This window comes from Trichoplax adhaerens, genomic scaffold (genome assembly GCF_000150275.1).
Source record: "Trichoplax adhaerens TRIADscaffold_9 genomic scaffold, whole genome shotgun sequence".
In the NCBI taxonomy this organism is placed as follows: domain Eukaryota; kingdom Metazoa; phylum Placozoa; class Uniplacotomia; order Trichoplacea; family Trichoplacidae; genus Trichoplax; species Trichoplax adhaerens.
In genome coordinates, this window is record NW_002060951.1 from 1,428,488 (window position 1) to 1,553,895 (window position 125,408).

At 32.2% G+C, this 125,408-nt stretch overlaps 15 protein-coding genes across 15 annotated transcripts; 9 read left to right on the forward strand and 6 right to left on the reverse strand.

The window, feature by feature from the left end:
- Positions 1–1,343: 1,343 nt before the first annotated feature.
- TRIADDRAFT_58929 (uncharacterized protein) lies at positions 1,344–4,619 on the reverse strand (the record flags this gene model as incomplete). The annotated part of the gene is made up of 10 exons (XM_002115074.1): positions 1,344–1,520; positions 1,633–1,729; positions 1,810–1,892; positions 2,072–2,210; positions 2,311–2,391; positions 2,523–2,642; positions 2,732–2,784; positions 3,149–3,225; positions 3,388–3,592; positions 4,548–4,619. 10 exons carry the CDS (start codon positions 4,617–4,619, stop codon positions 1,344–1,346), a joined length of 1,104 nt encoding a protein of 367 aa, XP_002115110.1.
- A 580-nt stretch (positions 4,620–5,199) lies between these two features.
- TRIADDRAFT_58930 (uncharacterized protein) lies at positions 5,200–7,146 on the forward strand (the record flags this gene model as incomplete). The annotated part of the gene is made up of 4 exons (XM_002114894.1): positions 5,200–5,343; positions 6,374–6,455; positions 6,897–6,938; positions 7,091–7,146. 4 exons carry the CDS (start codon positions 5,200–5,202, stop codon positions 7,144–7,146), a joined length of 324 nt encoding a protein of 107 aa, XP_002114930.1.
- A 2,368-nt stretch (positions 7,147–9,514) lies between these two features.
- TRIADDRAFT_28471 (uncharacterized protein) lies at positions 9,515–12,773 on the reverse strand (the record flags this gene model as incomplete). The annotated part of the gene is made up of 12 exons (XM_002115075.1): positions 9,515–9,637; positions 9,815–9,906; positions 10,026–10,124; positions 10,343–10,517; positions 10,600–10,668; positions 10,812–10,935; positions 11,038–11,178; positions 11,311–11,488; positions 11,762–11,937; positions 12,212–12,348; positions 12,486–12,557; positions 12,669–12,773. Coding segments are annotated over 12 exons (1,491 nt in total), but the record flags the coding sequence as incomplete, so codon positions are not given.
- A 7,629-nt stretch (positions 12,774–20,402) lies between these two features.
- On the reverse strand, positions 20,403–21,952 carry TRIADDRAFT_58932 (uncharacterized protein; the record flags this gene model as incomplete). The annotated part of the gene is made up of 2 exons (XM_002115076.1): positions 20,403–20,512; positions 21,661–21,952. 2 exons carry the CDS (start codon positions 21,950–21,952, stop codon positions 20,403–20,405), a joined length of 402 nt encoding a protein of 133 aa, XP_002115112.1.
- A 13,426-nt stretch (positions 21,953–35,378) lies between these two features.
- TRIADDRAFT_63360 (expressed hypothetical protein) lies at positions 35,379–37,905 on the forward strand (the record flags this gene model as incomplete). The annotated part of the gene is made up of 11 exons (XM_002114895.1): positions 35,379–35,386; positions 35,984–36,029; positions 36,177–36,276; positions 36,392–36,467; positions 36,544–36,631; positions 36,725–36,871; positions 36,963–37,071; positions 37,166–37,242; positions 37,380–37,466; positions 37,541–37,594; positions 37,671–37,905. The coding sequence occupies 11 exons, from the start codon at positions 35,379–35,381 to the stop codon at positions 37,821–37,823; spliced, it is 945 nt and encodes a 314-aa protein (XP_002114931.1). The 3' UTR covers positions 37,824–37,905.
- A 1,194-nt stretch (positions 37,906–39,099) lies between these two features.
- Positions 39,100–45,367, reverse strand: TRIADDRAFT_58934 (uncharacterized protein; the record flags this gene model as incomplete). The annotated part of the gene is made up of 17 exons (XM_002115077.1): positions 39,100–39,315; positions 39,653–39,805; positions 39,997–40,663; positions 40,813–41,034; positions 41,194–41,330; positions 41,420–41,614; positions 41,738–41,969; positions 42,126–42,257; positions 42,513–42,682; positions 42,774–42,916; positions 43,029–43,170; positions 43,365–43,475; positions 43,575–43,736; positions 43,883–44,142; positions 44,284–44,373; positions 44,449–44,497; positions 44,663–45,367. 17 exons carry the CDS (start codon positions 45,365–45,367, stop codon positions 39,100–39,102), a joined length of 3,786 nt encoding a protein of 1,261 aa, XP_002115113.1.
- A 1,937-nt stretch (positions 45,368–47,304) lies between these two features.
- Positions 47,305–51,104, forward strand: TRIADDRAFT_28926 (uncharacterized protein; the record flags this gene model as incomplete). Its single annotated transcript, XM_002114896.1, has 12 exons — positions 47,305–47,454; positions 48,429–48,588; positions 48,850–49,001; positions 49,202–49,330; positions 49,409–49,565; positions 49,641–49,745; positions 49,917–50,042; positions 50,190–50,292; positions 50,427–50,559; positions 50,627–50,711; positions 50,780–50,849; positions 50,945–51,104. The coding sequence occupies 12 exons, from the start codon at positions 47,305–47,307 to the stop codon at positions 51,102–51,104; spliced, it is 1,530 nt and encodes a 509-aa protein (XP_002114932.1).
- A 6,792-nt stretch (positions 51,105–57,896) lies between these two features.
- Positions 57,897–61,221, reverse strand: TRIADDRAFT_58936 (uncharacterized protein; the record flags this gene model as incomplete). Its single annotated transcript, XM_002115078.1, has 5 exons — positions 57,897–58,164; positions 58,443–58,543; positions 58,699–58,835; positions 59,009–59,112; positions 60,749–61,221. The coding sequence occupies 5 exons, from the start codon at positions 61,219–61,221 to the stop codon at positions 57,897–57,899; spliced, it is 1,083 nt and encodes a 360-aa protein (XP_002115114.1).
- A 5,533-nt stretch (positions 61,222–66,754) lies between these two features.
- TRIADDRAFT_58937 (uncharacterized protein) lies at positions 66,755–69,388 on the forward strand (the record flags this gene model as incomplete). Its single annotated transcript, XM_002114897.1, has 8 exons — positions 66,755–66,765; positions 66,823–66,860; positions 67,022–67,117; positions 67,238–67,394; positions 67,530–67,668; positions 67,969–68,091; positions 68,222–68,557; positions 69,320–69,388. The coding sequence occupies 8 exons, from the start codon at positions 66,755–66,757 to the stop codon at positions 69,386–69,388; spliced, it is 969 nt and encodes a 322-aa protein (XP_002114933.1).
- A 1,780-nt stretch (positions 69,389–71,168) lies between these two features.
- On the forward strand, positions 71,169–77,374 carry TRIADDRAFT_58938 (uncharacterized protein; the record flags this gene model as incomplete). Its single annotated transcript, XM_002114898.1, has 14 exons — positions 71,169–71,246; positions 71,366–71,503; positions 71,591–71,761; positions 71,947–72,048; positions 72,471–72,536; positions 74,375–74,575; positions 74,773–75,009; positions 75,250–75,310; positions 75,552–75,647; positions 75,740–75,890; positions 76,015–76,153; positions 76,454–76,576; positions 76,707–77,042; positions 77,222–77,374. The coding sequence occupies 14 exons, from the start codon at positions 71,169–71,171 to the stop codon at positions 77,372–77,374; spliced, it is 2,052 nt and encodes a 683-aa protein (XP_002114934.1).
- An 11,835-nt stretch (positions 77,375–89,209) lies between these two features.
- TRIADDRAFT_58939 (uncharacterized protein) lies at positions 89,210–97,743 on the forward strand (the record flags this gene model as incomplete). The annotated part of the gene is made up of 14 exons (XM_002114899.1): positions 89,210–89,461; positions 89,576–89,713; positions 89,842–90,012; positions 90,206–90,307; positions 90,769–90,834; positions 93,317–93,517; positions 94,187–94,420; positions 94,749–94,809; positions 95,444–95,539; positions 95,728–95,878; positions 95,973–96,213; positions 96,558–96,680; positions 97,060–97,395; positions 97,582–97,743. The coding sequence occupies 14 exons, from the start codon at positions 89,210–89,212 to the stop codon at positions 97,741–97,743; spliced, it is 2,334 nt and encodes a 777-aa protein (XP_002114935.1).
- Positions 97,744–101,799: 4,056 nt separating this feature from the next.
- On the forward strand, positions 101,800–104,896 carry TRIADDRAFT_28673 (expressed hypothetical protein; the record flags this gene model as incomplete). The annotated part of the gene is made up of 9 exons (XM_002114900.1): positions 101,800–101,902; positions 102,488–102,533; positions 102,776–102,832; positions 103,051–103,221; positions 103,450–103,568; positions 103,697–103,851; positions 103,974–104,079; positions 104,420–104,547; positions 104,786–104,896. 9 exons carry the CDS (start codon positions 101,800–101,802, stop codon positions 104,894–104,896), a joined length of 996 nt encoding a protein of 331 aa, XP_002114936.1.
- Positions 104,897–109,101: 4,205 nt separating this feature from the next.
- On the forward strand, positions 109,102–109,989 carry TRIADDRAFT_58941 (uncharacterized protein; the record flags this gene model as incomplete). Its single annotated transcript, XM_002114901.1, has 1 exon — positions 109,102–109,989. One exon carries the CDS (start codon positions 109,102–109,104, stop codon positions 109,987–109,989), a length of 888 nt encoding a protein of 295 aa, XP_002114937.1.
- A 3,851-nt stretch (positions 109,990–113,840) lies between these two features.
- Positions 113,841–118,739, forward strand: TRIADDRAFT_58942 (uncharacterized protein; the record flags this gene model as incomplete). The annotated part of the gene is made up of 12 exons (XM_002114902.1): positions 113,841–113,924; positions 115,696–115,752; positions 116,047–116,194; positions 116,445–116,642; positions 116,913–117,002; positions 117,075–117,128; positions 117,428–117,485; positions 117,557–117,599; positions 117,714–117,815; positions 117,911–117,989; positions 118,119–118,223; positions 118,633–118,739. 12 exons carry the CDS (start codon positions 113,841–113,843, stop codon positions 118,737–118,739), a joined length of 1,125 nt encoding a protein of 374 aa, XP_002114938.1.
- A 1,352-nt stretch (positions 118,740–120,091) lies between these two features.
- On the reverse strand, positions 120,092–122,437 carry TRIADDRAFT_58943 (uncharacterized protein; the record flags this gene model as incomplete). The annotated part of the gene is made up of 7 exons (XM_002115079.1): positions 120,092–120,204; positions 120,251–120,402; positions 120,503–120,574; positions 121,251–121,321; positions 121,398–121,451; positions 122,014–122,130; positions 122,393–122,437. 7 exons carry the CDS (start codon positions 122,435–122,437, stop codon positions 120,092–120,094), a joined length of 624 nt encoding a protein of 207 aa, XP_002115115.1.
- Between the last annotated feature and the right edge of the window lie 2,971 nt (positions 122,438–125,408).

Below are 125,408 nucleotides of genomic sequence, written 5' to 3' on the forward strand. Positions count from 1 at the left end.
TATAGTATACTGTACACTGTACACTGTAGTTTCTTGTGTACTGTACACTCAGAATCAAATTGAATGCGCATGAGTCATGACTACTATACTGTACTGTACTGTACAGTGTACAGTATTACAAATTTTTACTGATACTGTACTGTACACTCATTATGCAGTACAGACGGACAGGCAGACCACAATGGTATTGGACCGAACCGAACCTTTCTTAGGTCTAAACTGTGCAGTATGTACAGTACAGTAGTGTTAGTGGTTATGTTGGTGGTAATCGTTAGTACAGTACTGTACTGTTGGTTTAATAAGCAAATACTCGTTTCCTTCAAAAAAGTCAATTACTGTCCTACAGCTCGTTGAACTAGACTGGACCATCTTGAAGATTGAGCCAGAATCGCAAGAGAAACCCTTGGTTCGCAGCTATAGTACAGTTGTAAGCAGCAAATAAATACTGTATTCTTGAACAGTAGCTCATAAGATTTAGAAACAATTTGTATCTGGATATGGCGCAGATTGTGTCCATTGCTGCCTGACAAGTTAAGAATATCATTGCATGAGGCGAAGCTAGCAACTGAGAGAGAAACGATCATATCTAGAGTGAGCTACGAGTAGACGCAAGGTCAACCAGGACTTGTCGAGTTGAAGGTAAAGAAGAGGACTACCAATATGAACAACGATAAAGTCGCCACTTGCAATGACAGCCACATTTCTCTCCAGGATGATCCTGATCCACAGTTATTAGGGATGCTTAGGAAACGTTTTTTACAAGGTCTAATGGCTTGGAGTGGCCATGAAACTGCCTTTCATTTGTATGAAGGCAAAACAACAACCTCCATTTACCAAGGGTGCAATAAAAACTTGTCTTTTTTGCAAGTCGCCACTTTGCATACACCGATAGGAATAATTGATCAAGGTCTTTTAAGAAGTACGGACGTTTTATCCATGTCTATGTACATCTCTACGACTCAAGAATAAACCCAACATGGGTAATTAGATATACAGTGCACACGTTTTGTAAATGCCTATGCATATCCATCACGACTCAAGAAGAATAACTAAATCTACCATCATCTTCCTTGCCCTCCTACATTCATTTCCCCTCTGGTACTTACTCGTGCTATGTATGATACTATACGTGCACGTATAAAAGCTAATTGTAATGGATGTCACAAAAGCTGATAGAAATCCGTGCGTCCTATTAAATACAACCACAATCCAAAGTCATACTGTATATTACAATTCGATCGTTTTATTAATTGATTTGGGCTACAAAGCAATAAAATCATAATTTCATTTTATATTTCAGCGCCTGACTTCAAAACAATATATACTTGTACATTTAGCCATAGCTAGGTCGATTTCATAACTCGGCTTTTTCGGTATTGTTTAATCGCTTGTATTATGACTTTGGAAATTGTTGGAGCTCCCTTGTAATATATATCTTTTCGATCTCCATCTGCTATTTTGACTCTTCGACTCTGTGGATGTATCTTATCTGTCAATTCAGTAATAAGGTTTTGCCATACCTTGATATTAAAAATAGGAAGTAGTAAATCATCTAATACATTACATCCAATATCGATTCTAATCTAAAACTGATCTTAACTCATTCTACCAGTTGGATTTGTAAATAAGAACCTGATTTAATTCTGAAGAGATATTTCTATCAAATTGATCCGAAGCTATAACTGTGACCGGCATAGTATCAGGAATAGGCTCGTGTAGTAGGAAATTTCTATGATAAACAGCGATCAATCAATTACAAAAGATTATAAGAAACTGCTACTTGGAGTAAGATTAAATAAATTTTCTAACTTTAATCGAATAAGACTGGCATTTAAAAGGAGATATTCTTCTAATTTAGTTGACTGATGACCAGGAGAACACGAAAGATACTTCTGTAAAAGTAATGATAGTTTCCTAGTGAGAATTAGCTTTCAAATAATTTTATCAGAACGAGGTATTCAAGTACGTGCGAAGGCTGGATGCAATCACTCTCCTTAGCACTCGTTAATATCATTTTATCTGTATTGATACATCTTGATCTTGATTAAAACAAGGTCATAGCACAACTTACATGCCTAAGTTTTACCATTTCATCTACATTTTCATCTTCAAGTGCATCTTTTTTTAAATACAGCTTATAACCTACTCTAGTAAAGCCAATAGCCGATAATAATTGAGCCTTTTGTATTGAGGGAACTAAGTGGCTGTACCTTTGATAGATATACGAAAGTGAAAACTTTACTTGTTGAAACTACAATCGAGAAAATTACTGCTAATGCTAATTATAATCATGTTAAGGTAGAAAATTACCAGAACAATTCCCAAACGCGCTCATTAATGGAAAGAAAATTTTCAGTCAAAGGGTTAACAAGGACTAAATGGGCTACTTCCCTAAAAATGGAATAGGTATTTTTATAATTATGATTGAGGCACTAGTATTTACGCTTATGCAGTACATTTTGAATCCGAAAGCACCATAATATTAAATTTTATTTATGCAAATTTAGTAATAAAGAACTTACGGAAAGTTGAGCGACGAATAATAGCGGCCGTTGATAGCTCCCATTTCAGCTCCAACGTAGATAAGGGGTTTTAGTGAAACCTTTGCGGTGCTCAATAAGCGCCTTAAGTCATCAACCATCCTACGTTTACAATATCAATATCACTTTACTATACTATTTTATTTCTTGTCATAATTAATAGGTGATGTAGACAGGATAATATAACCTACTTTTCAGTACCATGTACTACGCTTGAATTAGCTTGATTTAATGCAGATGCGTTCTATGTAGCGTAATAATATATTAATAGTGTACTAATTATAATATCGATTACAATCGAAATATAAAATTCGTAAGAAATACTGCAGTGAATTACACGATAGCTTCTGTCGCTGAATCCTAGGCCCGATCTATCGTACGAGCAAACCTAAAAATTTCATATGAGAGTCGTCAAGTTTATGACAACGATCGCTTGGCCAAATTTATACAAATAAGAAATCGTCGTAGGTGTTGTAACTGTACAGTAAATGACATTAAATTACTGACCAGTGCCTTAGAAATTTACAATATGAGAATACATCAATTGTAGACAAGCAAAATTTTGCTTCTTTAGGTGAAAATTAGCATGAATATTCTTATCTACGAACTTTGGTGTGCTTGGCAACCTCTCGCTGTATTAAAGTCCAAGTGTCAAATGTTTCGCCCGCAGGAGCATCGAGGACAACTGGAATAAACAATTCAGTAGAAAAACGGTTAACAGTAATTGTGACATCACACAATCAGGCTGGCTTTTTCACATTTATTAACCAAGAATTAGTAATGATTGAAAAATGATTAAGGTAGAATAAAACATGTACAGAATATATACTGTAGATTATAGTCTAACCAACAGGCTTGCCATGACCTTGGCAATAAATAAAGAGATTGTGTCCAAAACCGATATCATGTAATTTGCCATCTTCAGGTCTTAGCTTAGCATACTCCTGCTTCAAAGAGCTGTAATTCAATATTGTGAGTACTAATATTGAAATAACCAGAAATTTAAATATAGTCCATGTCCAGGAGTTACTCTTTCCGACTTTTTCTTGTTCCTGCAAAAAGATCAATACTTGGGTAAGATCCATTTAAAGCTTAAGTAGTAGGTATCTTAAATGGCCGTAAATAATAATATAATTACAGAATAACAGCTAATACTTCATTGATCTTGAATATGAAAAATAGCAATTCGTTATTGCATACAATACAATACAGCTTGCAAGATAGTATGAAACCGTGATTGCAGTATACTATCCATCATGTACTGTCAATGATTACATATACTCCCAATGCTTTCTTCAAGTCTAGACGGGAGATTGTTGAATATTTTTATTTAAATTAGTCTTATTTTCTTGGCCGGACAACAGTCTGTAAAGATGCAAGCAGTAATAATTCTGTTTTACTTCATCATCAGCATGCATCGATTGGAGTACAATCAGTACATAGTACCTCCACAAGTTACTGTAGAATTAGGGTACAGTTGCAGTTGAAATGCTGACTACAGAAACTTTGCATTCTAGAATTTAAGATACTTTAGTGAATGCAGTGATACAGTACTTATTCAATATTCTCTACATCGACTGAGTGCAGACTATTAGCACTATACTGTACATCAAGATAGTTAATTCAAAGTTCTTCAATGACTACATTGCATAATTGATGCTGATCCATGCATGTTGAACATTTTACACTACACATTCTACTTGCATCACCTATAGTGCGGATGATTTCCTTGCACACTCGATTTTTAGTATTTGGTAGTCTGTTACTAATCCATATCACTGAAATTGTAGAATATAGGTTCTACAATCCTTACTGAATAACTTAATCATTTGAACAAGTGAGCAGGCAACAGCGAATGCACCGTTTTTAGACAGCAGTAAAGGTATGCTCGTGCATTAGCACTATATTATTGCTAGCTTCTGCAATGGATTCGATACGTATTGTAATATACAATAATTGCAGCAACTCGATAAGCATATTAGGGCATTCTACAATACATCTACTTACTGACAATGCTTTCTTTACTTCCTTGCGATGTTCATCAAGTGCTTTCCTTTTTCGTTCCAGTTTTCTTTCCATGATCTTGTGGCTGCTACTTCGTTACAACATCGAGCATTCGAGCTGCTCTACCTACGTTTTGGCTGTGATGGCAAAGATTCGATCGCTTTGTGATACGGTACGTTACGACAGTGTGCAAAGTTAGCTGTCACCCCCTCCAAGCTCCTTACTTAGTGAATAGATGGAAAAACATGGTAAACCGAAACAGAAAGGATGACAGCCTGTTTTGCACACTGCAATGATATGAGAGGGGCAACAGCTCCAGTACTGTACGGCCCGCAGAAACTTCTACAAGCCTGGATACTGAGTTTACAATGCCAGTACTGGACGGGTAAAATACTGTACACTGTAGATCTGTACAGTACTGTACGGTACTGTACTTGTAGTGCGTACTGTACTGTACAGGGTATAGACTGATATAAAATTTGTCCAAAAAAAAAAAAAAATTTAATCTATCTGTTTGCACCAAAATCATAGAAATTAGCCCGTCCACATTGTACTGTACACTGTACTGTACTGTACCCTACAGTGTACAGTACAACCAAATGTCTACTGCAACTCTACGTGAGCGCATGTGCTAATTCATCAACCTCTTCCAAAAATGGCGGATAATACAAATTGTGATGAAGATAGTACCACAACCAAGCTCAAATTACCTATATCACGCATACGATCGATCATGAAATGTGCTCCAGAAATATCCAACTTAAGTCAAGAATCAGTTTATGTCATTACTAAAGCAGCTGTAAGTAGGCTGTATCCATAAATCGATGATATTGTATTGCAAACTTTCAATGTATTGTCCATTATAGTGAACAACCAGCTTTTCCTAGACTTATACCCGCCATATCCTTCATTTTTGTAGTCATGTGAGAATATTCAGAGTGTTAAAACAGTAAAACAGTATGGTATGGGAGAGCATTGGATCGATGCTTGGTTGATGATGCTATAGAATAAGCCAGATAAGCTAACATCAGCTTGCCCATATCACGATTGTTTATCTTTACCGTTGTAATCATACAGTATAGTCAGATTATGATACCGCTGTAGTAGTGGGACCTTTTTTCCAGTACCCTTGTGATATAAGATGGCCTGAACTGAACATGTCGTACAAATTAATACAAAGGATTGTACCTTAAAGACAATCTATTCCTTTGTGGTTGATTGTATATAAGATAGATAGACTAAAGGAAAACAGTTAGAAAAGAAGGCAAAATAAGCTGGAAGCCAGTCGCTAATTCATAATAGCGATAGGACATGACAGTCTACATGTTTGACATCGTCAGTTTGTTGCCAATGATTACTTGAAGTACTATTCAATGCTTTATTCTATAATACACGCTACTCTAAAGGAGTTTGTAACGATAGCTTTAGACTTGATTTATATTTTACTATTTACAGACATAAATACTGCATTTCATCAGGCTGATTCACGATAGATCTTGAATAGGAATACTCGCATATGTCTACAGTATTTATCGCACATGCATATGTGCGACTTCGTACTTCAGTCTTTACATTCTATTAATTATCATTAACTTAACTATTCGTATATAAACATACCCTTGACATTGTAAGACAAAAGTTTACGGAAGCTGATATACTATTATTTAGTATACGCGATGTTTACCGTTAATATTGACGATCAATTTACTTTATTCTCAATACAAGGTGTCAAATGATGATTTATGCCACTTGATTAAACTTCAATTTTGACCATTCTGCTGTAGTGTTAGCATAGATTGTAACGGACAGCTTAAATTCTTCTCTTTTAGGAAATGTTCGTTGAATATTTCACCCGTGAAGCTTACGATAGATTGCCTGAAGGGAGAGGTAGCATCATCTATAAAGAATTATGTAAGTCGAATTTCATACAGATTTTACAAGCCTGTTGGTAGTGTTGTTGCTAATAGTTTATACTGTATACTGTTGTACAGTCATGGGCTACTACAAGTAAACCTGGATCGTGATATACATTATATGCTGTTTATTGTATGCATATCATATGCTTCGACATACGACCAGGAATGATGCTACATAAGTATTGCGATAATTTACTTAGGTCCTATTGTAATCATCTATGCGTCTACATAGATTATATGCAGTAATTTTCGACAGTCGACACTGGCATGTTATTATACATGTAATTAAGCGCGTAGTGTAGATTGTTCAGTTATAAATTATGATAGTTGGATGCAAAACCTTAACCAATAATTATTGGTTATGGTTTTGCAATAAATAGAATCAGCCTGGCTGATCTATTCATTGTATTTTAATAATTTATCATTCTTTTTACAGCCAATGCAGTTGAAAAAGATCCTGCCTTACGATTTCTTTCTGGTAAGGAATAAAATAATTTTTACTTATAGCTGACTATTCTGATATATTGTTTATCTGATGTAAAAGTTTCTATCGTGTAACCCAAACGAGAGATGAAATATTTTTCCTACTGTCTTAGAAACGAATATTTTAAGATATTTTTCTTTATGTAGACATCGTTCCCATGAAAGTTTTTGCTGGCGATTATATCGACACCAATCAAAAATAAAAAGGAGCGCTTAGATGGACTTGGTAGGTCCTTGGTGGCAGTATCAAACTATTGGAATAACAGTAACCCACTGATGTCGAATCTTTTCATATATTGCATATATTAACCAATATATTGACGAATGTATTTAACTAAGCTGTAGCCATTCTATATCTGAAAATTTTTAACTATGACCTATAAATGCATGATGTTGACGTCAACCATTGTGCAGTCATACAGTGTTATTTTTTATATAGTCTTGTCACCTCTAACTTGTAATATAGCTACAAGAAATGTATTTACTACTAGAATAAAACGATGATAAGATTGCTTTTTTATGACATGCCGTATGATATACCCTGCTATATTCTGTTAATACGACCGTATCAATAATACCATGTCTCTTTATAATTAATTGTCAAGAATTAGTATAATAAAAGATCAAACCATTTCTGAATTGTATTACAATACGAAAAACCTGTATCAATTTATTTTTAGTTTAGCAATTTTTTGACATGGCTGCTAGGTTACTCATCATTTTTAATAACTTAAGTTCACTTCTATTCCCAAATAATTTTTATAATAAATTTTTTAACGGATTTCTTTTATCTTTTAAATCCACTTTCAAACGGCATGATTGGTAGGGTAAATTTATGCAATTTTATTCACAGCTGTATTGACAAAGCTATATGACTTTGAGTTATGAAATGATGTAGGAATTGAAAGATCAGAACGTTACTAACAATATTGGTTGTCATATTGATACTGTACAATCAGGACAAATAAAACTCTTTAAGGTTCATGTTGCAATTTGTAATTTTGACAATATAATAGATCACCAGTTTATGTCATGGCAGCATATTATGCAAATACAGGCTAATTAATGCTACATCAGACTACGCTTACCAAATCAAATAAACATTTATCGTTATACGTATAGATTGGGTATGATAGACTCTACTGTTGCTTATAGCAATATAAGCTACGCATACACGGATGTGTTAAAGATGACTGACGTCAAGATATACATGTATAGAATATGAACATGATCGATTTTATTTAGCGACTAATTTAATGGATCAGTTAATTAATTGAAAATATTCACATGACTAATAGGACCGCTCACCAGCTTATTATTTGAATTAGAATCTATCCATAGCGCCCTGAATTCTAGCTTTAAAGTAGTTTAAGTGTTAGCCATTTGCAACTAATTAAAAAAAATTCTGGATTCAATGTAATATACTCATAATTTAAGGTATTTTTCTACATTTTCCTAGCGTAGGCGAGCATACTTATTAATATATAGTTTAAATTCTAAGATCAACTAACAATCTCATGCCATTGTACAAGAAAAACGCAAAAATGCGATTTATTATGATCTATTACCTAATCTGTACACGTTGGTTGTAGATATTCTAAATAAGAACTGCCGGTAATATATAGTAAAATCAGTCCAGATGACATGCTACTCAGATTAATAAGAGATATAAAGTAAAGTAACATAATTATATTCATTAATAATGATAAATAACGAATTAGACAGCTACTGTTTTTAACTTGTCGATTATACATGCTTATAGGACGTAAAAGCGCATTTTTATCATTAAATATTCGAAATGTATAGTTTTCTGTGAAGTTCTACTACATCATGAGAAGAACAATTTAAACAGCTATCTATAATTTATAATTTAAATTCAGAAATATCACAATATACAGTAACGGAAACAACTCTTAAACTACTTTTGTGAATATTTATGTATTAATTAGATCTAAAATATTTCTTCTAAATTATACTGTATAAGAATACCTTCAAAAATTATCGAGATTGAAATGCATGTAGATATATACAATGCTTATAATAAAGAATAAAAGGATTCTTCAAATTTTACAAATACGCTACCAATGCTTCTTCTCATATTTTAGAAGCAAGACATGGTGTCGTTTAAAAATATTGACACTGTAAGCAAGCTCTGGCTATGGCCTAACTTTTAAAAAATACTCAACATGTCTAACAAGCAGATTTAGCTAAGTTAAGTCCACGCCGAATACTAGATTATATCACAGGAATATAATGGTGCTCTTTACACGCAAAATGAGGTGCAGTTGTATTTGACAGCATTGATCAATATACAACAGCTATCCAACTGGTAAATAAGTTACATCGTCTTCCCGAGGTATCAGATACAAGGCTTTATTGCTAGTTAGATTGATAATATCAGCAATTGCTTATATACTTATACGTGTAAATATCTTTTCAATCAATGAAAATCCTGTCTTTACATAATACCTGCGGCGCATTATTAATTCTAATTACGTGAAAGATATACTAGATTTTAAATCTGTGATCTTTCAAATAATGATTAATCCTTATTTTATAAACATTCGTTCTTTAAACCTCGGTTGTGACACTTTCTTCAACTAATATGCTATCTTCTCTTGGTACGAACCTTGTGCGAACTTTACATTTATGTGAATTAGAAGTCAACCAATAAGTCCTTAGCTTACCTTTACCCTAAATTGAGTTTTAAGGAGAAATAAATTAATAAGCCCATAATTAGTCAGAATCTCACCTACTTGAAATCATTCACGTACCAAATATGGTATTATTTCACTGGTACAATTGATTACCTTAACCTTCATTTATCACCAATGATCAAAAATTATAATCATTATATTATCTTAAACTTACCTTAATGACGATTTCTCCTCTTTCTTCTATTCGGTAGTCAGAACTCGCGTCTATAAATTTTTTTGTAGCTTCGCTGATATGAATACGCGATGCTTTAAATATATGTACACACGAAAATAATACAAAATGTCACTGATTATTACACAAGAGAATAATAATTCCTGGTTGCCACTTTATTATCACATGTTCATTAAATTATTGACAATATTACCTTCTCCATGTGATTCCATTCTGCTGGCGGTATTGACTGTATCTCCGAACAAGCAATAACGAGGCATGGTTAAGCCTACTACACCAGCTACAACTGGACCTATACAATATGTAGTAATAAGGTTTTAAATACGACTATTAGACATAACTTTCTTATATGCAACCACACTAATAAAGTTAGTTCAATAGAAAATGACTTCATAGATGCATAAAATATCATCGAATAGAAATTATAATTTTATTGCTGGTTAGCTTATATTTTTCAATGTCAAAGAAATGATATAAAAATTTTTCATAAGTCTAACACGATATTCTTACCGCTGTGAATTCCAATTCGAAGTCTAAGGCTTTCATTCGGCATGTGCCTGATACTAAAGCGACTTACTGAATCTAGTATTAAAACTGCCATATCAGCAATTTCTTTGGCGTGTAGTTTACCATTTTTGACTGGTAAGCCCGACGCTACCATATACGCATCGCCAATTGTTTCAACCTAGAAGAAGCAAAAAATGATACCGAATATCGTCAGAGATCAACGTTGATCATAATTAATACAGTAACTATACTAAACATACCTTATACACATCGTAGCCAACAATAATACTATCAAAGAGGGAGTATAGATCATTCAACAAATTTACAACCTGCAATGACGTTTTGGTAACGTTAAGTATCCTCTCTCTAATAGGTTTACGCAATCATTCAGATATTGTTCGTTAATCTATGCTAATTCTGGATCTAATAAGACTATACTACAACAAATTATTGATTATGGCAAGAAAATTACCTGCATAGGTGTACTTTTCGCAGAAAGCTTGGTAAATCCAACAATATCGCTAAAATATATGGTAACTTCCTGGTATAATTCAGCTGTAACTGTTTCACCTTTTTTTAGTTGCTCTGCTACTTGTCTTTTGCAAATAAGGATATATATTATAGCACGTAGAAAAGAAATCTATTATAAAATATCTACAGTAAGTTATCTTCGACAGTATATTACAATTAAATCATACTTAGGAAGCATTCGATACAATAGATCGTCGGTTTTTTTCTTCTCTTCAATTAACTCATTGGTTCTTTCTTCAACCAAATCTTCAAGATGGTTAGCATACTTTTCGAGTAGTGCGACAACATTATCTAATATATCAGTATCCCTAAGTGCAGAATGGTATAGTTATAAATTATAACTTAATAAGTAACGTTCTTATCAAGAAGGATAGCTGAGTATTTTAAGACAAATATAACATTATGCGCAGTAGCAGAACGAAGTAATCTGTTGAACTTACTTTCCATAGGACGACGATTTCAATTTTTTCTTGATTACCGAGAATGTAGGTCGCATTTGGGGGATCTCATCCCAACAGGTACAGATAATTGTTTTAATTTCATCCGGACAATCAATATCGTTGATGTCTGGTCTTAACGGAGGGTTTACGTAGCCCAGTTTTACCATTTCTACAATGCCTGAATTCAATCAGAGATTGAGAATGAATTATCTTGTTTATTGATTAATTCACTTGGTCTTAAGTTATAATTTTAAGAATCAGTACAGTAGAATTCGTCGCTAAAATCAATAAGAGTAAATATGGTACCGTAAATTCTTATAAAAATTCCTTTTAACTTTAGCAATGCATGCTGTGAAACATTAATATTAGAATAAAATGTACTGAACTATCTTGCAATCAATGATATCATTTTTAAGATGTATGCCAAAAAATGATGAATACATCGTATTACTTTTTGCATCTAAAGAGAAATCGATATAAGGAAGCTTGCGTGTCATAATTTCAGACCATACAATACCAAAACTGTATACATCTCCCATTTGAGTCCCAGCTATTCTATCTCCTGACAATCGTAAAAGTTCTGGTGCTGTCCAGAATGCATCTAATATAAACGCAAATTTTTGAGACCTGATAGTAACAATTCTAAAAGTTATAAATTAGCGTAATACAATCTATTCGAGTCCATGTATAACAATAAGTCAGATATAGTATAATGACGACTTGAACATTTGTGAGTACTTTTAACTATAAGTCTATAAGTAACAACGTAGGCATAAGCAGAAATAGAGATTAAAGTATAAGCTATTCTAATATGTTGACCAATTGATAGTTCTACTGATTCTAGTTGAAATAATTCTTACTAGCGTAATTGAGTTCTATACTTGGGTCAGTCTGATTGAACGGTATTTTCACAGCACGTCGTAATGAAGGCATGCCAAAGTCGGTTAGTTTAACTGTCCAACGTCCATCCACAAGGCAATTAGAAGATTTTAGATTACCATGGTATTTGATGTCACTTGAATGAATATGGATCATACCCTGGAGTGGTTATTAAATGAATATATTAATAAATCTCACTCAGGGATTAAAATGAAATTTATATCCTTTTATACGCCTATAAATTGCCTTCAAAAGTAGCAATTTTTTTCATAAAAGATAATAAAAATATAATTTACCTTGATGATATCATAGGCAAAAGATAACTTAAAGACTATGTCCAATTCATTATTTTCGCTCTTTAGAACATCCTTTTACAGTAAGTAATGGATTAATTTCTGAACAATATTGCCGGTTTGATAATTTTAATTGAAACTTAATTGATAGCAATAGTCAAAGATTAAATAAAGGCTTTTTGTTACCTGTAAGCTTCCACGAGGACAATAATTTGTTAAAATGTAAATATCGTTATCTTGTATGGCAGCACCAATGAAAGGATTTAGGTTATCGTTATGAATATTACTTAACTAAAATGGTAATTAAACAGTAAACGTAGTGTTAAATATGACCTGCATAGTTCTTAATATCATAAATTATTATATATGGCATGGTAACATTAGGATGATAAGAGCTTACGATATCTACAGTGAAACTAATACATATATTTGTCTGTACTAGAAAAAGATTAGACTACATGGGTGATATGTAAAAGGCTTCAATGGATCAACGAAGAGATTACAATTTCAAAATAAAGTATTCGCTTGAAGTAAAGAAAAATACTTATTCTACAGATATGTATATTGATAAAGGTTTTTAACAGCTGACAGAGGCTACTGACATCTAATTAGTACTGTATCAACACATTGCCTTATAAAAATTAAATTACTAATAAAAATAATCCAAGCTCCAAAGCTAACATAACGTGATTTGATTATTTAACGGTGAATTAATTGTCTTATATCTTTTTCAATTTACTAAAATAAACGATTATGAAATTTTAAATTACCATTTACTGTGTTAGACAAATCAAGATATTAACATACCTGATGAAATTCTAGTAGTACAAGTCTACTGAATTCAAATTTCTTTGCGAAAGCGAATTTTTTGATAGCGAAACGACTTCCCTAATTAATTAAAGTACAGAAGATACTTATAAAACAATCATTGTTATAAGCACTTAAGTCGGTAATAAGTTTAGAATCAAGCTAAAATAGGCTAAACTAAAAATGATGCTAAAGGCTAAATTTATGTTCGTAAAGTTTTAGGTCATTTTACCTTGAATAATGCCACATCGGTAAAATAGTGATTTTGGATAGTCTTACGCATAGAAACAGAATCATTGGTCTGTATATCCACGGAAAAGGTCGATCCATTCTTAAATCCATTTTCCGCTTTCTAAAGTTTTCGTAATCAATTAATATAAACACTATACACTTTTACACATGTATATTATTATTTAGCTATTAAGGCAGAAGATACTGATTCTTCATAATGCCATTCGCAGGTTAACCATAACACATATAGGGAGTCCGTAATTATTAGCAATACATACGTAGCTAAAATATTAATTGATAAGGAAACATCGAATGAAGGTATTCTGTGTCATTGTATACAAATGTAAAATATGTATAATAAAAATATTGAATTAGATATCACTCCCACTGCCGCTAAGCATCGTCAACGCGATCTAATCACTCTACTTGGTAGTAACAACCAAGATATGTAGCTAAAACCATTTATACTTTAGGTAAGATGACCTATTTCAATTATACTTACTAAATGTGCAAGATCGATAGGTTCTAAAATGCTGAATTGTGAATTATTTTGCATATCGTTCTGAAATAAAAATTGACCTTATAATTTTATCAATTTCAGTTAAATATCAATTAAGTTATGATCTATTTGAATATCACAAGAATGATTACCGGAATTTCTTAATTTAAACTGTTATGGTTTTATCCATAAATAACTAACCTGTTGTATAATCAAAACATCTTTCATATCAATCTTCCAAGACATATTAGTGATGCGAGCTTCAAATCTAAGTTTTCTATTGCGAATAGCGATTTTTAATAGAATTGTGCAACTTAGAATTGAAATCTATAAAAGCAAACTAATCTAGGCTAAAGATACTAAAAACTTTCAAAATGAACGAACACATGAATGCTACTGGATGGTAAAACATAAATATTAAATTTATATACTTAATGATAATCATTTCAATTTATACTTAGTTGCAACTAAATCTTACCTATAAAGATAGATGCCAACCACTACAATTGTTATTGTGACACAGCATACCACACTAGTTATGGTGACTAGTAAGATATAATAAGAGAAAGCTATTATTTTAAGCATATTGTTCGACATCCAAAAAATTTCATCACTTAACTAACGTCAAGATAGTATCCTCATATAGTTACAAAAGATTTGCTGTACTTGAAAGGCGGTAGCATAATACTTACAAAAACATAAGTTCTATTTTATATTACAAACCTAATATGACATTTGTATATAAACACTTCGATCCATCAAATCCACACTCTGGTCCATCAAGTGGTATTTTGCCACCAGGCCATGGGATAGAATAATTGGTATGACTTATATTTCGACCATCGTATACGATAGCTACTTCGTATTGTTTCGATGTAGGATTTAAGTAACTAAAGTCGTATATTAATATTCGATCGCCATCTTTATTTAAAGTTACTCTACCAGAGGCACCTATGACAAAAATACATTGTATTGGTATATTATATAGCAACAAAATCAAGGAGTAGTTATGTGAATGTAGCACAATACTATACGACAATTTTGATGGCCATGCACTGGCAAGTACATACGAGTACAAATTTGTAATACTATGATATATTGGTTTAGATGATGGTACCTTCGAAGGAAGTGCTAATCATATTTTTAGTGATTAGTGTACCATTTTTCGGATTACCACCTTGGCTTAAAGTTTTATTTAATCCATGTGCATACAAACTGACTGCATCGTACAGGAAAGAAGCGTAAAGTCCAACTGGTTTCTAATAATACCGTATAAGATGTCATTATAGTTAGTTTCATAAACAGTAGTAATCATTAAATAGTATAAAAAAATCAATAACTACGACTTGATATCATAGCATAAAATAATGAAATAAATACTGCTAAAAGCTAGCTAGACTTTGATGAAATGCAATATTTTATAGTCTTTACATCTGACTAGTAAGTAAACAATTGTATAACTATATATTAATAAAATATTCGGCGTGATCATGACAAGAGTTCATAATATATGATTAGTCTTCCATCGTTAACTTTTAGTCCTTCATATACAGTGCGAATTCACACATTATGTAATACATAAAGACCAGCAAATAATATAATATAAAATAGGTACGGAAAAAAGTGTGCTAGCTATTTCACACATATCATAAATTTTGATCACAATAATCCGATGTAATAAAAGTGTGCTAGCAGCTATTTATAAAAGGGAATGATAGTAGTGATTTATTTAAACTGAAATAGTGCAAAGGAGGTAATTACCAATTACATTTAACTACAATATCTTTCTATTTTTCTCCATTTATTAATGGGTATGGTATTGTAATTATAAGAGTCGAGGTAAAAAACTATTCTGCTGAAGTAGTCTTTCATAATTATGTTCTATATGATAGTAGTAATAAAAATTATTTCATGAAGAACTGTATGAACAGTAACCTTGTTGTTAAGCACACTACTAACACGATATATAAATTTTTCTATAGGATCCTAGATAGTCAGGATCCAATAAAATAATAAAAAATACTCGTCTTTTAGCGTTATTCGATGTTTAATTTTCACTACAGTATCAAACTTAATTTTCTTATGATTATTGCGCTGAATTATGAAAATATCAGACTATGATGATTACATAACTGTACTGTAACTTAGTATTGTGATTGTAGACTGTTAGCCATGTTTATTATAATGTACGGTAGATATTTATCCTAAGAGATATTTGGTAGCCATAACTATAGAATGTAGTGGTATAGACTCTATGCTAGAGTACAGATGACTATATACAGTAAGGTGTTGAGTTACTAATAAGGTTATAGGTAAAAATAGAAACTAAATCATATATTAGGATATGGTTAATTCATTGTACTTTGGCTGGTGTGAATAATGTCTACGTAAGTACTGTAGTCGTATCCATATTGGATTAATGATGATCCGCAGTAGAATAGTCTTACTAAGAATAATTTAACTATGTGTAAAATAAGGTAAAAGTTTGCCATGCGGATTGTAGCTGCGAATGCTACAAAAAGTATAAAAGTATGCAACTTTAGATTATTCTGTTAGTTCGTTCTAGAAGTCTTTAGTAGTAGTATTCGGCTAGAGTAGAGTTGTGTGTAGTTAATCTTTGTATAAGATTCAATAAAGCCCTTATTTTTCTAAAATTTGGAATTTCGTGATTGGTATATATCACAATAACATTTCGCTACTATTATCATTATGTTAAGATAGCGTAAAGATCATAACATACTAGATTAAAAATGATATTAACCAGATCTGTAATCTTGGACTTGGCTTACCTGTCTTAAATCAATGTTAAATGGTGGCAGCCGCATACTTTGACGCACTTTATCATCGAAGTCGGGGAAGTTGCTACTGTGTTTGGCTTTAACGCTGATAAAGAAGACATTATGATAAGCTAGAAAAGCAGTATCATCATTTCCTGGATCATTTGGATTTTTCCAAGCCGTGCGTTGAAAACTTAATCCTGGATTTGCTTCAAAGGTTATGAAAGCATATTTGCCTTGGGTCATATCCAGCTTTGCTGCCACTAGCATCAATCTTCGCAAGTACTTTGTATCAGCAATAACTACTATAACTATAATTGTGTAAACAAATAACATTTTGCAGGCTTAAATTGCAATAATATACGATAATTGTGATACAACTATTCATCGCGAGAACGATACATAGTACTTATATTTGCTAATAAAAAATTTAATGATCATATTTAGCATTAAAATTGCAATAAAAATCTAATAATACAATTCGTTTGTCGATCAAAGTTCGACTACCAATCATCACTCGGATTTGGATATGATACACTACCTCAATTAATCTTGCCAAAATGTCTTATCATTTAGTTACGAAATATAAAAATTTGATTCTTTAACCTTTCTGAGAAAAATCTACGCGAATCCGACAATTAAAGTGTTAAAATAATACAGTCTACTAATTTTCATAATTATTGGCTTTACATAATCGGCTTGAAGGCCTGGTATAGATTAACGTATTAACTGCCATATTACTAAAAGTGCCTAATTATAATTTATACGAGAATACCAGTGGGCAATTCGGTTTTAGCTTTATTTCTTTTAATAAATATCAATAAATTTTTCGATTATGTGATGGATTAGCTATGGCGTGTGATGATATGGCACTCAAAGCCAATAGAATATCTTACGGTAGCTTATGTCGTTAGCTTCACATAGTGTTGTTTGCTAACTCCATAGTATGAAAATAGCCCTTATGAATTAGTATAACATTTATCCCTTTAAATAATACCAGCTAAGCAGTTAAAAAATAAACAAGAAAATTTAATCGATGAAAGTATTGAATAAAAATAAATATAACATATGCTATAAATAATGCAATATCGGCGTCACTTAATAAAATACTTCATTAATTATGTATGTATAAACGTGATATATAGTGATATAATTGATTTTATGAACGAGAAAATGTTTAGCATACTTGGAATCTTCGCGATTTATAAAACGACCATATTTAATCAGAAAAGGCTAATACGTACATTTTAAATTACTTATAGCTAAAGCCAAATGCATTTGCTATTTTTATTGACACATCAAGATGGGATTTTAGAGATTTTTCGACGTCAAAATGTCGTCCATTCCGTTAATCATAAAAAAATGATTTATAAAACTTTTTTCATAATTCTACCCGATACTAATTGCGAGGCTAGGAACAAAATTTAGCAAAATCGCGACTTTTATGATGCTTATATAGGAGTAAACGTTTATAAATGTTAAGATTATAATTGTTGCCGTACACAATTTAAATATTTTCAAGAAACTGATTAAGAGTATTGCACTTATGACTGAAAAATCTGTTTATGCACCTTGGTAACATTTAAGATGGTTGTTGATTTTACATAGCTTTACCAAGGTTTTTATGATACAAACGTGTAATCAACAACTTTTAGATGAATTTTGATAATTAATTACTGCATACAAAACTCCGCCTTCATCCATTGTTATAATCCGATTGTAAATATACATAGTCTGAAATATCCAATTTCAATCTGCATATGGCTACTTGCAATATCATTATTTAATTCTGTATACTTGTTAACTAAATACATTAATTAGTCTAGTATCAAATATGTTGACGAATTTGTTGCTATATCAAATAAGTCAAAAGAAAATTGATGAAATAATAGGGAAGATAATTAAATACATCTTTTTCAATATGAAAAGATATTATTTTATATACTAGCTGTCGCCACTTCTTTACCTAAATCTTTCTCTGAAAGTCATTCATCTTTCTATTAAGATTTTTTTATCGTAAGTGTTGATTTTAAGCAGTGGTAGTGTTACAGTAGATGAGCATGTATAATGACCAAATTAAGCTCATTTTAGTAAATTAGTTTAAATATTATTACAGTCATTATTCATTTAATAACATAAATGTAACAAGCTTTAACCGGAAAAAATCCAATTAGATCACGATAGTCTAGTACGACATTATACGGTAAAGGATCAAATTATGGATTTTTTTTTAACCAAATCGTTAGTAAAAATGATTTTGCCATGCTTCGTATTTATTTAGTTAGCATATGAGATGGAATTATTAGAAATCGCTCTTATGATGAGAGGAGCTTCACGAAACTTTACTTTCTACGCGTGTTTCCAAATTCTCCTTAGTCAATGAAATTAATTGCAAATCATAATGCATTAGATAACGGACAGGAGTATATTAACCCTATTTAGGACTGATGGAGTTTTCTAACCGTAGAAGATTAAGTCTTCTACATTTAGTTGCTTTTCCAAATTCGATTCCTTCATATTACTAACGGTTCTTACAGATTAATAAAAGAGTTTCATCATTAATTTCGATTAATTAGATAAGATAAACTCATTAATAACCAAAACATAGCCTGCTTATTTATTCTAAGAACCGGAAGCTTAGGATTAACATTCAACTAATTCAGTTTTCCAATAGTCTATGCAGTTAATGTAAAGATCTTTGTTCATTCATTCGTGTATAAAATTACATTATTATAGGATAAAATAAAATCTTGGTACGAAAGGTATATTGCAGAATTACAGTAATTAATACTGTATCGTAAATACCGCATATATTAAGGGGTTATGTCTGTGTGATATACATATTTGATTAAATGCAGTTATATAATTAATTTAAATATACTTTCGATTCTTGTTCGTGAACTACATTGTATTTTGAGTAATAGCTGTAGCTAATATCGTTCAAGGCCGTATCAACCTTTGTAAACTATTGCTAGCCATACGATATTAGTAAATCCCTTTCAGGATTCGTAAATGATAAATATCAGTTTACTTATAGGCATCACCTTTTCTATTATAACTGATCTATAGTATTCTGGCCTACATAAATAATATATATTGTATCTAATAATTAAGCTTCAATAATTTCGAAATATTAAACACGCACTCGCAAATTAATAAGAGCGCGCGATAAATTAAATTTATCAGTCATGAAAGCTTCTAATCAATTCTTTTAATTTTATAAGAATGAAATTCTTCAAGATCTTTTCCTTCAGTCATATGAAAAGGTTTCACTGATCAATATCAATGACCGATCAATTCATACGGTACATAAAAGCGAAAATTAAATTTCAGTCTATTATAATTGTTGATGAAGATCAATAATGTCTGCTATATTCTACTTTAGTTTGCCTTCTTATGCTACCTTGAAGATATAATTTATACAGATCAGCCTTACTAAATTAATTATTGCTTCGTGTGGATTTAGTACTTATTAATTTATTAATTCTCGATATTAACGTCGTGCCAATATAACTATCTATATCTGACTAAATTTTTCCAATACAATTAAATAATTTCCTAGATAAATATCGTTTGAAACTTGCACTGACCTCGTCCAATTTGGCTTCAATTAGCAAGCTTATGTAAAACTTGATAAATTATTTTTACTAAGTAGACCGACCAAGTCTGAATACTATCCATATTTTTGGGGTGAACGACGTCACATAAGTAACAATCTAAATTATATTGTAGCCCATCAAATTATTACCCTTCATTCAAAATTTTAGCTTCTTTCATTAAAGTAGTTAAGTTAATTCTTGTGGGTATGCTGTAATTGTTTTCTATTCTTATCATAAATGATTAGTTGTCTCCGCTTTTCTGTGTATACCGAGCAAGATCTTGCCGATAAATGTTTAATATACATACGTGAGGTGTATTGTTCATCATTTACTATTCACTGCTGTCATAATACATAGTCCTATTTCTAATCTATAATAGCACGCCATAAAAACGCAAGGAAGTGATCCAATATTTTAATTATTAAAGTACTTCCTTTGAGATGGTCTTGATCACTGTAAAACTATGTTTAAAATTTGACAATTATATTATATTCTTAGGAGCTGTAGGATGTAAAATAAAATTGAAATAGTAACACTATCTGCAACACCAGATGTAGTGGTAAAAAGTGTCGACTGAATTAATATTTAGCCTACATTTTGATATTTGACGGGTAATCTGGCGACTTTTAAAGTCAAATAATTAATGAATAAGAGCAAATTTTCTTTCATCCTGAACGATTATGCATCATCTCTATATACAGTACTTACACAGTGAGCTGTAAAGCTTGACTACTTTTGGCTAGTTTACTAAATGCACAGGACTATTTTTATGGATACTGTCTACGCACTTAAGGCCTCTATCGAGTTATGAAAATTGATAACTTCAATGCAGATATTTCAGTACAAATCTATTTATCCGCTTATCATTCTTTTCGAGCTATCTTAACCCGGGTCGAATTTTTAACCTACACGATTTCCGTAGACATCACATAATAACTACAGCTTACTTTATGATACCATTGAAAGAACTGATATTGAAACTATTTAAAAGCAATTAACATATCCATGAGTTGGAGAAGATGATATTCTGTTGGTGTTTACATAGATGTATGTACACTTAGATCTTGAGGGTATTTGGTTGTGATTTAAGTTTTATAAACTATGCGTAGATTAGATTTTACGATTATAAAATTCAAAAACTGCTGAGCTAACGATGTTTAGGCCTTGTAAGTGGGTCTAATAAAACGTAAGATTTATTCTATACTTATTCATAGTGCAATTGGATAGCAAGAATAGTAGGAATAAAATTTTTTCTAGTGACTTACTTCGTGAATTTGTTTGCAACTCCTGTAATAACGACGTCATCTGATCGTCGGTGGCCATGGTGAGATCGTAATCCTTATTTGAAGCAATGTTATGGCGATTGTTCTGTAGACGCGATTTTTCTGTTATTAATTCACATAAGGTGCTCCAAATAAAACGATTTTCGGCACGATTGCATATTAGTGAAAACTGACCCCAAGCAAAATTTTGCATGATAGCGAAAAATGCATCTGCTTGTTGTGATAGAGGTCCATTTGTACGGACGAATGTATTGTAAGTAGTATGATCAGACATAGCTGGCGATGTCGATACGTAAGATATCATTGGTAAATTCCATTCTGATGCTAATAGACCTGCACTTTGACAACCAGGTGAACATGCAGGTCCAATAAAGGCAATTACGTCGTGTTTCTGGACTAAAACCACGGTGGCATCTAAACTACTTTTCGGGTTACATTTAGTATCGAAGTAATGAAATTTTAATGTAGCATTTGGCAATAATATTGAACTGTTATTAATTTCAGATACGGCTAAAGTTACAGCGCCTGCAATATCAATGGCACCAAATAATCCAGCTCTTGGTGTATAATTATATGGACCGAGATAGCCTATATTATATACCGGTACATCACTACGACAAACAGAGAAGTTTACAATTATCCAGATTAGAATAATTTTTATCCCGGTAAATGCAACAAGGCTATTCATTTTTTTTTGTCGATTATTGCTATCTATTGCTCTCTTAGGCCATAAAATCGTCATGGTGTCGGGCTTAAAAATGTATCAGGTACGATATTTTAGTTAGCAGTTGGATAGTTAGCACAAAAAATCAATCTATAAGATAATATCTCAATGGATTATGCTGTAGACTAACAAAGATACTGAGATAGATGAAATTGATAAGAGAATTTACTCAAGCCAAGTAATTTCAGAATCGATACATGAATGTATCCAATCGATGTGATGTTGCAGTTGTTTGATGTTTTCTTTCACTTATTGTTAACTTAATTGGATGTTAGAATTTTAATTGAATCGACGTAAATATTCAAAAAATAGTAGATGCAGATTAACTTCTTTCTCTTTTTACAGTATTTTCCTTTGGATTCTTTTCTGAAATAGTAAATATTGCCAATAAAAGCCTAAAACATATTCCAAAATGAGTAATCAATTTTAAAAATAAATGTAAAACATAAATATCAGAAGAGAATACGATGGTATGTATCTGAGTCGGTTACAGTCACAATAATAAATAGATAAGTTTACTTATATGATTCTATACCTATCCTTTTTAATCTTCGATTATGTTAAAGGATTAAACCTGATCTCATTTGAATAGAATACAAATTAGAATTGGATATTATTATAGAGAAGAACATTCGTTGAATATTTTATTGTTAATAATTTGGGGTATCCCAAACGATTATAATTATCAGAATGAATATCTGAATGAATTCTGAACAGGATGTCGAAAGAGTAGAATACAGAAGTAATTAAAAAAAGGGCTTTGAAGTATTTGTAATAGTTAATGACTGACTCGTGAGGTTTCAAAATTTTAAAGTAAAATGTAGAGATAAACTTATTTTTATGATAGTTCGATTTTATACCGGATGCTTTTTTTTATCATTAGCGCTAAATGAAAAGATATTACTGTACGCATATTAACTAGCGTGCTGATATAATACAGGACTGTACTTTATCATAAGAACTCTTTGGCAGTGTTTTCACTTCTTTTTACAATATCGTTATCTAAATATACCTTTTTGAAACAGATGTGAGTGTAGTTTATTAGCATATGTACCTGTAATAATTCATAAACTTACGTCTGGCTTGACAAATTTCGAAGTTAATTTTCCCCAGGGAGGATTGCATAGACATATAGAATCATTCGCTAATTGACTAGTAGAACGATCAGTTTATATTACGTTTTCTATATTTTAATGCTTCAAGGTTTTTTTAAGCTAGTTTATAGCAATTTTGAAAGATATCGCTCAGTTGGCAATTTCATACTTAATTGAGAGGTAGAAAAGAGATTTCGTTTTTCTTCCTTTTGATATCCTCTAGCTAGTGTTATAGAGTACTTAATGGCAGAAACAAGATAATTAATTGTGTTATAATAATGGTAGAGTTAGACGACTTGGTTGCTGGGATTTTTAAACTCGTTGATGATGACAAGATGATGATAACCTCTAAAAAAATGAATTACAAATAAGAAATTAAGAATAGCAGCTTATTATCGATGACAATTTTGATTTTGGTATCAAAATGATAAAATCGTCAATATCCACGGAAATGTTCTAGTTTGTCTTACATCTAGATTACCTTATTTTCGATGATTCGTTTTTCGATTGATATTGTAAAGTCTTGAAATAACTTTTATTTTACAAATAAAGACGATAGCGTAGTCTTGAATCAATATTTCTTTACTGTTTTAAGAAAAGTAATTTCACTCAAGGTAGAGTTGATTGGATGCATGAATACTGCAAAATAGATTGTTAAAATAGTAATTAATAGCAAGTTTTAATATTACTGTTTCACGTTTAAATAATTCTACAGTATGGTCAGTGGAGAAGTGAAGATGGGCGAAGTACGAAAAAAACGCCGGATGAAAATCCATATATTGCCATCAGCGGCATACAATATCAATAAAGTGATATAAAAAGACTGCAATGCAATCATGTCGATTGTTCATGTTCTATTCAATTGCAATTTCTAATTTACTATCCAATTTTCAATCTAGCCTTTATAATGTGTGATTGAGTGATACATATGTGTACAAGGATAGACTATCTCTCTTGAACTAATTTGAATCAAATAGGAAAGGGAGGGGTGGAGAGAATACTGATTAACTATATACAATTTCAATACGACAAGAGAGGAAATCCATATCAAATGGAAAAATGAATGCTTGACAATGAATAACAATAATCATCGACGATGATGATAATAATAACAATAATAATATTATTAAAAATGATAATAATATTAATAACAATTATAAATAAACTTGAGACACCAATGATCGATTACTCGACTATGATATTAATTAATACCATTTGATCCAACAATACAAGTTGATTTCAATAAGGTGACAATTACTGAAATATCGAAAAAAATTTCTTCCACAAATTTTGTCGGCCCATTATTAATGGCTTTAATTGTCGGCTATTTTTTTGAACAGTTTGTCATTAATTCTAAGTAAGAATGAACAATACCTACAACATGGTGATGATCAAATTCAACAATGTCTACAGCACATAGTTACCAATTCGCTCCTGGCAAAAATAAAAAAATAAAGATATAAATGGAAAATGAAAAATAAATAAAAAATAATCATGATCCTATATCAGAGTCTAAATAATTATAAATATGGGAAAATTATTTTTCCTACAAGCAATACAAGAAAGTGTTAGAGGCATTCCATGATAAAAATATGATTTAGCTATTGAGGGTATAACGGACTAAAATAGAAGATTGAGAAATTTACATAGAAAACATCCAGCGATCGGCTCGAATACAATAGAAAGCGATAACATAAATTAATACACTAAAAAATATCAAAACAATTCAAAATGAAGGACAACGCAAAAGATGGATGGGTTGAGTTTTTCTCTCACCATAATGGTTACGTTATATTGTACTATAACAGCAATAACTAATTATTATCGGTCAAGAGCTACAAACTCATCAATCAATTAATTAAAATGAAATCTCGAGACTTCCAATATTTCCTAAACTGTTGGACAACTTGTGCTTATTTCTTTCCTCGATTTCCATTTCTATTCGGCCATTAAAGTCTATTACTACGATGCACGTATACAACAAATATCGTACATAGAGATATTATAGATCCTTTAACTTGATAATTTGAATTTTTCACCCTACCGAATTCACAATAACTCAATTCTAATTACAGTTCTAGTATAGTCAATATTAGTTGGAGGTGTTATTTTGTAACTCGTACATATCAATGGTTCGATTATTGATGAAAAAGTTCCACTAGGCGTCCATTTTTGTACAATAATATACACGTAGGATTGAAAGTCAAGGTAATTTATATAAAGGAAATAAAGGACGTTTCTAATCGATGTTAACAATTTTGTGCTATAAATATATATCACTGAAATACAGTACTCTGAAACCATTTAATAACAAAAGCGTGATATTATTAAGCTAACAACGAATAACTTATAAGGCAAAATCTTTAACCATGTAATTCTCTTTACTGTTATAAAAATTTAATATACTGATTGTTTCTTATCGTTCTAGAAGGTTAAAGTGCTGAATCTATAAAGTGATGACAATAAATAAATAAACAGCAGGCTATTCCAACGTACTCGCATATTGATATTTTAATGCTGCCCGGTAGAATTATTTCGATTATGACAAAGTTACCTTTTTAGGTGCTAATATGAAGGGAGGTTTTCGAAAGTAGGCTTATTGTTTGTGGTACGTAAATATTAAATTGAAATGCAACATTTTATCATTGAACGAAGACAATTATAAACGCGAGAAAACTTTGTTCTCCGTATTTATGGTAAGGAAGTGCGCAGTTTCTGACTTAGAGTAGACCAACGGAGTTGTTTTATTTATACTCGTATTAATAGGATAAGCCTAAAGTTAACTTGGCTCTATCTTTATCTTTGTTAAGGTGAGTTTTCAACATCGTAATACAGCAAGTCATTCAATACAATAGAAAAGTCTTTTTATTTGTCATAATCATCATTTTCACTAATAGCCACTTTTACATACCTTTTTGGAACAATATTACGCAGTTAGCCAATCTCCTACGTTATTTGCTACCTTTGCTTCAATACCTGAACAGTTTTGCATTATAACTTATTGCATGTTATCTCATCCACGTATTCTACTTGTATTTAGTCAGCCGTTTCTGGTTACTTTTCAGTTACAATTTATGCAGGATGAATGAATCTTTCCTTTATAGCACTAAAATACTGAGTTTAAAGAATAATAAAAGAATAAAAATTAGGTATAGAAACAAGAAAGTGCACATCAATTGTGGCAAAATAAAACATCGGATCGTTTCTCACTTGATAAAGAAATGAAAGATCAATAAATTATAGTTCTGTCTCGGATTATATATATAGATTATACTATTTGGCACGATGACCATAATGACCGGGCAAACTAATAAATCATTCCCGGGAATGGCCGGGCGTTCCCGGGAAAGACCGGGCGTTCCCTGGAATGACCGGGCGTTCCCTGGCATGGCCGACTCCCGGGATTGGCCGTAACATATACGTGTCATATATGTACTACTACAATAATTCATTATAAGCTCGGAAAATAAGAAATAATTTGCTTTTAACGTTTTATTTCTTTGCTTACTATCTTAGTAACATTTTAAACTAGAGGTGCTAGAATGAATGTCTAAATTATGACCTATACGTACATATATTCTTATTAAGAGATGATAAAGAGTAAAAATCAGATCATTGGTTAGTCATTCCAGTATGCCAACGTTTAGAGTGATTAATTAATTATCAACGTACAGTAGAAGTTGATGAATGTTGAAGGGTAAGTATCCAGACTATCCATTTTGTTGATAGTTCCTTATCGCTCTAGCGTAAGAATTGGGGGGATTTTATTTATTCAAATTGATGGACATTACAGGACAATACATGGAAATGGACTTTATTCCTTTTATCAACGCTTCCGTAATAAGATGCTGCTACCAAATCGTAGGTGGAGTTAAGGCTTCATTACGTATACAGATTACAATATAATAAAATTCATTATGATCTTAACTAGGGTCCTTTAAGAAATTTCAGCATAACGCGTACGGTAGCACGAATGACAGAAATTAGACTATAAATGATAGATGAACAAATAATTCCAGTAACTAATGGTCTATTAATTCTTTCTACAAAGTCCTTTTAACAGTAATCAGCTTTTTGATTTTTCCCTTTATATCAAATCCATCTGTAGTATATATGATTCTTTCTGTAGATTTACAACATAAAAATATTAACAGGCCTTGACGATTTATTTATACCCATTTGCTATAGCGATCTCAATGATCGCTCAGATATATAATGCACAAATTATTACTGGTGCAACTCTTTATATTATCATAAATCAGCGTAAATTTAAAAGTCTACAAAAACGAAAGGAGTAAAATTGGTTATATCCTACTGTACGCCCTTTAGTACGTGTTTCATTCACTGTAAGATTTAGAGAGCATACAAATCATAATTAGACTTTTCTTAAATAAAAGGTATGATAATATCAAAGAGAGCAGATGTCCTCTTTCATTTGTGAATATATTATTCTGATATATTTGATATAAATTTATATTTATAAGATATAACGAAAATAGCAAAGGTAGTAAATATTTTAGCTTGTAATAGAAGGTATACTATAATTATCTTTCAGAGTGATAAATATGGACAAGGCAAAACATAACTTTGTTCTAGGTTGTCACCATGTTCTAACATGAATTCATAAAATCATCAAAAGAACAGCTTATTATATGCTTATAGGTAATTAGGGGTAGTCTAACGACGTATCTACTAACTTCTTGATACCATAAAGGCAAGTAAACGCGAAATCGTTTATACTATTTCAATCGTGTATAATGTAAAATCGCCCTTCTTCGTCTTTTGCAAATTAATTATTACATATCTGAATAAATGTCAAAGCAACATTTGTTTATATCATTGCGAGCAAATATGACTTTACTTACAGTAATATTATTCATTTATTCAAGCAGGAAACAATTAGATTTAAGAAATTTTTAGATTTGACTTAAACTATTTCTATTCTATCCGTTTAATAACTTTGTTCAGCTGATATTAATTCTGTGATAATATCACGCCAATACTGCAACTGAATTTTTGCAATATTCCTTTATTCAATTTATTAAAAGTTTTCAACATTTCAGTCGAGTATCCTACGAATAATTATTGTCCTATTCATACTACTAATGCTCTGTAGGAGATATTTTATTACGTGAATGTAGTGAAGATGTTTATGTATAAATCAATTGAAGTATTAACAAACTGGACAATTAATTTATAATCACCCCCTAAATAATCGAATGTGTTATAGGTAGCAGAAGGTATATTTAGATTATATGGAATACCATCAAATTTCGTTAACAATATTATAGCGTAGTAAATATGTAGAATGTGGATTCTCTGTACATTCGTATTCAACAAAGATACTATAGCTAATTAAATGACAGCTGGAGCACTCACCGAAATCACGTTCATTCATTTAGTTTTTGGCTGATATACTTTTTTACTTTCCTTGCTTCACCAATATAAGAATAATGGTACAAAAAATTTTAGTTTTCATTTGGAGTGATCTACCTATATAAAGAAAAATTTTTTATTATCAAATCAATGTTACACAGTACATCCTACTAATACTCGTTACTGCACTTTAAGGGCAATAAATTATTAATATTCTGTTCCAATCAGATCGGTTATAACATATCTATTCCACTGATGATATAATTAGCTAATAAATGATTACAAATAGTTTATACAGAGCAGAATTTTTTAGTGAAATAATACCATCAATTTTTATATAGCTATAAATCCAGCAATTATTATTATAATTCTATTGTTAATTGAGATTAGAAGGCTATACACTATGAAGTGCCTTGCCATTGAATTATTGGATAAGCAGGCACCTAATATATTAATGAACGGCCAAGTGTAATTGTGTCCATTGATGGTTTTAAAACTGTCTGCGAGTGTTTTAATATAATAATTCACTTCATCATAATTATTAATTAATGATAGCACATGAAATTTACAGCTTGTAAAGATTAATAGTAGCATCCTAAACATTTACGCTAATGCAATTGCAGGTCTTGATTGAGTGCAACAAACGAAAAGTATTTCGTCGTTTAATTATCGTATAGTAATATCTAGAGGTCATGAAGGTATATTGCATTAATAAAATCCTAATAAAGAGTATTAATTAGTCTATAGAATCTCTAGATCCCTGTATATCAGCTGACAAGTCACAACATTTAGTATTAGCATAGTCATTTTTCAAGTAATCCCTATTGTAATATAGAAATATGCAGTCTAGTATGAAATATATGTCATACCAGATGTTGTGTTTCATAATCTTGAGTTAATACTAATAACTACAGAAGGTTGGTACTACCCTTAGCTAGTAAAGAAGACAGGAAATTATGTACTATGTATATAGTCAAAGTTAATAGAAAAAGGAAGTAAAGTTTGGTAAAAGCCGAATGCTTCTATTCCTACTCATTTTTCTCTTAGATCGAAATTTCGTAGCTCTTGTACCTACGCTGTCTTCAATTGTTTCGTTGTATATTAATTATAGGATTGTGAAAGCAAGGGACGAAATTAGTATACGTAGCAGTATCTACAGCTATAACTAGTCAATAAGTGTAATTAGATCCATACTTACAGTATATCACATAAATTATACTATGCTGTAGACAATCATTATAATCTTAGCATGAAAACCGCAGCAGTAATAGCGGATGCGGATTTATATATAAACGTATTATATATATATATCTACTAGTTTAGCATACTTGTTGTTCTACTCAGCACACCAGTTATATCTGACTTAGTCGGGCAGAAATTGCAGCTCATGATAAATTTTAAACACGAAAGGCAGTCCTCAAATCTTGAATTTTACCTGTTATTACTTTCACTATATATATATTACGTTAATACTCGTACATTCATGATAGTGATGCTACACAATCAGCATGCAACCGGATATAGCAGTTTCAAGATATTGATTCAAGACTTTAATTTTATTACCAGAAAATTTCCCTGCTTCAATAAACGGGCTCAAAATTATAGCCTAGATGTTTTCAAGAATGAAATTCATGCATTGATTTTTAATTATAAAATACAGTACTGAATATAATTTTAGTTTTAATATACAGTACGTCTATTATACTAGTGTATAATATCGCAAAATGTGCTCTACGTAACATAGTCCATAGGCTACTGTAACTAGCGATAAAACGTGCTTAAGGCAAGGACTACTAAAAGAAAATAGAAGGATATAGCTTGATTTAATACAGTGATTTCACAGTACCTTGAAAGTGTGATGATTTAGTAATACTGTAACATGAAGTAAAGCAATTGTATGATGTAAAATAGTCGGTTAAGCTTATTAAGCTTATAAAAGTAATTGTAGATTTTGGTTTGTAACTGTACACAGTATATGGGTATAAATCTCGCATACTCTCTTCATCGTTTGTAAACTGGAAAGTCAGAAAGATTTTATCGAATCAAGCTTTTCTTACGGCACGTATAAAATGGGTAAAATGGGTAAAATATAACAGAGGATGATCCTTGATCTCCTTTGAATTCTATCAAGTTTATTTCTGTTGAGCCAACTGCTATTTCATGAACTGACTTTTCTATAAGATTTTTCGGTTGAATAAGCCCCTGGCTGCAGTTAATAATTAAAATACTCGGTATGTAGAGTGCAAATAACAACTCTGGCGTTAGCACGTACGAATATGTATGATTGTCGCCTCCATGTTTATAAGATGCACACTCTAGTCTGGACCAGATTAGACAAAGTTAACTTCCGTGTACACATTGTACAGTTGAAAATGTTACGTTTTTATATCATGTTATACGGTATTGCATTATTCTAGCATGTTATTAGGACATCAGTAGTTGACTGAATATATCTTATGTACAGCAGGTATTCATCTCACAACGCTCCGACATTATAGTTTACTGTGCAAATGATTCGCCCACGTCACTCGAATATTAGCACAGCAGTGGTTGAATGAAAAGGAGAAAAAAATAATGGATTAATAATTAATTGCATATCATTATTGCAGTACTGTACTTCAGTAGAGCTTTTTTGTCCGGAAAAAATAAATGGCTGTGGCCGTAATAATTTTAATGAGGGTTCAATATACATGTCATATTAGAGTTTGGCAACACTATTCACATACTACACTCGCAGTAGAACATTTAACTGATACAGAATCGATACATGGAGGGAGGCCAGCAGTTCCTTCCTGGTTCAATCATAGACGTATCTACTCAACGTATGCAGTACAATAATACCTTCTAGTCAAGCATAGTAATCATGGTAGCATCCACTTAACATTACTGTACTATAATGTATTTTAGGAGTCGATCAAAACGAAAATTATTTTCTTTGTTGATGTTGCATCAATTATTATAATATTAAATTTAAATCATTTTGTGTGTGTATGTTGTACAGTTGAATAAAGTACATTATTTTGTCTACTCTGTCCAACTATTTTATTCAATATTGGGAATTTAGCATTGATCAACGATGAAACAAGCATATGAAAGGGATTTTGTGCTAGTGTAAATATAAATATATCGTTCATGAAAGCAAGACTGAAGGCACAATTAATTATCTACTGTTATTGATACTTACCGCTACAAAGTATAAAAATTTGTAAGATGCAAGCCCGTCTAGTGTGGTAATATCAACTACTAATACTAACTACGTAAAACAACAAGTGGTGCCGTAATAACAACAACAGCATACGTCAAGATATTTCAAAAATTTGAAGTATGACAGATTTTCTTATTTGTTAAGGCAATTCTGTGGACATTGACAAGGAGAATATAACACTACGCTCATAGTATACGGTCATAGACTATAGTATTGGAAAATTCGGATCCAGTTTCAAGTACTGTATGTTAAGTCACCGATTCGCTAGAATTGAGTTTGTTATGGTCAATTTTTCAAGTAATAAAAACAATATAAACTTACCTACACCATCTAACCTTACGCGTATGCTACTATATTGATTGATAGGCACCTGTAATATGTTAACAGAATCGTCTACCTTATCCGCGAGATATTTATGTGAAAATGATATGCACTAATTAATAACCAAATCTGTGACGTCTTTAATGCGCTAGAAGCAATGGAATTGCAATCAATGCTGAATTATAGATAATTACTAATTACTAAGTTTATACTGTTTCACTATACTATACAGTATACAACTTCGTCGGAGACATAATTTGGTAACAATGTGGCACTTGTGTACAAGCGCTATCGTACTGTATATGTGAAATGAAAACTCGTCGAATAATAACAATGTTTACTCTGTAAACCAACAAGCCCTGCAGCAGCATAGAAATGATAGGATCAAGTCCAATAAATTACAATTTCAGTTGAATTTTGATTGAGAATGTAATCGTTGACAAAATACTTACATGTACTTGAATTTAGATCTAGATTTTTTTGGAGGAACCTTCGGTTACAATTTGTGGGTAATGCAGAAGTTAACGAAAGTAAAACAATGTCTCTTTCGGTATCCAATATACAGTGATTAGTTTACGGCCTGTATAATGTTGCCAAGTTGCTATAAATCTTGATTTAAAACAGTTGATTACTGCATACCGGCAATTTCTTAAGAGTACCTAGCTTTCATTTGCAATGTATCGTGTTAAAGAAAAAAAAATTCCAATCTTGTTTTTAATTAAATGCCTCTAGAAAGTAAGCAAGGAAGTTCCAAGCTGTTTTACAAGAATTTACTGCAATACTGTACAAATGTACATCTGTATATTTGCACAAAGTGAACACTGTAATCTATAATATGGTTTAATGGTCTGATACTTTAATGTCAAACTTTACCAGTTATTATATACCTGGATACTAAAATAGAAACAAATTCGTAATTACTGTTGTAGTCTTGTAAATACTTACAGTAACGGAAGCTGTTTTGTAATGCCTCAAATTACAGCACCGTATGCAAATTACGGGGGTGTTTGATATATCTTTACAGTTAAAAAATGATATATATAGCTGCAGACGTACTGCTGTGCCTTTCCGCATTCTTAATTGTATCGCACCCTGTGATACTATGCCGCTAAGTAGACAGACTTTAGATTTTTAATTAACGTTTAACATTAAAGTTAATTGCACATATGAATCATGGGCGACCGACTTGGTCGGTAGGCAGTTAGCAAATGAATGCGCGCCTGATTTATAAAATGATTGGCATTGATTGCTTTACTTTGTCGAGGTTGAAGTACTAGTTATAAATAGCAATACCTTGTTCTGTATATTGTCTGCTAATTCGAAATTTGATCGTCCACAACGCGTTTTTATTTTTTTAATTAATGAAGATATCATGAGGGATTCCTAATTGCCTAATATAACTCAAAAAGTTCCTCTTTCGTCAGGAATGATCGATAATTAATTAATGATAAAATGAAAGAGGCACAGTAACGTAAATAAATACTGTACCAACTACTTTGATAACAGGATATTACTGTAATATTACTAATTGATGACCGTTACTGTATTACGTAGGAACTAGTAAAACGCTTATTACAGCATAATTATACGTATAGATATATCCAAATTGGATATTATTGCACAATATACAAAGCCACAATGATCTTGGACTTCAATTTTTAGTGACGACTGCAAGAGTAATTATATTAGCTATTAAATTGTAAACATCTACTGTAGCTATAATAGGCCTAATTAGTATGATCTGGGCTATTCTGGCACATACGGAGTATGGCGGCTGTTATTTACCATCTGTACATTGTTATACTGCGGAATATATTTCAGGGACATTTGCACGTCCATAAGCGCCGTTAATTATTACACGTTGGTTACTTTATAGAGTCAGACAAAGATAGAAATAATCAATTTATTGATATCAAATTCTTGAATTTCAGCCACGTGGCAAATGATCCTTTGACATGGTTGTGGCCCACGGTGTTCTAGTTTACAAAATTGTTTTAGCTTCTTGGTTTTACAGCAGCAGTAGAGTCGCTGCTTCTCGGACGGAAGTGATTTGTAGATGAAACAAGTACTGTAGTGCAGTAGGATTAGAAGAAAACGAGAAGAAATAATCAGATCGATTCGCATTTCAAGCATGTAATGTAATGCCCATACAGTACTGTACAGTAACGGTCTCTCGCGTCCACTGTACACAGTACAGTACAGTACAGCATCAAGGAAGCAGGGACACTACCTTAGGAAGAAAAGAGAGAGGGATAAAACTATTCCAACACCTATTCAGACCTCGTTTTCTTTTACAAGTCCCTGAATAAGTTCTAGCCTATTTCTGATTAATTCATTCTTTTAGGTTGCTACCTGTCGTCCAATGGATCTGTAGAATATCTACTCTACCAGTGCTCATACAGTATGTGGAGGCTGGCGAATGGACTGGTTATTCAAGTGTACAGTATAGTGCGTTTGCAACCGTATACTATACTCGCCATTACTCGGATCTACCGTACGCTAACAGCATGGGAGCTACACTACAGTCTACAGTACTGTACTGTACAGTACTACGGTACACCGTACAGTACGGACTCTACCGTACAGTACAGTACACTTTACAATACAATAGTACTGTACTGTACAGTACTGTAAACTATAAATTATTACAGTACAGTACTGTACTGTACACTGTACAGTACGGTCTACAATACTTTGTATGGTGTACCACATCAAAAACCTCAATCCGTCCCGACATCCGTACTGTATCCCTGGTACTACAGGCAGTACAGGATACAGTTATACTGTACCTGTCGAAGGTTTGGTTCGGTACTGTAATAATTTGTAGTTTACTACAGTATTGTACAGTATTGTAAAGTACTGTACGGTTGAGTCCGTACTGTACAGTCTGCACTGTACTGTACTATACTGTATCCTGTAGTACCAGGGATACAGTACGGATGTCGGGACGGATTGAGGTTTTTGATGCCCATGAAGCATCATGGGACGGTGCGGTCCATGTGATTCTTCCTCCTTTACTTCTTTTCTAGCGGAATTTCTTCAAGGTAGGAATGGCTGATGAAAATGTGATAATTCTTCAAAATTCTTCACTTCGTCATAATAATCTTGATAATTTATAGTTTTAAACGGTGTATTAGATTATTTGTTATATAGAGGTTAATTCTTTACTTGCTTTTAACGTCCCGTAAGACTTTTATTCCACAAACTTTCCACTCGTTTCCGTCCATTTGCACGCTAAAATTGAAATAACCCTATCACTGGGTTGAGTCCAGTACAGTACTACAATTTTCCCTATATAACATCTACAGTATAGCACGTCGTCATGGCACGGGCACTAGCGTTCCTGTAAAACATGGCTATCATGTGCGCGTTCGTATTTTATGCAAGAGACTTATAAGTAATTGATGTTCTAGCCGTTGTAGTTCAGCTTAGCGTAGAGATAATGCTCTGGAAATCAACGGAGATGATTAGTGTTATTCTGTGAAGATAGAGTCCTCAACGTTAGTTTACTAACACTAATCGAAGTGTTTGTATATTATTTTTTAGTCTTTAAAATTCCATCCTTGCCCAATCTAAAATGGTCAGGGAAGACAGAGCAACTTGGAAGAGTAACTATTTCATTAGGCTCATCGTAAGTATTTCAACATCTTGGCATAAAATAATGTTCGCTACTTTGGCAGCAATTTATTAATAGCAGTGGAAGACTGTATTTGCTAGCGCGCTTAAGACGTGGCTTTGTACGATTAGTTGTTCAAAAATTGCAATATTCTTTTTGCAGAATTTACTTGATGAGTTCCCAAGAGTCTTCATTGTCAACGTTGACAATGTTGGCTCAAATCAAATGCAACAGATTCGCATTAGCCTTCGTGGTCATGCCGGTAAGTTGAATTTAATATTACTAATCTTATTTCTCATGATGATATCTAGGCCGCACATATATTGTGAAACAGTATTGGAAAAATTTTCATAATACCTTTCAATTGATATTCACAGAAGTTCTCATGGGAAAGAATACTATGATCCGCAAGGCTATTCGAGGACATATGAACAATAATCCCAACCTTGAAAAGTAATTACGCGACTTTCTACGATAGAATTGACTTGTGTTGTACAATTAACCATTGTACTAAATCTATATCACATAGCTTGCTGACTCACATTCGTGGTAATGTTGGATTCGTATTCACCAAGGAGAATCTAAATGATATACGTGACAAGATTCTTGCAAACAAGGTACTTGCTACATTAATTGCGTTACATGTGTTATAATCATGATTAGAGTTATTTACTAGGCTGGTACAACTAATACACGTTATTTAATTACAGGTTGCTGCACCAGCTAAAGCAGGAGCATTGGCACCTATCGATGTATTCCTTGATCCTCAAAATACTGGACTCGGACCGGAGAAAACGTCTTTCTTCCAGGCTTTAACAATCCCGACTAAGATTTCCAGAGGAACCATCGAAATTTTGGTAAAAAAAATAAAGACAATAGGATAAATTTGGATCATCAGTGGTTAGTATATTGGTCACATCTATAACAGCTTAACCTTTCTCATTCTAGAATAAAGTTCACTTGATCAAGAAGGACGAGAAAGTTGGAGCTTCTGAAGCTACGTTACTGAATATGTTGAAGGTTTCTCCCTTTACATACGGTCTAAAAATTTTGAAAAGTAAGTATTGGAACGTTCTTCTGCTAGCTAGTGTCTTATAAAACTTGTAATACTTTATATAATCTACTTTGCACTAATTGATTACAATTTATAGTCTATGATGAAGGCAGCATATATGATCCAGCTGTACTGGATATTACTGATGATGATATCGTTAAGAAATTTCTTCAGGTAGGTATTGTATATACATACAGTATAATTACAGTATCCAGTATATCACTGTTGTAATCAGCCCAAAGCACCTATTCGAATTGCATTTGGATTACACTATTATGATTGATATACAATTTGCAAAATCGCTGATGTAGGGTGTTCAACATGTTGCTGCTGTAAGTTTGCAAATTGGTTATCCAACTACGGTTTCAGTGCCACATTCGATCATAAATGGGTTTAAGGTAAATTTTGTTAGTTTGATTTTATAAGATTGAAGTTATTAACGTTTGGATTTGATACATATTTTTTTCTATAGAATGTACTTGCTGTGGCTGTCGAGACCGACATCAACTTCCCTGAAGCTGAGAAAGTATGTAAATAAGTGTATACATTACATTGCTGTTTGATAGGCTTTGTATTGAGAATATTTTTCAATATACTTTTAGGCCAAAGCATTTTTAGCCGATCCAAGTGCATTTATTGTTGCTGCACCTGTTGCAGCAGCTGGTGAAGCTGAAGAAGCAAAACCCGCTAAGGAAGAAAAGCAAGAAGAAGAAGAAGAATCTGATGATGATATGGGCTTTGGACTTTTCGATTAGTTCTTAAAATTGTGTAAGATGTACACATACTTTGTGTATTTGATTCGAACTGATAATAAAAAGTCGTTGTAAAGATTTACGTTTAACCACATAGTTTCTTCCTTTGCGTTGATGTTATTACTAGTTTAATAACTCGTTCAAAACTTTCATAGAATCATTTTACTTTATCAGAGATATTGCAATTATAATGTTTATTAAACGTCAAAGTAGAAAAGTATTTTGCAAATGGTAGATATAGAGAAGTTTATTGCAACTGCAATAAGAATATAAGCATATACTATGATCACTTGTAAATTTACTTTCACTGCAGTAGGTTTACTGTAGCAGAGCAAATTTAATCAGACGTTTTATAACATTTAATATATATGTATATATCTAATTAGACTTGATCTCTCGATTTGAGGTCGGCGTTGAAGCAAATTCAGTAGCAGTCTAATAAGAAATTGATACCCTAAGTAGAGTTACTTGTTTAGTATTCTAGTAAATGGTCATCGCAGCACAGAATCAACCGCTATGATACGGCTTAGTTGTGTAAGTCAACAATTCATCAAGTAGCATATTTTAATGCTAGCAATGAAATATAAGGAACAAAAACGTTGGAATCATAAAAATTTTGTCATCCTTAACTGCTAAATAGGCTATCAATTACTCTTACTGTAAAATTTTTGTACTACTTGTACAACAATCGCATAGCTTGCGTTATTATGTCGCTTATATTTAGCAAGAATAACATTCCCGCATGTCGAATTAATCATAGTGACGATAAAATGTTTTACTATGACATCTAATTAAAAACAAACAACTCTAAGACAATTCTTGGCATGCATAATGTAAATTATGTGGCAATGATTGTCAATCGATCAAAAATTTAAAAAAGCCTTATCTTACTCAGTTAAAATTAGAAATTTAACTTTAAATTGATTAGCAGCGGAGCAGTGCCTTTGTACTTAACAAAACGTAAAAAAAGAAAATGGTCTTGCGCAATTAATTTTATGTGCTCAATGATTAGGAAATACTATCATATTACAATTATAATTATTTACGAAAGTGTAGCAACATTCGGAGTTCCCGGTCGATCGTTGTCGGCAAACTGTATTAGAGTTAGACATATGTATGTCGTACCCTCTAATACTACACTATCCAAATGAACAAATTAAGGAATGTGTCAGTTTGCCGACCGTACGACTGTTAGCTTAAAGATTAGATTTAAAGTTGTAATTCAATATTATAAAAAGCTTTTTAGCTGCAAGTTTACTCATTCGTCATTGCTTGAGTGTTAAACGGGTGGGATATCTTTCATTGATGTATTATCACCCGTTTGGCTTCTAAGAGATACACGAGATGGTGGTCTACTCTTGCGGCTTCGGAGTGAAGCTTGCGATTGTCGTATATTTGGCTGTGAACCAAGTAAGTTTTCAACATCTTGAGCACCACGCTGTATGGCTTGTCTTACTTTATCATCCATTCCAACAATTCCCATATCGCCAAATACCTATGGTATAGACACAGTTAAGAGTTAATTTTTATTATACCGACAATATGTATTTGTATACGATATAGATTATCATAAATATCTATTAATTAAAAGGTCTAATTTTAGTTCACTTAAATATTATTACTTGCAACGAGTGTAAAATTAAATTTAACAGACATATTAGAGCTGCAATGAAATTATTAATGTATTTATTTAGCAGCCTTGTTAACTCCGAAGACTGATCCAGATTCGTAATTTGAATCAATTTATATAAGTTACTCGTACTGAAGCTATCAATGGAAATAGTTCTCAAATACGACGATTTCATCAATAATTATATACAGGCAATCATTACCTCTACAATAGCACCGTCTGGTAGTCTAAGAAAATGCCTGTATAACTCTCGGAGTCCATCCAAATGTAACGAATGAATGGACAAATGAGTTGTAGTTTCTCTCTTTCCCTTGTCTGTCGATTCTATTACCTCTCCCCATTCATTCTCTTCCATCTATTTATTCCAAATAGAGTTAGAAATGATTTATAATTACTTACTATGACATTATTTAGTTCAACTTGATTATTATCAATCTAAACCTAAGAAATGTATGGTGAAAACTGTATATTATACGTAACCTACTATGTGCGATTATGGTAAAAAATAGGTTTGTGATACTAAAAACGATTGTGTTAAATGTTTACCTGCTCTTCTTCCCAAACGTAATCGTAAACGGCAACTTTTCTACGTTCACCCTCTTCACCTCTCCATTTCTCTGCTTTTCTACAGATGAAATTTAATTCTTCATTGGAGATTTCAAGGTCATGGGGAATGAAGAAATCTCCAGGACCGCCATGTAAACGCTGATAGACATCTAACATTCTACCGTTATTATGGAGTCGTAAAAAGTACATGTATAAAATAGCACATCCAATGAAAATGGTGAAAATATATAAGAAACTAGTCAGCAATATGCCGACCGCACCACTCTGCTGTAAGTTGAGGAAATGATTATATAACTTGAATGCATCGCCTACAGGTGTTACGACTGATTTTGATCCAATTAAAGTTCCATTGACATAATTGCCGCCAATTTGTTCGATTTTACTTGAAAATCGGCCGGTAGCACAATCCACAATTAGGATAAGGAGAGGATCAAGTATAGTTTCAATACCAAAGGCAATAGTAAATTTAGATCCTAAACTTGGAAAGCTTCCAAATATACGCTGTGATGCCCAACTTGAAATGACCAAAAGTATAAATATAACGATGTCGGTCCCAGGTCCAAATAAAACAACTAACATCTCTTGACGCGTATGCAGCAAGGAATCTTGATAGGTTAAGGTAACAGTATAGGGCTTGAATTCGAACCTAGTATTATTAACATGCAAGTAAGAGATATGCAATAAATTAATTGAAACGCAAAATGTACAAAAAAATTTTCACTAATAAGGATATAAGGTAAAATATAAATTGTAAATATTTATAATAATTACAGCAAATCCAATATTTCTTTATACCTGCTCGGAAATATGCTTAGCCATGTAATGATATAAACATATTGCCCGATGTAATGGGCATACATTCTGGCAAAGAATACCAATATGAACATAACGAACATTACCCAAAATTCTCTGGATCGCCATTGTGATAAACCCAACTCTGCCAGGAACTGTCTACCAACATAATCCATTTTTTCATTAGAATCTTGATCTGGTCTGGCTTTGTTCGAAAATGGAGTTCTATACATGAAATAAAGTAAATATGAGAATAACAGGGTACAATCGGTGATTTCCCTAATCACCTTAACTAATAAACTGCCAAATGTAATGGTATAGTTTTTACTTAATCTCATTAATCGTATTTTCAGATTTTATTTGTGAATTTTATTAATCACGTACTGTACAGCCATGGTATGCTGTTCCAGTTCTTCTTGATACGTTAGCTTTCGCTTTTGCATAGTCCTAAGAATTTGTGTTTTAGGCAACATGGTGTAATACTTTCGAGCGTAGACATCGATGGGATTATTGAGATGCCTCTGTTACATTTGCATAAGGTACAAGTTAACTCGAGGGATTAATAACAGGCACAAAAAATGTTCTTATAAAGTTGTAGAGATAGTCTAACCTTGTAGTATAATCCTGGCTCTCCTGGTATAGGCTGAAAATCTTCATCTTTATTCTGCATGAAGGTTTCATCTATATCACTTTCGTCATCGGAGTCATCATCTTTCTCACTGGCTGTGCCTTCCAATAATTTTCTTGACATTACAACAGATGTTGGATCTGTTTGGAAGCCACTCTTACCTATTTTGCCGACACGCTTTGATAAAATATGTTTCATAAATAAAGAAAGTCATTGATTAGTTGTGTTTATATCTGTATATGTCAATATCGCAAGCGTTGATTGTAATAGCTATAATTTTTGATTTCAAATAATATTAACCTTTTCATCTGCTTGGTCATTTTTATTATCTTTGCTATCAGATCCAGTAGAGATAGCACTTATCAAACTATCTCGTCTTGACTCTCCATCTGTTTGTAGGTTAACACGAGATCCAAAGACAGGCTTTTCTCCGTCTTTAGTTTCTTCAACAACTCGTGTACGGTCAGGGAAAGCAATCATGTTGGAACTAAATTGTAACTCTACTTCATATTCCTTTTGGCCCGCCAAGTATCTACGAGCATAAATTTAGAGACGATTTGGATATATTTTGAAACGGAACGAGCATTAGTTGCTGTTACTAATAAGTTAATTGAGTCATAGTTTTTAGTAACTTAATATTAAAATTGTAGCAATTAGTCGCAATACGTTAAATGTGCAATTACGATACCTTGGTAGCTTGATAACTTCAAAATAAATGTTACCCAGCCAATAATCGATGTCGTGAGTTAACAAGGCTTCAATTTTGGTATGTTTGTCAATACTTGGATCAACGTCACCCCTGATAAGGGGGCACTTATACCTAAGATAAAAATATAAGGTACATTAGCAAAGTCTAGAAGGACCTATGGTAATATAAAAGTATACTGAACTTATTAAATGCAGCTTGCGAAGATTAGACAAAAATTTTAGATAATTTTCTAGATTTTAAAGCAGAATACTAATGAATATTTGACTATCGGTTTATTCGGAGAACCACAATGATGAAAAAATATTTGGGCTCCATGCTTATCACTACAATAACTTTAATATTGTGTAACGGTGTAGTTGATATTACCTTCCTTCGATAATGTTAAATTTAGCATCACAGATTGGGAAACATCCCCATCCAACAACCCGATCAACTGGTGTTACTTCACCACGGAGAATGAATAGCTCAAAGACCAATATCATACCAGGGCGTACATCGGGCTTCGATGGACACACCGTGAAGACGCTTTGATTGAACTAGTAATCGAAGTTATATATAATATATAAGTTACTATATGCATCAATTTCTAGCTTTAATTTTTTACTTCGTTTACAGTAATATGCTAACCTTCATATCGACATTGAAGAAGTTCCCATCATGAGAAACTGGAAGCGTTGCACCACCCCATTGTTGGCCTTTTAGGTTTGACCAACGAAGAACATGGCCACCTAATCGATCATACATGGATACCATAACGACATATCGCCCGACTAATAATTGAAGAAATAATTGATATGAATGATTATCCGTAGATTAAGTATGTAGAAATGGTCAGTAATGAAGCGAAAGAATTCGTAACAAATGAAATTATGAAGTCTGTACCAGGTAATTTGTCTTTGATAGCTCGTACACATTTAACCTTAACTTGGATTGGTTGGGGAGTTTTATCCCAATCGACTTTCCAACGGCGTCCTTTACTACCTCCATAAGCATTATCAGCCATAATTAAATCTCCATAAAGTGTCTAGGAGTATAGTACAAGTAAGAAGAAAAATTAATTTATGAGAAATAACGAAGGACTTACACCTCTAATCTATAATAATGCGGTGATTGAAATTAACTGTAAGACACAGCTATTTTTTCATAACGAAAAATGGCAGACACAGACGACTGTGTTACATTTAAACATATTCACAATAAATTTACATATCTAATAACCTTAACTTCACCCTTGCGTCTTTCTAATGCAGTCATAAGTTGATTTTCAGCGCGCTTAAATGATTTATGTAAATGATCTTGTTGTATACGATTCATTTGCAAATTGGCTGCCTGTTAAGTTAAGAGAACCTCGATTATGTTAGCTATGTTGTAATGTAACGAAGTTAAACAAGTAATTAACAGCAATTTGTAAGATATAAAGTATTATACCTCTCGTTTTCGAACAGATTTTTGCTTTTCCTTAATATATTTGACGACATTCTTCTTTGCGCCTTCTTCTTTTAATAGAATTTCTTCTTGTAATTTCTTTTGCATTGTAGCCTGTTGTTGTTGATACTCTATATGCTCAGCTTTAAGTCTCATCTCTTCTTCCTGTTAATAAATACCATAAAATTAAGTTACAAAGACTAATTTCATTTAAAAACTTATATTTGCAACAGATAGTTAAAAGTAAATGCGGCACCCTTACAGAATCCTACATTACTATCCTAAGATATTTAGTGAAAAATTTTCAGCACCTGTATTTCTTCAAGGGACACTTTGCCAATCATTAGTACATCATCTTGTACCTCTCGCTCGAAATTATCCACATATGGTTCAAACTCTTCATCAATTAATTTTGTTTTTAATTCACTAATTTTTTTGTAATTTTCTTGCAGTTCTGGGCGAGCGAATAGAGTTGGTGGTTCAGCTGTGCTTTCCAGCTCGGTTTCGCCACTTTCTATAGCTCCCATCAATTTATCCAAATTCATTACTTCTGGATTATTTTCTGGTGGAACTAAGTACAAGAGTTACATAACATATTAGAGATCATTCGAAAAGATTTCGACGTAGATATGTAAAGTAAAGATTATTTTGAATTTTCTGGCACAAATGTTTTGTTGAAGGAATTATCAACTAGCCCGTTTCAAATATTTACCATATTGTGGTAGCTCATCCCTAGGAATATTGCCATATTTCTGTGTGATTTCGCCAAGATCGGGAGACATGTAGGGAATTTCTTCAATAGCTAAAAATATATAATTCAAATTATCACTATGTTTACACGATATGCTACACTGTTTTATTATATTCATAATCATACTAATTGCGGTATCTTTCGGTGTATTAGGATCGCTGTTTTCTTCATTGCTCTACGAATTATTTAATACAGAATATTAATTAAATACAGCATAGGTGAGTTATTTTTAAAAAGTTTAAGGATGGTATGAGATATGATTAATTCTATCGCTAATCTGAGCCAGTGAAGAATGGAAGTACAATCAAGAACAATATTTGTTGAAATATGGTCAATAAACCTGTTGATTCGATTCGGTAGCCGTGCTTTCTTGATCTGGCTTTGTGTTTGGCTCGTCCACTTTATCGATCGATTCAGCTTGTTTTTGAATGTTTTCGGTAGTTTCCGCTTCTTCAGGACGCACATTAGGCTGTTCTTGATTTACTTGATTTACTATCTCTTCATTGGAATCCCCTGTAACACTTGCGCCGGGGCTATTTTGTTCCTTGTTCTCAGTAGTTTTCGCTTCTTCTGGCTGCACATTAGGCTGTTCTTCATTGACTTGATTTACTATCTCTTCATTGGAATCTCCTGTAATACTTGCGCCAGGGCTATTTTGTTCATTGTTCTCGGTAGTTTTCGCTTCTTCTGGCTGCACATTAGGATGTTCTCCATTGACTTGATTTACTATCTCTTCATTGGAATCTCCTGTAACACTTGCGCCAGGACTATTTTGTTCATTGTTCTCAGATATTGTCGGAGTTTCATCCGATACGGAGACGCCATTACCAGGCTCTAAAGTTGCTTCATCTTGAGTTGGTTGAGGTGTATTATCCTCTTGGATTTCATTGCTGTTGGCATTGCTTTCGTCATTATTTTCTTCATTTGTTGGCGTATTTTCTTGTTGTGTTTCGGCAGCAGGGGTATCTTGATCCTGATTTGTTTGTTGTGTCTGCTGCTCGATTTCTTGTTCAGCTTTGCTCACATTATCTAAATTATCGGCCATCTCTAGACCACGATAATACTTTAGTGTAAGGGTATAAACACGATTGCGAGTTTACTGGCCTCGTCTTATATCGTCGATTAGAAATTTTGAAAATTTTGCGGAAAAAGTAAGGTTATCCAATGAGGTTCAAATAGCGTTAAGGAGTTTGAAAATTTGAGAAAATTTTTCCGATGAAATAGAGGAAACCGGATTTATTATTTTTTAACACGACGATTAAAAAAGTGTCGATCTCTAACACTATCTTGTATAATATAATATACAGTCGTGGGTATAGTTTATTGCTTTTATCTTGAGGCGCTGCATCTTATTTACGATCATGTCAAGCATTGTGCACTTCTCTTCGGACGTCACGGCGTTGCTAAGTTACACCGTTGACGTCATCCCATGATCTAACGATAAGTCATATACTGTAGAGTCTACCTGAAAAAGGTTCGGTTCGGTTCAATACCTTTATGGTCTATACAGACTATACTCATATGTCGAGATTTCAGCACTTTTTTACAGTAATAATAATATTATTATGTGCATGTGGAGTAAAATACTACTAGTCAGGACTATTCAATTTATAAAATAAAAGAGAGTTAATTAATATACATGCAGTCATGTTACTGCAAACACTAAATAAGATCCAAGGCGTAAACTAGCCGAGCCGGACAGGGTAGGGCAAAGACAGTAGTGACCAGTGCTCCATACAATCCTAGCAGGTTGGTTAAAGCTTTGTACTTGAGACTTGAGTCAAATGTCGCTCCAAACTCCGATTGATATTTTTATGACGACAGGCGACTATTTCTTTACTCAAACGCCTCAAATGATGCTGTAACTATATGACCGTGGAGATTATGCATTTATGTATAAATATACAGCAATCAGGGATCTGGAAATGATCGTTCAGTAGACCGGAAATGTCGGTCTATTTTGTCAGTCATTTCAACTGCGGTCATCCAAATGAGCTGCACAAATGTGCGTGCGTTTTTTGACTGCTTAGTATTAGCGCTGTACCTAGCACAATCGACAGTACAGTACTCTACTCAGCATATGCTCATTGCATTACAATCATTGAACAGTCACGGACGAGAAGGAGACCAGGACGGATCGCTGCCTCGGATGGATGGACTTTTTACCAAATGAGGTACTACCGAAAAATGACTACTTAGTATGAATCTTCCGTGTCTGTTTTCTAAATCACTCGTATTCAATTTGAATAACATTCATGACTTAAAAGTGACTGCTTCCAAGCAGAGCTTAAGCAATGGAATACAATGTAATATTACTTACTTAATTTACTAAAAATCAGTCAATTGAGAATGGAGCGTCTGCATACTTCAATACTGTACACTACAGTGTACAGTACTCTCATAACGAAGTGTTTCGCTCAATATTTTGACGAGATACTGTACTGCAGGCCGAAAGCGCCTGTCCGTCCGAGAGTACTGTAATCAGTCCAAGTCCGTCTTCTAGTAGTCCATGGCATAGTACAGTACCAGGAAGGTTGTACTGTACTGTACAGTGTACAGTACTGTACCATGGTCGTCTCATACTGTATACGGTACTGCACCGTACCGTACGATACCGTATACAGTCCTGCTGGAATTAAAGTGCCAGGGCTTATCGCGCCCCATTCTACTACCGTAGTACAGTACTACGGTATCCACTCAGTGAACAAGCCTAAGGGTTTAGTCCAGGTGGTCCAGCCAAGTCCGCAATTTCAACTACATCAAGAGTTAGTCTGTAGTTCAACCTTTAGGGATTAATTATTTATTTATTTCCCTTCATGTGATTCTGATTGCAGTATTCAATAGTTGTGGATCAGTCAAGTGGGAAATCTATCCATCCTATACGTAAATAGAATTGAAGCGATACTCTACCTCGGATTAAATCATTCTGTGCTATTTGATTTATTTCAGTCATCCAATCACTTTTCCATACAGTACATGATCATGGAGTTTATGGATATTATTAAAACACCTCAGGTGGAAAATGTAACGTTTACCATGGTAGGCGAAAGAAAGTCCGTGTCTGGAACTTTATGCTTAACATCGCACCAGTTGATATTTTTTGATAAAGAAAACAAGAAAGACGAATTATGGGTATGTCTATAGGAATAGGTAGATAATGGTGTGTACTTTATAGTTCAAATACTATAATACTTACTTTTATAAAGATCTATAGTAACAAGATTGTATTGATTGCAATTGCACACTATGATACAGCGAGTGTTGTCTAATTCACATTGCAATACCTCTGTCAAGTACTGAATTTTATCACTCCCTTTTCAATGGCTTCCTAGCTACATTATTAGTGGTGGAATACAGTAGTAGGTCTGTTAGAACTGTTGCATGCAATGCACGCCTTTTAGTAATATCATGATAGATCATAGAGAGATACCCTAAGTGTACCCAGAAATAGGATATGGGTTGTTAACAGTGCAGTACTGCAGTGTATCTACTGTATATATATATATATATATATATTTACGAGCGTAATTGCAAACTTTAATTACTATAACTAGAAAAAAAATAAAGAACACTTAAGTTACTCGCAAGCCATCGACCCCAACGTATATGCATCTGTACTCTCTTTTCAAGTTGACTTCATCCATGACTTAATCATCAGATTGTTGAGAGAATCTTTCGCCTGCTAGGAATACAATAATAATCACTCGTATAGCAATTGCAATAGTAGAAATTGGCATACTACTGTACATGATAGGGAATGCATTGTAGAGACTTTGTATAATATTGGAGATTATTTACTGTACTAGACCTGGTATAATATGCTGTAGTCAATGATTAATTTTCCAATATGATAATGGTCTCGGCTAGGATTTACATACTGTAATACTAGATGTCACAGATATTGTACAATTACAGTAATATCCAGTAGATCTGCCCATATCAAGAGTAGAAGATCGTAACTCTTGTGCGTTATCTAATTTCATATTCTACGGCATATCCAAACTATGCCTACGTGCATAGACAGTATACAGTGCAGTATATGCTATACAGAATACTGACGTTTATTCGCCCTGTAACATAAGATCATTTTCCTCTTTATGTCTTAGATTTTCATATCCAGCATTGACTCCCTTGAAAAAAAGATCACTGATTCATCCCTGGTAGTTAACATTAGATGCAAAAACTTTCGCAATATCCAGCTAACAATAGGAGATATAACGAAAGCTTCTGATGCGTTCGAATCCATTGAAAAGTTGGTAAAAATCAGTGAAGGTAAATTGAAGATGTTCTAATTAATTTCTGTTGGATTGCACGCCTTTATGACATTGTTGATATTCGGTATAATCTTTTACATTTCCCTCTTTTTCACAATTGTACACGTCTACATAAAGACTTTCTACAGGGTTCATATTGTAGAATTAGAACGTAGATGCTATAAATTAATCGACTACTTACTATTTTACAATACTTTATTATGCAAACTGTATTTCAATTATTAAATACGTGTATTTGAATTGTTTACTGCAGACGAAATCGATAAGCATCACGCCTTCTATTACAACCCTAACTTTGCTATAACTGAAGACGGCTGGAAATCGTTTAACTTAGAAACAGAATATGCTAGATTAACTGCTGGATCTCGCGACTTTCGCGTATTAGAAGTTAATAAAGGATTTAAGGTACGTGCCAACTTACTTTGTCATTGATCGACATTTCTACAGCCACGTTGAAGCATAGTGACATTCGTGCAGATTACCGTGTATCTCATCTCAGTATATTATAACATTTTATTCCCTTTTTCTATCGTTAATGACGGTAGTTGAATACTTGACAGTCTAGTACCAATTGCCTAAAAGCTTATCATTAAATACATTTCTAGATCTGTAGTTCCTACCCGGAACGGTGCCTTGTTCCTTCTTCAGTCAACGAGAATATTATCTGTAAATCAGCCAAGTTTCGTTATCTAGGAAGATTTCCTATAGTATCGTATATCTACCATGCGAAAAAGGTTTGTGCCATTGTTTTCGTATTGAACGTAATTTTCTTTCGCTATTCTAATCTTGGAAAAACTTTCTTAATAATAAAGGCTGTACTGATGAGGAGTAGTCAACCATTATCTGGACCGAACGAATTGCGTTGTAAGGAAGATGAAAAGTTGTTAAATGCCGCAATATTTGGTCCAAAGCATTGTTACATTGTGGATACCAGATTAACTAATTACGCTACCAATATTAAAAATAAAGGTTGAAGTTGATACTAACGCTTATAAGCACTACTATGCAGGAAATTCTTATTGTTTATTCTAATACACTAAAAAGGTGGTGGTGTTGAGCCATCGTGTTACTATCCGCAATGGCACCGTATCCACCGTGGGATTGAAAACTACAATTCGTTAAAGGATAGTTTAACAAAATTAGTAGAAGGTCAGTAGTAACGTATGAACTACTAGAGTTACCTTACTTCGCATAGCAGTTGTTAACCAAACAATTATATATAGGTGTATTTCTTGTAATACAGTACAGTATATTGCGTGCCCTTGTCGCAAGGTTCAAATTAAACTGTTTCATTTCTTATTATTCGTATCCTTTCTGCAGCCACCAGTGATTTCGATTGTTCATCGAGCGCATGGCTTAGCCGAGTAAGCAGTAGCAATTGGCTCAATCATGTTAGATCTATTTTGAACACTGCTTGTTTCGTGATTGGCTATTTATTTGATGAAGGTATTTCGTTCACATTTTATTCCGGAGAATGCTATCCTTGATTACCGTAACAGTTTTTTGACTTATAATACTATTTTATCTATTATAATGGAAAATTTTGCTTATGGGATTAGCTACAAGATTAAATTGTGTTGGGATTCTTTATAGGTGCTACGGTTCTAGTCCATGGTAGTGATGGTATGGACGCGACTCTTCAAATAACATCTCTCGCTCAAATTATGATAGATCAAGACTGCAGAACAATTCGGGGGTAGGCTTTAATTATATTATGGTTGTTCTCGATAATACGTTGCTATTTTAGTTTTCTTTGTCGTCAACCGATCTTCATTAGCTTAAGTCGGCAACATAAAGTAAGAAATCGCATACATTAATTTTTTCGAATAGATTTCAAGCTTTAATTGAAAGAGAATGGTTGTTGGGTGGTCATCCGTTTTCGTCTCGTTGCTCTAAGCTTTGTAATACTCAAGACATTTCCACCTCTCCTGTATTTCTTTTATTCCTTGATTGTGTTTGGCAGGTAAGAACTGTAACAGTTTTTAAGTTAGAAAATGTATTCAATCTAACAGTAAGTTTTAATTATACAGCTTCAGCAGCAACATCCTTGCTTCTTTGAATTCAACGAAGAGTTTTTAAGAGTACTAGGACATAAAGCATACTCATCTGAATTTGGTAAAATCCTTTAGGGATAGTACTATATTAAACAGTAAGCCAATAACATCAGATTTATCCGTTGATAGGTACTTTCCTGTATGATAGTCATGCTCAAAGACTACAGGCTCAATTGCCTAAAAGAACGTGCTCTCTTTGGTATGTAAATTATCTTTGCTGTATTGCATAAACTGTTATTGTTAGATTCATTTGTAATCGAAACTGTTCATTGGAACTAAACTTTTTATTTGCAGGTCTTACATTAATCAAGCTACCGTTATTAATGATTATATTAACCCGTCATATGAAATGAGAAAGCAAATAATTCGTCCTTCCACTGTTCCACATTGTATTGTATGTATGAAAATTTATCTTTGCCACTACAATGTATATGAATGGTCAAGTCATGGCTAACTATATTTATATATTGCAGAAATTATGGTTATCAATGTATTGTCCGTGGCTAGGAATTAATGAAATTGAGAAAAGGAAGGTGACTACGTTGCGCGATATCAGTAATGCAAATTTGACTTTAAAACAGCGCAAAGAAGTTCTTCAAAAGTAAGTCAGTTAATACTTATTTTTACAAATTAATTAATACCTCCTTTACTTAGCTTGCGTAACAAATTATAGTCAGGTTGTACAATATAATATACTATACAATACATCAGTACTAGATATGCCGACAATATGTTATTTGAACTTAAATATATTTCAAAAGCTTTCATAATATCTCAGCTTAGAATTTTGTATTACGCTCTCAGCTGATCATAGAACGTTTCTAGTTAATTAATTGAAGATGATATATGTTACATCGTCTCGACGATTTTATTGAGCACATGGTGTGACGTAGTAAACATTTGATATTCTACTAATTATCAATACATGCTTTTGTCAATGGTAGGAAACTTTTAGAACTGAAAGATGAGAAAAGCATGAAGTAAAGCCTCTGTAGTCGGTATCTATTCGATTAAAATTAGATGGCTAAGAAATAAAAAAAGTATCATTGGCTAAAACTAGCGAATAAGGTTGCACAATTATGTCCATTAAGAAAGTTTATTGGATTTCGAGATTATCTGTAGAATGTAAAGTAATAATGCTATTAAATTATAAAATCAGTACGTAGTGCTGCTATACTGTCTTTTTAAGTGGCCTCTGTGCACTATTGCTACAGTGCCATCCTGTAGTATTAAAACTCTAGGATATGTTTTTCTAGTATTATATTCTTGCCTGGAAGTCCAAGTGCAATTAGTACTTAATACGTATATCGGTGTACGCTAATGACAGTTTTCTTAACTGTAATACATTTGAGCGAAATATGTAAGAAGCAATACGAAATATTTGATGATGTAAATACTAGTTAATTCTAATGTAATCATCCATAGCAGTTAAAGTGTAATTTTCCATGTATATTTTCTATATGTGTATGAAACTGTTATTATATGGCTAAGATGTAATTTAAATTTTCTTGTCAAAGAAAGGATATATCTGATTACAGTTGTTACTTAATTAATTGCATTACGTTGCTCAATAATTTTAAATACTGATTGAATCACAGGATAGAATCAATAAAATGAAGCAGTATACTGATTGTAAATTTAAGCGCACAATGAAAAATATTTTTAGTTTTATAACGTTAATGATCTACGTGTGTGCGCTTTACCAATTTCATTATATGAATAGATTGAAATTTTGGCAGACCTTTTGTTATAATCAAGTAAAATGTAAACACGAAAAACTTACTGTCATGATGAAATTTTTAATCAGTTCAATACTACGCAGTTATATTGTCGCTTTTATGATGTCGTTACCGATATATTATGGAGACTATTGGCGCAATGCTGATTTTTACTTTTTTATCACATGTTCACTTGTACTAAGTCATTGAAAGATTGTAATGTGTCACCATGCACACCTTGATAATAAACATTAGATTTATGTATAAACTGTCGGATGAATAGTCGAAATATAAACTCTACAAACCGGATATTATCATACTCGTGTCACTCAAATTCAACTTGAAAATTTAGCTTCCTCAAATCTTGATCAATATCAAAGTACTTTAATAGTTGATAACCAGAATATATTTATTATGCGGGTCGACAAAGTTCATTGACTGTTTATAAAGTACGTAAGGCATAATTATACGAATACTAAGCGTGTACTGCAGACAGAAGTAATTTTGTTTATTCTTTCTAATTAAATGTGCCGCAGAATGGCAGCTAGTTTTCCGTGTTATTATGTTCATATAATTTTTTAGGGTTTAGTTGGAGCCTGTTTACTCTGTTATAGAATACAGATGTAAAAGTCATGGCTCATTCTTGCTGTTTTATTCTACGGAATCTTAGCCCAACCCTTCGTCTTAACATAATCTTAAAAGATTTCTTGTTAATTTTGTCAAAGTTAAAGACTGCTTGCTGTAGGTCATTAATCAATCATAAAATTGCAATAGCGTAGAGTGCAGTAGCATACCGTACTGTGTAGTCCATACTAGACCTGTTGCTATTTCTAAATCTAGGAAATACTCTCAAGCTACCGTTACAGTCCTGTACTGATCTGAACGATGGCAGTAGTAAACCCTTGGTGTGAACATTAAACAAGATGACTAATCTCTAGTTTAAGTAGCAATACTACCATATTTCCAAGGGACTTTGCTCAGGTGTTTACTTTTGTCACTTTCGATCAATATTCTAATTAGGTTTGTCAAGGTCAAGAGATGATCATTTAATGAAAATTTATTGCTGTAACTCTATGAAGACTGTGAATGTAAATAATTCTAAATTCAATTTTGTATCGCTATTTCTTAACTTAATTAGAAAGTAAACATATTACTAAATGATTTCGGATTAAAGAAGATGTAGATAGAATTTATAAATCCAAAATAGTCATAACTGATGAAATAGTACTTCAACAGAATGGAGAAAATAGAGTTCCATTTCTCCACATAGAATTTTCGAAGAATACCAAATTACTATTGCGTTTGTATGTCGGATTATATATTAAAATGGAGAAATACTCTTCGATTTGTTAATATTTTGATAAATATATTTTCAACGTTGTGTAGCTATGCAATGGGTATTTTTTTTATTATTGATAATTAGGATGAAATTATATCTTAAAGAGGAGACGCCTAATTGTTCGCTTCATCAATTTACAATCAAGAATTATAGATCAGTAAATCTACAATACCATTTGACAGGGTGATTACAGTTTGATACGAAATGACTATCTACATTTACCGTAACCTTTATTTAACGTTAAAATATACAGCAGTATCGGTGGTGGTAGTACCCCCAACAAATGCACCACAATGCACTCGTATTTGTTTTGATGTATTATCATCCAATTTTTCTACTCTATCGTAATCATTTATGATCGTCGAGTTGATTAATAGCTCCAATATGTTATGCTACTGTATCATCAACACTGGTGAATTTTGGTATTGATAGCTATTGCTCAACGGCATGCACGAAGTCGAAATGGATTACCTATGCAAACTATCCTGCCTATAAAAATAACAATATTAGCGCTAGATCGCGGTATGCTGGTAGTCGCAGATTACAAAATAAATACAAATAGTACTTAAAGCACTGCAGATGAATTAATAGAATCTAGAATTGAACACTGTATAGCTTCAATAACAACTGGCATGGACCTACGAGCACATAATAGCCTCGATTGATTTGTATTTCATTTCAGTAATAAAGTTACGACATGTTATCCCTAGAGAAAAATCAGAGAATATTTCAATCATAAACCAATTCATAATATTGATTGATGTAGATTAGCATAATACTCCTGTGATAATAGACCGCATAAACTTAATCATGGCATTGTATTTATAGCAGTAATTCCAGGTGTCTACCACGGCATAAGTAGTAATTTTAACCTTAAATCAATACGGTGTTTATATTCTTATATGGATTGGCTTTTAACGAAATAGTACGGTACAATTTTCTAAAAGAAAGTCTGTGGATAGTGATAGTTGCTATTCTATCATAGTTGTTACTCGAATATTTGACTTACCAATACTTTTGGTATATAGGAAAGTTATTACTAACGGAATTAGAATGATTGAAAAGATAGAGTTTAATCCAATAAATAATTTCTAGTAGCTGTGATATTGATTTTAAGCTATATATTACCCTACAATTTACACTGTGTATTAATTGCTGAAGTAACTTTTAAATCTATTGGATTTCATTGTATGTATAAATAACCGCTTCAATTATAATTATTACGTTCTAAAAACGTTCAGAAATTGATAACATAGATGTAATCTACTGCTCTTCATACTACTATGAATAAAGTTGGCGCTGGTATATTAGTGGATTACGACTATAACAACTGATATTAATTAATAAAAAATATTAAGAAATATATCGGCAGACTGGTTGCTGCAGGCATATTACTAGTTATAAAGTAGCAATTGACTGCGGAATTACGCATATTTTTTACCTTTAGGCTAATTCGCCACCGTCTATGAAATAGTTTATCACAATATTCAGAATTACATCTTTCTTTATGATCCTGGCCTTGTTGACGAACGTATCTCCTACTGTTTATTAAGCAATACTGGTACATTATAATTATATACATATATTTATATAATAGTAATTAAATCACGATCATCTTTTGATTATATTATACCGGTAATGTTCACATCCACGAAAGTAAGAAATGACTAAACTTATAACTAATTATGACTTGAAAAGCACACATACAAGTCGTACTGTGTAAATCTACATCAAGTAGAAATCCTAGCCGTTCCAATTTCATCCTTTCTTTTTTCTCATAGTATTCAAAATCATTAAATATTGAGGTCTTGTGTTCGTAGTAATGAATAATTTTTGATACAGAGTGACCTTTCTCATCAACAATTTCTTGACAAATCATGTGAATTTATTACTGATTTGTAGTCATTATTTTCTAAGCATATATTACGGTATATACTTTAATGCGAAGTTGGGTATATCTTGAATGTAAATCCATCGAATCGTAAATTTTCCTTTCCAGCTACTATGCTACCATAAGTGATCTGATTCTTTATAGTTTACTTCGGATGTTATCTTGGCTGCATCATAAAAATGATTATTCAGTCACATAACTTATACGCATTATATAATATGATTTTTAACCTAAATGCTAACAATTATGGTTAGTTGCGAAAATTTCTGAAAGATTTTTGCCTTCTTTAACTACATGATTGAAGGGAAAACAAATGGATAAAGAATTTATAGATTAAGATAGACCAAAAGCTTTGCAGAGTTTACGGATTTTACGCAATGGTATATGAAAGTTTATGAGGCCGATGGAAAGAAGACGTCAAAATGCTTAACCAAGATTATTACTGATTTCAATTGAATGTTTAATTTGAGTACTTTTTTAAAAGGATTTAAGTGCAAATTTTAATCGTTAGTACTGAACCATAGTTCGTAACGCTTTGATAAGAAGACGGCCAAAATACAGCACTATGCTGAGTTTTAATTTTACTTCAGGTAGACATTGCATCAATTATATACAGATTTCGTATCTTTGTATTTTGTTATATAATATTGAATTTTGTTTTTAAGCAACGATAAGAATGAACTATGGTACATTAAATCAAATCTCTTAATTTAATATATATATTTAAATCCTTTGGATACAAAAAAAGTTCAAACCCTTTATTTAAATTTCTAATTGATTCGTTAAAGTTTAATTGAAATTGACCTACAAACTACTGTAGACTGTTGAATGCCGTCTATTTATTGGTGTATTGGAGACTTACTTACATTTGGGTACTGAGATTCAACAAACTCTATCTTGCGGTCATAATCGTAATTATCCATATATAATACACGAATATATTATTTAATAATTTTACTACTTAAATGAATATATAAATGATGATGTCATGACCCTTTCCGCAATTTGTGTTAACGCATAATAGTATACACATATTACGCAATAGCATTATATGAAAGTGGCCATCTGACATTATAATGTAGAATTGTTTAAGCAGTGAGCTTCAATATTCTCGCGGTGTTCGTTAAAGTTAGTGCATGATATTTAAGAGACAGAGAGATTAAATTTATAGATTCTGCCGGCAAGTTATGTTTATTCACAATAATGAATTTATTTACGAGTGGTATGATATTCATTAACAACGTAATCTACAATATTAGACGTTACAAGACCCATCCATAGACCACCATAAAAACGGTGAAATTCATAAAATATACATTACTTGCAACAGTCGGTTAAACGACTTCGCGCACAAAATTTCAACAGTTTAAAGAATTACCTTGACTACAATATTGTATTTTTCTTTGCTACGTACATATTTGTATTAAATGCAAAGAGCATCATACCGCTACGTCTATCATACTTCTAGTAAATTTAAATAGCATGTACTGTATAATGTCCATAAGCTTGCTTCAGCTATATAATTGAACCATCTTTCAAATATACAATATAATAGTGTGGGTATACGTTTATCATTTATCCATAAGGGAAGCAAAGTATAGCCACATAACAGTAACAGCGGCAATTAACTAATTATTACTATTATCAAAATACAGTACAACGAAATTTATATCAACTTCGATAATCTACATACATATCCCATTACTAAAGTCTTGAATTTGGGTACAAAACGAATGATGACGCACATGGCATCTCATTCTCTAGCATAAAAATGATATTCTACTTCAGTAGAATATAAGTAATCTGAGTTCTTATAAAAAATGAATTATAATTAGATGCATCTTAATTAACGAATTACATAGGAACTATGAAATGATATCTGAAAAGGAAAGATCAAATAATAATCATCCGTTACATTATAATTTTACAACCTTATGATACCTAAAACATGATCTCCAAACTATAAACCAGCGTTGAACAAATATACAGTAAATAGATATCTAATGATACATAAGATTTACATATGCAATAGTGCGCTATCTTAAGAATTAAAAGCGTTATCTCCATAAAACATTGTAAATTTGTACGTATTTTTGAAAAGTGACGACAACTTGTGGTCAGTCAGAATTTATGTTACACTACTGCATTAATATAATATGCATAAAATGCATTACAGAACACTGAATGCAACTATGCGGGCTGGTATACGATATACGTTTAATAGAAGTTACTTCAGGATCACCAGATACGCTATACAGTAACCAATAATAAGGTAAAATGAACCATTGTCATCAGTTCCTAATCTAAAAAGCGAGTGCATGCCTTCTTCCAGCGGCATTGAGTGCACCAAAGATGACGATTTTCCATTCCGTAGACCTTTCTACACTTTTTACCATCACCTTTGCTCTTTTTTGTTATATACGTATTTTGTTCTTTAATAAAAACACTTTCAGTTGGTGACGAAGGTTTTACGCTAGCAACATCATCTACTACTTTATCCATTGTGACCTCAACCTCTGTAAAATAAAATTCTTCTTCTCCGTTGTCTAATTTCTCAGTATTGTCTCTGAATATCATAAAAATATATTACATATTATAAGAAATGAATAAGACCAATTAATCTTAATATGCAGTATACTGTTATAAGTTTATATTTGTCTCGAGAGGTTCTTAATATGGTAGTGATATATATTATAACTAGATAACTGTGCAAAAAAAACGATAATAAAAACTATGTTATAGAATTGGCATAAAAAAAATAGGCTTCTATATGCTAATATGTAATGCTAAATATCACATGTCCTTATACGAAACTAGACAGCAATCAAGAAATAATTAATTTACCCAAAATGGATAGTACGGATATGGCGGATAATTCCTGGATAAGTAGACAAGACTTTCCTACATTTCGGCCATGTGCAACAGTAGACGGTTTTGATAGGTGACTGAAGAGATAATATAGTAAATATAAAATGAGTTCTATAAATAGAGCGTAGGATAGATACATCATTCGCTTAAGTTTATTAAATATCTATATCATCTTACACAATCATTATACCAGATTTAGGATGTAAGCTACTCGCATAAGGCTAAAACTTACACAATTCGCAGAAATGTCTGCTTGTTCAGCTTTAGTCTGCTCTTGAACTGGTGGCAATTTAGAGCACTCAGTACGAGGCGATTCATCGCAGATTTGCCGATACGATATATCGCTATTACACAAGGGTCGAGGAGAATCTATGATGGTATGAATCATTGAAGCGATTAGTATACTAATAAACAAAAATGGCTCCAAATTGAACAATGACAGATACGGAGGAAATCAGCTACGTCTTCTAATCTACTGTACTATGTTCTTCCGCATCGAACCGAAATGAAACATCAATGTCCTAAATTAGCATATCAATTACCGCTTTCTTCAACACCTTTGCCTAATGGAGAGTTACATAGTGTTGTCAATACCAATGCGGCTTCTTCTTCACCCATCACATTATCTTCATCTAAACTAGCTCGCCTTCAAACACAATTGCATTAGTGTTAGCTTAGGTGTAACAAGCTTGCAAACGTTCATTAATGAAGATCAATGTTATCAAGATAGCATACATACTTAAGGATTAATGTTATTGTTAGGTGACAAAGGCAGATTTACGAGTATGTAATCTAAAATATATATATATATATATATATATGGTATACAAACAATATGGAACCAGTGCTACTAGCGACTACAGTAGTACATCAATAACGTAATGTACTGTAGATGATGATGTTGTCCAGCACCTATGTGTCATAGTGTATATACAGTACTGCGAATATCACATCTAAGCGTGCATACCATAGTGCTGTTTTGAAAGCACATGAAACTTGCACCATCAAGTTGATCCGGTCGTAGTGAAATTAATTCATACTCTATAATCATGTACTGTAAATTTGTAATGAGCTGCAAGCGACAACGTGCATTCTATAATAGTACGACACAGTATGGCAGCACCGTGTGTTTCGGTCAATGTTGACGAAGGCATCATTACTCAGGTATTGTACGAAAGGGAAAGTAAGGCGAAAGTTGATGTCTTTTAGGAATGTAGGTTAAAATGATACAGAATCCCTGAGCTTGTGCAATCATCAATTTGCATTGAAATTAATTAATTACGTTGCAAGCAACAAGATGACGCATGCTGCTTTTCCCAACGCTTATTTGACCTTGACTGCAGATCGCCTTTTCAGAGTCAGTTTTTACTGATTACGTAGTTCATATCAGCATGTACTGAACGTGGCAGATGATAATACAGTATTATTATTATTTTACAGTACTATTCCACAACTGCAATACTGTACATTACTGTACATACAGTACTGTACTGCAGTTTGTCATCAGTTCCAGCAGATTGCTTTTATACTGCTTACTGCTTAGTGCTTACACAATGGAAACTATGGAAACATACGGTACAGTAATGGCTTACGGTGCACTAACCGTAAACTAAATTTTCTATACATTTATGGTATTGTTTTGCGGCACTGTAGCTGGGCGGGCGTCACCGATGATACAGTACATTAATATCGCATACAGTACTATGCACTGTATGCAATACTGTACTGGAGTGGAATGGGCGCTGTACCAAATAAAACTTTCTACCGTACTACACACATGCTTCTCTCTAACCAAAGTACGTAAGCACAGTTTCAGTACACGTATTGAGTATCCTTTACCAACATCTGCACAAAAGGTACGAAACTGTACTTTGTCCCAAAAAAAGAAAAATTGCCGATAGAGTCTGAATTAATTATTGAAAAATCATGGAAAATGTGCTAAAATAGTCGACCGGTAAAGTAAAAGTATAGTATTTCAATGTGTGACCTATAAGAATATTGGCAGATAAAAGAAAAAAGGGGCTACATGATATTGCGTACTGCAGTCTATTAGCAAAAAACTATTGACGCAATTTAGAAATGAACTGTTGCGAGTTGCTACTTACGCCAAACAACAAGAGAAATTACTGTCGTCTTAATTGAACGCTGTCATGATAGCAAAATTTTAAAAGGTTGTGCACTTTTCAAGTTCGATCACTGATACAGACTATACAGTAGCGACTAGCGACGTACAGTGCTTGCTGCATTAATTATAGGTGCAGCAAGTAGTGTTAACAACCTACCTCTTCGCTGCTTTGTAGATCACTTCGCGGGATAACGAACGCTTCAAACCATTACGATTTCTATATTTATTTGGAGTATCGGGGACCAAATTAACCTCAGCAACATTGCGAATGATAGTTACTTCTGGCTGCTTGCATAACTGTAATCGGACTTCTCCTTCACGAACGCTGTGATCGATCACGTTTGCGGCTACCTGAGATCCATAATAGCTAACGTATGCGATCTGACCATAACGCAAGGGGTAGCCATTATCAAGGCGCTGAAAATTGTTTCCGACGATACGGTTGTAATCTACTCGTGAATACTGGCCGTTATCGAATATCATTGTATAAGTTCCTTGACCGTAGTTTAAAGCATCATCGCCATTAACAAGCACGCCTGGATAAAAGTAGCCGTCGTCTGCTCTTGCCGCTACACGAACACATTTTACGCTGCTATTCAACGTCCGATGTTGTAAACTTGCTAGAGACATTATCAATCGTAATTTTAATCTCAATTTTTATCTGTGAGAATAGTTCGAATAATTCTATACTTGACAGAAGGTATGGAAAGAAGTTGAGAGACTGCAATATCTAGAGAAAAAATCCACAGAGTAAAGAAAAGTAGCCGCGACGGTTTTTGTTCCTGCTTAATCAACAACTACAAAAACTACCGGTTTTTCTGGAAGAAGGATACAGTAGAAGGTAGAGTTTGTTTTGAGATGATCATGGAGGTGTGGTGTCACGTGCTGCTAAATTGGGGGGCGTACGTAAGCCGATTCCCTAATTTGATTGGCTAGTTACGGTCGATGATTGAAATGTTCATAAGCGATTTCACTGTTGAAAGTGATTGAATACAAAAGTTATAGTCATCCGATCTATGGCGGCATTCATAGCAGAACGGCCCCCGTTGAATCGATCTCATTAATATTTGTTTGTTTTTTCTGTCATCTCCGATGTCACTGCGTCTGTACCATCTGACACTTCCGCTATTCATTAGCGAGCACTTTTTCTTCTTTACGCGTATTCAAGTCACGGTCACGGGCTATTGAAAAAGGGGGTCTAGATTTTGAGTACAGGTCATGGTACTGTACATTGTGTACTGTATAGTGTACAGTACTGCAGCCATAACGAAATCAGTGGTTACTCGAGTAAAAAATCTGCTCCACGTTTTTTTTTTTTTTATCAGTTTTTTTTATTATTACAATATTAGTATATGTTTCGCTCGTTGTACTTCGTGTACTATCCATAGACTGTGTCCAGTACTTGTATTTGATACGTTTACTGTGCTACTACAGCACCATTACATCTGTATCATTCTTTACCGGAATTTCGACGGAATCAGTGCTATGCAACAGTTGATGATGCTGTCCATTTTGAATTGTTGAACTGGAGTACACTGACTGTGTATAGTATAGCTTATACAGGTTACACGGGTCGAATTCATTATAACGCACCGTATACTGTACTGTATTATCGTTAAAAATGTTACATGGCCATTGGAGACCGTAGGTAAAAAGAAAATCATCGGCACAAAAACTTACAAACAGTACTGTACATTAAATTTAAATTTAAAACACCAACTGCAGCGCCGGCCGGTAGTATGCCGGGCAATCGTGGACTACCGAGCCTACAAATTATTAGCTAAGTGTACAGTAGTGTAGCGTACCGTACATGCAGTATAGTAGTTTACATTCAGGGACTGCGTGAAGAGGAGAAGAGTAATAAAAGAAGAGATTCTGGAGTGAAATAATTTTTAATTTTTATTGTGCTTTTTGTGGCACGGCGCTCAGTAGCGCTACGTAGTGTAATAGTCCTACAGTATCGTGTAAAGAAGTGACAAACAACTCGCTAGCTTAGACAAAGAAAAATACGAACCGCCCCAGGGTATTTAATGACAAACAAGAACAGAATCATACGATACTAAGAAACATAAATACAGATAGAGTACCGTACTGTACAGTACTGTACTGTATGTACAGCAGTCCTCTGCACTCTGTAGTCTGCATTTTGCCGGGCTGCTTTACAGTAGGTGGGATCTACCGTCTGTGGGAGTTCTGCGCCGTATTCACGATAACAATAATAATAATAATAATAATAATAAGCATATTGACATTTTTACGCGGAATAATAGGTACACCTAACCACCCGTATTTTTTAGGTTACATAGCTTTGCGTTGGCAGTTACACCACGGTACGGTAGATTTAATGCAAAGTAGTTCATCGAGTGTTAAAAAACAAGAATAAGGCTACGAATGAAAACTTTACACAGCACACGATAAGCATATTGTACAGTAGTTGCCGTACAGTGTACTGTACTGTATGTTAGGCTAGGATATGAATACATACTGTACTGTACAGTACAGTACAGCGTCAATCAATGTATCACGTAAGTGCACATTTCATTAACTTAGCTAGTATCACGTAATCAAATTGAATTTTCATTAACCCAAAAGTTAGAGCATAAGCACTGAACTGAAGATGCTAATTTCATGTTCAGATTGTCAGTTTGAATCACAAATAGTGCTTAATCATGGTTTAACACAAAAGCATAATCGTTTCCTTTGAAATACCTTATGTTGTACTGTACCTGTACCGCTATACGGACAGACAGATTGTACAATTGAGTACAGCAGCGCACATTGCACATGCAATATTCGTAATCGTAAGTACTGTGAGAGTTAAAATCTTAGCACTTTCGGAATGTCAGTATTACGTACCAGACAGCAAACTTGTGAAAAATACTAAAAAACGAAGGGATAGACTTTAATGTATTTTTTTTTCACTCCTTCAATTCCAGATTCGTCACCGTTTCATATTACTGTACTGGATGTACTGTATACTGTATACTACTGTACTGTACAGTATTCTGTGAGTGTACAGCACTGTACAGTATTCTACTGTAATACAAGCAGAAGCTTGGTCTAATTCAAGGCCGGACTGAGTCGCTGCTTGTCTGCATTACTGTAAGTCTGCTTTATAGTGCAAAACCTACAGCCTATTTCTGTACAGTAGATGAAAATGTGTCGATTAATTACAGTATATTTACAGTGCAGTACTGTACAGTACAGCAGAATGTATTTATTTACAGGGGCGTAACTGGGTGTTGCCACTTGTCAACAAGTCAATGTCCAAGCACAAGTAGAAATTTTGTAAAACTTACGGTTAGAAAAATAATGGATATTGTCAAATGTCATTTCGTTTTGATGATGGTGTATAATGTAGTACATTACCGTAGTCTGCTCATTTGGTTATTCACGGTTCTATCTAATTTTGATGCGAGAAATATTTATTTATTTCAACCGAACAAACATATTTGCTCGACCCCGACGATCTTTGCTTTTACTATACTGTATAATGTACATCTTGCTTACGAGTCAACGACGACAAAGGACACTTGTGATATACCCTTGATATACAGACATGCTATATGTACTGTACAGTACTATACAGTATACTGTATATACATACAGTATATGTACAGTACAGCTGTAAAGCCGTACAGTATACTGTACTGTATCGCAATTATTGAAATACTCTACTACACCGGCCATTATAATGCATCATGGTTAGTTATCTTCTAGCTTACAGGACAGTACGTACTGTATATGTTCTCGCATGAATATCCAATTGTCCTGCAGCATGGCAGTCGATGTTGATAACAAATAGTGATGCAGAGATTAGACATTTAAACCTGCAACAATTTAAGCTTATACCCAGTTTTGTGTTCACTGTGAGTACTTGCAGCTCATGGTTCGATTTTATTTTCAATATACGCATCTATTATATTTTTGTTAATTAATCATCAGTTTGAGATATACTATATTGTCATTGTTATCCTACCGGCTAACGTGATACATTGACTTTAAAAATTGATTTTACTGCATTTGTAGTCAATACTACTGATAGTAATACTAACATCCTCGGAAAGCCCAAAATAAGATGTTATCTTGAACGACAAAATTTTTAAAATAAAATTTTCTATGCCTTCAACGGTGGTACTTTTACATATGTATTGATATTGCCTAGGCCTTTTTGATGTAAGCTATCGCAGCAAATATTCTACAGTAGAAGCACAAGCATAAGCTATATTATGAAATATGATTTTATTGCTGTGATTTCTTTATTTAAAATGAGAAATTTCGGTCAAAAACAATGGAATACGACTACGTACTTAGCACTTTTCAGTGTGATGTAATTAATTAATTAATAGGGGTCTAAAATTAAAAATAATTGGATCGATAATATAATGTAAATGGCAAGCGTGTTCATTCCTATATATTTACAGTTGAAGTAAGCACCTTTAAATGGAGTAAGATAACGTGATTCAATCTAGAGACTTACTAACGATAAAGTTATTTTCAATGCTAGCAGTGCTGCTTGTTTCTTTCAAAACAGCCTGTTTGCGTTCTATGTAAGAAAGCCAGCTATAGGTATATGTATTTCCATACTTCGATGAAATATCTATTTAATGGATATAGACGTACATAATACGATATAAGCCATTAAAAGTAACATAATATGTGATAGTTTAGGCTTACCTACTTGGTATGTACAGAGCAAATTATGCTTGGTTCAAACTTTGTTCAGAGAGGATGGTGGAATCTCTTCGCTTCGTTAACTAATTGTATGGCTTCCGAAATCCGTCACGTAGCTAAAGATTGTTTAGCCTTCTAACAAGCGTAAACTGCTCCACTTACTACCTTTAGTGCGATAATAGCCCAACGACTTGTAAGTTGTTTAGTATTTACTATGTAGCTTGCTAGTACGGATAAACAAATCAATAATGAATTCTATCATTCATAACATGACATTGAAATAACGAAATAGAGAGTCTCATTACGAAATAAAGATTTTGATCATTGGTTAGCAGTATCTTTGCATAAACATTTTCTTTCGGAAGTACATACCATGTCATTGCAATTTGAAATATTTTCATTACTTAGTGCATTCCATTATCTTATAAATGTAACTGTACTCGCTTTTCAACGCTGAAATTATTCACAGAAACTAATTCACTTAAAATACGACTCCAAAACTCATCAAACTCTTGTTAAATATGTACAAGTTGAATGATATAAAAATATTTAATTAAATTAAATAACAAGTAACTTAAACTGTCAAATTCAAGAGACTCTTAATTATGTAACTCATAATGCATCATTTTGATATAGCGATGTAAATATACTTTAACTGTAACTACTAAATTGCAATTCCTTAGGAATAGACCATATTATCATGCTTAATATATTCAATTTCTACGTATTACAGAAATTGCTATCATTTTAATAGATACTATAAAAACAATATCAATGGCGCAGCAATTTCGTTGTATAAAATTAGGAATATAAGTAATGAACTGATATCACTACGAGAGAGACGAGATAAATTCGTCACGATCGCACATTAATGGATAAATCATTTATCTCAAAAATACGGCAGTTAGCATACTTCATAATTGATAACTCTTTCCGTTATCTTCTCTAGAGACATTTAAAGAATTTTTAGATAATTGTGACAAACTTACTGACACAACTGGAAGCGCTAATTCTGGCTATCCAGATCCATTGGCTTTCAATGCAATATAGTGTCTTGCATCAGCTCTAAATAAAACAGACAATAAATTAAGGGCACTCAATTCTAACCTCACTAACTTTAAATATTATACTGGAGCTATATAAATTTTCAACGCTGCCATGCAAAAGACTAATTTTTAGAATTAAACGTACGTATTGGAGCACGTTGAAGAATCCATTCTTTAATAATAAAATAGCGTAATTAGACTCGAAGATATTGACAAAATAACTTAGTGTACAATTCGTACGGTACTTTAGATAATTCTCTACGGCGCTAGGACGTGTAGATTTATTTATGGCTAGTAAAGTTGAGCTCCATGAAATCATTTTACTAAATATTTTATAAATCTTTACAATAATCCAACGAAACTGAAGTATGAGTAGTAAATTGATTAATTTCGATATTAACACTAAGCTATCTTTCTCATAAAGGGCTCACTCAGCTTTACAGATGGAGCAGAAGTAAGTGAAGTGCAAGTAATGCAATTTTGAAGCATACATAAAATTTTTTATAAATAGTTTCTATAAGCCTATGATTAGATTAGGACATTGTAAAGGTACTGCAAATTCTATCTTAAATTATTGCTAACAATTAATACTCATAATAACGATATTTTTATTGTTGTCTAGATATGTTTATTCCTCTTACATTATGTAAAGACATATTGACGAATTCTAGCTTTAATAAATTATATTATCATAAATTATTCTACCATAGGTAATATCTCGTCTACTGTGTTGGTTGCAATTGGATCGTATAAGAGTAATGGTCAAGTAATAACTTTCAATCAAACTGAACCACTCATTTGGCCAGGTTATTTATCTTACGCTATGATATAAAATCTATAAGCTGTATATCTAAAGTTTTTCAATAGCTATCTATTATAGATATAATTTCGCTTTATTTTTATCGATTAAAATCTTTATTGTATAGGAGATCAAGGTCATATTCCGATTGACGGATTCGAAACTAGATTCATAAAGAAGTATATTTGCTCTGGGCTCTTCACAGCTATGTCAATTGTATCTGCAGTTGTCATGATAATCGCCCTAATGTTCTTAGCAATTAATTTTATACATCGTAAATTAAGGTAATTACTGGATCATTACATTAATTATATGAAGTCAATTTTTTATCGTATATCTAGAAATACGGCGCTCTATTAAATATTGTTATAGATATTGCTGATAGCTTATCGCAACTGTTTTTAATTCGTTTATGTTAGGGTTATCAAAATGTCGAGTCCAAGAATAAATAATCTCATATTAATTGGTTTTATATTATACTTTGTGGCTGTTGTTATGTTTGGAGTAGACTCTGGTACAGTTAATAAAATCTATCTACCAGCGATTTGTACTGCTCGTGTTAGTCTATTATCTATAGGATTTACACTATCATTCGGCGCTATGTTCGCTAAAACTTGGCGAGTCCATGTTATTTTTACAAACAAGACGAGTACAAAAGTGGTAATTAACTTCTTTTTATTTAATTTAACTCGAATTTATTCGTATACTCTTGTTAAATAACATTTCATCATATTATACAGTAGTGTTTAGATCAAGATTTCGTATTCTATAATGCTAGTATAACAACGAAATAGCTTTACGATTCGATTAAAGTTAATTTACTAAAGTACTTTGATGTAATTTAATATATTATTAAAGGTTATCAAAGACCATTCTCTTTTTGGTTTAACATTCTTGTTATTTGTGGTTGATTTGATTATTTTGGGAGTATGGATAGCTATTGATCCGTTTACAGGTCAATATGAAAAGTTTACATCCTATGTAAGTTATTCTTATTATTTACAGTATATTAAATTTAAATGGTCGCATAAATTTTATTGTATTTAATATAAGTAATAATTAATTATTTATTATAAATTTGTTGAATGTTTGTACTTTATTTAAATAATAGCCATCTAAGCTTGGATCCAATATTATTATACAACCGCAAACGGTGATTTGCAGTTGTCAGTATAGTTCTATTTGGCTAGCAATTATCTACGGATATAAATTTCTGTTACTTGTATTTGGTACATTTTTGGCATGGGAGACACGAAGTGTTTCGATTGCAGAATTAAACGATTCTCGTCATATTGGATTAGCTATCTATAACGCTGTTATATTCGCAACAATCGGTGTATTAGTGGGTCAATTGACACAAACTGGTATAGATGGAGGATATATTATTAATTCGTCATTTATACTAATTTGTGCGACATCTAGTATGTGTCTTTTCTTTATACCGAAGGTAAGGATAACTATACTAAGCGTTAATAGAGATTTCGAGATTGCCTTGGTACTGTAGCTATAAGCAATAAATTTTAGATTAAAATATTGGAAGAGTTAATGTAAGGTTTATTTATAATTAATCGATTACTATATTATACTGATTTGTGAACTTTTCATTTATTATGTTGTGTTTCTTAGATTCAGCTTATCAGAAGCTCGAACTATTCTATATTGTCAATGCGTAGTAGAGGATCATCTATGCAAAGACCTTAATCAAGTATACTACAGGCTAATGGCGGAAGCACTAAAAGACAGATGACTGGAAGTGGTTCTCATGCAGAAAGTATAGCCTAAGAATAGCGAGCAATATTAGTTTAGAGTTCAGTTAAGGAATTATAGCCTATGTTGTCAAAGTAAAATTAAGTCCTCAATTGAAAGCTATCGTGCTTTAAGCTGTGAATCCTTTAAATCCGCGTAAAGCTTTTACTTGTTTTATTATGTATAGGCAAAAGAATGTTGTCTACTTGTGGCGTATTAAAACAAATATGCTAATTCCAGAACATTTTAATTATATGTAAACAAAGTCGATTTATATAGTTTGTAGGATTATCATGAGACTTAAAATTAAAAAATTATTGTAATGGCGCATATCATGCTTTACTTCAATTTAGTATTTAATAATACTAACTATACATGCCATTGTTTGCTATAGTTAGAGACGATGGCATCTGTTATAATAAGTAATAAGCAAAGTGTATACCGAATACTATGTTGTTATTAGATATATTTATACGCAGAGTTGGCTGAATACATAGTATATCTGACCGTAGGACGTCAGATATTAGCTTGATAATTATAATTAATCTAAAGTGTATTTTAGGTGTTGCCAAACCCAATAAAATATGTAGTGTCTATGTAATATCTATAAATGATCACATTCGATTGAAATACATGCAGTAGTATATATGAATGGTACGGTATTAACTATAATATCGAAGTTATAAGATACCATGCATTAAAAAAGCTGTAGAGAATATTAATACAAAGACTGAAACATCAGTTAATTCTTCATTGTGACACATGTATATCATTTGTTTAACTTTAATATTTTTGCCCTTGTTTTATGTACCAGATGTTTTACGACAAGAAACTTTACGATTAAAGCAATCGCTTTTTCTCAATATAGGATTGCTTACTCATATTGATGCTATTCAAAAAAGTAATCCTTTATAAGGTTATTAATTCGTTACGAGAATAAATTAATATTATGGTAGTTAAATATATTAAATATTGATTACTTATATTCACTGTTGAAAACTCAACTGGCCTTAAATCAAGGTTTGCAGATTAGCATAGTAATATCGTGGCTAATTACGTAACTGTATTTCGTAGCCATAATAACATTTCCGTAGTTATTTTACTACTAATGGTGAATAACGTCTACACGTTAAAGCTACGGTACAATAATTTTATTTCTACAAATTACTATGAGAAGAAAACATCTACATAAAATGCTATTTTATGCTATAGATAAAAGGTGCTGAATTGATATCTTTTAGGATTCAATCTCTTTTAAAATTTAAGATTTAATATCTTTCATCCAAACAAACAACTTATGCAGTTAGTCTTGCTGCAATTCTCAGTATATTACAAATGTTGTTCAACCTTTTAATTCGCTTTCCGCCGAGGTTATGCATCAATTCAATTACTAGGTTAAATTGCAGCATTCACGAATAATCAAGTCATCATAAAGGTTTTCAATATTGATTTCTACTTCCATTTTAATCAAAATTGAATCTTAAATATACGGTAGTCTTTAGTTGATATGACAATTGTGACATGGTACGTACCTTGATTACTTTATTTTTATTTCCATTGTTTCATACAAATCAAGTTATAGTAATTGAAGTCCAAGCATAGAAATAAAAATCATCAGTTTCGTCGAATAACTGAAGCAAAATTTTACAAAGCAGAATCATAAATTCGCTCCCTTAGTATCTAAAAGACAATAATAAGCGTAATTAATTTTACTGACGTCATTTGTAATCAATTTAAAATTTACTAACAGAAATATACTAAGTTATAAGAAATATTGACTTTTCATAGTCAAAACTAGACATTGACATTTCGATTTTATATTATTTATACATACTGACAGATTAAACAATTAACCCGTGGGTATCGCTACAGATGAAGTTGAGCTGTTCTCAATTATGCAAAACTGTCAACAAATTGAAATCATATTCAATCTTTTTCCAGTATTATCTACTTATAGTAAATACTTGTATGATTCAATCTTTGCATCAATTTACACTTTGTATTTTATTACACTGCACATTGTTATTACCAAGGTATAAATAAAAGCAACATCAGTAATACGAATTCATTAATCGTTTTTCGAACTGTCGTAATTTTGATCATTTACGTGATATTAACGACATCAAGAAGTTAAGAATATGATTAAGAAAGACCTTTACTCAACTTCAACACTGTGTTTCTGTTATTTGGCGTTATGTATTCTTCCAGTTTACTCGTCTGGTACCAAGACGCCGTTACATTTAGGAGGTACATATCCAGCAAGTTACGTCTACCTTAAAAGTTCGATGAAGATGATGAAAAATGTAGCAGATATGGCAATACGTGATATTAATGCGAGAAGCGATGTTCTCGAGCAGTATGAACTCAAGCTAAAGTTATTAGATGACGGGGTAAGCACTTTGCGTTAACGGTTAATCGTGCTCATGTGTCTTAAAGTTTCAATTTTTTCTATAATATTAATTCTTAAATACGGCAACGGTTGTGGACATTACATATTTTCTCCTAGTAGTATAACAAAATTATTGCTGGAAAAGTCTTTGTCAATGAAGTTCTACACGGTCCACAACTTATGGCTTTACTGGGACCTTATACGTCTCATTCGTCTTCAGTGGTTGCTACTATAGCTCGTTACTGGAATCTTATTCAGGTTTTGATGATAGTTTATTATTACTTGTAATTTAGACTGATTTCCTTTGATATCTCTAGTTATTTTTCTTATTTTCTGATGCTATAGCTGTCAGCTGGGGCCACATCAACACAATTCAGCAATCGAGAGGAATTTCCCTACTTCTATAGTAGCCTATTGACGGATATTACATATAACTCTGTTCGTGTAGGATTAGTGAAAAGATTTGGATGGAAAAGAGTAGCTATCTTGTATCATAGCGATGTATTATTTGACAATGTTAGTAAGCGTACTGACATATCTTAGCGTGGTCTATATTTCATAAAATATGAGTATCCATCTATCCATATGTGTGACATTTATCGATTTAATTAATTATACCCACACTTTAGTGTAGTATTACAATTATTCTTTACTATAATTTGAAAGTATAAAGTTTAATGATCGATGTATTTATATTATAGGGAGCCCAGCACTTGCAAACAGAATTGGAGAAGGCTAGTATCAATATTATTGCAAGGGAAACTTTTGTCACTGAACCTGATTTACAAGTTAAAACGTTAAAGGTAACAGTGAATGTCAAAAAAGAATTTTGTATTTTAATTTAAAATTTTGATTATTGAACGTAGCTACAACCTAAGTTATGTTTCTAAATGGAATATCAAACGATATCAAAGCAAGAGATATTGCCCAATAAAATGAAAGTGAGATCACAGACGTAATTTACGGGTGCTTCAATACTCTGATCGCGAAGGCGATTACACTATTTGTACTTGCTATTGTACAGAAGCACTTCTTAAATAAATCTTTTTGGAAACGATATAAAAAAGGGCATCGCAGCTGATAACAGCACTAATCATAAATAAGCGACTCTTACGTAGCATAATAAATTGCTTTATTCAGTGCCAATTTGAATAGCTTAAATAGCGCCGGCATTAATATTCAATTTTATCGAATACAATTACGATATTTTTTGATATTTTCCTAGGAAAAAGGTGCTCGAATTATTTTCCTGTTTGGTTATCCTCGCATAATGGCCAGAGTTTTTTGCCACGTAAGTTATAGGATATTTTATTGTTTAATTTTTTAATTTAATATCTAGTTACCATAGTTTATAAGCTGAGCAATCTGGTAGTAATAAAGCCAAATTTCTTTAGCAGCTATTGTCATACCTTGCTATGCTAAAATATCTGATTAAAAATTAAATTCTTTTTGTTTTATTCTTATCTGAATCAATCCTTGTTTAATTTAAGTTACGCCTTATAAATGCCAAAAATACCTTTTACTTCTTATCATCATTGATCAGATATAAAATACCAGTACTTTAATCTTTAGTCCTTCAATGTAATTGTTTTACGGTTTTTATGGAACTATAGTACTTTTTCATTGTATGTACATTGTACAGTATAAGGGATTACTCAAAGGAAGTATTACACATCTTATTATTTTTCATATTCTTACTCACTTAAACTGGGCTAAATTGGAATGGATAAATTTACAGTTGTTATTTTCTTACTGAAAAGAATTTTATCATAAAATTAAAACAATACTACACTTTCGATTTATAATAATTAACAATCATTATTTTACGCGATTGTCACATAAATCAAACTATAGGATAGTGTTCAGGCGGAATTAAGGTAACTTTATTTTGAATAAAAACACACGAAACCATGTTTATTGTTATCGATACATAAAATCTCGTGGTCCTTCCTGTTCAAAAGAGCTTCAGGTCAAATATCATTTATCATTTGTTCCAGATTACCTCAAGTATAGTAGATTGCCTTGAATGATTCAACGAGCAAAACATTAGCATTGATTCCAACGTCAGATGTTGACGCTCGTATTATCAATATTCTACAGTATTTACCCTTAATAGAAGGCTATTATTCCTCTATTTTCACACGAATTTTTATAGACATGAAGCTTTTAATAACGGTCTTCAAATAGTAGATCGCCATTGATTTAAATTTTATGCCCTAGTAAATTTTAAAAAGAATAGAATAATGTTCATATCTGGTACTCGTATTATCAGTATTCTATTTAATCTTTAAGAAAGCTATTATTTCTTCATCTTCATATGAATATTTGTGGATATGGAGCTTTTAATAACGGTCTTTATATATTAGATTGCCATTGCTATAAATGTGATGTCTACGTAAATCCTATAATTTGATGAATGATATTTGCATTTGTGTATTGATCTAAGTAATTATTCTCATCAGTACGGTACGGTCTGCTCCTATGTTGGTTAAATTATGAATATATACTATAATGTTGTCAAGTTACATTGCAAAATTTATTAAGAAATGATTGGATCTCAGCTACTCGAACAATTAAGAGAGCATAAACCGAATAACTTCGTTTACAAATCTGTTAACCCATGTTTTATGCATTATAATTATTGAAGATTTATTTTTTCACATAGCCGATATTACATGATTTGATTAACCATAACTTTATTCGTAATATATATTAATTAAGTGCATATTAAATATATGGTGGTACAAAATTAAATCAAATATGTCAACCTTTATTTGTTAACAAAGAGACTAAAATAGAGATTTGCTTTGGTTTATTATCTTATTCACTGTGTTCTCCAGTTCCAACGATAACTTTTGATGGGATTCTCAGTTTTTCAATTTTTTTTTTCTAATGAGTCTCAATAAGCGTCTTAGGGGATGTGCTATTTACATTACAACGTTGTATCGGCATTAGTCTTAGGCTTGGAACCATTTCTACATAGTATATTAATCTAATCAATCTTTCGACAACTGAAAAGGAATTTATACTTCCGTTATCGTCATTGTAATATTAAATTTATTAGTTTAAGTATTGAATATTGCGTTATGTGCTGCTAAAAATTCCTTAACGCAACGTAATATGATTTAGGCTTACAAACTTGGCATGTATGGAGAAAACTATGCTTGGTTTGGCTCGATCTTTACACAGAGGTTATGGTGGAATCGCTTTGCACCATTAACTAACTGTTCAGCTTACGAAATCCTTCAAGTAGCCAAAGGTTACATAGCCTTTCGTAACACGAATGCTCCACTCCTTTCTGATTTTAACACAATGACCGCTCCGGGACTTGTAAGTTGCATATAACATGATACTTATTGATTAGGAATGATGAGCAAACCATGATTGAGCTCTATCTTTTAAAATCCGTAAATGTTTTGCTCTAATTTCGTAAAGTGACTAAACCATATTAAATTATAGGGTTTAGTAAGCTAATGCATAAAGTAATTATTGGTTGTAATTGTCTTTTACTATAATTCTTCTTATAGACATTTCAAGAATTCTTAGATAATTATGATAAATTTACCAACACAACTCGAAGTAGTAGTGACGATTATCCGAATCCTTTGGCTTACGATTCATTATGGTGTCTTGCATCAGCTCTAAATGAAACAGATAATAAATTACGGCAACTCAATTCAAGCCTCGCTGATTTTAAATACGACGCCAAGATAGCAGAAATATTCAATATTGCTATTCAAAAGACTAGTTTTTTAGGATTAACCGTATGTATAAAAGTGTAGATAAGACTTTATGATCTTTTTCTAGACGGATTCGTACGCACGATGATATCAATTAAATTGAGGATATAGTTGTAATAGTGTACCATAATTGGTAATTCTATCCATACTTAGGAAAATTTGAATTTTAATGTTAATTCAAAAATTAATTATGATGAAACATTACCAAAGTACGAGTAGTAAATTTCCTGATTTGGATCTTAAATAAATTATCTCTCATAAAAGGGTCCGTTCAGTTTTTCAAGTGGAGCAAGGGTTGGGAATGCCTATATACAGCAGTTCCGAGGTGAGAATAAGAATATAAATGATTTTTATACCTAGGGTAGATTTATAGTAATGTTAATGTACTGGCTGTAGAAATGATTTCTGATGTTAGCGAGCCGTTTAATCTATAATTGTTAGCGATTATAAATTTCTGCTGTGCGAGAATCTTTATAACATGATCTTAGTAATGTTACACTAAGTAAAAGAATGTGAGTAAATGGTTATTTTAATAGTTATCGTAATCGTAAATAATCCTATCATAGGCAATATTTCATCTACTGGATTAGTTGTGGTGGGATCGTATAGGAGTGTAGGTCAAGTGATAACTTTTAATGAAAGTGAACCACTTATTTGGCCAGGTATATTCCTTAAATTTTTTCCAATGGTTACCATCTATAATGAAGTGTATACTTTAGTTTTAATCGTAAGTATTAAAATCTTTATTCCGCAGGGGGTCATGTTCCGTTCGATGGATTTATAACTAGCTACTTGGAAAAGTACATTACCATAGGGGTATTCGTTGCTATGTCAATTTTATCTGTGATTGGTATGATAGCTGCCCTTACATTTTTGTACATCAATTATTTGCATCGCAATTTGCGGTAAATGTCGTACTAGTACATCATATCATTTGGCCAATCTTGCAAATTGGCCTATAAAATTTATATTAAAGGGATAAATATACTCGATAACTTATCTCAACTGTTTTTAATTCGTTTATGTTAGGGTTATCAAAATGTCAAGTCCAAGAATAAATAATCTCATATTAATTGGTTTTATATTATGCTTTGTGGCTGTTGTTATGTTTGGAGTAGACTCTGGTACAGTTAATAAAATCTATCTACCAGCGATTTGTACTGCTCGTGTTAGTCTATTATCTTTAGGATTTACACTATCATTCGGCGCTATGTTCGCTAAAACTTGGCGAGTCCATGTTATTTTTACAAACAAGACGAGTACAAAAGTGGTAATTAACTTCTTTTTATTTAATTTAACTCGAATTTATTCGTATACTCTTGTTAAATAACATTTCATCATACTATACAGTAGTGTTTAGATCAAGATTTCGTATTCTATAATGCTAGTATAACAACGAAATAGCTTTACGATTCGATTAAAGTTAATTTACTAAAGTACTTTGATGTAATTTAATATATTATTAAAGGTTATCAAAGACCATTCTCTTTTTGGTTTAACATTCTTGTTATTTGTGGTTGATTTGATTATTTTGGGAGTATGGATAGCTATTGATCCGTTTACAGGTCAATATGAAAAGTTTACATCCTATGTAAGTTATTCTTATTATTTACAGTATATTAAATTTAAACGGTCGCATAAATTTTATTGTATTTAATAGAAGTAATAATCAATTATTTATTATAAATTTGTTGAATGTTTGTACTTTATTTAAATAATAGCCATCTAAGCTTGGATCCAATATTATTATACAACCGCAAACGATGATTTGCAGTTGTCAGTATAGTTCTATTTGGCTAGCAATTATCTACGGATATAAATTTCTGTTACTTGTATTTGGTACATTTTTGGCATGGGAGACACGAAGTGTTTCGATTGCAGAATTAAACGATTCTCGTCATATTGGATTAGCTATCTATAACGCTGTTATATTCGCAACAATCGGTGTATTAGTGGGTCAATTGACACAAACTGGTATAGATGGAGGATATATTATTAATTCGTCATTTATACTAATTTGTGCGACATCTAGTATGTGTCTTTTCTTTATACCGAAGGTAAGGATAACTATACTAAGCGTAAATAGAGATTTCGAGATTGCCTTGGTACTGTAGCTATAAGCAATAAATTTTAGATTAAAATATTGGAAGAGTTAATGTAAGGTTTATTTATAATTAATCGATTACTATATTATACTGATTTGTGAACTTTTCATTTATTATGTTGTGTTTCTTAGATTCAGCTTATCAGAAGCTCGAACTATTCTATATTGTCAATGCGCACTAGAGAATCACTTCGAAGACCTCAATCAACTTTGTTCCAAGTTAATGGCGGAAGCACTAAAAGACAGATGACTGGAAATGGCTCTCAAGTAGATAGTTTAGCCTAAAATATTGCCAAACAATATTAGTTTAGTGTTTAGTCAAATAAATAGAGCGGATAGATTATAATTTCCAAAAGTAAGCTGAACAATTTTCGCTTTTATAAATATGATATATTAAGCGGCAAATTTTAATATTCTTCTAAGAATTTACCTACTATATCGTAGATAGATAAATAATAACGATATCTATATTATAGTATATTATAGCATTAAGATTAAAGTGTTTATTCTAGCAAATTTTAAAATGTAAGCAATTCGTTAAGATTATTATAGGATCGCCTAACTTAATCATTATTGTGTTGTATTTCGCATTATAATCTCATTTTAGTATTTAATAATGATGATCAAATGAATATATAATATACATTTACGGAAAGCCTCCACTTTTCTGTTCTACTCACTAATCCCAGATCAATATTTACGGCGTGTTTTATGTCTTTCGATTAATGTAAACTAGAGATAATCGTATCTGATATGATTAATATGATATATCTTTCACCTATTCGCCTATAGATTTGCACCTAGATCATATATGCTTGTTTTTACAGTTCTTCTGACATAAACTAAATAGGTCTGATGGGTAGTAAGCCATGCAAATAGTGAAAAATTCAATTGATAAAGGACTAATACAATAGATAGCAACACCTTAAATAAAATGAAATGTTGAAATACTCTGATGATGATTATGCCCCTTTCAGTGTGGAATTAATAAGCCTAAAAATATTATTAAGCTTCTAATCCTAAAACAAGTACGGTATCTTGTATTCGTAATACTACTAGATTTGTAGCATTTATAATTAATTGCCGGATATTTCTGCGATCATAGAGATAAATTATATTACTTATGTTGCCATGTGATATAGTAAATAATTATAGCTGATTTGTACACAAGACCAGGCGCGTAAAATACCGGTAGATATTGTAATGATATGACGTGGTATATAGTATTACCATAGGCATCATCCGTTACATTTAAATTCAGGAGAAACAAGTATGTTCACTCATAATAGCAACTTATAATGGAGTTACAAGTTTGTTATGGCACTTTATACAGCGGAAATGAATTCTAAAAATAATAATGTTTTGATGGTAGCATTATCTACTAGATGCAAAACTGAAAGAAGATGGATCTAGACTACAACCAATAGGAATTCTTGTATATTCATAAAAAAGGTTCATTATGCTTTAGTTTACATCATGACATACTGAAAGATCAGGAAATTAAAAAATTAAACTAGAATAAGACCTTTAAATCTATTACGTGTTATAAGTGATTTCATTACTTCCTAATGAAAGTATTTCATAGACTAGATAAGGACTACTTATCGCTTAATTCCATACCGAGAACGATGTTATAGAATCAGTACTTACATGGCAACTAAGATTAATCAACCATATCAAATCTGCTAGATATTCGGGCAATGCTGGCTTTAGTGAAAAGAAATTGATAGGAAATTTGATTATGAAATTTGCAATTAGCTCTGTTATAAATATTTGAATAAGTATTATTCAAGCAGGAAATAATTGGTGGTCATGGGTTGAGAATTTCGACGGAAATTTAAATTGTAATTCCACCTAACAATTATCAGATCAGATCAGTCAGCTATAATATATCTTGATCTTTAATCATTACATTAGAATATTGAACAGCAAAGTAATTAATTTTATTATTAGTATCATTATTGGTAACAGATATATTGCTTTATAGATTCTAATTTTAAAGTATACGATCAATAAAGTTGAAAAACAATAGTATCTTAAGGTTGCAGCCAGTCTAAATAAATATTTGCTGCGTGTGTATTATAGTGCTTAACTTATATTGACATCGTTTTATATTTATTTACATTTTCTTTTTATTTTTCTCGGAAGCTTAACTAAAAATAATCTTGTATGCGATACGGTCTTAATTATTATTGCAAACGTTAGATATTTATACGGATGGCATGATAAAAGAAACTCGCCATCGATTGATAGTGAACAGGCAAGTTAAATTTCTGAAGTGAACTTGTCTAACATCTGCGATTTCGATAATGTTATTATTGCAGGCATGATTTTTACCGTTTTATAATAATAATGAGAACTGGTGTTGCTGGTGGCATCAATAGTTATTACTTAGTTAATAATTATAGAGTATCACATGAAATTCTTTAATAAAGAATTTATAATTGTATATTTTGTTACGAGATAAATTTTTTATAAGCTCTAATTTGGCCATGTTTCGATTATATTTTAAATTGAATATTTAATTCTATGCAAGGTCGTAAATAGCTGCTTAAATATGATCCTATTGCCTGTAAGACCAAGATGCGATTCTAAAAGATTATGAAGTACCGTTACACGGATAAATCAATAGTCTAGAGCTATGAATTCGTTCCTTACCAGACTTTATATTCAATTCTCCTATCTCGTTATTCTTTGCATTTAAAGTAGATGTGATCAAAATGTATCTATTTTTAAAAGTGATCATTATGAGCAGATTATTAACTTATGACTTGTTGAGACCTATTACTAATACCACATTTAATGGTGCATTACAGCAGTTTCACTTACAATAAATTTCTGCCTATGAAAAAAGTTTTAATTTCGTGTTAGTAAATTAGTGAAAATCAATTGTTTGTGATCTATGGATCACTTAATTATAACTTCTCCTATTGAGGCATTGAAAATATCAATAAAAAATTAGTCCAGTCCGATCTTTCTATTGATAAATTCCGCAACATATTAGATTTTAAGATAGTTCACGTATATTAAATTCTGTTAAAATATTATTAATCTGCTCCCGTGCATTAATCCTTGTGACTGATATCGAATAATTGATGCAGTTGTTGATTGAGTTAACAGCGCAATGCGTGACAATATATAATATATAGGATATTATAAAGCATTATAAACACTTATTGATGCTTTTAAAGATTATGAAATACCGATCATATGCACTGATAGCTTAAATCAACTTGTCATCGAACGTATAGCTTATATTTTTGTTTTTGTTCAGCAAGATAACAATTGAATAGTTTTATAATGAAACAAAGTATGGACACACATTTTATTTATATTATTGTCGCATAAAGTACTTCCATGTCTTCATTTTAGAGATTTTCAAAGTTCGCTATTAGGAATTCAAAGTTTGGGAATTAAATTAATTATATTCAAAATATCTTTTTTTATACCTTCGTAGATTATAATATAAGTTATTGCATTATTACTTCTGTTTTATTATAAGTATATAGCACCATTTATTTTAATATAGTTTAGTAGATGTGATGAAATTTCTACTATTATTGATAAATTTGTCAATAGTCTCGTAACTTAATTAATATAAAATTTGTAAAGATCTTAGGTGAAAAACGATTAGATACTTCTGCATCATGAGTCAATTGAGTGGTAATATTAGGTATTAAAAATTGTAGAATGGTTTTGTTTCCAGTTTTACCTCAAATAAACCAATCGATGTTTTGGCATTATTAAAATAATTTCATCACAATGATCACATTATCTTAATCACTACAAAAGATTACCGTCTTAGATTCGAAAGAAATGAATAGTGTAAAGATTATAAAGAATTAGCTTTTCATCTAAAAGGGAATTTAAAATTTACGGCCCAAAAGCTTTCGGGCATCATTAGAGCTATTGTTAAGAAGAATTTATTCTCTGAGCCTAAACCGCAAATTGGTGCTATAAAGTTAGACATTGCGAACGGATATTTTTGTACAAGTATCTTTTGTTAGAGTTTTTCGAGGATAATTTAAGTTAATGAACTATATATGGAAACAATATCATTTACATACAGAATACAAGATTAAAACTGGTTTCATAAGATGTATATTAGTCGTCTTCAACAACTTAAAAGAGAAATGATGTGTAATTTGGTATTTTTTAGTTAATAAATCGTGATTGATGTCATTAAAATTTGTTTAATACCGTTATATAGATTTATTATTAGATCAAGGGCTATAATTTGGAGGCCTGAACTACTTTGCATCAAACAGCATTTTATAATTTAAAGAACTCAGATTAGTATTCTGGAAAAGTGTAATTGTCAAAGCATGTATTTCCAAACACCGCAAATTTTGTAAAATTATTAGATACTTTATAAAGTAGGGTTATCTTTAATCATTTGATAAAAATTTAGTTCAAGAAGAATTTTATGAGTAAAATTGTTGTAAGATATTTAAACATGATAACCTCGAATCACCATATTATATTTTGAACATTCTCCTTAAAGTAGCTCGAATTTTCTGTAATATCATTTAGCTGACTAATTGTTGACCATCAAAGGTATATGGAATCCTGTAAAGATATCTTATAACAAGTTCTACTGCAGGTTATTTCGCTGACTGAAAATGATTACTACTGTTATCAATACGACAGTTCTATCACACTTTATTTGTCTTATTTACTAACCTATTTGTGAAAGGTTATAGCTAATATTTTGGCCGTTGTTGTATAATTTTAGGGTGTTTAAGAATTTAATTACATAATGTAGTTACTTATTGCCGTGTGGTTAAATGATTATTGTTTACTTTAATGACATGTTTTCTTATAAAAATCATAACATATATCATTCCAGTAACATCCAGTCGCAATATTAATGTCTCTCTTAGATATTCATAGTCCTTCAATACTAGACTTAGCTACAGGTCAACAGCATAGAATGTAGGACTAATATTAAGCATGTTGCCTTAAATGTAGACCACGTTAGTAATGATGATATAATCAGATTCAAGTGATAGCATTTAAAGTAGTACTTTCTTTTACAATGTTCTATAGATAAGACATTGAATTAATTTTTTAAACCCGAACAATAGACGAATAGCATAGACTAGTAGAATGACTGCAATAGAATGTCACTTGTTTACTTAAGAAAAATAAGGATGTTAAAATAAAATTTGATTATCAAATAGTATGATTATCACTTGCACTTCAGGTATAAGCTTTTGAAAAATATTATAAAGTTCGTTTATATTTTCTATTGGAAAAGTACTTCCTTCATGATATTTGTTATGCGTCTATACTGGTAGCTATCTATTAAGCTAAAGGTACCAATGCAAATTAGATGATAACATGGTTCCTTTGCAAATATAAGAGTTTTCTTTATCTGTTATCTAGTTTATTGCGAATATTCAGTATTATCTATACAATTCAAATATAAATAGTAATAAATGCTGAGGAGAAAATTTTCAACATCTTTCGTGCGCCATAATTAAATCACTATTTGACTATCACCGCAATGCTTGACAAAAGCAATTTCCTCGCTTTTTATGTGGCCTATCTTAAATAACTACATTCTTATTTTTATTGTGCGTGAGAAGAATATATGACAAAGTTGCTCACAAATAATAACTTCATTATAATGTCATCTATTATCGAACAGCTTTGATTTTTTCTCAATTATTGTGCTTAGGTTAAATTTTATTAGTGTTGGTCATTATTTTACTAGCAGTAAATTTTACTTTATAACACTACTAATGCTGTTTCTGAGGTAGGATAGGTTATAAAATTGAAGTACTAGACGACTGCGATAGGCTTACTTGAATATATTGGGCTAAGAGCTGTAATACATCTTCTTACTAGTGTTCAACTTCAGTTTTACGTTTAGCACGCAGGAAATAATTTCACTAACGCGATAATGCTAAAAACTGATCATATATCAATATTCTGAAAAATTGCTTAAAATAATTTTATCGGTCAGTGCAGACTTTCTAAGATCTTTCAGCTAGTAGATTATGAATACAAGAAAGGCTTACCTATTTTTTATATTTTAGTATAGTTGTACAAGTATACTCAATATTTAAATACTTGACTTAGCAGAGAATGTCAATTATATTTAGATAAAAATGTAATACTTCAAAATATTTTAGTATTATTTTATCGATAATTACTCCAATCTGGAGTTAATAGCCATCAGTTGATAAGTTTTAAGTAAATCTATTGAATTCAGATAGTGAGAATCTTTTGCAAATTTGTATTTCTAATATATCTCAGATTTAGCAATTTAAGAAAAACATTAATTGTTTGATGATATTGAATTATATCTTTTCAACCAATGGGAAATTAAATTAAAGGTATGGAAAAGCGCGCTTGTTTTGCCACAAGAATTTATCTGACATAGCTGACAACCAACGGTAACTTCTGTAACCCGCTTTAAGAGCAAATTTCTTCGAGCCGGCAAAATTGTATAGAATTTAGCCAATTTAATTCCTCTCCCCTGTTAATAGCCCTTAAATGTAATAAAGATTGGCAGGGTAAGTCCTAGGTTTTGCAAAACTTATTCATCGAGTGGTCACCTATTAGATGTTCAAGAGTTAAGAGTCAAGAGTTAAGATCTTCCATTAAATTAAAATATGTCCTATTAAAAACATGCCACTTCAGAGCCATTTAGACTTATGCAAAGGTGCAGAACTCTTGTACAGTTGACTCAATCTCAGCTAAACATGTTTGCCTTATCATTGAATTTTTCGTAGATTTCACAAAGAATAGTGTGCGTTAATCTTAAAATCGAATGCATATTTAATTTGTCTGCGTATGAATTTTTAAATAGATTTTACTAATGTAATAGATCGCAAATATTGCAATATAGCTGTCGATTATGATTTAATTTAGCAGACGATGGTCTATGACACCTACAGTTCGTTTATTGCTATGTTTGACAATGGAATTATCAACGTTACAAGGCCGTACTCCTAAGCCCTAAACTATTTTTTACATTGGATTGCACAACTAACTGTTCCTTTGCGAAATCAAATTGCATTCATAGCAAACATCGCACGCATGAAAATAGGGATGATTGAATCATGTATAGATGGAGCTGGTTCAAACTTGCAAGATACTCTTATATACGCGTACAGTAGTTTCTATCTTTCGCTAATTTTATGTTAAATATTACCATTGGTATAATTAATGCATCTGGTCTTAGAAATCTGAAGGAAAGAGGCTGCTAATATTACGTGATTATTACCATCAGTATACTAGATAGCTTTAGAGCATTTAATTTTGGCAATATAGTGTTAACTTCCAAATACGGTATAGTCTATTCTTAGTAAAATTTAATTTTCACTAAACTGCAGCATAACTCCTTATTTGTGTAACCTATCTTTAACAATTCACACAGTGGAAATTTGATTACTATACAGTATACTCTACTTTGATTATATCGTAGAACTACCATTATATAGAAGTACGAAATTCTTATTGTTCATTTGTGCTTTAAAAATAATTCCAGCTGCGGTGCTTGCATTATAAAAGCTATCATCTTGTATCTATCTCGTAGTTAGTTCTGCTAGTTACACGATAAACTTACACGCTTTACCTATTTGATATTACTATAGCTATTTTACTATTCACGTCGTTGTACATGCTGTAACCTCACACGGCTTTCCTCTTTGCACTAATTCCAATAAACTCTAATTTTTTGCTAATTTAACTCTGGTAACCTAATTGCGATTATGAAATAAACCTTCCGAAATATCACGGGGCGATATGAAAGAAAAATGGATCGCTAGTTTTATGTTGTTACTACCATTAGTATTAGATAGGTTTAGAACGTCGACTCTTAGCAGATTGAAGGATAGAGAAGAGTTAGATTAATTTCGATAATAGCTATTATAAAAAGCTTGGGCGGATTTTTCCAATTTCAATTGTTCGAATTATAGTGGTAAAGCTACAAATGTAATTGATTGTTATCACTGTTCCGAGTTTATACAAGTTGCAATTAGCTCTCATGACGATATACTGCAAGCGGCTACTTATCTTCCTCACTACTTATTTGTTACTATTAACAAATCCTTATTTACTTGGCTAACGATCCTACGGAAATGACTGTGATTCTCGAACTATCTATCGAGATTAATTCTCCGTGATAACTATTAACCTTTTCCTTAGGATTCACGGCAGAAATGATGTAGACTTCCTCCTTAAGCGTAAGCAATAAAATAGCGAACTCTCTATATTGCAAAAAGTAACTCGCTTTTCTACCTTCTACTTACGGTATATTCGCAAACAGTTACAGAGTATATGCATGGAAATCAGCACTAACAAACAACATGGCTGTCCTATATTCTTAGATCAAAATTCGTATAACTTTATACTCTACTTTAAAATACATTAAGTAAATATTTAAATATTTAAAGGTGGTCTTTCACACCGTGATACCTTCATAAAACAAATATACGAATATGATGTATAGATTTTGATACGGAATTATATGATCTACATCATGTCGGATTAGGCACCAAGCAATACTACTCTTATACTCTTATATCTACTCGTATTTGCAATTATCGATATGTTGCGAACTAATAGGCAGAAATCGGCCTTAGTAGAAATAGACTGTATTTTCGGCCTTGCTATTAATTTACAGAACATCAGGATGTTTTCTTGATACCATAGTAAGAGTTTAACTCTGAACAAACTAAAACTCTTCAGAGCATACCACATAAACTAAGTCTTTCTTGGATTAATTTTCTTTGTCCTTATCGAAAGTAAAGATTCTAATTTCTGCCAAAGGCCTACAATGATGCGCTCAAAGTATAACCTAATTCCCACGATACCCTCCCCCCTTTATTGCTCGAGGATGATCCATTGATTCAGAGTAATGTATCAGGTTCCGAGTACTTAAAGAGTAAAGCTGTCACTAGTAGAAAAGCGGATTTACCCTCGTAATCAGTATCATGTAGAGTATGTTAAACTGGTACTGGCTTCACTTTTGAAAAATCCGGATTTATGCTAATTACATGATGATTAACTTTACCGCAATTTGATCTTATCGGTCTTTGGCATACTAATGGCTTATATGTAAATTAGCCTAACCATTACACTGTTGCGTGCAATGAGATTTTTGTCGAAATGATGCTGTGCTCAGCACAGATTCACATTTGCATATTCGATTCTAAGAGACCTAACCTATATCCGATCGTATTTATAGTAGAATCAAAACGTATCGTTTGTTCATTTAATATTTCGATATTTAACTAATCATGTTTTGTTACCGGCAATAACTTGTTAACGAAGACATTTTTAATTATGCATATTCTGTTTACATGTGACCGATATATAAGCGTTCGGTATAGCTTACTATGATAAAACCTTCATCTATTACTGTTTAAGCAGGCTACAAATTTAGGTAGACATTGTTATTTATATGTTGTAATCAAACAGTGTATTTATTTAAGATAATTTAATTGTTGTTAGGTAACGATTAAGTTCTATCTATACTGATTAATTAAATACAGTGCAAAATATCTTTTTTAGAGAAATATAATGGAATCATTAATGGCATGCTATTGTTATTTTAATTTGCAAAGCCTAAAATAAGCCGATAAATAAGATTCCAAGACACGTAAAACTTTGTTTAATAGTATGCTCTGGATAAAATAAGTAGCAATCAGCGTTGAAACGTTTACGTGAAATATTTTTCTTATCGTAACTTATTTGCCTGTTGAATGCGTAGTAAGGAAGAATGTATATGAAAGCAATTTTACTGAAACTCTAAAATATTACTACATTTAATTGAGGTTCTCATAATTATACTTTCTAATCCATGGCTTCAAATCACGTCCAATTCATGTGCCAATTCAACAGCATTTTGCATGTACTTTATTGCTCCAAGCGACCCTTGACCTGGTTTTCTCTCAACTCCTATGGTCTGTATTAGGCCACTTAATTCTAAATAGATAATACTAGCATCAATGAAGGCGGCAATGTTCATAAAAGCCAGGAGATAATACAACCTGTCTAAGACTGATTGAAATACTACTTGTCATTCGTTCTTTAAAAGCAATAACAGCTAGATCCGGAAATGGTCAAAATATTGTAAAAAAATTTTTCTAAATCGTAGATACGAATATATAAACAAATATAAATATTTCAGTTGCTATGATACGACGTAGATGACACATACAGTGCATACTCGGTGTCAAAATTTATCCTTACGAATTGTAGGTTAAAGTTAGAATAATGATACTAAAATGTGACGTAAATTTACGGCTGACAGTCAATTTTACTAATATACGATTGCATGCCTAAATATGACGCAGGAATACCCGTATTTTGTATATAGATCAGTTAAATATAACACCCGGTATACTATTCTACAATTAATATCTGTAAAGCGAATAATAAATATTTAATGGAAAACAGGATACTAAATTCTATATTTTAAATCAGCGGTAAACCATGGTAAAGGTGCTTTACAAGCTTACACAGATTAAGAAGTAAAATGGAAGTGAAGAAGTTGAATTATGGCTTTAGTACTTTTGCAATAGCATGCGATAAAGATTCTGAGCGCTTTAAAGCTTAAATTAATATCTTTAGTTATACATCATTTATTAGTGGTTGTTAAATACACTGTAAGCTAGGATAGAAAGATCCAAAATATTTCCGGTGAAAATTGAAATAGAAAGCCATCAACTACTTGAGATAATTAAACAATTTCCATCTTTAATGTATTTAATCTTTATTTGATTACTATCAAAACATATTAATTTAACAATATCAAGACGTTTTTGATCATCACATAGATTATTTCTGAGGACATGAAAAACTGTATCGGCAAATATCATGTGTGATAGGTATTATTAGTTTGCAGTTTATATATTGCTTTGCCTTATTGTATATTCCACTGTGATATCTAAATAATATTCTTGTATCTATTGAGATATTATTACTTCATTCAGCATTCTATTGTAGTTATATCTTATTTTCAAATAGAGATTTTCGATTTATTGAAATAAATTAAAAATTTGAAAACCGCAGGTCAATATTTATCTTTTGATATAGCCTAGTTCCCTCTCTTCATCTTATATTGATATGTAATCATTTATTAGTGTTGGAATTATAGGCTGTAATGGAGTCACGTACAAAATCTCGTGATAGACATAATGTACGCTTCGTTCAGTTTTATTACCGATTCTTTCTTCAAAGCTTACGGACAAAAGCATTATTATGGTACAGTTAATAGATTAAGTAAATCTTATATTATACGAGTATAACATTACAGTATATCGCCCTGGGCATAATATTCTACAAGTAATCAGATTGCCTTTAAAATCTTGAAAATGTCTTATCTCGACATCAGGTAAACAGTTAAGCATCAAAATTAAGGAATATCGATACCATACTCTGCTTTTTGATTATTTTAACTAAATTTTAAATAAAAAATCTTTATTTGTTTCGCCTATATTTGCTAAGTTCAACTCAACTATTTGTAAAATTATTATAGGAACAATATCATGATCTTCCAGATTATCATATCGCTTTTATCATTATTATTGTGATTGTTTATCTCTAGCTAACAAATAATTGATGTATAAAGTTGATTGTTCATTAATTGATAACGCCGGACGGTCTAAGGATTTAATGAGATATTTAATGAATGACTTTTTATTTATGATCTAAAGTGATATTAATAGTACGAGTATTATTCAAATCGATTGACGTAAACGGCTATGACTAAGTTAATAGGCTATAAATTTAGAAATGTTCCACATTATTTAGGCAAAAAGCTTATGAGCGATTGTCTTCCAAATTTCTCATTTAAGGTAATGTTATAGATTAAGATTATTTCCTTAGAACATTATTTGCATTACTACACCTGTAATCAAATGGCTATGATCAATTGTTGGATAACTTATCAACCGAATTTATTGCTACATTAAATCATTGCAGTATTGTCTATGTATTATCTTTCTATAGGATACGATTAGGTTCTTGAAGAAGACGTTTTATTTTTCTCTTTTATATTTTATTCTATTTATTAATAGATGGGCGCGGTATAAATTGATTAGTAACTGTCATTGATAGGGAATATATCAATCTCTACCGAAAATTATTAAAAGGGGAAAAATGACTCCAAAAAATCGATGGCCAGCCTCGATTTTAAAATATAGTTGCATTTTTTTCTATGTCATCGCTCATCACATTTCCTGTGCAAAAACTCCGTTATATATTGGTGGTACATTTCCTCTAAGCCATCGCTATCTCCGACAAAAGATGATTGAAATGGAAAATTCTGCTAAAATGGCAATACGTGACATTAATTCTAGAAATGATATCCTGGAAACTTATGAAATGAGACTAAACCTAAAGGATGATAGGGTTAAATAATTTATATATTTACATCATCTTATTACTAACTTTTAGTATAAAAATATCTTGAAAGTGCAATTCGACTTATAGCTGAAGTTTATCCTTATATTTTTGAATTTAAAGTTCGATAAAATTGTTGCTGGCCAAGTTATCTTCGACCAAATCTTATATGGCCCACAACTTATTGCTTTACTGGGACCTTTTACATCGAGTTCAGCATCTATAGTAGCCCCCATGGCTCGCTATTGGAACTTAATTCAGGTTCTAAATTTATAATTTAGTCCGTAGCCAAGTACCGATACCATCCATACTCTTCGGTTATAGGTTGCAGTATTGCTAATGGACACTTCATAATTAGGCGATATTTACGTATTTCTTTACTGTTATAGCTGTCTGTTGGAGCTACATCAACACAATTCAGCAATCGGAAAGAATATCCTTACTTTTATACCAGCATAATAACCGATATTACGTACAATTTGGTTCGTATAAATATGGCGAAGTATTTTGGGTGGCAACGAGTAGCCATCATCTATCTTAGTGATGTTTTATTTGATAACGTAAGTACCAGAGGATCTCGCTTCGTGTAAAATAATCGAAGTTTTTTGATCCTACAAAATTTATTACTTAATTAATTAATAGCTCTTAATAGAAATTCTTATTTTAAATCATAGAATGACCGTAGTTTTTTATAATAATTAATAACTGCTATCCATGAAACTTAATTATTAGATCATAATTTTATCTGCATAGGGAGCTCTGAATTTGCAAGCAGAATTAGAAATGGGAGGTGTTAATATTATCGCTAAGGAAAGCTTTGTATCTGATCCAGAATTACAAATTAAGATGTTGAAGGTAAAAATTAGAGCAAATTTTAATCTGAAGTACAGCTAAAACTTTACTGCGACTTTTCTTGGTCATTGAAGCTGCTTTCTGTAACAGGTTGAACTATTCAGTTTACAGATTTTGCCTTTAAGATAATCAAAAATTGCTTACGTACCACCGGGTTTATTTAGCACTTTAACTGCGTACTCGTTTGATATTTTCGATAAATATTTTCTTAAATAATACTTCATTATTCTTTTAATCGCTTTATGAATAGCTGGATAACAGTTGGTTGGGGTTATTATGAATTTTCAATGTTACGTATAACTGGATTACTTTAAACTTCTTTGCGATAAGACAGATATCGCATATTCTGATTTTATTTACGGTGGTAATAATGCTAGAATCAGATATTTCTGACTTCTGTTGGAAAAGCTACTGATTCTGTAGCTACCAAGAACTAACTTTGTCATCATTTATATTTTACTTAGGAAAAAGGAGCAAGAATTATATTTACCTTTGGCTATCCTCAGAATTTAGCCAGTATATTTTGCCATGTAAGCTAAAATAGCATTCACATGATTTCTTTGCTCTGCTTTTGTTTTATTGAACAGTATTACGTTAATACTACTAGCTAGTAGTATCGTACCGCTTTTTGGGAGGAAGGTTATCGTTGACATCTTGTTGCTATGTTAGACTTTAAAGTTTGAATGAGTTTGCAATGAATTCATGGAATACCATATAATATTCATTTTAAAGAAATCTTTTAAACAGAAACTAATTAAACAAGATTCTAAAATCTTGCAGTTATCTTTAATTATTATAGATCTGTAAGATGTTTGCGCTTGTCAGAAATGATGATCATATTTACCTTAATTAAGCACGATTTTGTCGTTACTTTATGGGGAGCAAGATTACCCCTGCGTCAAACACATGCACATAAATTAGTTAAATATTCTGTAGATGGAGTATTCCATAGATGAGCTTGAGGATTTACCTTGCATGATTAAATGTTCGTACATTAGAAAGTTAAGTTAAATTTTAAATTATTGATCACAATTTCATTAAGAAATGTATTAAATGGAGTGGATTAATCCAAAATCCCCTCAATTTAGGTATTGTTTAAGATATGCAAAGATTCATTTTCATGCAGTACATATGAGTTTTCTTTTATTAATACATATTGTGCATATAATCATGAATTGATTGCTGTACATTAAATGTAGACTTAATAATCAGTAAAAAATTTAGTCTGCATAGATTGTAACGCTATTCATCTTCATTTTCTGTACAAGGTATTGCGGTAGATAATTAACTGATCTTTTTTATATGTGCTAAAGTATTTGATACATTATAAATTATAGCCGCATCCTCTCTCAAAATATAAAGCTCCTGCATATTAGATCTATGAAGTCATTAAGAGAAGAAATGTACGAAACTTCACTTTGTGGTTGAAATTTGTTATAAAATGCATTATTAGTGTATAATTGGGGTCTTTAATGCAAATGTCTATTGGATTCACTCGTTGAGATTCCATTACATATTCTTGGATATTGTTAAATTGTAAATAGCTTAGGACTTTGTAAATCTTTTCTATATCATCAAAACAAGAAAAGGGAAAAATTATTTAGTCGACGATAATTAATAAATTTTTTTACCTCTAAATTGATCATATGAGATGATATAGAATGAAAATGAATGAGAATCAGCTGCTAGATATCTGGAACAAAATGTGTATTGCTTCAGTCTCTTACTGATGATATTAGTTCTCTCTTGATTATTTAAGAATACATTTAGCTCTGATGTTCATCTACTTTCCGCGTATTGATCCGCTACATCTATTACTTACTTATGACTAGAAGATTTATTGATTAACGATATCATTATATTAATGTTGTGGCAACCGATGTCATCAAAGTACATCATGGACAGTCTGTTAGCTAATACATGGCAGATCTTTATATTCTGAAGGTTAATACTACCTTTACTTTCCTTTATGAAAAACATGCACATTTTTTCGTGACGATAGAAAATACACTATTGACTTCAATAAGCGGCATTGTTTATAATATACGATATGCTAAAATAATGCTGTTGTATCTACATCATCTTATCCGTTCACAAAGGATTTAATTTAACCAAAATAGTAAATTTTTCTCATTTTTTATGACATTTTGCAATATTATTTTCATCAATTAAGAAAAAGCTGAAATCTATGGAGATAGATGTGCTGTATTCCAGTTGGCACTTGATTCTAGCTTTGGATACGGTAGTAATATAATGACTAAATATTTTAATGTAATAGCAATTAAGGATGAGGAAGTAGAGATCTATGATTTAATTTCAGGTCTTTTGCTTTGTCTTTGATATATTAAATTAACTTAACTTTCGGAAGACAAGAATTAATAATGTATAGTATATGCTGGACTAATCAATACTACAGCTGGCGGATATACTGTATTTGCATACTAAGCTAAAGGCTGTTCCGTTGAATATTTCTAAATGATAGCTGGCTTTCGTGATTGTTTTAATACAAAGACAGATAAAAATGAAGAATAAGCTTTTACTCAAGCTTAAAATTTGCGGGCATTTATGCGCTGATAAAGAGATGGGTAATGAATGGTCAAGCAGATTTTACCTCCTGCGTACTAGCAGATTATTTATTCATTAGGAAAATTTAAGTTAATTAGAAAGTTGTCTAACCCTTCAGTAATGCTTACTTTTCTTGTAGTATTAATACAACTAATAAAATAGAAAATTATAAGATATTCTTCATTGCAACACGTAATTCCTTATTGCAGACTACGTCGTATTACTGTAGCTAAATCGATGAAACTAATCAGGCCAAGTTGTATGAATCATACATCAAATTGTGTGCACTCCTTTCCAGTTGCAAACTTATGTAAAATAGTGATCTATGGACTTCTTGTACTAGTTTTGGTAGCATTAGCATGGATTTATCGTCTATTCTTAGTTTTTAATAGAAAATAGTAATTGATCTTTTAATAGCTTATTGGCTGTATGCAATGACTCCATTAGGCTTATAAACTTGGCATGTATGGTGAAAATTACGCTTGGTTTGCATCTAATTTTCTCCAGCGCAACTGGTGGGAAGCAACGGCACATGGCATTAACTGTACAACGCATGAAATTCTGCAAGCCGGTAAAGGCTATATAGCTTTCGGTCAATCTTATATTTCAGAATCAGGACTGAATAATAAACTAACGGTTTCAGGGCTTGTAAGTTTCACTTACGAATACAATTTCACATATACGGTACAATAATTGACTCTAATAATGGAATTAATTTAGATCATCCTTGGAGAATTAGCGATTAATTAATAGCCTTAGCATGCTTTAAAGTCCTTATGACCATATGATGCACCGTTAAAATATTCACTAAGAATATGCAGTAGATATCTGGTTTTCTTTGTTTGCTGTTTTTTGGAATATAGATAAAACGATATTCTGAAGTAGACAAAGTTACTGTAATTGAGTAGCTGGGAATGTCATTTGCGTTATCATCGTTTACCTCGATAATTATTGAACTGAATAAGGCTTTAATTGTTAGCTTGACCATAAAAACTAATCGCTACATTTCGATAAGCTACTATGATTTTAAATTACAGCAGAATATGGAATTAGTATTATTGTTTTAAATATTATAAACTGATAGTATACATTTAAGATAAAGTCATAATATCATCATGAATGTTGCTTGGTATCAATTAAATTTACATATTGTTATTTCAATTTTATCATACATAGTCTACTGTAGTGCTTTACATAAATCATGAAGAAAGCTGTTTTGATTTTGTGAAAGTGTTCAAAACTGAGTAACGTACTTTTGTAGCGCACTTGAAGATAACAGAGAAGATTAAAATAATTTCCTTGTATTTTGTTTTACAGACATATCGAAAATATTTTAAGGAATATGAAAAATTCACCAATGGAACTCCTAGAAGTGTTTCGCATACTCCATCTGCTTACGATTCTATATGGTGTCTTGCGTTAGCTTTAAATCAAACGGATCATCAGCTTCAGAAATATAATACAAGCCTCGCTAACTTTAACTACAATGATACTAGAACTCGAAAATTATTCAATGCCGCTATGGAAAATATATCATTTATGGGTTTAACGGTAATTATTTAATGGTAATTAAAAGCACTTGCAAGAATTTCATCGAAAAACTGAGACAATACGTCTTCAGAGTTTTTGTAATTTACGTAAATAAGAAGCAATTTCGGGTAATCAAGAGTTTTAAATGAAAAAGATTAGCGGTTATTGTTGCTTCGTACCTGCATATATTTAGTATGATACCGATACTACACAGTGATTCAATAAATAAGAAGCTCTGCGTTTGTATAAGCAGTAACATAAAGTATTGCATCACATGTAATTGCAATCACTTTGAAACTGAAAAAGTTCATAATTAATAAGTTTTAACCGATAAATTTTGTTTCTTAAGGGTCCATTTAGTTTTCTAAGCGGAGCAAGAGTAGGTGACAGCAATATCATGCAATTCAGAGGTAATTTACTGTGGCATGTCACCGTAATTACAGTACGAAATAGTTGCATTAAGTGACGGTAGATTCGCTTTAGTTAAAAATTTTCGGTGGTGGTAATAAATGGTGTTAAATTGGTGCTAATATCTTGCCCGTAACTGTTATTGGATATGTGCAATAATTAATTAATTTCAAGTTAATAATTTTTTCTAACAATGTCATCCATAAATTGTTACGTACCTGTAATATTGGCAAGAAATCAATAGAGAAAATGATTTTATAGTCAAAAGCTTGCTGAATAGAAGAACTAATCTAGCTATCTTGTTATAATACATTATAATCTACAAGCGAAATAAAACATGAAATTCAATGCATGTTTCTGATAACTATTCTTTTGAAAAGATTGCTAAAGATACCTTGTTATTCTTTTATAATTACAACCGGTGCGTAAAATTAGTATTAGAGTCCAAGTGTTCAATGCCAACATTTCTCGTATTTCTTCTGTCGCATTAGGATGCTACTATAAAATTATTGACTTTATGATGAAATTGTAGCGACATTGTCCTCAACATATGTCATGTCATGTAGTATAACAATGCATTGTTATTCTAGTAAAGTCTTAAAAATCTTTTGCCATTTGATATTATGCTTTAAATAGGCAATATTTCAGCATTCGGTCTGGTTAAAGTTGGTTTTTATAACAGCAGCAGCAGAGAATTAAGTTTCAACGAGACAGATCGTCTTATGTGGCCAGGTTATTTGATTCTTATTTATAAATAATACCAAAGACTACTAGAAAATCTAATTTTTCCGTAACCCATAGTTATCTGTACATTAGTATGTTGCTGCATGATTTTATGAAACTGTTATACACAAAAGCATGGTGAAATATCTATTCAATATATTTACTGTATGACTTTTGCTTTATATTGTATAATACAGGAGGACGCGTTCCAGTCGACGGATTTGAAACTAAATTTGAAGAGAATTATATTACATGTGGACTATTTATAATAGTAACGATTTTATCTGTAGTTGGAATTGTGACTGCAATGGCATTTTTACTTATCAACTTTAGACATCGAGAGTTACGGTAATTTGATTTGCATCCATTTTTAAATGAAATCACATAAATTTGATTATTCGATTACAAATTAACAAAATATTATTTCTTTGTATTGCCTTAGGGTTATTAAAATGTCTAGTCCTAGAATTAACAATCTAATATTGCTTGGCTTTATATTTTGCTACGCCGATGTTGTCTTGTTTGGAGTAGACTATGGTATAACGAAACAGGAATATCTCCCTACAGTTTGTACCGTTCGTGTTGGCTTATTGTGTATAGGATTTACACTATCATTCGGTGCAATGTTTGCTAAAACTTGGCGCGTTCATGTTATCTTTACAAACAAGACAAATACAAAAGTGGTAATAAAAATCATTTTAATTTTTATATCACTATTAGATGAAAGAGAGAGTGAAAATATGCGAGAGCAAATTCTTGAGTTCCTAAATACTAAGTTATTGTTTACAGATTGTATGATGGCATGATTAAATATATATGTGATATCAAGTATGACGGTTAAATTGTAATTAAATAGGGAGCGATTAAATTATTGAAGAAAACAATCATATCGATGTTAATCAATTTTGTGTCTACGCTTGAACAAGAAAGTCTTAGCTAATTTCATTATTGTTGATAAAATAATTTTCAAATCTAGTAGATTTAATAAACTTTTTGGATATTAAAAATTACGAATTGATAATTATAGGTAATCAAAGATTCTTCGCTCTTTGGGATAACTAGTATCCTATTAATAATTGATTTTATCATTTTGGCTGTATGGATATCAATCGATCCGTTTATAAATCGATATCAATCAATTTCATCATCTGTAAGTTGATATTACATAAAGTTCGGTATTATTCTATGAAGTATATATGTTATATATAACCTAGGAAGTAGTAGACATAATCGATAATAATTAAGTGTCTTCGATGGCAGCTACGCATATTAGAAAGAGGCACCGTAATCATTTTAACTTAGTACTCTATTAATTAATGTATTATTGCGTAAAAGAAATTTGGTAGGGTAGATTCGATATTTAATCCAATAAATTTTAATAATTAATTACCTTATTGTGACGTAGAAGGAAGTTGGATGTAATATACGAGCATTAAAGCGAGTTACGATATATTCATGTAATAATGGCTGTGTCAGTGTATATTGTGATACTTTTTGGTTTTTGTTTGTTATGATTATTATCACGATAGTCGTCAAGTCCTGGATCGAATATCATTATACAACCGCGGACACTAGTTTGTAGTTGTCAACATATTTCTGTTTGGTTGGGGGTCGTCTATGGGTATAAATTCTTATTGCTTGTTTTCGGTACATTTTTGGCATGGGAAACTCGAAATGTTTCGATAGCGGAATTGAATGATTCTCGTCATATTGGATTAACTATTTATAATGCGGTTATGTTTGCAACTATTGGGGTATTAGTGAGCCAGCTAACACAAACGACTGTAAATGGAGGATATATCATTATATCGGCATTTATCTTAATTTGTACGACATCCAGTATGTGTCTATTCTTTATACCGAAGGTAAATATATAAAAGATATTTCTATTATGTAAATGAACCAACTTCAACTGCAACTCGATGGGTTATTTTCCAGTTATCTCAAATAAAAATTTCTATTGTATTATATAATATTAATATTAATAGTTAATGGGTATCTCTTGATTAAAATTAGATTATTGACTAATATTCATTCAAATATTATCTAAGATTCAACTTATCAGAAACGCAAATTTTTCGATCATTTCTGGACGACCTACAAGACCATCAGCAATTCAACGTCCTCGTCCGAGTGTAGTAAACACTAAAATAATTATACCAGAAATATCGAAGAATGTATCTATAAAGCAACCTGCTGAACAGAATTTGTAAACCGGAATTTAATATGATCAATTCGGTAGCGTCCTTCCTACTATACTAGAAGTGGTAGTTAATAGTGATCAGGTAGATTTACCTAGACTGGAATAATACGCAGAATAAAGTTTTCAAGTAACAAAGTTTTCGTAATAACATTACGAACGAGATTTCGATTCTTAAGAACAGGTTGTTTGCAAATTTATGATTAATCTTTTACATTATATCTTAATATTTAATTATTATGTGAGTATACATATTGATTCATATGCGTTGATTTATCTTTACCGTAACTGAATTATGACAACGGCTACATGCTCGTTGTGTTATTAACTTTACAGTATATCTCATATATATCGCATGTAACATTCTAGATTCTCATTCCGAGTCAGTGCATTGATGGTTTTCGATAATTGATTTCGCGATACTCGCTTTTAACTATTCATAAGCTATTATTAGTCATGGTATCATAGTATACTGTAAGCATAGCTTAGATAATTGTATTATTTAAGATATCGGTATTTATCAATATTATTACAATCTAACATTTTAAAGTGATTTCATAGACCTCAAGGACTCTAGGGGCCCATACTCATTGTAATGAATACGACGGAAGTTAGGATAGATCAATTTGTGATAAACACCCTACAGTTTGCTTCAGATCTTAATTAGTACATACGTTATTTAATGCGTGAAATGGGTGACGTTCAGATAAAAAATTCAATAAAATGGATGACTGTTCCTTATAATCTGAGATGTTTTGTTAATGATGCAACACACCTAACTGCCTTCGAATATAATCTCCAAAAGTTAGAGAGTATACTGCATACGAGCACATATGTGCTTATGTTGTATGGCATGCTGGATAAACACGTGGAAGCTTCCACTTTGCTACGAGAGTTATTTATTTGGCTAAGGCAAATGGGTACAAGTTTGAAGTTTTTCTTGGATCCTACTATATAATACAATATTCGCTGTATTAGCCTACTTGCTGTCAGCCACACACAGATCAAGATGTTTAAATCATTTGTGATTTGATTCGGTACAATCAACATTTGAAAAACACATGCTATAAACTTAGTTCCTTCTTACTTTGCACTTTGATTTTAGTAGATCGCTACCTTACGCGGGTATAGAACAGCTGTGAAGCCTCTTATACAGTAGCTACATAATCTCTATTCTGTAGAATTATCATATGCAATAGAGTTTAGGACATTAATGTCTACACAGCAATTTACAATATATCGAGCACACTCGAGCACTACTGTAGAATATTGATTTAACAGCTTTCATCTCTCAAATTGGACAGACAGACAGAAAGAAAAATAAAAAGCGTTAGAGGAGATTTGTTCATAGTGATGCATAGCCTAGTTGGTTTAGCGCCTCTTTCTTCTTTACTTCAGAATACGAGGAAAAGGTAAAGCCAGGTTGTAAACTTATAGCCAGGGTCTGGTACCATTGATGATTTGCATTATGTCATTGATAATGATATTATCAACACTGTCTACCGATACTGATAGTAATATTTTCAAGAATATCAATCGCTTTCGGCGATATACTGTGTACATCACTAATTCATAAGAAATATAAAAGTGAAGCTTACTGTCTACTGAAACTGATAGTAATATTCAAGAATATCATTAGCTTTGGACGATATACTGTATACAGATATAATATCATTGATTGACAAGTGATACGAAAATAAAGCTTTATTAATAATAATTTTATTTAAAATTACGAAACATAAACAGTTAAACATGCATCCGAGTTCAGCTTGAATGAATTTGCAACGTTTTTGACGGACCAATTCTTAAGCTTCCGAATGATGTCAATTTTTATACCATGGAAATTGGTTATTCAAATATTTCCTGTCCCCCATTGAAGTTTTTTTTGCGAATGCCATACGTACTGTACAACAGTCTGATGAGTTCACTGATAAATCATGTATCTACTACAGTACGTATCGTATCATTTTAGCATTATCTTAACCCTAATATCGCTGAGCTCAAGCTTGCATCAGTGATCGTGATATTATTAGGCGATACTGATACTAATAGTAGGAAGAAATATCAATATCGCTACCATCATCGGTGATATCTTTTGTAGAGGTAGAATTAGTGCTTACAGTACCGAGACACGTCAATTTTCATACCATGGAAATTGGTTATTGAAAATTTCCTGTCCTCCTTCAAGGGTTAAGTTGTAAGTTTTAATGCGGACGCACTAGACACTGTACTTATAGTGGACAGTGTACAGAAGTCTAATAAATTCCCCTGATAAATCATTCACTGTACGTATCATATCATTTTAGTATCATGCAAATATCGCTGAGCTTAAGCTTGTATCAGTGATTGTGATACCATTAGGAAGAAAGTAATACGAATAGCAAGCAATATCATCACTATCACTATCATTTGTTGGAATTCTATTCTAGTTTATGTGTTAGCTCCACGTTCAGGTACTCTGGTGAAGACTCTGAAACGAAGTAGCACACTGATAATTGCTTTAAACTGCTTTATTAGCTTCTATCCAAATAGATATGCTCTTAGCGATGTAAGAGACAAGCATAAATCACTAACGTTGTCTAAGATAGATATCCAAGAAGTACGGTGCTTTATAGTATGTAGCTTCCTGAGTTATAGATTGATTCTAGATAAGTCAGTTCAGCCGACTAAAACCAGTTCTCTAGGATCAACTAATAGCAATACAATAATATTATGATATGCTTTCCAAATTTGAGATCGTGGAGTTCCATTTCAACCAATCACCGGTTCATACCTTGATTTAGATTCCAACAAATCAGTGATAAGTTATAACGAATACACTAGTTCCATGTACATTGTACACTTGTACCGCTTTTCAGTTGTGATATTCTTAGCCTTTGCCAAATAACCAAGTTACAACAACATCTTACGCAATCAAAACAAACAAGGGTAGAAACAATGCCGACCCTTCTCGACTGTACAACAGGGTGTGTGGAAAGTCATTTGAGATTTCTAAGTGTAATATCAGGATATTTTCCAATGATTTTCTAAACATTTTTGTACAGTATGCCGACCTTAGTTAATTAAGAACAAGTCGATAAAGACCTTGGCTGTTCAATGTTCACTCAGTCCCTGCTGAGATCCAGGTCTAGTGGATTGCTATTTTGCAGGATGACGCAGCAGTACTGTATGAGGCTACAGTGGATAGGCAATACTGTACACTGCATTTTACATTGGAATGCGTCAACGCTTTTTCGATGACCGATGACCTGATGATGATGGCTAGTACTGGCACTACTTTCAGTCTACGCTATACATATACCTTACCTACAGTGTACAGTATGGAACAGTGTACTTGGACAGATGAAAAACTGGACTATCCAATCCCCAGGTCTAGTGGATTGCTATTTTACAGGATGACGCAGCAGTACTGTGTGAGGCTACAGTGGATAGGCGATACTGCACAGTGCATTTTGCATTGGAATGCGTCAATGCTTTTTCCATGACCCATGACCTGATGATGATGGTTAGTGCTGGCAATACTTTCAGTCTACGCTATACATATACCTTACCTACAATGTACAGTATGGAACAGTGTACTTTGACAGATTAAAAACTGGACTATCCAATCACGTTGCGCCAAAGTCGACGTCACACCTATGATACTAATTAGTATATAATGCCACATCCTCTCAATTTTTCTTTCTTCTTGACCACCAAGTGTCAAAGTGTCAGCTGATATTCAATCAGGTTAGCCAATTTTTTTCAACCTTTCTAGAGGTTATGCTCAACTTAAAACTGTGTAGGATTGAAAAACCAAATACAACTGCTACTTCCTTAGGATCAGAATACATTTTGTACTCAGATTAAAATCTTACGGCAATGATAGATGGACAATCATGATATACAGTATATAACATAACATATATACAGACATACAGTACGATAATCGGCTTAGATAAGGAAGTACAATCGCACTTTCTATTGGATGTTGACGGTGACAATTCAATTTTTTGGGGGGATTTTAATCTAGTGCATTCGCTATCCAGCTCGTTTACGTTCGTTCAAATAGAATCTATATCAAGACAAGATGAAATCCAGACAAGTTGTTATTGCATCGGAGTTTAAAGGAGCTCCTCAGCCATCCAATTTTAGGATTGATGAAGTAGATTTGCCAGCCGTGAAGGATGGAGGTAATTTGCATGTGGAAGTAGCCACCTAGTGATTCTGAAGTTTTCTCGTGATACGACTGTAGTAATTGATTTAGTACAGTATCCAGCAGTCTACAGTCTAGAAGTATTACAGGAATTTCTTATTATCCGTTACGTTGCACATGACCATTTGAAAGTACTTTGGATAAATTTACTACTAATCAGGCAAAATTTTTATGCCGTGCAAGTTGCAAATGAGATTCAACCTTAGATTAGCTAGCTATGCAGTATCGTAGAGCAGAAATTCTTTAACGGCTGCAGCCATGTCAAAACAATCAAGAAATTTATTTTTGTACTGTATACTAAATAAACACACACGATGCAATCATGACACGCGAATTGGTGTATTGAATTGACTGTTACTGAATCAACTTTGCGTGGATCTACTATTGCTGCCAGATGACTCAATTATAACCTGATCCGCACAATTGTGTTGTATTTCACTCGTAGATCTATAATTAATTTAATTAATGAATTTTATTGAAGTAGCTGCCTTGACATCTGATATTTCTGTACTATCTATTTGAATTGAATTGCTCAATTTTCATTTTCTGTCTACATTAATAGAGGTCCTCGTCCAAAACCTTTTTTTGAGTGTTGATCCGTACATGAGGTTCGTGAAATCTTAGAATAATGTGTAATAATGATATTGTAAATAAAAGCATAGCAATAGCCTCTCAAAATATCAAAAATTACAGTGCTTTACGTAACCTTGATGTATTGATTGAGGTATCGGTATACCAATACAATACCTGCACGTTGTTATTCGTTTGCATTGGCTGTAAAGGTGTATGGACGAAAAAATCGATTTGCAGATTGCGCTAACGCTTGCAATTGACCTTAATCTCTCCTTAGGGCTTATACCCAGTTCTTAAAGGTTGGAAATACAATGATTGGTCAAGGTGTTGCTAAGTAAGCTTGGAATTTTAAGACAGTAGTGATAAATATTGTTTAGAACTTGACGAATTTATAATTTATTGACATTGCACCATTCGCGGTATTTAATGCTACAATTTCGTTACTAAGTGTGCAAACTTTGAAATGTTGCAGCATGATATTTCTATTCCATACCGAGTATTATTCAATGATAACGTAATTTATTCAATTCTCTCTTTTTCCGTCAATCATAGGGTCGTCGAAAGTAAATGTGATGCCTATAAAACTGGTGAAATTGTCCTCGCACGATGTGGATGGCGAACTCACGCCGTTGTCAGCGACCTTACCCTACTAGCGAAATGCCCCGCTAGTTACTATCCTGATATCTCTCCATCGCTCTACATTGGTGCACTTGGCATGCCCGGGTAATATTTATTTGTAGTGAATATGTTAACTAAGACCCATTTTACGTTTATTATATTACAGTAAACTGCAGTGATATCGAACGTGAATAAGGGTATTTCCAAGAACTTAAATTCATTTCTAAATATACTGTTCACTAGTGATCGCTGAAATAAAACCTGTAGTAGTTTTTATGAAAAATTTTAAATTGCTGTGTATCTTATCTCTTTTATTTGAAAACGTTATATTAGATTGACTGCATACTATGGTTTACTTGATATATGCAAGGCTAAGAAAGGAGAAACCGTTTACGTTAACAGTGCTGCAGGGGCTGTAGGTAGTGTTGTTGGTCAAATCGCTAAAATTAAAGGTATACTTCAAATACACAATTTAATCGATTTTTGCAGCAAGCCAACTTACTGATTCTTTAATTAATAGCTATAGAAATTATAAACTTGTAAATCAGTTAAAATTGAAGTAATTCATTGAATATTTTAGGTATGAGAGTTGTTGGATCTGCTGGAACGGATGAAAAAGTCGCATGGCTTAAAGAGCTAGGATTTGATGAGGCTTTCAATTACAAGACTGCTGGTCCTATTGGAGATGTCTTGAAAAAATATTGTCCTAATGGTATTGACGTGTTCTTTGAAAATGTAAGTCTAAGGAATGTAATAGTTCTTGGTAGAGAAATCCTGGTGGTCTGATCCAGCAGCCTTCAATCGAACCCTAATTTATAAAATTTATATCTATGAAATTGTATGCTCATTAATGCAAGGTTGGCGGTGAGGCATTTGCACCTACTTTATCGCTTATGAATTATTATGGACGCATTGGAGTATGTGGGGCTATAGCTGGATATAATGATTCCCAACCACTTCAGGGTATTTGACATGTTGTTAGATGTGATATATTGTTTTTAATAAATGCAATATTATTTTATTGATACTGTTAGCACTATTACATAGTAGTTATATTCTATATACTGTATATTATGTCGTAGCTATATTGCAGCATTGCACATACCTTATGATACTAGTTGAAATTGATCTTGTCGCAACTAGATAAAATGAATTATTTTTCTAATGATAGGGTGAAGCTGTAGTATATTTAAACTATCGCATGATGAAATCTTTTCTTTTTGTAGCGTATAATTAATGAGAAGTGGCTAACTAGCTAACGTCTAAATTTTGTTATTTAACATCTTACTTGACAATGTACCAGCTCCCCTATTTCATGGTCAATTGATTTCCAAGTCTATAAAAATTGAAGGCTTTCTGGTAACAACCCTGATGACTCGACCGGAGGAATTGAAAAAGGCCTTGGGTGAAATGATTGGCTGGTATAAGGAGGTAACTAGCATTTACTTAATTGTCAGTATATTCTATAGTGCAGTAGTCCGATTGATATCACAGCGTGATTATATCCTGGTAGGTTCAATGCTTAATTAAAATTACGTTAAAATGGCTAAGTAATACGCTAGTAAACAGAGGTTATATTCCTCAGTTTGCTTATTACTGTTTACTTAAATCTGATTAAGAATTTGTTAGTAGGTGTTAAACCTTGCTAATCTTCTAATCTCTTTAAAAGGGTAAGCTGAAGACGAGAGAGAATATACTTAACGGATTTGATAAGATGCCAGAAGCATTTATGACAATGCTGAAAGGAGGAGGCCACGGCAAATTTTTAGTCAAAGTCTAAGCGATTTGTTGCTGAATTCAGTTGCATTAAACATCATCAGTATTTCATTCTTATAGTTAGAGGAACTTGACCTAGATTTTATAATAGGAGCAAAGCCAAATAGTATAATAGCTACTGAAGGTTCAGACACTACTGTTTGCGATATTAACGATTATTGCTTACTGCATGATATAACAACGATTGCCCATATTGTATTTTGAACAATGATTCGCAATTTTTCATAAACGATTACTTTGTAAGTCTTAGACACTTCATTTTTACTTGAAGAAGGATGGCAATTGATCGTAGGAATTAAATAAATTCTAGAATAATGCAATGACATGATACATTTCGTGATTAATTTTTATGGTTAAACTATTGGCGTCTTACTGTCATTTTTACTGCTTGTAAAGATAATCAAAAATCATGTTGCATGAATAGAAAAATTGTTGTGATAACGATATAATATTGAAAAGGCTCTCCATACACTGCACTGTAGCATAAGAATGCGGTGATTTGATCTATCATGTAGTTAAAGTAAGTACTGATGTTGTGTTATGAAGAGAAATTCTAGTTGTGATGTTAATATTCTGGATAGAAATGACAGCGCTATATTCACATGAGTGAGCATTTTACTTACTTAGTTACCCTAATGACAAACAAAACAATGATGTTAGAGTGTAGGTCTGACAGTAGCGTACCTGCAGTATACAGTTGGTATAAATACAGTAGTGATAACAACGAAAAAGAGCATACATGTAATTATAGTAACAATCAGATTTCAATCTTTACTGATTCTATATGAGAGCTAATCATATACGATAGAGAAATTTATAGTATTCTTTTATCTCTTCTTTAAAAGTGCCATGATACTAGACACATTTGTAACTTTTAGAATACATACTTAATTACTGAGATACGATATTTTAATATCAAAAATGTTGATAGCTTTATTAATTTTTAATATGATCCGGAATCAATTAAATTTTCATGGCATGACGCGTGCTATAAATTTTGTTATTGATTTGTAGAAGGCTGAATAAGACTTTAAAAAAACAAGTTATATAGGAATTCACATAACGCGTAAACAGATTTTGAACTCGTAATAAATGTATACGTAAGAATTGCGCAACTTATTGGGTTTGAAGTAGTGGGATGCCTTTTGAATCATGTTTTTTCACTGACCACTGGCCCTACGTGATGGATCCGTCGGTGTACTGTACTGTGATTGTATTTTTGTGACGTACTTACATTAATTAATATAACATCGTATTCGAACATCCTTTCTCATAGACAGTGTAGTGTCTTGCTAGATTTATCATACTATTTAATCTGTGAATAGCTTGAGCAATAATATTATGGAAAGAATGTAAAGACGTATTAGATATTTGTAACACAATTAACTTCAAAATCAAAAATTGGCGTAGTATCTTGGTTACTGATAGCTATAGACACTAAAAGTTGACCGGTGATGTAATTAAGAATGGACAGACTATTATTTTACATTTAAGATAAAAACATGAAATAACAATATGCTAGGTTGATATTGTACTCAGAAATTTATATAAGTTTTAAATTACTATAGATTACATGGAGCTTCCATTAGACTCATTTATTTATTATACTGAAAAATGAGCTTGATAGCAATGGTAGAATATCCGTCTTAATATCAAATATAGTAAAAAGTTTTACTAATTCCTCCAACCTGTCTTGAAGTCTGGCTATACAATTTGTTTGTAACGATAATCATGATCAGTATTTATAGGAGTACATCCCACATGGATGTATCACTTGTAGAATATTTATATTATGATCTCAAGTATTAACTATTCGTATGAGTTCGCCTTATAAGATATCTCTTATAATATAAGGCTGCACTAGACTGCAGTTTCTTAATAATCAGATTTCTAAGGAATATAATGCTCTTTCTTTCGTATCATAAGATCACAATTTACACCATGTCATGTCTAAACCTGTTGACATTATCGCAGTGTTCATAGCTTATTTACGATATTCAGTAATATAAGCTACGATTTCGAAGTATACTATAATTATGAATTATTACCATCTTATCATTTAAGAAGGTGAATTGAAAGAAATACTTTATGATGTGCAAGGATTATCTTCATAAAACTATGGATATTTAATAATGAGTCCAAACTATAGATATTAAGATAATATGAATAATAGTTAGTATACATTTTGCCTGCTTAGATGTAAATATTTTACTGTTGTATGTATATTGCATATATTGTTATATAGGCAAAGCTTGCATAAGTTTTTAAAATTATTAATAAACGCAGGGAACAATTTATTTACTTGCCTTACAAGTTATTATAAGTATAGTGCGTTTGTTGGAGAAGGAAAACATAAAAGAAAAAATTTTCGTTCGGCGATTCAATTTAAGGACGGAACTCAATAATTGATAATTTTTGTATCATTAATTAATTAATTATGGTGAAAGCGAAGACTATTATCGACATTAAAATTAATTATAGCTATTGTGAATAGATCAAATAAACAGATAATATAACAAACCGGACTAATGTCATCAAGTGCCTTTAGTGCCTCGAAAATATTCTACTTGCTTAGATTACCAAATCGAACTCATACTGAATCTGAATACATAGCTTGTCCTTCAGGTTAAAATTTTGCGCCATGTGCGATATTAAGCTATAGTATGTCTTAAAGTGTTCAACTTTAAAGGCAATTTTGTAAATTTTCATTAGCTTGTATTTTTATGTTTCGGAAATATTTCCATCTACTTAAATTATGAATTGGAGGTACACTATTGGACATATGGCATGTCTCTCATATCAGAATTTTGAACTATGCATAGTATTATTGTACAGTATATTGAAATGAATATAAGATTGTTGATCTCGTTATTTATTACAAGGAGTGTGAGCCCATTCTAGTGCAATATGGCCAGATAGCTAATATGGTATTCATAAATTACAAATATTAATTCTAACTAATATCGTATTAGTGATAGTGTGATCTCTTTTATTAAGATTTCCAGGAACGAAGATTATTAAACGTCATAGTTCATACTGCTTTGAACTATTATTCAATATAGTAACCACATAGGGAGAGAATTTCAGTATACTATCAATAAAATTTTCGATTTCCATACGACTTCATCGTACAATTCACACAGGATTCAATACCACACTTCATACAGTAATTTTGTTGTTTACTGCATACCGTACTGTATGTGCAAATTATATTTGATGTTATTTTAGTCTTATAAAATCAAATATTTGAAACAATAGCCATTTTCCTAAATATTTTTTGTCATCTAGTATTTTAATAACATATAGTTGGGTATCTTAGATACTTTGTAGTAGAACCTGCGAGTGGTAATGTCTTGTTTATTTATGTTGATAATAATTTTATGATTGGACTGAGTATAAGGCTTTCAGCAGACGTAAATGGCTATCGTTGTTATTGCTAAGATAGAAGACCACTTTGATTATCGTGCTAGCTGTATTCTCCAATCAAACAGAGACTTGTAGTTGTTATTGATGAACAAATTCAATATCCAACCGATTACCACAACGTCAGTAAGAGTTAAAGTTCATTCTGCGATATACGTTCTTGAAATAATTTATATTAACCTTGTCAAAGTTGAATTTTTCAGTTTTCTGATTAACTACTGTACCTTGAATCGATTTTTGCTTCACACCCTAAATTATAAGGTATTGATATTGCATTTAAATATGTATATGAAAGGCTATAACATTAACTGAGATGAAGAACAATTGCCTAAAATCTTATTCGATTATCACTTTAATTTTCTTTCCTCTATCCACTAATTATTATCGTAAAGTTATATGCCAAGTTTAATATTGATTGTTTTACTGTAATATGTCAGCTGTAGCCTACCCAGGTAAAATATTAATTTTAGGATTGATTAAATTTATCATATTTTTCTATCTTGCGAGCTTTTTTCTGACTATTTCAATGATAAGTCTTGGAAAACGATATTTACTTTCCTCTATTCATAAAAGAGTTAAATTACTGTAAATAACATTTTTATAAATTCATATTGTAATTATAAATCCTATTAAATGTGTGAATTAATGATTAAAATTTTAGAATAGGCATCGCCTAAAACTTAGCTCGCTAATATAAAGTTTGATATATTGGGATAAAGAAATGAAATAATCGTATCTTCTTTTTGTTAATGCTTTATGCTCAAGCTGCTTGGTCAGAGCTACAAAATGCATTCCAAGTGGATAACATTGGCAATTGTACTATTACTTGCCTTTGGCAATATTTGTGAGTCTCGATTTTTATCGAAACCAAAGAGTAATAAGACGGCTAATAATGATGAAAATAAGCACAATCCAATAACAAATGGCACTAATTCGTATGATGAAGAGGAAGAAAGCGATGGAGGGATGAGATCTTTATTAGATTGGCTAAAGGATATACTATTTGGTAACAAAAACGGTAACCGAATAGATAAATTTAAGGATTGGTTGAAGGATCGCTACAATAGGACTGGTAATATGGAGGATTATGATGAAGGTGACTTTTTTGATGGGGATGATAAAGAATATGAAGATGAAGGGGAAGATTTTGAAGGTATAGATGAAAGTAAAGATGAAGAGGAGATTGGGGGTGCGGACGAAGAGAACGAAGATGAGGATGATGAGGAGTGGTCCTGGAATTGGCCATGGGGAGACGACGGCGAAGAAGAAGAAGAAGAAGAAGAAAGAGAGCTCGAAGACACTGATAAAGATAGCGAGGAAAGTTCAGAAAGTTGGAATATGTTTAATGACCTATTTGAATTCTTTACCGGCTCATCCGAGGGTGACAATGACGACAAACAAGTCGATAAGGAAGACAAAGATAGGTATGATGATAATGAAGAGGATCGCCATGAAGATGATGATGCTTATGAAGGTGAAGGCGAATATAATGAAGATGAAGATGATGAATATTACGATGATGAAGATGAGAATGAAGAAGATAGAGAGGAAATAAATAATGGAGAAGCGGAAGAGAAAGAACTAGAAGAAGAAGCAGAAGAATTAGAAGAAAAATTAAGCGGCGATAAAGGAGAAGAAGAAGAAAATAAAAGTTTCTGGGATTTCTTCTTTTAATTTCTCTAGAAGGTGTAGTCGTGGAATGAGATAAAGATTCTCTGAAAGAAGACTATCCAAAATAAATAAAAACTAAGAATGACTACATTAGTAGTTGATCATTCTATTAATTATAAAATCCATTATAACTAAGATGATTATTTTTAGATTGGAGGTAGCAAAAATCAAGAATGCTTAGATGACAACTGCTTCATCTAATTAATTTGTGAAATGAAGTGTAAATTTTATCAATAGACATTGGCATCAATAAATGAATGAATAGACATTGATTTAAGGCATCTCTCCGCAATTGCTATGATTAAGCTCAATATTCTATTTATTCAGTCAGCGAGAAAGATGAATTTCTTTTGGAAAAATTACGCTATTCTGGCATTTTATAGTAATGATTGCAGTACTTATTCCAGTGGATGAGAATAAGAAGTTTAAGCCAGCCATTAATATAATACGGATATAGCTAATATTGCAAACAGCGTAATTAAAACAAGTACGAACTTTCTAATAATTAATACCGCATGATATGTGCAATTATACTCTTAGTTTGAGTTTAAGCTGCTAGTGCTATTAGCTGGCATAGCATTATCCATATTTTGCCGTCAATGTTATTATCTCTTACTATCGCATTTACTAACAACATTTTATTTCATTTTTTAGCTTTACCAAACTTGAGCTGCTATTAAATAACATTCGGGCATTGATACTAGTTTGGCAATAATTACATGCGGATATTTGTATTGTGCAACAGCTTAGCGTAGTTGTATCAACAAAATATCGCATTCTACAGTTGCTCCTCGTACACGTTTATAACTATTTTATTAAGTTCGAATCACATAAGCCCTATTTTCTTTTCATAGTTATGCCGAAATAAGCTAACATCTTCTGCACCGTGATTACAAGAAATTATTGTCTTTGTCATATAATTCAGTACGACAGTATCATAGGTTCTTTATCCATCGAATTTGATTATCATTGCATGGTTAATTTAAATTCCTATCTGTTACTGTATAAATTATTAATTTTTAGTCAATCAGTTAGCGAGTCAGTTATTTTTAGATAGAGCTGATTGCAATATATATATTCGTATATTACATGTAGTTGAATAATAATTAATTAACATAAACCATCGTTGTGCTACTAGTATCAGGTGATATGCTGTAGTTTACTAATGTTAGCTTTGTTAACTACTAATATATAGTTAATACTTGACCGTCTAGAAGTGTCAGTGGCTCTTATACTGAACCTTTTATTATTTCAGTCTTGTATGAATCAATTATAGTTACATAAGTAATTATTATTTATACTGTAGTTATGAAGTTGCCCAATATTTATACCGGACCGCATCGGGCATTTATAGAAAATTTTAGCTTAAGCGGGTAGACAAAAGCTACAGCAAGATCTACCGATTAATTAATTTAATTATCTTCAGTACTGTACGTGAGAAATTGTATCTATTGATGCTTTAATTGTGATTATAGAGGACTTTATTACTCTCATAGATTGAAGAAAATGTAATTGCATTTATATGCTGCATATACAAGGACTCAGCGTCCAGACAATATTTAAAAGATTTACATTAATTAATACACAACTGCGGAATTATAATGCATATTTTTCGTTCACTTGTTGAAACTGTTCAGGCAAAGTAGTTTTAACAAACTGTGTTAAAAGTTTACAGTAAGATAATTGTTTCTAAATTGTATCTTACCTGCCTGTACAGTAGTTATTCGGATCAATAGTTAAAACAATTCAAGTAAGTGAAGGAGTAGCTAAAGGGCAGTTTCTAAATTTGGACCCTAGTTGGTGTTGATACTGTTACATAAATCGAATATCAGCTGGAACTATTCTATATGCGTATTTAAAACTCTTGAAATACTGAGTAGTAAGAAATAATTAGTACAGTCTTGATGATACAGTATTAGTAAATGATCATGTGGAGGTGACATTACTTGTACATTTCTGTAGGTTCGTTTAACGTCCAGTTTTTCTTTCCTTTTTTTCAACTGTGACTTTTGGGGTGTTTTGACACTGTGACAACTTTTTGGCTTTTGGGGTGAAACTTTATCTGTAGGCGTACCTATTTAGACCATTTATTAGGACTGTTAAGTATTATAAGTAATTTTTATTTAATTAAATCTTGAATAAGATGACTTTTAGCAGGATTGCTCAATATTTGAGGAGTCTTCGAACTATTCAGTATATTAAAAATTTTTCAAATGATCAATGGTTTCCTGCTGTCGGTTCCTCTGAAACGTTATATTAGTACTATAGTACCGATAATGATAAAGAAATTGTACCTAATATTAGCGTTGACTGTATACTTTATATATAGTACATAACTTAGACCAAAGCATACAAGCTATGAAACTCTGCTATGGCTTTCCTTTATCAATGATTGATTTTGAGTCACTGCCCTACACATGAGAGAGTATGGAGGAAAGAATCAGAGCACACCAATTTATTATTTAAGTTGCTTTTTCTTTTTTACCGTACTTTCAATCGGCCCTACTATCAAGTAATGGCAGTAGTACTGTGTAGTCCCAGAATAGATCATGTTTGGGACAGAAGTAATTGATGTAATTAGGAGAATTTAACAAGAAATAGAAATCTTCATATTTAAGAGACAGTTTATGGAGAGCAGAATTGTAATGAATGAAGTCAACATTAACATCAAGCAAATGGCTGCCATGGTCCTAGCCTCAATTTGCGGACAGATCTTGCCTATCCAATGAATGGATGTGTTATGCGTTATGCTTTAGTGTGCCTTTGACACACTGGAGCAAGTCCAGTGCATCATTTCTTTCCTACTGAATAAGTACTGAATTATAGCACTCTTACCGATACTGCATAAGCAAGTTACAAGATCGTAAATCATATTATTAGATGTTATGGTGTCTTTAGGGTTAGGAATCGAATTTAGGGGGCAGGTGAGGGTTGGTTAGGGTTTACTTTTATCAATAAAGAACGACTTCTTGTAAGCAATTTCGCACGGGTTGCAATCCCTCGTGGCACCAGGGATTGCACTCGGGTTTTCCATACTCGGGTAGAATACCCGGGCACCCGAGCAATTTTAAATATTGATGGCATGAAACGGGATACCCTGGTAAGCAATTTCCCAAGGGTTGCAATCCCTCGTGGCACCAGGGATTGCACTCGGGTTTTCCATACTCGGGTACCCGAGCAATTTTGATATTGATGGTATGAAACGGGGGTACCCGGGTAACCCATTTTCCACTGCTTGCAATCCCTAATGCCAAACGAGTGAGTGCATACAGGGACAGCAAATTTTTTTAGTCTTTTTTCTCGGAAAGGAGGAAAAATGGAAACATTGCTTCGTAGCCTCCACTAGTCCCCACTGCACACTAGGGGTCTCTAGTGCTGACTACTAGAAAAAAGGAAAGAAACCTTTTTCTAGTCTACTTGTTATTACGGCTTTAAAATAATAATATTGTACACTACAGTCTACTGGTGCTTAATAAGTTGTTCACTGCGGCAGTGGATAGGTGACGCCATTACACTCTTCCACTTTCGCTAGTCCTTTTTTTACTCCCGTCAGTTACAGTACTGTACATTGTAACATAGACTGCTACTGTACAGTAGAAAGAGGATTGACTGCCACATCATTATTCCAGTCATTCCACTCTATGCTCTCGCGGAAACCGTATGCCATACAGCTAGATAGGAAGGCTCTCTATTTTTAGTACTGTACACTACAGTATATTGTACTGAGCCGTTGTTTGCTGTCTCACTCTTTTCTTTTTAGTTGTTTCCGGCTATCCGTACCTTCCGTACCTTACCTCGACGATCTGTATTGACAAATGGATCACTTGTAGGTTGATCAAGTTAATCATATCGATATGGCCTCAGTCAGAGAGAAAAGAATCCAGAAAATTCTTCAAATTAAAGATAGACTAACTTCCAAGAACATCACCAAGAAGCAGGTTTGTTTCTAATTGAATGTACGCAATTGATTTTACATCAAAGTCAATCAGTGGAGGATACATTACAGTCGTTTATGCTAGTGTACTGTAGATCCATTGATTACTGGAAGACGAAAACACTGCAGGTCATCGATAATAAGCAAAAAATAACTGTCTAGAAGTTAGTTATGGCGTAGGATGGCTAATCATTGATCTTACTGACACTGTTAATAGGATAGGTTCTGTAGGTATCGATTTTAGTGATTGAATTAGATAAAGTTGTACAGTATTGTAGTATATTGATGATGTACAGTACTGTCTTTGGATAGTGTTCGACACTACTACCACTGCACCTACACTTTGCATCAAGGGGTACTTCTTTTTTGGAGGCAGCATCGATCTGGGCTTTTTTCCTAGTTACCTGGGCAACTCCACTTTACACATACGCTACGTGGCTTCGTAGATTGCAATATTATACGAGGAATAGCGACTAGTTGTCTGTGATATGTTGTCATCTATCAACAAATTCATGTAGCAAAAGCGTTGGTAATAGATAATGATGTTATCTTCTCGATTTGAACTTTAGAAAGGAAATGTGATACTTTGTGATGGATAGCTGTTGACAGTGTCTGCGAATCTTTGCCCAATACTTTAATGACATGTGATTTACTTTCACAATATTTTCAATGTATAGAGATTATTTCTCTTTCTAACAAATTATAAAATCGCATAATAATGGCTTTCAATTCTGGTTCTCGATCCTTTCTGCACTTTTCAAGCAATGGAAAGTCCCATTATAATAATTCAAATACTGCCGATACTGTATACTGTTCGACGGTGTCTGATATGCGTACTTCTTCTGCTGTGCTTAGTGAAGATTATTATTATACTGTATTTAGAATTTATGATAATGGTCGTAACTTCAGTGATATCTCGAGTCTGATCATGTAATACAGTAGTTGGTGAAGATACTGGACGTCTTTGACTGGGTTTCGTATTATTTACGAGTATTTGACTATCATCAACCTTAGTTATCCCTTGGATATATTCGTAATTACCATTATAAAAGAAAATTGGTAGTTAGCAAAGCACTACTACAGCATACCGTATGGAAATATAGAATATCAACAATATACTACGTATTATTATCAAGATATGCTGCACTGCACTACCAATAGCCTTCATTTCAGAAATGCTAGCTAAACTGTGATGTGTTTGCAACTGCATACCCTATTAATTAAATTAAATTTGATGACATGTGAAGGCCCCCATGCTTGGAGATGATAGGTCGCCACTTAACGAATGGTTCTTGCTCATAAGCGTTAGCATCGTTTTTCTATAATGTAGAATTGTGTATAGTAAGCTACAATAAATACTGTATAACGTTTAGCTTTATAAATCTTTAAAATAACAAATCACTTTCCAGTCAATCATACTTGTTCGAAAGGAACCTCTGGAAAAACTCTGTATATTAGAATAGCCTGGCTTATAAGCATATTCCTATTGGCTGGTAGATTGCATGAATGATAATTATAATAATTTTTCAGAGTTGAAATGGAGATTACCGTTATTCTCTAAAAGTAGACATTTTTCGACAATCGATTGACTTACTCTCTGAGTAAGTAAACATTTTAGATACACTTGGTATCAATCAAAGCTAATTAAGATATAAAATTGTAAATATAAGTCATACAAAAATGATACAGTATAGGAGGTTATAGGATAAATCTTGACGTCATTGTACTGTAGTAGTATCTGCTTGCTATATTGCTTATTTTATTTCAATGTTTAGATCATTGGTTTGTTTCGAGAATTGGATGAGATCCCCATAACCTACCAGTTATTAAAGGTTACACATTTTTGGATTTAAATTTTAGATACTGCAGTAATGTGATATAATCATAATGCCTGTTGTATATTTCTTATTCAATGAGAGGGTCTAAACCACTATAACTTCACGGTAGCTTTTTATGCATTGATAACGTTACTGACTCAAAATGATAGCTTGACTACTTAATCTGATCATTTACAGTATAATTAAACTACAATCAATACGTTCATTACATTACGGTTGGATAATCACTTCGTTTACTGTTACTATTAACTTAATGCTGAGATAATAATATTATTTTTATTAATGTAGACTACTCTAATTGGTAAAGCTGTAAATAAATTGAAAAAACATGACGACCCAATTGGTAAAGTAGCTTCAAGAATTGTAGATAAGTGGAAGAAGATGGCTTCAGAATCGATCGCAACACCTTCCACACAAGTTGCAGCAAATGTGACATGTAGGTGTTTAATCAGCTTTCTGTTGTTGTTAATCGTTGATCGCACCTCTTGTGCTTGATGTAGAATTGTTTTCATATTGAGTAGTTTTGTATATCCTATAATTAAAATGATATTGCAGTTAAATCGTTTAAGAATGTGGGTATATTACCATGGTGTTTGGTAGACCTGCATTTTTGTACTGATTATATTATTACTAACTAATATAATACAAGTAGGATAGATAATGATGCTTCCTTGTCTTATATTTAGCCAATAGTAAAAGTGAGCAGTTAAAGACATCAAGAACGCCAGCAAATGTATTTGGTAAAGTACAAGGTTCTCATTCTGAGCGCGATAACCGAAGTAGTAATCCTGATCGAAGGTCATCTGGGATTCGACATGTAAAAGTTGATATGCCTCCAATTGTAAATATTTGTCCCCCAGTTCCTGCCAAAAAAGTCAAAAAAGGTTCATTGGCTGTAACTGTATATTGGTGCAATATAAAATTACTCATAGATGTATAAAACTTGCGAATGATGAGAATTGCTACAAATTATATAAATAAGATATCATAGTATATTATATACGTGTTTATGGTTGCATTATAAAATAGCAAGAGAGTAACGCTCCAAATTTTACCATCTAAGTTATTACTGGTACACTGTGAATTTTTACGGGCGTAAAAATTTATTATATCCGCATATGGTTAGTTAAAGAATGTTTTTGGATTTGTCTTAGCAGCCCCTATTGATAGTGGAATGAATCCTGCTACTGTTAAAAAGTATGAAATGACACCCGTATTCTCTGGGAGAAAATCTCACAAATTACGTATGTAAATATCATAAGTATTTTATTTTAAAATTGCTTTATTAACATCTAAATTTTTGTCGCTCATTATAGAAGTTCAATCATTGTTTGATCTGTGTATGGATGTATTATGTGAAAATATTGACTGTAAGGGATAATGAAGATACGCTGTTTATCAATCATTAATTTTAAGGATTGTTAAGTTTTTGTTACTAAAAGATGTTTGAATATGCCTATTTAATGCCAAACTTTTTAGTTTGCTTTGTAGTCATAATACAATTATTTTTCAAAGCAAGCTGTAATAGTTATTTCAATATTATGTGTAATTTACTATGTGATCTGAAAATATACGAGCATATTTATCTTCTTACTATTTTTTAATGTAATCATAAGCTAATTTTAGTAGTTTGTAAAGTGCTTTAAACGTTTCTCATTCTATATTAAAGATATTTATGAACTTGGTCCTGCAGTATCCTATGATATAATTGCTCCTGTATTGTCACGGTATGTACTAAAAGATAATTTAAGGTGCTATCAAAGAGTGTATTCTTACTTGTAAATTTTACTTCTAATAGGTGTTCTGCTAAGCAGCTATCACACATTGAACAATATAATCCGGTACAAAATGATTATATTATCTACTTATATTGTCTCAGTTATTTACTTTTAAAGATAGTAACTGAGTTGTAGTTATTACAACGATTATATTTATTATTTGAAACATCGCTGTAGCATCTGATTGATGAAACTGACGAATTATGGAAAATACATTGTCAAAGAGATTTCAAGGGATGTGAAATTTCAGGGCATGATATCTGGAAGAATTTATATAAGGTGGGTTTCCAAAGTCCATTTATTAATAACTTTAGGCAATAGACAGTATTTTTATTTAGAATCGTAGTTCTTAGAGTAATTGATTTCTCACATAGGCTAAAACCGAAGAACGGGAAGATAAATTTAAAAGAGTTACTGCCAATATAGCAGCTTCAATGGCACACAAAAGACAGGGTATAAAAATTTAAAATTTAGATATCAAGTTAAGCTACACTGCATGTTAGGTCACTCCCAAAATGATCATGATGTAATGTACATATATACAAGCTTGAAGACTTTAAATATAAAACTTTAATTCTTTAGGTATGGAGAAAAATAAGCCGACTGTTATTTCTATACCAAGAAAGCTTCATCGAGGTGAAACTAAGCGACGACATGTAATTCCGTTCAAGGAAGGGAAATCTGAACGTAGGTTGAGTAACATAATTATAAAACATAATTATGAAATTGCTTATTGGCTAATAGTAAAAAATTTTTATTTAATGTAATATTTAGCCCATTTAGTTTAATTCTTATGAATAAATCCATTAAAATGTGCTTAATAAATATACAATAGAGATGAATAGTAATTAGGCGAGATAGTTATTGAAAGTGAAAAATGATTTGTGATATCACGATTCTAAACTTAGATGGTTAATTTTTATTTTTGATGCTGTAGCGTCTGTCACTCCCATGATGCGTCGAACCATGAAAATGGCAAAGATGCGGTACTTTATCTTTTGTTATTGAACCGTTCGAATCAATTTTTTTGATCTCAGCCTTTATTTGTACAGGAAGTTATCGACCGTGATTTAACTATTTCTCTTCACTCAAATAGGACTCGTCAACTACGATCTGGTCGAATATGATTCTATGCGAAATTTCAATTATGTAGGAATGATGGTTAATCTAGACCACTGCGTAATATCTTGCGCACCCAACTGATTAAATGAATTTATTTCAGAAAAATTTAAGTTATATTCTGTTGCAATACAAATTATATCCATAATAATATCGACAATTTCGATATTATCTCCTTATTATGAATATATCATAATTTATAAGATATGAGCTCTTATACTTTGTTCGTACGGATAATATTTTTGTTTGGCTGATTTTCGAGAACCTGACTGTTATATGGACATAATTTTTACATTGAGAATGAATCTTGTTAGCAGTACTTGCTTTACTATTAGTGAAAAACAAGTCATATAAATCTAAAAACGTTGTATATGTAGCCTTAATATTGTGTATTCCATCTTTTACGTGAATTACTTTTATTCCCGTTTTTGAAATACCCTAAGTATAAGAAACGGCTTGTGGATAAATTACGTTATTGTTTTGGTAGGCAAGTTATCACGAGCAAGTGTATTGCTAGTTAAAATTGTGACATATTATTCTCCTTTAGCTTTTTAAGAGGCTTATCGAAATGAAGTCGTTATTAATAATGTGCTATAGTTCGAGAAGGTTAATTATTTTTAATGTTTATGTACTGTATCATGTAATATACTGTACGTACTTCTCAAGATATAATTCTGTATCCGCTTTCTATAAATGTTCTTAGGTACTGTACACATTTAAATATACTGTAGCTACTTATGTCACATCTGTTTAGAATAGCGCAATAAACTAGGATGTCGTTATAAATCAGATAGGTTTTTTATCGAACCTTTCAACAGTGCATTCTCGTACACTTCTACAGTTGGACGATCAGACACAGCACGATATTAAATTACAGTTAGACCGATGATCAAGTAAATTATTATTGGGTTACTACAGTCCTGTAGGACTTTACTTTGCAAGAAACACTCTTTATCTCATCATGGTCACACTAAGCAATACAGTATATTTTGTAAGAGAAAACGAAATGTAATTGTAGCCAAAATGAAGACGAAAAAAGGTACTTCTGTTATATAGTTTCATTGTACAATTGCATGCATCTGATTATTTTTCATTGATAAAAGGACGAACTGTTTTAGCTTGCTAAGTGAAAATCTTACGTTAGTATTTACAGTTAGTTAAGTAAGTATTATAAATTAACGCATCCTAACGCGTAGTATCCGTATCACAGTAATCAACACTCGAATGTACATGTAAACCAATCCGAAGAGCATCGAAGTTAACTGCAGCTAGATAACCTCCATCGTACTTTATTTAAGTACTTAGTCAAGTGATAATTTAAGTCACAAGTGCAACGCTTCGTTCACAGCACATACTATTGATTTTTATTACGATAATGTTATAGTTCGCTTGATCAAGCAGGCCACGATGCGAAAGAGTCGCTGAGATAAGCGATATTAATCTTTTTTCTTATGTCCAGTAGCAACAGGTTCTTCATCCTTCTCATTTCCACTGTCAGCATCCTTCTTAGAGTCTAGATAGTCCATTATAACAGACCAAATGTTATAATCTAGAGATATAAATACAATTTAAGAAAAATCGATGTCATATAGTACCTTTATTTTTCTTGGATTTTTTCCGGATTTGTTTCGATCGACTTGAAGCAGCTTCTGCCTCCTTTTGATCTCGTGTGTATTTGCTAATGACTGCGTAAAATTTCATTAGCATGTAGATTTGCAAAGCCGATATACATCCAATTGCCGCGTATCTATAGCGTAGTTTATAAAATAAGATACGAAGCATTAGGTATTAAATATAAAAAGCTATGCTACATACTGAAAAATACTTTAGGGCTATCTAACGGATACCTAACAATAGGCTGATTAAAATTGCCCTGGCCAGTCGACGTCAATGCAGACTCTTCACCTGGAAGTGCAAATCTGTGTGATAATATTACGAGATTAACTTCGAGATAACATAACTTGTTCAAGTGATAACTTAATAGAAACCTACAAAAAGATCCAGCCACAGAGTGCTACCGTGTCAAATCGTATGAATGGATACAAGTAACTCCAAACGGTCAAGCTGATTTTACGTATATAAAGTACATATATATAAGAAGATTAAAGCAAAGACAGTGTATTACTATTCAATTAGAACAGGCACATTATCGAGCCACATAGTATCCTACCCACTGGAACCTTGTTTAACTTTCCCAAAATAAACTAGCAAACGAGATGCATGGAAAACGATTTGCACTACATAATGACCCAAAATGCAAACGAGTCCAAGGCGGCTAAAGCTAAAGATTAATATTCAATTACTTTCTCAATATATACTCGATAACCTGGACGATTTGTCGTCTAGTAGCTTGATAAAAATATTGTACATAATGTGAGACTGCACTAGTATCTAGGTAAGTTTAGATAGGCAATTGTTTATTCTTTTATATGCGAAACGTAATAGGGTTAACGAAGTTTTACGATAACGCAGTTGACATAATTAATAAACTAACGCTAGTCGAAGAGTCATTAAATATCGTGAGAGTGATAATCGTATGATAATGGGCAACATGCAAAGATATCCTACAGGTTGAGAGTGATTATCTTGACTTACTTCAATATATATGCCGCTTCAGTGAATATCAAATTAAGTGAATAAAATATCACCCGAGGAGTTATTTCCTCCTATTATAATTACAAAAATTATACAATATCGTAATACGACCTAATTTAAAGTTATGATCGATGTTATGCAGCTTACTTTTTTGGCTTTTAATAGATACAGTTCGCAGAAATTATGCAGCCAAAACGCAAACTATTACAAGATATCGATTATTAGCAGAAGAAAAGTTATAAAAATACTGTTAACGTTGTTAAGAACATTATTTAGTGACAAGATATAAAGCGTATATAAATACATAACGAAATACCTGAAGCAGATAGAACATTTTCACGGCAAAACTGACAAGCACAAGCATAGATAAGGAGGACATACGATTAAACATTTGATGTTGCACATTATTCATGTACACGCCCAAAAAAGTTATTCTAATTGGCTAAACTTGTAGCTATCCTGACACTGGCAAATATGTACAGTAGTATTCAATCGATCTTTTAGAATCCTCAGCAATGCAACTTACGACATTTCCGTATGAGGGTAGTCTTTATACAGTCCGTGGATTGAATCGTTAAGAACCCATCGCTCCTACAATGTATATATATTCAATCAATTATGTTAACTGTCGTTAAAAATTACATAAAGTAGTATTAAAACTGGTCAAATGCAATTTTGACAATTTTTAGCCGTCAGCGATATCATGAGGTAGACTAATAAAATTTTTTCGAAAACGCCGATATTAGAATAACTATCCTCTTACCTTTGTCAGTATATCGACACCATAAGCGACGCTGACAATGTAGAAAACAAACAGGTTGCAGGATTCAACGTATTTATGTTGTTTCACCTTTGACAAACGCGTTTTTTTGATAAATTTCTGATAATAGGAATAAATTGATAGTTTTAGTGCTTAAATACCATCCATAAATATAGCACTAGGTAAGTATAGGTCTGTGTGTTTTACAGCTCTAAGTTACGACAGATACTTTCAAATAGAAGCGGTAATTTTGTATTTTTGTATTTATTTATATTACGACGCAACACGACTAATACAGATTCATTTATCAATCCTTTAAATATCAAAATATACTATTTTGATTTCTGATGTAATCATTATGATAATATTGCTTTGTACTTACATCAATGACATATTCCTGTTCTACAGCACGGAAAATGATCACCATCAAAGTGAAAAAGAAGACCGTAAGAAGATCCCTCAGCCCGTAGGTAAAGGCAGTACTGATAGCGCGTCCAGTTTCTGGAAAGCATTTAGTGTTAATTTTTCAAGGTTAGAAGATGCTTAGCTTTATACATTAAATAGGAGAAGGTATTTATTTATCATTTTGCTATTAGTAGGTAACAGCTACTGTGTTGTGTTGATAATTTTACGTCGTTACTTTTATAGCATAAATTGAAAAGGAAATATACATTATATAATCCGCTTCATTAACATTAATGCCATCAAATATTGCACCGTTTTTATTAAAATCGTCATTTCTAAAGTACATTAGTTGTGATGCTTTCAATCAAGAAGGTAAATCATCGTTCATAACGGTATTTCTCCCTATCAATTTACACCTCCACACGGGTCCGTCTTTGTCCATTTTAGTAGTTCTACGGCGAATCTTTGGACAACGTACATTGTACAGTATCAAAGGTGTAAATTTATCATGATACTGTAATTTACTATAAAATATCAACTATTACCATGTGATAGTGTTATATATTTGTATAAGGTTAAATCTATTTTTACTACATATCACTACAATATAGACTACTTTACAAGTGAATATAAGTGCACATTATTGATCTATGATATACTGTAGAGTACCATAAGATAACGTGTATTGTGTATTAAGAGACCCTAAAAGGATCTTTGTTGCAGATGGTGTTCGATATACTCCAGGACTTTTCTTTTTAATTAGAAGTTTCTGATATCATAGTCGATATTGATATAGCTAGCTAGCGACTAGGAACAGCTACTACTGTATCATAGCGTAGTACGTGAAGTACTACACAATCAGTTACAAATTTAACGATATATATAATCGATCGCTTTTAAGTTTCTGTCTCAATATTACATGTCTCGATTGGCTCAATCATGTTTTAGCTCGCTGATGAACAGCATAAACCGTAGGTTGATTGCAGATTTTCTACAAGCAAATATTGAATGGTACAGTTTGCCTTGACTCTATCGTACAATAAATCGGCGCAAATACTACACAAAGAAAACAGCAAAACACCGCAATGTTACCTAGCGCATCGAGTCTATGCAAGTTAATTAAGTCAACACAGTCAACAGCGATGCTCAAATGAACAATGGATGAGCAGATTTTTCTCTTCATAGGATTTTGCTCTATTTTAATTCATAACTGTAGGCCACGTTTTATTCATTGATAATGTCTGGTCGTAAACAGAGTGCTGATAGTCGGGATCCAAACTGTTCATTAAAGACGCTGAGAGCTACAAGATTACTACTGTATTAATCCCGTAGAGTAATACGATTAGATCAGACAATAAACTATAAGCTATACAATGATACTGTGCTCCAGCATGGCCCGTTTTATTTTTTATAATCACTACAGAAAATAAAACCTTTCAAATGAAATTGACATCAGCTTTACCACAATAGGATCTATTTAATACTGTATAAGAAAAAGAATTGAAGGTAAGAGGCATACGATGGGTTTTAGCATGGTACTAATTTACTTTCAGTACAATGACAGGCAGGCAAAGTTGTGCTAGTACTGGAATCCCATTATATATAAATTATGCGTGATATTGTGACATGGATTTGAAGAATTTTATTTTAATTCCAAGTGCTCACAATTTAGGATAAAAAACGTCCTTCATGGCTGTATGAGATTTACAACATAATTAACGTGAACTATTTTAAATATATCAAAAAATAATCATTCTATCCGCTTCTACTTCAAAATTGAAGCCTTCACACCATTAATTCATCATTGCCATTGAAATGCGAAGGAAAGGAGAAAAATGAATTACAGTGTTCATGGTAACACCATAAATGGGTAATTTTATGACATTGTCGATTAAAATCGGAGGGTAATAAAAGAAAGAATAAGTTGTTACTAGGTTATATGCTATCCATTTATGAATGGATGCGATCAAGTATTAGGAAAACATGTTCTAGGGAAATTAAGGCTTGGTTTTTTTCTATCGTTAGTCACGATGAGTTGCTTAGGGATTAAGGGAGAAAAATTTTTTGACGATTGTACGCGTATAAAAGGTATACCCTCGGGCCCTGTCCACTTTTATTGTTGACTAAATTATATGCGGTACAGTTACAGTCATTAATTCTTCTAGTTTTGCGTAGTATGGCTAAACGTGGATTGTATACCATAAAACTTAGCTACTCAAAGTTTGACCGAATCGAATGAAGGCAATTCGTTGCAATTAGTAATAAGAGTTTGTGACATTGCCTTGTATGACATAATATACTCATAGGTCCTATTTTAATTCAATAAAATGGAAGTCGTTAGGACATCAAAAATAATGCAGTGTGTGCAATATTGACTAGCGAGTAAGTGAGTGTGTGTTAGCCGATCAATTAATAGTAAGATGGACGTGTGTCCGAGAATTATGTATATTAAACGCTAATTGAACGACTGATCGATGCTAAGGGACAATTTCGCTCAAAACGCGAATCAATTTGTTTGAAAGGTAAACTACCATAGAACCAATCGGTGTACTGTGGAGTAAACAAGTTTGATTCATAGCGTTAGCGAATGCGAGTTTAAGATTCTAATATGGTTGTATAAAGCGCCGGAGGTAGTATCTCATGATGAGAATCAATCTTTTCGATAGAGGCAATAAACAGTCTATTCCTTCAATGAATATCGCAATCCTCGTATAATAGGGACAAACTATCAAGTAAAATGGTGATTTCATCATTTCTATGGGATAATGACAATAGAAAATAGTCCAAATGACTACTTTTTCTCTTGGTAAACTGTAATGACAACAAGACTTAATGAACTGTAAGTAGTCAATTGATCTATCAGTTGTATTAAATTACAGCACAAGTTGTTATGAATCCAATTTTTTAGCATTCCATTTTATGGCTTACCGTTATTGTAGTGGGTGATATTGTACTGCAAGGAGACGAAAGACGAACAAAAAGGGTTGGTTACC